The 142538-nt window shown below is 49.0% G+C and overlaps 1 protein-coding gene and 1 long non-coding RNA gene across 3 annotated transcripts; one reads left to right on the forward strand and one right to left on the reverse strand.

Annotated features, from left to right (window-relative positions):
- Positions 1–8052: 8052 nt before the first annotated feature.
- On the forward strand, positions 8053–111445 carry ALPK2 (alpha kinase 2). Of its 2 annotated transcripts, XM_049620267.1 has the most exons (12): positions 8053–8180; positions 11604–11721; positions 33215–34949; positions 68478–71688; positions 75261–75408; positions 77681–77808; positions 77924–77959; positions 81029–81303; positions 82762–82850; positions 88857–89074; positions 94503–94551; positions 107594–111445. In XM_049620267.1, the coding sequence occupies exons 1-12, from the start codon at positions 8072–8074 to the stop codon at positions 107820–107822; spliced, it is 6345 nt and encodes a 2114-aa protein (XP_049476224.1). In that variant the 5' UTR covers positions 8053–8071; the 3' UTR covers positions 107823–111445. The 2 variants fall into 2 exon arrangements, with proteins under 2 accessions (XP_049476224.1, XP_049476223.1); XM_049620266.1 differs by lacking the exons at positions 8053–8180; positions 11604–11721 and adding an exon at positions 26945–27492.
- Positions 111446–130598: 19153 nt separating this feature from the next.
- On the reverse strand, positions 130599–136471 carry LOC125914735 (uncharacterized). Its single transcript, XR_007455409.1, has 2 exons — positions 135932–136471; positions 130599–132835 (listed from the first exon to the last, which is right to left on the reverse strand). It is a non-coding gene; the product is annotated as an uncharacterized LOC125914735 (long non-coding RNA).
- Positions 136472–142538: the final 6067 nt, after the last annotated feature.

Genomic DNA, 142538 nt, shown 5'->3' on the forward strand with positions numbered 1-142538 from the left:
TTAAATATTAACTTTATGGAGGCATGTAATGCATGTTGTATAATTCACCTTTTCTGAGTGTTCGATTCAGTGATTTTTTAATAAATGTATCAAGTTGTACAACGATCACCATAGATCAGTTTTAGAACGTTTTTGTCACCCCAAAAAGATCCCTCGTGCGCATTTATGGTTGATTCACATTTTCCCCACTGCCTCCGTCTCCAGCAACCACCTGCTTTTGGTCTCTATAGCTTCTTTGGGACATCTCGTATAACTGGAACCATACAATGTGTGGTCTCACGTGTCTGTCTTCTTTCACTGGAATGTTTCTGAGGTTCATCTATATCGTACCACGGATCCACGCTTCTTTGTATTGTTCCACCGTATTCTACGGTATGGCTATACCACATTGCCTATGTAGGCACTAGTTGGACATTTAGGTTATTTCCAATGGACATTTAGGTTATTTCCAACTTTAGGTTATTATGAATAATCCTGTTAAGAACATTTGTGTGCAAGTCTTTGTGCAGATACGTGTTTTCGTTTCTCTTGGGGAGACACCCGGGAATGGACCTTCCGGGGCTCTTGGTAAATTCCTGTTTAACTTTTCCAGAAACTGCCAAACTGTCTTCCAAAGTGTCCGTACTGTTTCACATTCCCACCAGCCATGCTTGACGGTTTTCTCCATATCCCGGCCCACACTTGGCTGCCTGTTTTATTATAGTCTTTCCAGTGGCTGTGAAAGGCTATCTCATTATGGTTTTAATCTGAATTTCCATAATGACTAAGGATATTGAGCATCTTTTCACGGGCTTATTTTTTTGCCCCTGTTTCTCACATATAACCCTAAAATCACACCCAAGTAAGAACACAGTGCTTGAGTTCCAACAGCCATGTCACTTGCAGGCAGTGAGGAATTAAGTGTGTTACATCAACGCTTTAAAGTTACCTTAAGCTTTCGGGTCATTATCTGTGAAATGGGAAAGAACACCTATGCTGGTAGCTTTGCTGTAAGGATTAAATGTGACAATGTCTCTGAAGTGTCCAGCCTGGGGGCTGATACACAGAAAGTACCCAAAACATATTCATTGTCTTTCTCCCTGCCTGGCTTGCCCCCTCCCCACCCACCTCCCCCAAATCCCCAGAATCCATCTTTGGGCTGCGTACTCTGCCCTAACTACCACGGGCCAGTAGGCGCGGCACCCAGATCTGTAGTAACTCAGACGGCAAATGCGGGAACCCAGTTGCCATTGGATTAGGCTGGGTGATCGGAACTAATCCCTCCTGTCCCCAGTGAGAACTCACTGTGACAGCTGGCTTTCCTGCTGGCTCCCAAGGAACCGGTTACCCACTATCTGCGTGTGGGCTGAGAGCGCCTCCCTGACCCCTTGGCAACAGCCTTTCTGTGGACAGCAGCCACACCACCGGCTATCTGTACGGGGCAGATTAGCCAAAATAAAACTTGGCGTCAGTCAAGGGCTTTAAACACTCAAAGCACTCTCCCGTAACCTCTTGCCTGGTTCTCTACTTTGAGAGGAAGGTATTTCGGTAATTTTACTGATGTTAGTGATAGCAGCTAACACTTGTAGAGTTCTTACTATGCCATTTAGAGGAGCTTTATCCGTAGTCCCTTAATTTTCCTACCAACGAAATGAAGTAGAGACTGCTCTCACCCTAGTTTTACGGATGAAGGAACTTAGAGCAGAAGTAAGCTAGTAAGCGGCAGGGCTCAGATTTGAACCCGGGAACCCAGTCCTTCATCGCCACATCCTTCTACTGTCCTGTGAGGGGCCCTGCCCATTTTGGAGTATCTATCAAAACGTAATATGTGCATGTTCTTTCATCCAGCAATTCCATTTCTTGGTAGTTAGTCTCGACAACCGCTGAGGTGCCCAAGGAAGCATTTAGCAGGGTGCAGATTCTTTGGGACACACTTGGGAGTCTAAAAAACTCTAGCCTAGCTATGTGTCATCAGTACAAGAACACACAGATGAAGCACACTTATTGCCGCGCTGTGCAATACTGATGTCACTGAGCAGTTTTTAAAAAATGATGCAGCCCTTTATGGATTGGACTGACATTGGAAGATTGCCAAAGCTTATCACTAAGATAAGCCAGCTGCCTGGGAATACACCCAATTCAATGCCACGCATGCAACAAAATTGTGTATATATTTAGATGACTATATACGTACGTGGATAGAAATTATATATATTTATATATGTAAGTGTTATATATATTATTAAAATATATTTGTATATAAAGATAATAGAGATATAAAGATCTATTTAAAGTTTATGTATTTATTTTGAGAGAGAGGGAGAGGGAGGGCAGAGAGAGAGGGAGAGAGAGAATCCCAAGCAGGCTCTGTGCCATGAGCACGAAGCCGGATGTGGGGCTCAACCCCATGAACCGTGAGATGGTGACCTGAGTCAAGATCAAGAGTTGGACGCTCAACCGACTGAGCCACCCTGACACCCCTATATATACATTCAGATGACTACACACAGACCTGGACAGAAAGATGCCTGAAAGCCTAGCAAACACTTCCTCCTGAGAAAGTACTGAGATGAGGGCCAGTGCAAGTGGGAGACTTTGCTTTTATATGTATTTTTGCAAATAGGGACGAATGCATTTAGAATGTGTGTAATTAAAGGTAAACCGATTTCTTTTTAAAAAGGAGGCGACCACAGCTGAAAAACAAAATAAAGTCATGCACATCTTGTGTTCTTTCCAGTTAACATGTTACCTCCCCAAGGTGTCTGTGAATGCCACTGCAGCCCCCCCACCCCCCACTAATATCAGTAATTCGATATTGGTTGCCCACGTCTAGCTGAGAATGAGAAATCGGTCTTCAAGTGTTCTAACCTTCAGAGGAGCCATGAAACCTGAACCACGGCCTGACTTAACTGTCCTCTCCCTTGTCGTCAGCACAGCCCTGGCTGGGACACCGTGGCGGCTGAACCGTCTCTGTGGGTCACATAGCACGGTTGTCAGTGTTGTCACCTGTGGGACTTCACCGTCAGGAAGCAGTCACCTGGAGAGGCGTCGCAGATGACACATAAGGTCCCCGGTGTCACCCCAATTCTTGTGGAGCAGTTTTGTCCTTTCTTCCCTTTCTGTCCGGGGCAGTGGACCCTGGGAAGGGGAGGGGCCATGTAAATTACTCTCACAGGTGGATGTTCTACCAGGAGAAATTTTTAGACATTAATTGGTATATCGCTTTATTTTTTTTTTTAATTTTTTATTTTTTTTAACGTTTACTTTTGAGACAGAGAGAGACAGAGCATGAATGGGGGAGGGTCAGAGAGAGGGAGACACAGAATCTGAAACAGGCTCCAGGCTCTGAGCTGTCAGCACAGAGCCCGACGCGGGGCTTGAACTCACGGACCGCGAGATCATGACCTGAGCCGAAGTCGGTGGCTCAACCGACTGAGCCACCCAGGCGCCCCTGGTATATCGCTTTAAAAAAAAATTACTGTAGTAACCCACAGCAGAAAAGGAAACTGAGGAAACCAAGTGACGTCTTTCCTTAAAGACCACTGATTACCACCTTGAAAACGAGTTATGTAGCACATTCTCCCTATGCCATTTACGTAGTTCTCTGCTTTTACAGATGAAGAACTTTGACCAGGTAAGTGGCAGAGCTAGATGTAGATTCGTCCCTGGCAAGTGACAAAGCCTGCATTTGATCCTCAGTCCTGCGATGCTTCCCGGTCAGGAGAATTCTCCAGCCCCCAGAGCCCTTCTCTTGCTACCCTCCCAATTGTCTGAGTAAGCGTCCTGGGAATGTGGAGAGCCCAGGGAGTCCTCCTTCTGCCCCGACAGCTGCTCCTAAGAAGGGCTGCAGAATGACGTAAGGAGGACTGAATCCCGACCCACGCCACAACACGGATGTGTTGGAAACGTGTGCTAAGAGAAAGAAGCCAGCCACAAGGGACCGCATAGCATTTGATCCTGTTTATTGGGAAATGTCCAGGATAGGCAGATCCACAGGGACGGAAAGTAGATTAGTGGTGGTTGCTTGGGGCTCTGTGTGTGTTTGGGCGGGGGGTGGGGAGGGATGGGAAGATAAGGACTTGAAAGCCAAGGAGAATGGGATTCTTTTCTGGGGAAATGAGAATGTTCTAACATTGATTGTGGTGATGGTCGCACAACTCTGAACACGCTGAAAGCCGTTGGACTGCACGCTGTGAGTGGGTGGATTCTACGGCGTGTGAATTACACTTCATTAAAGCTGTTTGAAAACAAAGCGTTGCAGAGCCATCAGCCTCGCTGCCGGCCAGTTGAGCTAGTGGGTTCCACTGAAGCCACATTTTTTTTTTTTTTTTGAAATAATTAGCAAGCACTACATTTTGTGCCAGGTGCTGTTCTAAGTACTTTACAGGCAGTAGTAACTCATTTCATCTTTATAACAACCTATGAAGTATACAAAACTGTTTTGCCTCCGTTTTACAGATGAGGAAACTGAGGCACAGAGAGGCTGGGACACACTTGCTGACGATGCTAGTAAGGAGTGCAGCCAGAATGTAAACCCAGGTACCTGACTCTAGAGCCCTTAACGCCGGATGCCGTGTTGCCACTCAAAAATGATAAGTGGGGTGGGGGTGGGGGCCTGGGTGGCTTAGTCGGTTAAGCGTCCAACTCTTGATTTCATCTCAGGTCCTGATCTCACGTTTGTGAGATCGAGCCCTGCGTTGGGCTCTGCGCTGACAGTGCGGAGTCTGCTTGGGATTCTTTCTGCCTCTCTCCTGCTCACACATGTGTGCAAACGCGGACACGCTCTCTCAAAACAAATACCTAAACTTAAAAAAAAAACAAAAAACCAGTAGATGAGGTCACAAATACAACTTGCATTTCCAGTTGTGAAATAACCGTAAACATTTTAAATTGGATTTAGATTCTCTTCTTTTTGCCCTATGCCTATGTTTTAGCCCTAAAATTGTTCAATAATCCTGAGAAGCATCAACTTTTTATCTCAAGTCAAATCCACAGCTCTAGCTCCCATCACCTGCTCAGACGTCTGAAAGGGACGAGCAAATACACTGGCTTTGACCAAAACGCTGCTTCTTTCCGTGTGTTTGCAGAGTGGGGGGAGGGGCAGCATTTCCTCAGCAGTGAAAGGACCGCAAGTTGCCATTCATTTCCTTGGTTTTGTGAGCACCATGCCCTCGTCTGGCTTAGTCATCTCTTCCTACGGGGATTCAGCGGCGCTCGCCAAGTCTTCTGTAAACATTGCCATCCTTGTGCAAGGTGGCTGCCGTGGAAGTTGTCCCCTGGAGTTATTTGCTTTTGATATTTCTTTCAGCCTTGCTGAGAGCAGTTTTTCCATTAGGCATTTCTGTGACTTCTAAGTAAATAATAACGCACGTCAGCTCTGGCCTTTTTATACCTGTTGGAGCAATCACGTAACGTCTAAATGTACGTATCATGTAATCTGTGTCTATTTGCCATCTTGCAGATGAAGTTTCTTTCTGTTCTGTGCGACTAACTTACCATCTAGACCAAGAGGGACTTAGGATGGTTTTATGGGACACCTGTTAACCAGGGACCCGATGGGGTCCAAACTGCACAACTGTGTTTAAAACGTCCTATAACCAAAAAGCGCTGGAAATGCAATCCAAGACTTTTTTTTTTAAATGCTTATTTAGTTTTGGGAGAGAGAGAGAGAGAGAGAGAGAGAACAAGTGGTGGGAGAGGGGCAGAGAGAGAGAGAGAGGGAGACAAAGAATCCAAAACAGCTCCAGGCTCTGAGCTGTCAGCACGGAGCCTCACGCGGGGCTTGAACCCACAAACCGTGAGATCACCACCTGAGCTGAAGTCGGACGCTCAACCAACTGAGCCACCCAGGTGCCCTGCGATTCAAGTCTTTATTAAAGAATGTCGAGAGGATTAGGGGAGCCTGGGTGGCTCAGTCGGTTGAGCGTCCTACTTGAGCTCAGGTCATGAACTCGTGATTTGTGAGTTCGAGTCCCGCGTGGGGCCCTGTGCTGATAGCTCAGAGCCTGCTTTGGATTCTGTGTCTCCCTCTCTCTCTGTTCCTCCCCTGCTCATGCTCTGTCTCTCTCTCTCAAAAATAAATAAAGACTAAGAAAAAACCAAAAATGTCGAGAGGATCCAATTAACAATCATAGCGTCTCTTTCTCGGTCTCTGTGGCTCAATCTCCCCCGCATAACCCCGCGGCTTTTCAGACTTCTCTCCCAGCCCTTGTGCTGTGTTGCAGACCCAAGCGGTTGTCTTCCTTGTTGATGCAAAGATACTTCTTCTTCAGCTTTACCGCTCTTTCTGCCCGTTACATGCATCAGCGGACCCTCAGGTAGAGGAGAGTTGCTTCCTGTGCACTCCTCGTGAGGAAAGGAAGGAGGTGTGTTCTCCTAAATCAATTATTTCTACCCTGCTATTCAGAAAGCTTGGGTGCGTCACATAGGGGCAATTTGGGAATGCTTTTTTGTTTCCAAGAACTACACTTATTCTAGACAGAACACCTTGAGATTAAGGAAATGCTGTGGGAACATCAGGGGTTGCAGGAAAGGCCTCAAAGGGAAGGAAGGGCTGGCAGAATGTTCCAAGGGCCGTGTCTACCAGGCAGGGCCGGCCTTGAGGTTCCACGATGTGTGCCCCACACGGGGCCCCATGCCCAGAAGGCTCCCAGCGCTCAGGGTGGCGCTCTGTTGTTCCCATCTCGAATATCTGAATCCTTTTTGCACAAGCAACTCATTTTCAGCTTGAACCAGGTCCTACCAAATCGGAGAATTGGTTCCAAACGGTTAAGAAGCTGTTCCACCCATATCGAGAAGGGTTTCCCCTTCTACGAGACAGTTGTGGCCATTTAGATCCAGCCTTTTCCGCCAAGAGCTTAGCTCGCGTCTGCTGTAGGACCCTCAGCATCCCCAGAATCACCATTTGCAGGTCTAAGTGCCTCCTCCCTGTCCGTGCTAAATGTATCCGATGGTGGTAGGAGCCTTCCTCCTCCTGAGCTTCGTGGCATGTGAGAACAGCTCACCAAGCGAAGGGGAAGTGGGAGCTTCCTGTTTGGATAGAGCGAAATGTTACTATTTCCAAGCATGGGGCTCTCCAAAGAGTGCTTTTGACAGAGTGGTGCCAGCACGGTACGTGGAGGGTAGAGTGGAAAGGGCCCTCTGGGTTCAGACAGACCGACAGACCTGTGTTCTTAAGGCTGCCGCGCATCTGTGTGGGTTGTGCACTGCGCAGCTCCGGGGACAGTATCAGCCTGCACAGCCATGAAGGGTGCCCCAGGGCAGCAGCCACTTGAGCTGTGTGATCCTGAGCAAGTTGTTGAATCTCTCTGAGCGTCAGCTTTCTCATCCTTAAGATGCAGGAGGTGTTAATAACCACTCAGGCAATTTAGAAGAGGTGAAATGAGATTGCATACGTGGTGACCAGTCAAGTGTTAAATGCCTGCTTGTATCAATGAATACATACATGCTAGCTCACTCACTGCCCTCCTGGGGGCGCTCGTCCAGTGCTCCAAGGAGCACTGCTTGCCCAATTTCAAAAGACCTCCCCCCAGGAGATTCATTTGCATTTAACTAAGGCCTCTTTTTCGGAGGCGAGTGTGCCTACGCACTTCTTATGTCCCATGAAGAGACTTTGAGGACAGAAAGAAAGATGAGAGAGACGTGACACTGGCTGTGGGCTCAAGCAGCTCTCGCTCGGGGTGGGCTCCCGCTGCCTTGCAATCCACCAGGATTAGTGGTTCTCCGCTGGGGCTGCCCTCCCCAGGGACGCTGGAAATGTCTGCGGACACTCTGGATTGTCGTGACTCGGGGGAGGGGTGCTGGTGGCACCCGGTGGGTCGAAGCCAGGGGTGCCGATGCTAAGATGCACAGGGCGGACCCCACAACCAGACATCCGGTCCAAGGGCCAGCAGCGCCGCAGGTGACAAAGCCCGCCCGAGGACTTTCCATCTGCCCACCAGCCCAAGTGCCAGTGCCCCGCCTCCGACGAGCCAGGGCGTGCTCCTTCTGTCCCTAAGGGCCACTAACGAAACTCCCAGGACAGTCAGAGGAGCCCCAGAACAAATGTTGATGTCAGGGATTTGTGTTTTTCAGATTCACGAGGCTCCTAAGGATGACAGACTCAGGAGGGCCCCAGAGGCACACCCTTTGTTTTCTATCTACGTTGCTTTCCCAGAAAGTTCCTGAGAAGTCAGACGCCGTGCTTCGCTGCATGATATCTGGTAACCACCAGTGGCTCATTCTCCTCTGAGATCTCCCTGCGGGCCCGGGTTTGTGGCTCACAGAGGCATTATTAAAAATCATTTGTGAAAATGGCCTGGGAAGTCTGTTCTGAGTAACCAGTTGAACAACTAAATCCTCTATGATTCCCCCCCCCCCCCCCCCCAGGATTTCTTTGAGTGACTTCCTGGATATAGCCTAGTGATCTTTTTCACTTCGCATTGTGGTTCTGGGTTAGGCGACTCCCGCCCTGGTTATTTTTTCATAGAATCCATTCTTAATTTCCTGTGTACATAGGAATGTCGTGAGTAACTTTCCTTCAGTCGATTTATTGGAACCTTCTTGATCACTCTTTCCTTGATATCCCCCAAACCAGCTACATACATCTCCCACTGCCCGCCTTCATCAGGCATGCTGGTCAGCAGTGAAGAGGTAAAAACCAAGGCAGGGGGTGCCCAACGGAGGAGGAGCAGGGGGCTGGGATTCTCCCTGGACTGGAGAATAAACAACCCAGACCTGACCCCACATTGGTGCCCCCGGTGGTAAGAAGGATTTCTTATTAAACGAAAATAATAGAAGCAAAATAATTGGGTCAGGAAGTGGTACCTTGTACCTTGTGGATTGTTTCCTTTTTTGGACTGTGTCTCTACCTTCGAAAACATAGAGGCACCAGTGGTCTTTCCGGAGGGCGCACAGAAAACTCTTCTCCCCTGAGATCCCTTTTTCTAGATGGGGAGAGGAAAAGAGCCAGCTTCTGAATGGCCTTAGCTGAAGTCATAACAAAATCTCATCTCTGGTCTGGGTGCTGGGGTGTCCACCTGTGAGTGAGTTCAGCCTCTTCGAGGCCAGAGCCAAGCCCCCATCTTTCTTGGCATTTGTCCATAGCCATTCAAATAGAGGGACGGACACACGTCCACCACTGAACCTCCATGCCGTGGCCCCCATGTGTCCTCAGGAAGCCCCAGCGTTTGGACGTACCCTAAACTTGGCTACCGGTCCCCACACACAATGGCGAAACATTCTGGAGGTGGCTCTCCATGTGTGACCTGCAGGTAGGCTTAAAAAAACAAGGGTAGGATTTTTGGGCGAGGTTTCCAGCAAGTGGAGGGAGAAAAGAGAACCACCCACAAGGGTACAAGATACCACTTCCCTGTGTGAGTCTCATTTCTGGCTGATTATTCAGATCTATACTGCACAAGAGGAAAAAACCAGTCAGCCGCTAAGAAACTGGGGGCATCAACCAGCCCTGATCGGTCTGAATGAAAAAAATTGGAGTCCAAGAGATTCGAGTGAGTGTCCCGGGCCCAGCTCATGCACACTTTATGTACCTTCTTTTTAAAAAAAAAAAGGAGTCCAGGATATACAAAAAAGGAGGAAGGAGAGGATTCCTGAGAACGCCGACTGAGAGGGGGACAAAAGGCTAAGAACAGGCAGAAATGAATTGTAATCCCCAGCCTCCTTGGCGGTTTCTCGGGGAAGCTCATTTTTGGTGCTTTAGTCACTTGCCTGGAAGGGACTCAGCCAAACCACTGGGGAAGAAGGGTGTATCCTTGCACGTAGGTCCGTCTGCTCCTAGTTCCGGGGACCAAGTAGTCAGGCGGGCGCTCCCTGAAGGGGGAGGCCAGGAGGATCACCCACATTCGTGGCGCTGGCACAGAGGTAGCCTAGCTGGGAGACGCCCCATCAGACAAGACACAGGGAGGGAGGCAGGGGCTCTGAGCACCGTCAGGACGGGTCCATGGTGCAGGGCCCAGAAACACGTGGGGTTCTTCTCTTCGTGGTGTCTGGGGCTGCTCACCAAAAATCCTGTGGTACGTCAGACAGAGACACAAGGAGGACGGATCTAGAACAGTGTTTTGTTTCCCAATACTGGGCTTTCCTCCTGTAGACAGGGCACATTTGGGTACGTTTTCAGTGTTACGGAGGCTAGGGGGGAAGCTCATTGGGACACACTGGAAAGCTTCCTTCGCGGTCACAGGGGTAAAGAATCCCAAGGGGTGAATGGAATTCCTGGGGGTTTCACCAGATTAGTCCATCAGATCTGGTTACCGATCACAAGGGCAGGAGGAAGCCCTCCTGAGGGAGAAAGCGTAGGGCAGTTTCTGTGACGACACCAGTCAGGTATGCACAGGAGCGGCCCGGAAATCATACACGCCTCATGAGGGGACTAATCCACTAATGTGCTAATTCACTTTGTTCTTCCCTCTTCTGTGCCATGGCACACGCTCAGCTCCGAGCGCCGTTTAAGGTACTTCTTCTCCACAGGTACAGTGACTTCCGTGCAAATAGGACATGAACATTTCAATGGTTTTATTCAATTCTTCGAGTAAAGAGGGAACCAGAAAGTAGGAACATTAGAGGAATTAGGTATTTATAGGCAGTTTAATAAGGGAATGTTAGGATAAGATTGCTGGAGTAGGTAAAACACCGGTTAATGTCCTGTAGAGCGGTAAACCAAGACTTACGGGGTTATCTTTTCTGCCAGGCAGGGATTATTTACGTCTCTGTTGGATAAAAATCTACAAGTTTGTAAGCAACTTCACTGAATCTGGGAGTGTAACCATCTTTTAAGTTTATTTATTTATTTTGAGGGAGGCAGAGACGGCATGAGCAGGGGAAGGGCAGAGAGAGAGGGAGAGAGAGAGAATCCCAAGCAGGCTGCGCCCTGTCAGTGCAGAGCCTGACTCGGGGCTCGAACCCACAAAACCGGGAGATCATGACCTGAGCAGAAGCTGAGAGTCAGATGCTTAACTGACTGAGCCACCCAGGTGCCCCAAACTGGAAATTTTAATCAGTAGTAATCATCAAATTGAACGATGTATATTCCCCTAGGTGATTCTTAGGTGGACCTTTGTCCCCATAGGACACGGAAAGAAGATATTATCCACATTTTTTCCTCATATCCAAGTTTTAGATAATTTTTCTTTTTAAAAAAATGTTTATTCATTTTGAGAGAGAGAGAGAGAGAGAGAGAGAGAGAGACAATGGGGGAGGGGCAGATAGGGAGAGAGGGAATCCCACGCAGGTTGCACGCTGCCAGCACAGAGCCCGACTCGGGGCTCGAACTCACAAACCGGGAGATCATGACCTGAACTGAAATCGAAGAGTTGGACACTTAACCGACTGAGCTACCCAGGCGCCCCTAGATGATTTTTCTTAATAGCTCCTTAGGGTTAGGGACAGCATTTCATTTTGTAGGCCTCATCCACACCCCTGCACAGGATCATCTCAGGTACATAGCTTGCTCAATAGTGCTTATCGGACGATGCATTTGAATCAATGAGAGAGATTTTCCAGTTCCCCAACTGACATAGTTCAGCATGTCCATCCCTATGGCTCATTACTCACTCCTGTTCATTGCTTTATGATTTTCTTTTCTCAAAATGCTTACTGCAATGGGAATATTCTTCTGTTGTCATTATCAGGTCAGCCCAAGCCAGAGGTAACTTGGTATAAGAATGGCCGAGCCATAGAGGAGTGTGGCATTGTTTCCAGTTATGAATTCTTCCAGAATCAGTATATTCACCTGTTACATCTCTATCGGTAAGTAGACGTGCCTCTGTGGACTGTTTACAAAGGTCCCTGCATTGGGTCATGTGCTGGTTGTACCGGGTAATGTCAAAAGATTGGCTCCCCTTTGCTTTTTTGCATCCTAACATTAGATGCCACGAGCAGGCATCAGGCAAGGCGTCCAGCTGAGCTCCTCTAATTGGCTTCTTTGATGGAATTACAACTTTACCTAGAACTTTATTCGAGGTGGTCCAGCCATTTTCATTCACTGAAAGAGCTTTTCATTTAATCTTATTCCCTCTGGAAAGTCAAGAAACACAACATGGTTTTGGCAGTCATTCAGTCTCTCTTGTGTAGCAATGGAAGGAAGAAGGAGGGGCTGGCCATGAACCCATAGCCCATTGGTGATGGACGGAAGGCTGAAAACCATGCCTTCTGGCTTTATTGTAGGAAGTCGTATGGTCTAGCATAGTGGTTTCTATTCTTTTTTGTTTCCCCAAGAACTATTCGGATGAAATCAGGAAGCCCCATGTGTGAAGCAGAGAAAATGAGAACTGCTTTGGTTGAGGGTGGGTGGAGAGTCTTTGCTCTTGGTCCCCAGTTGTTGCTGAATTGGTCACAGTGTTCCTTATGGGGACTGTGAGGAGTCCAAGGTCTGCAGAGTGTGGTATGAACATGACTGGGAGGCATGCGCATGTGCTGATAGACTTGGGTTTGAATTCTGACTCTACTGTTTTCTGTCTGTGTGACCTTAGCCAGTTATTTAACCTCTCCCAAACTAAAATTTGTTGATCTGCAAAATGAAAGGAGTGCTGAGAGAATTAAATGATTTTATGCTCGTCAAGTTCTTGCTGTGTAGTAGTTATTCAATAAACACTCGCCTCCTTATCTTCGTATCCACTCTTTGGTTTCAAAGTATTCCCAGAGATCACTTTATCACGTTGGAAATCCTTGACTCAGCTGTCTTACAGAATAGCTAACCTGGTATTCAAGATGCTCGTTTATTCATCTACCATGTAATTCTTTTTTTTTTTTTAATTTTTTTTTAACGTTTATTTATTTTTGAGACAGAGCATGAACGGGGGAGGGTCAGAGAGAGGGAGACACAGAATCCGAAACAGGCTCCGGGCTCCGAGCTGTCAGCACAGAGCCCGATGCGGGGCTTGAACTCACAGACTGCAAGATCATGACCTAAGCTGAAGTTGGATGCTTAACTGACTGAGCCACCCAGGCGCCCGGCAAACTTTTTCTATAAAGGGCCAGGTAGTAAATATTGTAGGCTTTGAAGGCCAGATGGTCTCTCTCACAGATACTCAGCTCTGCCATCATAGTATAAAAGCAGCCACAGACAATATGGGTTTTTTTTTTGCGGGGTGGGGGGGGGGGGCATGGCTGTGTTCCAATAAAACTTTAATTACAGGAACAAGTAGGGGGCCAGATTTGGTCTGTGGGCCATAGTTTGCCAATCCCTGCTCTAAATGGTAAGATCCTTGAGTATCTACATGCTACCTACTTCTTGCCTTTTTCCCCCTGAACATTCAATCCGTATTTCTTGATTGATTAATTTTAGTCTCGCACTAAGCTAAAATATTATACCCACTTTTTTAGCCAGAAGAGAGGCTTAATGAGTATTCTTTTACTTATGGAATGCCATTTAAGAATTGCGGTTTGTTATTTGCTATTTCTACAGGACCAGGAATGTAGGGAAAACCAGTGTTTGTAGGGTAAGGGAGTTAAGGGATGGAGGGATGAGAAGGCCAAGATGACACCCCGGGGCAGGCGGGCTGGTTAAAATGGGAAGAGAAATTTAGGAAGAGAACTTGAGCCGTGGACAGGGCAGAGAGTCCTCATTCTCTTCGCAGAAGTCCAGCGGGGCTGGAACAAATCAAGACTTGAGATGACAGAATGTATTCTTTCCAAACTCGTATTCTGCCATTTGGAAAAGTAACCCACCAACTGGGAGAAGCATTCGGTCCTGGTATAAGGAATTTTAGTGGGGCCATGCACTAACAGGTGTGGTTGCATTTTTGTGTTTAGTAGTAAATGGGCTTTGAACGTTCTAACTTTTTACAGCAGTTCGGGGCCATAGCTGCCAATTAACCTGACCTAGGGAATTTTTAAAACCCCCTAATGCTGGGCCTTCAACTTTGACTAACGCAGTCTGGACCCCAGATGATTCCAATGTAATTGCCCAGGATGAAAAATTCCTTACATCCTAAAACATTCACCTGCAAAGCAGTTTGACTTCTATCAGTATGTTAAGTGCCGGTTAGGAAAATGAATGTTATTTTGTGCAAATGCCCTTCAAAGATTTAAAGTGGCTTGTTAGTTATAATACTGGTGTCAAATTTGCTTGCCATTATGAGGTCACCAGAAGCCACCAGATTAACTCATAGTTCCCCAAAGGAAAGTACTTTTTAAACATCTACCTGAGTTTAGTCTTTGGGTCATTAAATCTGCACTCTTAGGTACTGAAAAGCTCTTGTTCCTGTGTTTCCCACGTTTTTGTTTTTGTTTGTTTTCTGGGATGGTAAACCTGATCTGCATTTCTGCTTTGTGGCCAGGAGCTAATTAATTGGCCTCCTGATCTTCCCCCTTTCCTCAACCGGGCAAGAGTGCCTCTGGGTCCTCCCGTGTTCTCCTCTCATACCCCTCTAATCTTGTAACACCGTGTACTTTGGACAAGTGAGAACACTTGGAGGAGATTGATCAGTGCCGTTGTGACCTCTACGTACCACAGGTCAAGTGTGCTTGGCAGGCAGGGGAATGGAAAGCGGGGGGAAAGCACTCCAGGGGACAGAGACATCAATAACAGCATGATTGGCACTGTACCATGAAAACGTTTTTTGGTTTTTTGGTTTTTCCAAAAGACGTGGGGGTGGGGAGGAAATGCAAATGGATGTTTTCTACCTCAGAGAAGGCAAGTTGGAAGGAGCGCGTATGCAAAAGAGGAATTGTGGTCTCTCAGGAGCACGGTTCAAAGAAAGACAGGTGAACAACAGATAAAAATCTGTCCAGGAACCCACACCTAGGGCGAAACACTCCTCTCCACAGCAAGGAGGCCTCTCCATGGTCATGATCACGTCCCGCTGTGCTGAGAGAGCGCAGATTACCAGAGAGGCAGGAGGGAGGGTGGGTGGACTGGGCAGGAAAGCGTGGATGGGGGGGGGGGGGCCTGCCCTCCTCAGCTCACCCCTACAGATGACCTGGTGATGGGGACGATGGCCAGAAGAACTGCACAGTCACCATGAGCCAATCTGCTCATGATGTGTATGGGTTCAATAGCGTCCCCCCCCCCCCCCCCCCCCCCCCCCCCCCCGCAAATTCATGTTCACCTGGAACGTCAGAATGTGACCTTATTTGGAAATAAGATGTCTTTAGCTGTAGTCATTGGAATTAAGGTGAGATCACCATGGATTAACGTGGGGTTTAATTCCATGACTGGTATTCTTATAAAAAGGAGAAAACAGACACAGACAGAGGGGAAATAGCTGTGGGAAGACAGGCAGAGACCACAGTGATTCGGCCGCGAGCCAGGAAATGTGAGGACTGCCCACCGCCACCGCCACGGCCACCAGAAGCTTAGGAGGGGGCGAGGAGAAGCTTCCTTAGAGCCTTCAGAGGGAGCATGGCCTTGCCCGCACCTTGATTTTGGACTTCCAGGCTCCAGAACTGTGAAACAATAAATTTTTGTTGTTTTTCTTATTTCTTTCTTTCTTTTTCTTTTTTTTTTTTTGCTACCTCTCTGTGGTAATATGTTATGACAGCTCTGGGAAGCGAATACATAGTTATCTGAGCATTCTTAAAAAAAAAAAAAAGTGCTGCCATTTGCCGACCTTGACTTCTGTGATAATGTAGCCCTGGCTCCCAAAATACCAGCTGAGTTCACCTGGGCGGCCTGGGAGGCAAGGGGGCAAGGAGGCAAGGAAGATTTTTCCAATTATGCCTCAAACTGGATATCGATTATTCGAGATTTTGATGGAAAAATCGATATGAAGGTTTCCCGGGTCACTTGTGTTTTACCCCCAGGGGACATTTGGCAATGCGTGGAGCTATTTTTGACTGTCACAGCTGGAAGGGGTGCTACTGAGTAGAGGTTAAGGATGCTGCTAAACGTTGGACATTGCTACGTTGCTAAACGTTGCCGTCCCCACCACAAAGGACTCGGCCCCTCTCCCACTGTGGTTCTCCAGGCCCACTGGTCCCTTCCCTGCAGGGGACAGCACAGCACTCAGATGCCCGGGAGCTTCGGGGACAAAGCCCTGACTCCTGAAAACAGCTGCTCTTTTCTGGAGTAGGTCACTCTCCCCCTGCTGTTTCCACCCCAGAGGAACTTTCCCAGAGGCCTTCTTTGAGGCCGCGGTCAGCACTAACGCAATGTTGTTTCCCTGCCCATTATGCTTTCATTTGGCTTCTGTCTGTGTCCTGACTGGACAAAGCTCCATGAAGACGGGACTCTTTGCTCACCGCCTGGTCGATATTGGCTGTGTGAAGCTAGTGCCTTCTGCCTCGCTTCTGTCCTCCCTTCTTCGTTAGCAGGTCAGCTCGTAGGGGCAGCAGGGACTGGGATTTCTGTTATTTCTGATCCCCACAGCCTCATGTGCTTGTCAATGACGACACAGTTCTCCAGGTTCTTCCTCCAGGCCCACATTTCTGCTGTTGTCGTGCCCTGCGACTTATTAGCTGTGTGGCCTCGAGCGAGTCCGTGAACTTCTCTGTGCTGTGGTGTCTTCATAAAATGATTTCGGGGGACGGTTTAGGTGAGATTCTTCACGCAGAATGGTCGGCAACGTGTGCGTTAGGCTTGTAACAAATGCTAACTAGTTAGTAATTAATATCATTTTACTGCCCGCTCCCTGAAAGCAGCATGGTTCCAGAATTACTCTGAAAGAATCACTCTGCCCTAGCTTGTAGTAGCTGTATTTAGAGCCGGGATCGTTTTGTATGAATGGTTTCGAAAAGTGTTCGAATCAGTGGTGGAATTTCAAAGATAGGAAAGATGTGGACATTTAACAGGTGAGCAGCGACCCACACGGGGAAGTTGAAGCTGTTTTTCTCATACATGTTTGTGAGAAACTCTGTTTGGTTGGTTTTTTTAGATGGTGGAATCTGTGACTTTAATGATGTCTTAGCCTTTTTAGTTATTCCTCACGTCTAGGTGGACAGCCCCCAGGAGCGCTGGGACACTGTGTTATATTCCCGAAGCGTCTCTGGTGTGTAGCAAAGAGTTGTCAATACGTGCTTGTTGTCTGAGCCAAAGACTTTGGTTCCTGGAGGTCATCACCCTCTTTCTGTACACGATCACCCAGGGAAAACCAAGCTCCTTGCCAAACATCTAAAACACATGCGTTGTTGGTCGAGAAAGAGTCTGGGCAAATAAGAATAGGAAAATCAGTTAAGAATATCTCTATTCCCGAAAGAAACGCTTCAAGGCACATATCCTGTTAACAGTAGAATTGTCACCATCAACCTTGCTCATAAAGGACAGGAGGTTATTTGCACCATGGAGAGCAAGGATCTGAAGCCAAGTTGTCTGGATTTAAATCCCAGATCTTACAAACTGTACCATCTGGGGCAAGTTACTTAGCCTCTCTGAGCCTCAGTTTTCTCATCTGCAAAATGGGGATAATGATAAACCTGCTTTATAGGATTGGTATGGGGAGGAAACCAACATGTGCAAAGAATTTAGAATACTCTGTAAATAATAGTTATTTTATGCAATTTGAACATAGCCCCACAATGAACTTAATTTTGGAACTGATTTTTAAAAAAATAGGGCAACTTGGAGGTGAGAAGGATAGCAGAGTTTGGCAACATTCCCCCCCGCTATTTCCCTCTCGGAGGATAAAATATAATTAACGTGTTTCATCAAGGAACCATGGGGTAGAAATAAAGATGACTGAATCTTGTTATGTCTTGGCTAAGACAGAAAAGGCATTTTATCCAAGGTAGGAAAGCATTTTGTGAACTTCGTGTTCCCTTGAGCTTAAGTAGGTGTAATAAGTCTTAAGGGTGACTGGGAGAACTTTCGGCACCGGGAAGGCCTCTGTGTTCCCAGCACGGAGCCCAGATGGCATTCTTCTTGAATGAATTCAGCACTCCACTCATTCCTCAGACCTCGCCTGGAGCATTTCTTGAATGAGTCCTGAGGGTCTGATGAGAAACTCCCATTTAGTCCCCAGGGTGATAGTTCTGTGCTGAGAATCCACAGCTTGTCCTGACATTCTGGTTTTGACTTTGGTCAGGTAAGTGTGTGCATGGGTATGGGAGCCACACTGTGGGACGCTCATCTTTTCCTGGGGGCTGGATTTGGGCCATTGCTTCCCCCCACGGTGCTGGCTCCCGGGGCAAATCAATGCTAGCTTGGGAGCAGGTGACAGATTGATCCAAGAGCCCCTCCCAAGACATCAGGGCAGCGAAAGGTGCACTCATCACTGGAAATTGGACATGTGCTAAATATCTTTGTAAATGCCACTCCATCAACACCTTCTGAGGATTTAGAGCAGACCAGTAACACTAGGGGAGTTTTGGGCCAACTGGGGTTCCGTCTTAATTTGTAATCATAGAGTCGTGACCCAACGCTTCTGATGATCGACGCGATGGGGAGTCTCGCTGATGGAAAAATCACGGCGTTAGTATTAGCAATCATTTGACCGACTCCCTCTTTAAAGGGGACATCGTAAAGAAGGTACTTGGCAAGGGCAGACAGCTCCTTGAGGGAAAAGGGGGAACCAGTCAGGCCCTGTGAGTCCTGGCATGGGCTTTGCTCCACCTCTGAAGGGAGAGGTGCAGGGCAGGGGGTTGGGAGTGTGGGTGGGGGAGGCACTAAGAACAAAGTTTGGTTTGGGAACATGTGTCTTTGTCTTGGCCAGCACAGCCCTATTTTCCACCTCTCGTGCACTTAGCCAAGGGCTTCCATGAAACTTACTTCCACCTTTGCCCCATCACACCTGGGGGCTTCTCTTGCCTCTGCCTCCACCTGTCCTCCTCACCTTGCTCTTAGTTCTCTGGGCTACTTGGACCCCAAACCTCCTCTCTGCCTGCCTCCAGACTCTAATCGCTTCTGAACTGCCTGGATTGCCCTCTCCCTTCTTCTGAGTCCTGCAAGGTTGGTGCAGTCCCAGCATCTCAAACTCTCAGCCCAGACCTCAGCCCGAGTCCCACTCATATGGGTGGGGAAGGCCAACCTGAGTACCTCCTCTAGGCCACACCTGAGCCCCAGATGAACCCAAGAATGAGCTGGACCCATGAGAGGGGGTTGGACCTGGCCTGGTCCACCTGACCCTGCCTGCGTTAGTCAGCTCAGAGATTCCACACGCTGGGGGGCTTACCCAACAGAAATTCATTTCTCACAGTTCCGGAGGCTGGAGTCTGAGATAAAGATACCAGCATGGGGGGTTCTGATGAGAACCCTCTTCCAGGCTGGCATACAGCTGCCATTTTGCTGTGTCTCTACATATGGTGAGCAAGCTTTCTGCTGTGTCTTCTCATAAGGGCACTAATCCCATCATGAGGGTCCTATTCTCATGGCCTCATCTAACCCTGATTGCGTCCCAAAGGCCACATCTGCAAATACCATCACATTGGGAGTTAGGGCTTCGACATAGACATGTTAGGGGGACACAGCTCAGTCCATAGATTTCCCTAAATGTGGAAGTCATCGTAGCAATGTATGGGGACAGGCCTAGACCAGGCCAGTGGAGGCAGATATGGGGCTACTGAGTAGGAGTCAGGGATTTGCAACGCTCTGTGAAGTCATGTGTGGGTATTTATGAGGGATGGCTCAAGGGTTACTGCCTGGGGTCAAGTCTTGGCCCTGCCTCTTAATTGGGCATGTTGCTTATCTTCTGTCTGCCTCAGTTGCTAGACGTGTGAAATAGGAATACTAATAGTATCTACCTTGCTGGGTTGGGTCAAGATTAAATGAGATAATACACATTAGGCTTTTAGAACAGTGCCTGGAACTTAGCAGATGCTTATCAAGTGTTTATTCTTTCTACTCTGAGGTCCGTACTTTGTCAGACACAAGTCATTCTTGGTCATGAATTTGAAAGTAGAATCAGGCTGCCTGCCCATTTCAGAGAAGATGGGGTCAAACAAATCTCTGAGTTCTTGAATGAGAATCTTTGTGCAGATTCCTGAGCTGATGTTAAGAAGCCAGGCTTGGGAGGCCTGGGTGGCTCAGTCGGTTGAGCATCTGACCCTTGATTTTGGCTCAGGTCATGGTCCCAGGATCGTGGGTTTGAGCCCCGTGTTGCGATCCCTGCTGAACATGGACTCTGCTTAAGACTCTCTCTCTCCCTTTCTCTCTCTCTCTCCCTCCCTCCCTCTACTCCTCTCCCTACTTGTACAGTCACGTTCTCTCTCTCTCTCTCTCTCTCTCTCTCTCTCTCTCTCTCTCTCAAATTAAAAAAAACGAAGAAGAAGAAGAAGCCAGGCTCAGGTTAAAGGCATGGACTCTACCTGGGTGGTCAGGGCAGGTGCAAAACTGTATGTGAACCTTGGGACAATTCTTTTGTCTAGATCTTGATGCCTTAACTCATTTCTGAGCCATTTCCGAACTCAGAGACATGAGTCAGGCCTAGCAGCTTGCTCGCACATGGCCTTGCACTTTGTCTTCCTTCTACGTGGAATGTTCTCTTCCCACACGGCCCCATGGTTAGTTCTCATGTCTGCTCCAACTCCCCTGATCACTAAGACCTTCTCTGACCCAGCCACCAATAGCGCTGTCTGCCCCCAGGATGTCCTACCTTTCTTATCTCGCTTTATTTTTCACATAATGTGTGTGTGTTTGTGTGTGTGCATATATATGTACATTTAACAGCTTTGCGTTGGTGTAACTGACACACAGTGAACTCTACATGTAAAGTGTCCAATTTGGTTTGCTTTGATGCATACACACACCCGTGAAGCCATCACCATTATCAAGATGAACGTATCTATCACCCTCAAACAATTTCTCCGTGTCCCCTTTGCAGCCCAGCCTTCCTGCCTCTCTCTGCCCACTCATCCTCACACAGCAACCCAACAGCCTTCTATCACCGGAGACTAGCTCATCGTTTCTAGAGTTTTATATAAATGAGATCACAGAGCACGTACTCTTTTGTATCTGGCTTCTTTCACTACACATAATTATCTTGAGAAGATCTGTGTCCTCTGGTGTGTCGATAGTTCATTCCTTTTATTGCCGACCAGTTTTTGTTTTTTTTTTTTTTTTTTAGTGTTTCATTGTTAGGATCCACCAGAATTTGTTATTCTATTGAAGGTCTGAGCCCCACATCTCAACCCTCCTCTCCTTTCTTCCCTGTAACAGGTCATAAAACTTCTGTGTGAAGGGTATATTTCTGGTGCCAGGGCGAGGGAAGACATTTTTATCAGTAGAGACAGGGAACTGGGGGCCAAGAAATCCATACAAACCTTGTCAAACTCATTCTTACCTTCCTAGTTACTTCTTCACCATTTGCTACCTCTAGCCCAAACCCTTTTGTCTTATCGATTCTTCACAAACTTACTGGTTCTTTGTCTAAAAGGTATAAAAGGTTCCTGCTCGCGTCACTTCTTTGGGTCTCCATTCTCTTGGGAAGGCTCCCCCGTCCACGTAAAAATTCAGTGTATGCCTTTCTCTGTACCACAGCTGTCCTCCAAAACAGAATCTACTAACGTGTGTGCTAGAGTATAACTCAAAAATGAAAGGCAGATGTGAATCCGTCCTTGTCAGTTTAATTTTCAGACCCATCCAGGGACCCTCCCAGGGTCGAGGAAACTGTGTCCTTCCTTGCAGAACCATTCCATGGGCAGCCATGTGAACGGGGAGGACGCGATTTGAATTACTGTGGCTTCTTGGTGGTCGGCCAGCTGTTAACTCTAGAGGCCACGCTGTTGAAGAGGATTGTGAAGCCAGGAAATAATAGTAAAATTGTAAAATAATTTCCTCCCGGCTGCCAGGGGCTCCACCTGCTCATGCCCAGGTCCCAGGCGATGGGAGAGCTGCAGAGGCGTGGTGAGATGGCCCAAATGACAGAGCGGGACCTAGCAAGCACCAAGCCTCTGGCAGAATGGCAGACAAAGAGACACAGTCACATGGTGATGGCCTCTTCCCTGACCGCAGGTCTCCCAGGATGCTTTTGAGAGAGAATTTCTCGGGTCTGATTTCGTGCATTCTCCCTGCCTGGCTCCAGCAGTTGGTTTAAAAATAAATAAATAAATATATATATATATATATATATATATGCAAAACCAGCTCTAACACCCACATTCCTGCCTGCAGGGGCAGCTTGCCAGGCATTTGTTTAGTGGGAACTCAGCTCAAATTGAGCAGCAGGTCAAGTGACAGCTGCTATGTTTTTCTGAGAATTTAATAAGGGGACTTTCACCCTCTAGAGATATTGGAGTCCTCCGGCTGGAAGTGACTCGCAGAGCTTGCCTTCAAACTTGATTTTAGAGCAGCGGCAGCCGCAGCCGCCACAGCCCCGGAGCTTGGTAGACTGCCTGCGTCCCGGCCCTCATCGGATTCTGCGTTTTAACAAGATCCCAGGCGATTCCTGTACCCAGTAACACACGGGGAGCCCGGCTCTGCAGACCATCCCGCTCCTGGCTCTCTGTTATGTTTAAAAAATGCTGATACTCAGGTCCTACCCCTCAGAAGGTCTGATTTAATTGGTCAGACCCAATTGGTTTTTACTTTATAGATCACCCAAGGCCCAGAGAGATCACGGGACTCATCCAGGTTCTTAACAACTGGTTAGGAACAAAGCCAGGATTAGAAGCCAAACATTCTAGGGGCGCCTGTGTGGTTCAGTCCGTGAAGCGTCTGACTTTGGCTCAGGTCACGATCTCGCTGCTTGTGGGTTCGAGCCCTGCATCGGGCTCGGGGCTGACAGCTCAGAGCCTGGAGCCTGCTTCGGATTCTGTGTCTCCCTCTCTCCCTGCATTTCCCTGCACCCCAGCTGTCCTCTAAAACAGAATCTACTAACATGTGTGCTGGAGTATAACTCAAAAAGAAGTGATCGTGAGGACTGCCTTCAAAAATAAGGATTAATGGAGGGCCTACTGTATGCCAGGGCTGATCAAGACCCTGGGGACCCGGTAGAGAGCACAGTGAACCCTGGTCTCATGGGACAGGGAGAGAGGAAGAGTCGCGCATTAACGATGCCAGAAAAATCAGTAGTGTCAGGTGACAAAGAGGAAAGGGGAGGGAAAGAGTCTCAGGACAGGAGGTGGCTCTGCTAAGGTGCTATGAGCAGAGGTGTGAAGGGTAAAAGAGGGAGAGGGGTGGGGTTGTGCTGGGGAAGAGTGTTCTCAGAGGGACCAGCAGGGGCAGCAGGAAGCCGGAGATGGGAGCGTGCCAGGTCACCGTGGCCGCAGAGGAGACCGGGCAGGGCGGGGAAGACCCCCCAGCAGCAGCAATGCCATAATCCAGACCAGAGATGAAGTGGCCCAATCCAGGGTGGTCCTGGAGCAGGTGGCAAGAAGCCGCCAGGTTCTGGACCCATCTGCCAGGAGTTGCCGCTGGACTGGATGCAGAAGCAAGGGTGAGAAATGGACTCTGAGGCGTGCCCCCTGAGCGATGGGTAGAACGAAATATTTTTGAGACAAGAAACAGGTTTGGGTGGGAAAATCCAGAGTTTGGTCTGGGGCATGCCGGGTGTTTGATGAGTTAGCAGTGCTGGTCTTTCAGAAATTCTAAGCTGACTTGCTTTTATAAAAGAGCTCTGGGTGCTCCAGTGTTTGCTGGTATGTTGTCCTCGGTCCTGCTCTCAAGCTGCCTTGTCTGTCATAGACGGATTTACAACTGAATGTAGGAGCTTTCCTACTGTCCCAATGTACCTTGAGATTTCTGGACACATTCTGGGCATTGTGCTAGCCTGGGTGGTGGGTAGGGACTATTTCCAGCTATGCTTGAGTTTTCTTTTGCCAAGAGGGTTTGGTTGTCTGTTAACTAAGCCTGATGGTAATAATGCTGTAGGCTTTTTTCCCTTCGGAAGTCCATTTGCTCATTTCTTATTTAAAGAATATCTGGTCAGGTGACTCAGGTCATGATCTTGTGGTTTGTGGGTTTGAGCCCTGTGTCGGGCTCTGTGCTGACAGCTCGGAGCCTGGAGCCTGCTTTGGGTTCTGTGTCTCCCCCTCTCTCTGCCCCTCCCATGCTCACGCTCTGTCTCTCTCTGTCTCTCAATAATAAATAAACATTAAAAAATGTTTTAAAAAGTCAGGTAATTTTGGGGCGCCTGGGTGGCTCAGTCAGTTAAGCATCCGAATTTGGTTCAGGTCATGATCTCACGGTTTGTGGGTTTGAGCCCTGCATCGGGCTCTGTGCTGATGGCTCGGAGCCTAGAGCCTGCTTTGGATTCTGTGTCTCCCTCTCTCTCTCTGCCCCTCCCCCACTCATGCTCTGTTTCTCTCTGTCTCAACAATAAACAAACATGAAAAAAACGTTTAAAGAATATCCGGTCAGCCTGCATTGCTCCCAGAGATTCAAAAGCCTGTCAAAAGCTTAGCACTTCTGTGCCAAAATACAGCCAAGAAATCACGCCTGATACATACCCAGGCAAAGATACTTCCTCTTCCATCAACTTACCGATTCCCCTACCTCCTTCATGACCATACGAGAGCTAAGATTCATTTAGGTGCTTCTGGGCTCCGCCTCCCCCTTAGAATCACCTGGGAAGCTTTAAAAAATACGCATGGCAAAGCCCATCACCCTCGAGAGGCTGCTTCATTGCTTTTTTTGGTAGGGCCCTGACCCTGGTATTTTCCCCCTTTGAAATACTTCATTTTTAGAGCAGTTTTAAGTCCATTGCAAAAGTGAGAAGAAAGTACAGTTTTCATATCTGCCCCCCAACGCACAGCCTCCCCTACTGTCAACATCCCCCCGCCAGAGCGTTACGGTTGTTAACTATCGGTGAGCCTCCGTGAGCCGTCATTATCAGCCAGGGTCCGTGGTTTATATTAGGATTCACTCTTGGTGTTGTGCATTCGATGCTTTTGGATGAATGTGTCATGACATGTATTCGCCATTATAGTATCCTACAGAGTACTTCGCTGCCCTAAAAATTCTCTGGCCCTGCTGTTTCTAAAATGCATCCCGAGTGATTGTAATGTGCAGCCAGAGCCGAGGACCACCGGGTCGGTGTTTACTGCGTGCCGGGCCCTGCTTTAAGCACTTTTAGTAATTATCTACCGTTGTCCTCATGTCAACCTCTGGTGTAGGTCCAGGTATTGTCCTTCGGTAGCTTGACAACGTCACACGGTGAATGGGCCGCGTGTGGACCCAGGCCGTCTTGCTGCGAAGTCTGTCCCTTAACCCCTGTGTCATACTGGCCTTGCAATCTGCTCTCTCATTGGCCCAGAATTGGGTGAAGGAGAAAAGTAGGATTTCCCCTGCAGTCTGCCCGTGGGCCATGCTGCTGAGCGGAACTCTGAGCCTCTCGGCCCACTGCTCCTGTCCTTCAGGGCCCTTTCTTTCCTGTCCCTTACGCAGGACCTGCTCGGTCTAGCTCTGGTACGTCTGCCAGGAATGCCCTCCCCCCTTTCCCACCAGCCAAAATGTAATCCTTCCCCCTGTGCTCAAGTTCCACGCTGGCATGAGGTCTGACGATCCGGGCCACCCCGACCTCTCCCCTCCTAGCACCAGAAGCACTCCCTGCCTCGATTGTGCCTTTGGGGATTCAGTGACGCTAGAGTTTGCAAACTGCATACCGCTCCCTGTTTGACACCCGAAAGGCTTCTTCTCTCTCTGCAAAACTGGCATGTCCCCTGGGGAAGGAAATAGGTCCTGTACCATCAATTTCTCTCTCCTTTCTCAAGTCCCACACACTGGGCTGGGACTTAATATTGTTGTAGGTCCAACAGGACGTATGGGAGAATGAGGTGTCCCTGCTCAAGCGGGGGCCACAGGCCATATCACGTATGGAGAGCGGGGTCCCTCCATTCTCACTCTGGTACACCGTGCACTTGTGGGGAGCATCTTACCGAATGGCTTCCCTTCCTCCCTAAATGGCTGCTTTGATCTGATTCCCAGGGAGTCCCATTTGGGGCCTGAGGTCCAAACTCCTCAGTCTGCGGTGGAAAGTGTCCCATGATCCAGGCCCCTGCTCAACTCCCGGTGGGTGACCGTACCTCCTGATTTACCTGAGTCAGCCTCAGTTTCCCTGGGATGGCCCTGGTTTCTGTCTGTGGTCACGGTGTATCAATAGTGTCCCTTTTCATTCTCTAAACTGTCCCGTTTAAATGATAAATAAAGCGGTGGCTCTACCTTTGAGCCCACAACTCTCCCAGCGGCTCACCTTGTGGCTGTCCCTCCTGCCTGGAATGATCAGCCCTCTCCCCAACCCCAGGCATATACCAACTTTCCTGCCAAAGTCCTACTGCGTATTTCCTGGGCCTGCTTCAGCTTTTGCACCCACTGTCCTGCATTGTAGCTGTTGGTATAGATAGGCCATTTCTCTTATTGGATGAGAAGCTCCTAGCAAGGGCCTAGGAATTGACCACGTCCGTCCTCTACAAGGAGGCCAACACAGTGCCTTACACACAGTAGACACTTCTGATCATTTTTTAACTGTGTGACTTAAGGCAGTCACATCTCCTCTGGGCCTCAGTTCCAGTAAACTAGATCATCTCTGTATCATTCAGGGTCTAACCAGGAAGACAAAAGCTATTTTCAAGCATGAAATGCGGGGTTATATAGGTAAGTGAGCCAAACAGGGGTCACCCAGAGATTCACGTCAGCAGGAAGTCGCCGTCTCCGAGGCTGCTCCGTTGAAGGGAGGCCGCAGGACTGCTAGTTCTGGGTCACAGGGCAGAAGGGGTATATGCAGCCTATTAGAAATGCCACCTGAGGCTGGCTTTCCCCTCCTTCCCCCTCTCCAATCTCCTGCCTCCCTGTGCTCCAGGGTAGCAAGAAGCCAGCGGTGCTGGGAGCCCAGGAGACACAGCCTCAAGGGTCAGCTCCAAGAGAGACAGGCCAGAGCAAAGAAGGGCATAGCGGGGAGGGAGGCAGGCCCCAGAGGGCCACAGCTCCAAGTCCCCTTTCAGTCCTCGGACTGGTGGCTCATTAAATCTGTTGGATAAATGAGTAAATCGGTACATGTGTGCGGAAACTCCTCATCAGTTTGGAAATACACGTAGCTGCTTGCAGAAGATGTGATCAAGAAGGTCTGTGTGTTTCTAATGTTAGAATTCTTCCATCTCTATAACAAACATAGGTTTGGGGCATGAAAAAACCCAAGCCCTTCTTACTCCATTAGTTATTCTGAATGATCCAATCAATAAAATCGACAGTAGCACTTAGGGAAGTAATACAATACAGACACTTAGTGTAAGAAAATATTTTGACCTTCACCTGGCAAGGATACAGATGTCATCGTGTAAGTATTTACTGAGCAGAGCGCCCTCCCTCCTCCCTGCTGCATGGGCAGGAGAGGCTCAGAAAATCCACAGGGTGGGGACAGAAGGCGGGGGCTTTGGAGGCCTCCCCACCTCCGCATTCCTGGCTGCACCGATGAAAACACTGCAGGCATTTTGTTCCCAGAACTTGTTTTCCTCCACTGGGAAGTGGAGAACATAGTAAAGGAGAACAGTACCTGAGATCCAGAGAAGATTCCTCATCTCACCTCGAGCCAAAAGCTTGAGCCTCGTCTCCCGCGAACCGTCTTCGGGGCGTCTGGTCAGATGGCGTGGTTTGAGTTTCAGGAATTGTAATTCTGCGGGGAGAGTTTTCTGGGGAGCAGGGGAATGACCTTCAGGAGACAAAAGGAAGAAGAGAAGAAACCTGAGCCGGAAAATCCACTTTGCAGCCTACATGGAGTAAGTCATTCTGTTTTGTTTGTGTCACTGGGATAGTGAATGGATAGATATGTGAAGTAATGCATGGGAAAAGCCACCACCCGAGGGTGCAGTCACGGTGGGGATTGAAATGTAGGCATTTCAAAGAATATCAGGGTACCTGGCTGGCTCAGTCGGTTAATTGTCTGACCTAGGCTCAGGTCATAATCTCATGGTTTGTGAGTTCAAGCCCTGCATCAGGCTCTCTGCTGACAACGCAGAGCCTGCTTGGGATTCTCTCTCTCTCTCTCTCTCTCTCTCTCTCTCAAAAATAAATAAACATTAGGGATGCCTGGGTGGCTCAGTCGGTAGAGTGTCCAACTTTGGCTCAGGTCATGATCTCGCGGTCTGTGAGTTCGAGCCCCGCATCAGGCTCTGTGCTGATGGCTCGCTGCAGCCTTCTTTGGATTCCTCTCTCCCTGACCCTCCCCCGCTCACGCTCTGTCTTTCTGTCTCTCTCCCTCAAAAATAAATAAACACAAAAAATCGTTTAAAAAAAGGAAAGAAAAGAAACAAAGTAGGCCTGTCACTTCAAGGAAAACTAATAGCATCTATTGCTTGTGATGAGAACCCAAACCTTTTTAAAAGGCACAAACTTCTGGTTAAAAAATAAGTAAGTCCTGGAAACATAATATACAGCATGGTGACTGGAGCTAACAATACTGTATTGTATATTTGAAAGTTGCTAAGAATAGATCTTAAAAGTTCTCATCGCAAGAAAAAGAAATTTGTAACTCTGAGTGGCGATTGATGTTAACTAGACTTACTGTGGTCGTTTCTTAACATATACAAACATCAAATCATTATTTGATACATCTGAAGCTAATGTCATGTTATATGTCTGAAGCCAACGTACATCTGAAGCTAATGCAATGTTATATGTCAATCTGAAGCCAATGTAATGTTATATTTCAATTATACCTCAACTAAAAAAAAAATCCAAGCTTTTAAGCGATCATTGCAGTCCCTTCTCTGAACTAAGGACTTCCACTTTCTTCAGGCATGCTTTCTGCCTCTTTCCTCTCTTTCTGGGATTCCCTTCATGCATGTTGTGAGCTTGGTGGTGTCCCCTAGGTCTCTGAGATTCTGCCCACTTTTCTCCATTCTTTTTCCTTTCTGTTCTGAAGACTGGATCATCTCAATCACCTTCAAATTCATTGACTGTTCTGTCTGCTCACGTCTCCTCTCGAGCTCTCTAGTGGGTAAAGGCGCATGTGAAAATACAGATGATTGGATTTATGTAGCTAGTTGATAGGCTTTCAGATTCCACATTGCGACCACTTCTTTGTACAGTTTCAAAGAAGATTATTGGCAATCATATGGAAAGACTATTAAAATACTCCTTCCTTTTCCAAGTATATATCTGCGTGAAGCCAGATTTTCTTCATGTATTTCAACCAAAACAATGTATCGTATCACAATGAACGTGGAAGCAGCAGCTGGTTTTTAAGCCAGATATTAGATGTGTGAACAAATGTAAAGCAATGCCACTCTTAGGAAATGTTACTTTGTTTTAGAAAAATATGTGTTATTTATGTTCACGTAATGAGTTTGTTTTTGGTATTTAAAAAACTTTTTATTTTAGAGAGAAAGGGTACAAGTGGGGGAGAGGGGCAGAGGCAGAGAGAGAGAGAAAGAGAGAGAGAGAGAGAGAGAATCCCAAGCAGGCTCCACACTCAGCACAGAGCCTGATGAGGGGCTCGATCCTGTGACCCTGGGATCATGACCTGAGCTGAAATCAAGAGTCAGATGCCCAATTGACTGAGCCACCCAGGCGCCCCTATTTTTGTTATTTTTAAATGAATAAATGTTTTCAACTTTTCTCAGTTTTAATTTTAATATGGTAAATAGTGATATATAACCCCATAAACAAACATTCTTGGGAGTCCTCAATTATTTTTGAGCGTGGAAAGGGGTCCTGCCGTCATAATATCTAAGAACCTCTGGTCTAGACCAACCCAGGGGGTTCAAGCCCAGAGGAAGCCCCACCCACTTAAGGTCACATGTACCTCTTTTTCTTTAAATATGGAAATGAGTAATTTAGAAAGAACCAAGAGTATTGCAGCAAGTAGAGTCATTCCGGCAAGACTTTCACAGCAAGTCAGGAATGTTGCTGCTTCCTTCGGCCAAAAGGAAAGACAGTCAAGAAGGGAACGCAATGAATTGTCCAGGGAATTTCTTCCGGGACGTTTTTGCATTCCTGTCAAATCACTGTGGGGCACACAGGTCACTCTGCCAGCATCTTGCAAAGATTCTAAAGCCCAGTCCTACTCACACCATTTCAGCTGCTGTCACCGAAGTCCCCTCCTTGCAGCTTCTCTTTCTCTTCTAGTCGCCACGGAGCAACTTAGCCCAGAAGTGACCGACGAGGTTCTCGCAGATATTCGATTGTTTCCCCTAGTAGGTTTTGTTTTGTTTTTTTTTAATGTTTATTTATTTATTTTGGTGGGGGTGGGGCAGGGAAAGAGGGAGAGAGAGGGAGAGAGAGAGAATCCCAAGCAGGCTCCATGATCAACATAGAACCCAACACGGGGCTAGATCTCACGAACCCTGAGATCGTGACCTGAGCCGAAATCAAGAGTCAGATGCTTCACTGACTGAGCCGCCCAGGTGCTCCGTCCTTTACTGCTTTCTTACCTGGTCCTTTGATCTCTCTATCTTACTTTCTTCTCTGCCTTTCTGTTTTTTCCACACAAGTCCTGGTACTTTCAGGGCAGGTGGTTTCTCTGGCATAGAGATCCTGGTCTGGATAAATCAGGAAATCAACCCAACTACTTAGAATTTTCCAGTAGCCCATGGTACTGTTTGATGCTCCTTGTAAGTTCCTAGCTGAGGCCAGGTCTTCCAGAACTACTGGAAAAGAGGCGTGTAGGCAGTGGTATAGGCCATGTGGAGCTCAGGCAGAGGCCCCTTTCTCTTTGTTCAGCCTTAATTTGGCTTAAATGAAGAGACCCAAGCATAAGTGATGAGGACGTCTCCAAGGGCAGACCAAGGACAATTTGTAGCAGAATGTATTTGGGACCTTAAAACATTTTTTTTAATGTTTATTTACTTTAAAAGAGAGAGAGAGAGAGCACAGGCGGGGCAGAGAGAGAGGGAGACACAGAATCCAAGGCAGGCTCCAGGCTCTGAGCTGTCAGCACAGAGCCCGATGTAGGGCTCAAACTCACAAGCCATGAGATCATGACCTGAGCTGAAGTCGGACGCTCAACTGACTGAGCCACCCAGGCCCCTGTATTTGGGATCTTTAAAAGCAGATCCTCAGGACTTTTACCCACAGATTCTGATTCAAGAATTTTCAATAGAGGTTCCTGGTGATTCTTCTGCACAGTTCTTGAGGACCAGAGGTAATCTGGTCTTAGCACATTCACATCCTTTTTCTTTTTCTTTTTTTTAATTGAGGTATATTTGACATACAGCGTTGTGTATGTTTTAAGGTGTACTGCATATTGATTCGATGCATTTATATTGCAATATCACTGCCACAGTCGAGTTAGCTAATACCTCTATCACATCACATGATTATCATTTTAGCACTTTTATATTCTTTTTTAAAGTTTATTTATTTTGAGAGAGAGAGGGGGAGGAAAAGGGCCAGAGAGAGAGGGCGAGAGAGAATCCCAAGCAGGTTCCTCACCATCCACATGGAACTGGAACGCATGAACCTGTGAGATCATGACCTGAGCCGCAATCAAGAGTCGGACACTTGGGGCACCTGGGTGGCTCAGTCGGTTAAGCGTCCGACTTCGGCTCAGCTCATGATCTCGTGGTTCGTGGGTTCGAGCCCCGCGTTGGGCTCTGTGCTGACAGCTCAGAGCCTGGAGCCTGCTTTGGATTCTGCGTCTTCCTCCCTCTCTGGCCCTCCCCACTCACTCTCTCTCTCTCTCTCTCTCTCTCTCTCTCTCAAAAACAAATAAACAAAAAATTAAAAAAAAAAGAGTTGGACACTTAACCGACTGAGCCCCCCCCCCCCCGCCAGGTGCCCCAGAGCTTCTACATTCTTAGCATATATGTAGCATAAAGTTTCTGCTTTACGAAGCCCCTTCACATTGATTTTCTCATTTGAACCTCAGAATGACCTCGTGAAGTATACAGGAACAGCAGGTGTCGTTGCCTCTAGAAAGTGACCCTCACTTTCAGTCTCCTGGTGTTGTTGCCCAGGGCAAATCTGAATATCAGCTGTGGGTCCAGCTTGGTGACCCTCAGCCACCCCTGTGTGGCTTCTACTTGGGAACCAGATTACAAAAAAGGGCAAGATATTAAGAAAATTGGAATTAGCGTATGGTGTTTTGAAAATGAGGCGTATGTGAGCACACGCGACTGTGGAGGGCTTATGAGCACATATGAGCTCAGGGAGACAGAGGGGTGCCTTCGGCGAGAAGAAGGAGAATAAGGAAGACGGTGTGCCATCCGGTGTCTAACACTGATCCTTCTGGGTTAGATGTGTGTGCATATTTCACACAGATCAGGCAATAAGTATCTAAACATCACTTCTAATTCTGAGCCAACCCACAGCTCCCGCCTTCTGAAAATGCTCATTTACTTCTGCGCCGGATAATGCAGAGTGAGGCCAGCAATGTTACAGCTATACTGAGATCAAGTGAGATCTATGAGTGCAAATTATAAAGCCAGTGCAACAGGCTTTTCCTGGGACTGCAGAGCCCAGAGAAAGGCCCTAGCAGGAGAGGTCAGCAAAGTCTGTTAGGTTCAAGGTTCCATGGAGCTCCAGTCAGTAAAGGGAGGGGACACAGAAGCACCGTCCCTCCTGGAGCAGGGAGAGCAGGCTCAACATGATCCAGGAGTCAAGTTTGTCCCTGCTGGGCCAAAGCCAAGCACCTGGCTTGGTCTGTGTAAGTCAGGATGGCATGTGGGCATGGGTTTCTGGCCAGGGGGTTCATGGGTCATGGTTTAGACCCCACAGTCATGTAAAATGAAGAGGAAAGGGCACATTCTTCCTACACATAATCCCAGTGTGGCGTCTTTATAGCCTCCTGGCAAGAACCATGCCTTCTTAGGGGCGCCTGGGTAGCTTAGTCGGGTGGGCGTCCGACTTGGGCTCGTGTCATGATCTTGCAGTTCGTGAGTTCGAGCCCCGTGTCGGGCTCTGTGCTGACAGCTCGGAGCCTGGAGCCTGCTTTGGATTCTCTGTCTCCCTCTCTCTCTGCTCCTCCCCTGCTCACACGCTGTTTCTCTCTCTCAAAAATAAATAAGGATTAAAAAAAAAAAAATTAAAAAAAAAAAGAACCATGCCTTCTTAGCATGGTCTTAAAAACAGTTACTGCTTATGCTGTCCACTGCCTGAGGTCAAATACTTCAGTTACTTGTGTACAATGTCTCACTCCAGAAAATAATGCCTTTTCAAATTCCTATAGTGTAAAAAGGACTCAAAATAAGAGGAGAGAAGGAGAAACTAGAGTGTGAGATGTTTCCCCATTCGTCTGAATAATTCTCATCATTTTTCAAGTTGGGGTAAGACTGGGGAAGGTCTTAATGGAAAATGCCGGGCTTCCTGGATTCTCAGCTCCAGGGCAGCTGGGACTAAGAAGCTGGCTGACTCTGACCACAAGCCCCTTTCCAGGGAGATCACAGATCTCCTTGGGTGTGCAGCAAAAAACCATGGTCATTTTCTGTGCCATGATGTGAGGAATGTTGGCATGCCCGTCCAAACACGGCCAACTTACCAAGTGTATTTTCTTCATCCTAGCTGTACCCCAGATGACACCGCTGTTTATCAAATCTCTGCTAAAAACTGTTCTGGAATGATCTGCTGTTCTGCTTCCATTGAAGTCAAGTGCTCGGCAGAGAACCCACAGCTCTCCCCTAACCCCAAAGATGGCAGGGACACGGGTTGGAAACATGCGGCAGAGTCAAGCATGCAGGAAGAAGCAAACCAGCTTGATGAGAAAGAACATCCTCGTAGGGGCGAAGAAAGTGTCCCCTCAGGTAGTCCCGTGTCAGCTGACTCCCCGTCCTCCAAATTCGGCTGTTCAAGCTCGCTCCGGTTATTGGCCAATAATGACACTGGTGCCTCCGGTTCTGAAAATCCCTTGGATGTTAAAGGAGCAAGGCGAACCGAAGAGGCTCGTGATCCGGATAGCGCGGAGGAAGTTGCGGATGGGTGGCTTTCTTCTAAATCAAGTAATATTCCCGATAAGCAACATGTGTATTGCCACAGGGCAGTGCCTTCCAAAGGATCAAGGCCAGTGGATGGGGCCTTAAACAGTGATGGCCCTCATAAGGACGTCTTAAAGTCTGGTCATCCGAATCCCAGAGTGCAGAAATACATTAGCTTCAGCCTACCGCTGTCGGTGGCGGCCACATCCGATGGCCCAGGTGACAGAGCCACGATCCAGCAGCAAGGCAGCCCACAGGTGTCCAGCGAAGACTCTGACAGTGACTATGAACTTTGCCCAGAGATAACCCTAACCTGCACCGAGGAGTTTTCAGATGATGACCTAGAGTATCTGGAATGTTCCGACGTTATGACGGATTACTCTAATGCAGTTTGGCAAAGGGACCTGGAGGGGACTGGGCAGGTTTTTTTATTAGAAAGCAATGACGAAGAGATGGAATTCGGTTCGTGTTGCCCGGGTGGGCGTGAGCATTTCCTCAGTGAAATGGGTTGTGGGCCTCGGGTGTCAGATGACATGGGGCCTATGGATGCCACCAGTGGCTTCTGCGGTAATCACTCACAACCCCAAGAAGTAGGGGTGAGGAGCAGCCAAGCCTCCACCCACAGTCCCTCATCCCTGCAAACGGGGATGATTCTGACCTTGGGGCCTCCCCGGGATGTAACATCTACAGTGACAGACCAGGCGAGATGTAAACTACCCACTGCTTCTGAGGCTGCTGAAAATGATTATCCAGGAATTCGAAGAGAAACCAGAGACAGCCACCAAGCAGGAGAGGAATTCACCAGTGACAATCTGCTAAACATGGATAAAGCGGTGACAGAGACGGCGATGAAGCGTCTGTCTGGTGAGTTAGAAAACTCAGGGGTGGACCAGTGGTTGGAGATTGCAGCCGAGAAGAAAGTAGGGGACGAGGTTTCATTGAGCAAGAGGGGCTCCGAGATACCTGCCGGGGTGAGGCGGCCAGAAACCAAAGGAAAACCCAAGAAGCTGAGCCCCAACTTGAAAGAAAGCACGACAGAAGGCACCCTTAATCTCCTCTATCCCAAAGAGCCTGTTAAGCGCCCATTAGCCCAGAGTGATAAAAGAGACGGTCCTCATGCCAAAGCAGAAGCTGTTGATTGGAATTCCCAGTTCCGTGCAGGAGAATGTGCCGTTCCAGCCCAAGCACAGCAAGAAACAGAGACCCTGCGAATTCCCCTGGGCCCACCCCCCCAAGGAGGGAACTCAAACTTCGAGGGAGAAGGGGTGTTGGTCAGTACCCTATCTGAGACAAGCGGGGTTCCAGACGGCAGTGCTCATCCTCAGGTAAGACTCCTCTTTTTAAAAATTACTAGATGAAAGGTATTTGTGTGTGCACGCGTGTGTGTGTGTGCGTGTGTGCGTGTGTGTGTGTGTGTGCGTGTGGGTTTCTCTTCATTTCATATTATGATCGCGGTACCACAATGTAAATCACAAGAAGTCTCCCAGCACCATTAGGGTATTTGTGAATGACAGCTGCTGCTGGTAAGAAGGAAATCTGGTTTTGAAAAAAGTCCCAAATAAACCCTAAGCCGTCCTAATTATAGCAAAAGACAGATAGAAGCAAGAGGCACTAATGGGATTCTGGACAGCTGGAAAAAGAAATTTGATATTTTGTCTACTGCATGTGTTTCACCAGGCAATGTCCCTATTCAGAAAGTTTTGCAAGCAAATGTTTTGGGTGTAGACTTTAAAAGGAAAAAAAAAACTCGCTTGAGTCAGTTTTCAGGAGCACTTTAAAAATGTTAAGTGCTAGTTGGACTCAGAATTCATAGTAAAATGAGAGATTTCGGTGGTCTAAATGATTTGTAGAATTCACTTAGTGGTGCTGGGAAAAGCAGACAAAATTGGTTTTCTGGGCCGAAAAATCAAAGTAGATTTTTGAACCAAGGTTTGTTTTGTTTTTCTGAGATCACAAATATAAAAGAGGCTAAGAAAATACTGCCTGGAAGTAAATTTGTTTTACTCTATTCCTGATTGGGGGGGGGGGGGATGTATTTGAAAGAGATGGAATTAAATTCATGGCAATAATCAATGCACAAAACACATTGTGCATGATATATGAATTTACTGTATTTTTAATTTTAAAGGGTCCCAAATGGGCTTTGAACTAATGCTGTACCATGGCCAAGATTTTATTTTTGCAAATAACTACCTAAGACAAGTTATTAATCAGTTATTTTTACCATCCTACTTTACTATGTTCTCCCTCCCCCCAACTTCATAGTTTAGGAACCTAGTATTGTTTTTATAGATCAGGCATTCTCCAAAGAAAATGAAATATTCCCAAATGCATTCAGTTACTGAACTCTGTGAAATAGTAAACATGGAATACATCGGTTTCTAAAGACCTCGTCCTAAAATAGCCAATCAAAAAATCTCTAGATCTGAGGTAGCTTTTTCCTGAGCAAATCATTCTGCCCCACTGGCCAAACTCTGTCACATAAAAGTCATGTTTATACTTTACTTTTTGCAGGAGAGCCAGCTTTATACTATTTGGTTGTTAAAAAAAACTTTTTTTAATGTTTATTTTTGAGACGGAGAAAGAGCATGAGCAGGGGAGAGGCAGAGAGAGAGAGAGAGAGAGAGAGAGAGAGAGAGAATCCCAAGCAGGCTCCAGGCTCTGAGATGTTAGCACAGAGCCCGACGCGGGGGTTGAAGCCACAAACCGTGAGATCATGACCTGAGCCGAAGTCGGAGGCTTAACCGACTGAGCCACCCAGGCGCCCCTTCTATGTGGTTGTTTCGCATACCGCTGGGGTGATCGCACGCCAATGAGCACAGATGCATACCCAGGATAAGTTTATGGACGTGGGTTAGCAAAATATTAATACAAAGTTAAGTTGCAGTATTAATTTTTTCATGTCAATAAACATAGCGTTTCCTTTTCTAGTCATCAGATGCTCTTCCTGGCTCAGATAAGTACCTTTTTACAACTGTTCATCCACATGGAGCATTTTATTGGGCAAATTACCTTGACTATTAAAAGTTCGGGGTGGGGGGGAGGGGGTAAAGCGGCCAACGAGGAGCAGGTGGAGAGGAAGAGGAGAGTGACAAAGTTAGTTTTAGACCCCCCACTGGGGGAGGCAAGTTCTAGCTTCCTCACCTGCCAACAAGGACGGGAGGCTAAGGAAGGAGCCCCCTTTGTCATCTTCGGCTTGTGCCCCTAACTGCAATCTGAGACCGGAGTCTTGGGGACGGCAAGCCCAACGCAGCTAAATAACACGGGCCATCTCCGGGACCACAGTCGACGGTCTCATGCACATCCTTGTGGCCATCAGAGTTCTTGTGGGACCCTTGCTTCTGCACTCACACGCACTCACCGCTCCTGCTTTCGGCTCGAGGTCTGAGGTGCGTCCTGTGTTTTGTGGCACGGCTAAGTGACTCTCTAGAAAGCTTGCCCCGTGCAGGTAGGAGGGCTGTTCTCACTTTGCTGTGCCCAGTAGCAGAGCTGGCCTGTCACTCAAGGGCAGCCAGAAGCGTGAGTGGAAGTTGTGTATTCAAGAGTAGTTCTGTGCAGCTCGAAGTTAGAAATAGGACTGGGGCGCCTGGCGGGGGTGGGGGGGGGGGGGGCTCCATCGGTTAAGTGTCTGACTCTTTGTGTTCCGTTCAGGTCATGATCTCACAGTTCAAGGGATCGAGTCCTGCATGGGGCTCTGCCCTGACAGCGTGGAGCTTGCTTGGGATTTTCTCCCCGCCCCCCCCCGCCCCCTCCCTCCCCTTAAAAATAAATAAATAAGGATACCAGGGTGGCTCAGTTGGTTAAGCGCCCGACTTTGACTCAGGTCATGATCTCACAGTCGTGGGTTCGAGCCCACATCCGGCTCTGTGCTGACAGCTCAGAGCCTGGAGCCTGCTCCAGATTCCGTGCCTCCCTCTCTCTCTGCCCCTCCCCCACTCGCACTCTGTCTCTCTCGCTCGCTCTCTCTCAAAAATAAACATTAAAGTGCATAAATACATAGATAAATATTTTTTTAAAAAAAGAGAGAGAGAAAGAAATAGTACCTCTGTATCTGTGGCATTTTTTTTTCCTTAACAAAAAGTGGGGAGGGGCGCCTGGGTGGCTCAGTCGGTTGAACATCTGACTTTGGCTCAGGTCACCATCTCCCGGTCTGTGAGTTCGAGCCCCGCATCGGGCTCTGTGCTGACAGCTCAGAGCCTGGAGCCTGCTTCAGATTCTGTGTCTCCCTCTCCCTCTGCCCCTCTGCCATTCGTGCTCCGTCTGTTGCTCTCAAAGACTAAATAAACATTAAAAAAATTAAAAAAAAAAAAAAAGAAAGAAAAGTGGGGAAATGCTGCAGGGACTATGGCACAGTGAGTGCCCATTTTTTGACCCATGCAAAAAGTCAGTAGTCTCACTGTGGAAGAGGCCCATGTTTCTTACATGCAAATACAATATAGCCAAATTTCCACCAAAGGCCTAAATATCACTGTAAATGTGATGCAAAAGCATGAGAAGGTCACTAGGAGCTAAATCAAACTTGTTAAAATACCACACAAAAAAATTGGTGAATCTTTCTATAACTAAGACAAAAAGACATTTTAGACATTTATTCTCAGACAACTGAAGCTTGTGGGAACTTGAAATTTGAAATGTTAGAAATCCTTGGTTGGGGGTAATGTTAATAAATCTGCCCACTCTTGACTCTTGCCTGATTCACTTACCTTGAGGTGTCTTTTTTTTCCTTTCTTTCTTTTTTTTTTGTGGGGGGAGAGACAATGACCATCAGCTTATCGTTTAGCAGTTTCTCTTCATCTGTAGATTGCTTTTAGCAATTCTGAGGAAAATCCCAGACCTCTCATTCTGCTGTGTTCTAAGAACAAGGCTATATTGTAGAATATCTCCTACCTAAACGAGTGGACTTATTTCCCATCTGCCTTTCCTGCTTTTACAGTGCAAGGCCATTCCGATTTGTCTTGAAGTAGTGTTTACCCAGGCTAGGATTGGAGAACCCCCAGTTTCTCTACAGTTATGGAAGATTCCAAAGTTAATCCCAGTTGGGGAGTGGAAAGCAGAGAGGGTACCCCAGGCTAACTTGAATCGTCTTCAAGGGTCACACGGCCAATCCTTCACCTTGGTTTTGCTTTTGGTTTTATGATCCAGCTCAGAGGCAAGTCTTGACGCCCTGCCCATCTTAAGTTTCCTTGTAACCACCCGGCGGTAAGATCGCCCTCGCTCTTGAGTCAGAAGTGCTGTGTCTGTCTTTCTGCATCGCTGCCCAGCTTCACGCTAGAGAGATTTGCATTTCTCTTTGGGGTGATGGGATCTCAAGAGTACAGTATGAAAGTGGAATCTTAGCTTTTGAGAGTTAAGAATCTTCCTGATCGGGAATCAGCACTAAGCACACAAGGTGGTGAGCTCCTTGATGGCAGGGAGTTTGGTCACTGTATTTTGTTCACTGATCTATCCCAAGTCCTGGGAATGGTGTTGGCCACACAGTAGGCACTCAATAATTGAAAGAACAAGCAGCCATACGGAACTAGATTTAATTCCATTGATTCCATAAAGATCGTTGGTCTCAACCACTTTGCGGCCTTTGGTGTTCATTCTTTGGTTCCCTTCACATACCAATTCTCCAAATCACTTCCCATTGCTTCCCATTGCTTTTTTGGCCCTGGGAATCGATTACTTTGTACTAAACCGTAAACACCTTGCACTTGGGTTCCCTTGTGAATGCTGGAGATTCACATATAACCTTGGTCTCATCAGTGCCTTGTTAGCTTTTACAGATTGCTGATTAGATCCGGGAAGACCTTACCACATCCCTGTAGCATTCAAGACCCTCTGCCATATTGCTCCCATCCCCCTCTGAGTGGCGAAGCGGACAAACACACCGCTTTCTTCAGCGGGTAAATGAAGCCTTCTCCCAGACATGCAGTGTTTTCTTCTGTCTTCTTGCCTGGAAATAGCCTCGCTCGGCTTGTTGCCAGCTCAGTTCCTCTCATCTTGCGAGGCCAACATCCTGCAAAGTGCTTCAAGTTGCCTTCCCTGCCCCCACCCCAAAGCCCAGTCCTCATCGCTAACTGTGACTTCTCCTTCCGTTCTTGTTCTCATCCTCCGTGTCATGCAGTGGACTCTGCATTTGGATCCTGTACTCTTGCTTTCTGACCTGTGACCTTGGGAAAAACTCCCGAAGCTCTCCCAGGCCCAGTTTCCTCATCTAAAACAGAAAACAGAAATAATAATAACAATCATAATAATCGTGCCTCATAGAGTGTTACGAAGATTAAAGTCTTGAGCATGACACGCGGATCGCAGTACCTATTATGCTGTTAGCATTTAATGCGCATTATCGTTCTTATTTTGTTTATTATTTTGCCTTTTTTTACTAACATTTTGTTTTTAAGTAATCTCTGCATCCAATGTGGGGCTTGAACTCACAACCCCAAGATCAAGAGTCACATGTTCTACCGACCGAACCAGTCGGGTGCCCCTTTTATTTACCTTCTTAATACTTCTGTCCTTTCCCCCCCATATTGAAAGCGTATCAAGGGCTGGCTGGAAGTGATTTTATACCTTTTTAAAAAATATTTACTTATTTTTGAGAGAGAGAGCAAGTGTGTGAGTGGGGGAGGGGCAGAGAGAGAGAGAGAGAGAGAGAGAGGGAGACAGAGGATCTGAAGCCGGCTCTGTGCGGACAGCAGAGAGCCCGATGTAGGGCTCTGACCCACAAACTGTGAGATCGTGACCTGTGCCGACATCGGATGTTTACCCAAGTGCCCAGGGTAAGCCAGGTGCCCCTATGCCTTTTTTAACTGAAATCTTCCTTGAGATAATGGTAGGTGCACGCACGGTTGTAAGAAACAACATGGAGAGAAGGCTGTGCACTTCACTTTGCCCGGGTTCCCCCCGATGGTAACATTTTGTAAAACTGTAGCATAATATCATAACTAAGATACTGATATTGATACTATCTAGTGATCTTATTCAGATTTTCTCAGTTTTACTTGCGTGTGAGTGTATTCATGAAAATCTATTGAAATTTATCACTGGTGTGGGCTCGTGTGATAACTGTTAGGAAACTTCATGCTCATCTGAGTTCAGCCTAGTAGCTAAGCAGGCGGTGCAGGGATGACACAGTATACAACAGCTTGAAATGTGCATGGCCATCCAGTGATAGACAGGACACATAGCCCTCCAATAATTTTTTTTTTTTTTTTTTTTTTTTTTTTAGCATAGGAAAATAGCAGATAATCTCAACCTCCTTGTAACGTAGTTTTCATACCTGGGATAGAGCAACCCGAAATTTAAATTCATCTGCATAATAAAATGCATTTATTCCCCCATCCCCCCCAATAACAACTGTTAAAACAGACTCCAGAAAGCCAGCTCTCTGCGGACGACAGGAAGGCAGAAGTTTATAACTGCTCATCTCTTAGCACGTGGCAGGCCTCTCGTCAGCACGACTCCATGGCTGACCCAGCAAATAACACAAACATTTATTTTTTTGTTTTGTTTTTAACATTTATTTATTCTTGGGAGACAGAGAGAGAGCACGAGCAGAGGAGGGACAGAGAGAGAGGGAGACACAGAATCCGAAGCAGGCTCCAGGCTCTGAGCCATCAGTACAGAGCCCGACGCGGGGCTCCAACCCACAAACCGGGAGATCATGACCTGAGCCGAGGTCGGACGCTCAACCGACTGAGCCACCCAGGAGCTCCGAACATTTGTTTTGTTTTTCACCACAAAGTCCACTGTGCCATTTCTGCCAAATACCATCACTGCCGTGCACCTGCAGGTCAGCTAATGCCCGTACTCAGTCATTGTTAAATAATCAATGGAAACTCATTACAGCCTTGTTGCTCACAGTGCAGTCTGCAGACCAGTTTGTCAAAGTGCAGAATCTCAGACCCTGCCCGGCCTTGCCAAATCAGGATCTGCATTTTAACCGGATTCCTGGGTGATTCCTAGGAACACAGAAGTTCCAGAAGCCCTGGTCTACAGAGAGGAGCTCTTTCTCAGAAAAAACCCAGGGTGCCTGGGTGGCTCAGCTGGTTAAGCGTCCAATTTTTGATTTCTGCTCAGGTCATGATCTCACGGTGCCTGAGTTCAAGCCCCACGTCAGAGCCTGCTTGGGATTCCCTCTTCTCTCCCTCTATGCCCCTCCCCTGCTCCTGCTCTCTATCTCAAAATAAATAAATAAACTTAAAGAAAAGAAAAGACCCTCAAGCAGTGGTCTGGCTGACTGGCTACACATGACGTCACCTGGGACCTAAACATCCTGTTTCCTGAGTTCAGGTCTCAGAGATTCGGAGGTAATTTGGTCTAGGTGTGGCTTGGGCATTGGGGGTTTTAAAAGCTCCCAGGTGATTTTCTGTGCTGCCACATTTGAGAGTCTTGGCTGGGCTTTGGACCTTCCCTGCTATTTGCTCGAAATACAGATACCTAAGCCCGACCCCCAGAAGTCCTGAGCTCCGTGAGTCTAGGGTAGTAGGGCTCAGGGTTATAGACTTGGAGGCCTTAGTGGAAGGGTCCCCCGGGAGGTTCCAGGCTGAAGACCCACAGAGCAGAGCCACAGGGAGCTAAAGGTTGCACACCTCATGAAAGTGCTCTCTCAGGGATTTCTGGAGCCCTTTGCCCCTGACTTCCCCCAATCTTAGCTGAAGAACAAAGCACCAGGTTATTGAGTGCTGCGTCTCAAACAGGCCGTGGGTATTCTCCACAGTCTCAGATGTTGCTGCTCTGGGTGCAATATATGTATTCCCGAAACCCCCCATATTCTGCAAAATCACACCCTTTAAATTGTCGGGGCTCCTGAGAAAAACAGCATTCCTCACAGGTCTCTTCATAAACAGGTCATTTTAAAGCCAGAACCAAAAGCAAAAAAAAAAAAAAAAAAAAAGGTGCTTTTTGAACCAGGAAGTTCACTTGGACTGCACAGGGGGGCAGCTCAGGTTAGCCAATGGTTGCCATGGTACATATTAAAAATACACAAGATAACTGAGTGGAAATGCTGGCAGCCCTTTAGTTAGGCAAGTCAGAGGGTGCTGAGGCAGCAGGGACAGAATTGGGTCTCTGGCCAGCATGGCTGCTGTGGAGCTGGGCCTGGGGGTGGGGGAGGGGTGGGGAGCTGGGCCTGGGGTGGGGGAGGGGTGGGGAGCTGGGCCTGGGGGGTGGGGGAAGGGTGGGGAGCTGGGCCTGGGGGTGGGGGGAGCTGGGCCTGGGGGTGCACACTGCCCTCAGACACACAGGTCTAGTGTGCATGTCTCAGGAGAGAGGAACTACAGGACACATGTCATTTTTTATTTTATGCAAAGAGGCCTTCAGAGAGTCTGCTGCCAATGCAAAAATTGAGCTGAAGGCCCTTCCCTTTCCTGCTCAAGATTCTATACTTTACTGCAGCTACTCAGGGCCCCCTGGCCTAGGAGAAAATCCGCATATGAATGCATCTGCATTATACTGACCTCATTCCCCTTCTAACCCATCTCAGATAACTCATCGTAGATCCTGTGCACAGGGACCCCCCCCCCCCCCCCCAGGGGCTGAAGGCCTCCTTCTCAGGGGCTCAGAGCAGTGCACAGTGAGGGCCTGGGTTATTTGCACTGGAATCATTCGCTAAGGTGCATGTTTAAGAACACAGATCTCTAGGGGCACCTGGGGGACTCAGTGGGTTAACCGCCCGACTCTTGGTTTCAGCTCAGGTCAGGATCTCAAGCCCCACATCTGGGCTGTTAGTGCAGAGCCTGCTTGGGATCCTCTCTCTTTCTCTCTCTACTCCTCCCCCCGTCATGTTCTGTCTCTCTCAAAACAAATGAATAAACATTAAAACAATTACAGATCTCTACATTTTACCCCCGGCTTGTTGAATCTGCCCTGTAACAAGAGCTCTGGGTGGCCCTCGTGGGCAGTAAAACTCCAACCACGGGCGTAATTAGACCAAGATCTAGCGTGAATACTACCACTTGAGGTGTTCCCTTAAAGAATCACAGGATTTTGGAAGCAACAGGAAGCTTGGGGCTTGTCAAGTGTAACCCCTTGGCCCTGGGGGGGGGGGGAACCTTGAGATTTGGATGTCTGCTTTCTAGCTGACTAGCTGTAAACAGCTTATTCTTCACCTGTCCGCCAGCCGAAATAAATACGGATCCTGATTTATTGTAACTAATCCAAAACAGGTGCGCCATCTGCAGCTGAGTTTTATTTTAAGGAGTAGTTCGGTGACAGGAATTTGGGCGGAAGCAGTGGAGGCCAGAGACAGGAGGGTCGCTTGGCTGCATGGGTGGGTTTGAGCCCTCCCACCGCCTTGGGTGGGAGCTGAGGGCCAGAGACATGCCTTATTGGTGATTTGGGGCTGTGACTGAAAACGAACTTGCTTCACTGATGATGGGGCAGGAGAAACATTGGACTAACCATCGGTCTATCGGTACAAATGACGAAGCTGCGGTTGTCAAAACCGGGTGGGAGCGGCCCCAGATAGATCAATAGATAAACCAAACTGAGTAGTGAGTGCAGAATCAGACCCAAGAATATACTGGAATTTGGCTTATGGTGGAAAGAGCGTCTCAAGTTTTAGGAGAGAAACAAAATCTTCGATGCTGACACAGTTGGCCATTTATATGGAGAAAAAAAAAATAAGACTAGTTTCATTCCAGTGGACCCCAAATGAACTCCAGATGGATCTCTCTATTAAATATATTAAGAAAAAGCCTAAACAATAAATTTCTAGAAAATAAATTGGAAACCATTTTTAAGAACTTGAAAACCATAAGATCTTGGGACACAATAAGACAGGAAGGAAAGAAGAAAGGAAGGAAGGAAGGAAGGAAGAAGGGAGGGAGGGTAGGAAGAAAAGAAAGAAAGGGAGAGAGGGAGAGACAGAAAGGGAGAGAGAAAGAAAGGGAGAGAGAGGGAAAAAAATAAAGAGAAGAAAGAAAGAAAAACATTGATCATTTTGTTACATCAAGTTAATTTCCATATAACAACAAAAAAATGCCATAAACAAAATTGAAGGAAGTGACATATTGGAAGAAATATGTAGGACATATATAACAGAGATTAGTTTCCAAAGTATATAAAAAATATATATAACTTATATATATATTTAATATTTATATTTATTTATTTTTGTAATATTTATATTTATTTATATTTAACATAATATATATAAATTTTATAAGTATATAAAAATATATATATAACATATATATATATATTAGGGTAAGAATAATATCCCTAACAATTGAATTTTAAAGAAAGATAAAAGTAAATGCATATGAATTTCATAGAAGAGGAAATAAAATGGTCAGTAAACATGTGAGACATTTAACCTCTTGTGTAATTAGGAAAATATCAATTTAAAAAATATAATGTTTCTCACCCATCAGGCAAAACATTTAAAGGATGATAGATAATATCAAGGTGTTGAGATTATGGAGAAGTGGGTATGTTGCCAGCAAGAGTGTAACTTGGTGATATCTTTTAAAATTAGGGCATTACCCACTAAGTGATAGTTTCGCGGCCCCAGAGAGACATGTACCATAATGTGCTGCAGAATTGTTTGTCTAAGGAAACATTTATGCAGAAATGGCTGAATAAAAGTGTGGCCTGTTCAAATGATGGGCATCTCTAAACATAAGGTAGAGTAAGGAAGGTGTATCACAGAATGATCCACATACAATTATTTTTGTTAAGTGTAGAAGGATCCACGCCAAAATGACAACGGTGACCACTCCAGGAAGGGAAATAGGAAACTTGCATTCGGACGTGCGATTGGTAATGTTATAGTTTTTAAGGAAACTATATTCACTTGGTACTTGCATTATTGAAAACTAATATTTTGGGGGTGCCCTGGGTGGCTCAGTCGGTTAAGTGTCCGACTTTGGTTCAGGTCGTGATCTCACTGTTCATGGGTTCGAGCCCCTAGTTGGGCTCCATGCTGACAGCTCAGAGCCTGGAGCCTGCTTCGGATTCTGTGTCTCCCTCTCTCTCTCTGCCTCTCCCCTGCTTGTGCTCTGTCTCTCTATTCCTCAAAAATAAATAAAAGCATTGAAAACAATTAAAAAAAAAGAAAACTAGTATTTTTTAAAAGGAGAATAAACTGAAGTCAAGGAATCTGTAATTTTGGTCCTGGTTCTGTCATTAACCAGCTGTATGTCCCTAAGTCATTTCTCCTTCTCCCTGGGCCTCTTCCTGTAGTTTTTCCTTAAACTGAAGGGGTTGAACATGGGGATCTGTAAGTTTCCCAGGCACGAAAGTCCTGTGAATCCCTAATTCCACATCAGCTACCAAAATAAATATCAAATAGGGTAGAAGAAAACGTGAATCTCAAGGTGAGGAACGGCTCTTTAAGCCTAAGGGGGAGAATTGATAAATCTGATGATAGAAGAATCTTGCATATTAAAAACCCCACAAACAGAATTTAAAAACAAATGAAAACTTAGAAAAGTATGTACTGGTGAGGTATCGACAAAGAAAACCGAGTAAGAAAGGATGAACAGCTTAATCCAAATAGGCAAGGAATTGAATGGTCAATCCATAAAGAAAAATGTACAATTGCTTCATAAACTTATCAAATTACTTTCTCCCTTCTTTCACCCCTTCTTTCTTTCCCTCCTTTCTTTGTCAGTTTTGACAGACTGTTTTTAAAGTGATAATACCTTCAGCTGATAAGACTGTGAGGAAACAGACTTTCTCCTATACTGCTGGTGGTAGTGAAAATTGGTATCACCTTTCTGGATGGCAAATTGGCCATATTTACTGATACCTTTATTTATTTTTTTAATTTTTTTTTAAGGTTTTATTTTATTTTTGAGACAGAGAGAAACAGAGCATGAGCGGGGGAGGGTCAGAGAGAGAGGGAGACACAGAATCCAAAGTAGGCTCCAGGCTCTGAGCTGTCAGCACAGAGCCCGACGTGGGGCTCGAACTCACAGACGGTGAGATCGTGACCTGAGCCGAAGTCGGAAGCTCAACTGACTGAGTCACCCAGGCGCCCCGAGAGAATCTTAAGCAGGCTCTACGCTCAGGATGGACCCTGCCTCAGGGTCCAATCCCATGACCTTGGAATCATAACCGGAGCCAAAATCAAGAGTCTGACACTTAACTGACTGAGCTACCCAGGCACCCCACTAATGCCTTTAAAATGCAAACTTTGGCCCAGTCATTAACCTAATCCAGTGATCAGAGCTATAAACACAGCTAGCCGGACAGGTTCACTGCAGCATGAAACTGTGGCAACACTCTAGATATTTTAACAGTGGTGGGGGTGGGGGCAGGAGGCTGGTTAAATACTGCAGTACAAAATCCTTTGGAACACAACGCAGCCATTAAAAATCATGCCTTGATAGGCACCTGGGTGGCTTAGTCGGTTAAGGGTCTGACGTAGGCTCAGGTCAAGATCTCCTGGTTCATGAGTTCCAGCCCCGCATCAGGCTCTGTGCTGACACCTCAGAGCTTGGAGACTGCCTCAGATTCTGTGTCTCCCTCTTTCTCTGCCCTTCCTCCACTCGTTCTCTGTCTCTCAAAAATAAATAAACATTAAAAAAAAATCATACTTCGGAAACATTTCATATGAGAAAATGCTCATAAACAAATGACAAAGCATTATACCCGTAGTCTCTTCCCTTGAAAAATTTGGCTTCATGAGAGAAAGATCCAGCTCTTTACCTGTGGTCCCATGGACCCTAAGTTAAACCCCTGGTCGATTTTTAAAAAAAATTTTTTTTTTTTAACATTTATTTATTTTTGAGACAGAGAGAGACAGAGCATGAACAGGGGAGGGGCAGAGAGAGAGGGAGACACAGAATCCGAAACAGGCTCCAGGCTCTGAGCTGTCAGCACAGAGCCCGACGCGGGGCTCGAACTCACGGACCGCGAGATTGTGACCTGAGCCGAAGTCGGCCGCTTAACCTACTGAGCCACCCAGGCGCCCCCCCTGCCTGTCGATCTTTTGTTCGACACCTTTACATCTCACTGCAGTTCTAGCATAAACGAGCTCGTCTCAAAATCACTCATTCAGCTCTTACCTAAGGGAACTGACAAAAACTGGTGACTTTTAAGTGGAAATAGCCTGTGTTCTCTTCTTTTAGCTACTTTACAGTATAAGTAAGCTCCGTTCCATTTTTCTTGAAAAATAGTGTATATAACAATACTACAACTTTTCTAAATCCCTTTAGAGACTGCCCCAAATCTAGCAGGAGAACCTTTCTCTTTGATCAGTGAATGTGGAAGCTAAAAGTTAGACGCTGAATAAAGGTCCCATGAGCATCCACGGGGCCTACACATGAGTTAATATTGTTAAAAATAGAACTGGGGCACCTGGGTGGCTCAGTCGGTTGGGCCTGCGACTCTTGATTTTGGCTCAGGTCATGATCTCGCAGTTCGTGGGATTGAGCCCCGTGTTGGGCTCCAAGCTGACAGTGCTGAGCCTGCTTGGGATTCTCTCTTTCTCTCTCTCTCTCTCTCTCTCTCAAAATAAATAAATAAACATTAACAAAAAATAGAACCAATAAATATGGGCAAAATCCCCTTTCTTACCGTTTTCCTGGAATCATATATTGTGAGACTGTATTATGTGAGATGTCAGATTTCCCCAGAAGGAGAGCTGCTCTGTGATGGTAAGCAAGGGGTCATGACTGAACGTTGTGCCCCCTCTCCCACATCCAGTGTTAAAGCCCTAACTCCCAGAGTGTTGGTATTCAGAGGTGAGCCTTTAGGAGGTGATTAGGTTTGGACAAAATCATGAGGCTGGAGCCCCCATGATGGGATTAGTGTCCTCATCGGAAGAGGAAGAGAGACCACAGCTGGCTCTCTCCCCCTCCCCCTCCCCCTCCCCCCCCCCCCTCTCTCTCTTCCCCCCCTGCTCCCTCCCTCCCTCTTTCTACCTCCCTCCCCCAGTTATGTGTATGTGTGTGTATGTGTGTGTGTCTTTCTCCTTCTCTCTCCCTCTCTCTCTCTCTCTCTTCTCTCTCTCTCCCTCTGTGTCATGTAAAGACACAGCAAGAAGGCAGCCATATGCAAGCCAGGAAAAGAGTCCTCCCCTGGAACTGCATTGGGTCTCCAGAACTATGAGAAATACGTTTCTGTTGCTTAAGCTACCCAGTCCGTGGTATTTTGTGATAGCAGTCCCAACAGATGGAGACATAAGGTCAGCCTCAGAATTCAGAGCCCCAAGTGATCTGGGAGCCATTTGGTGGACTAATGCAGTAAATTACTAAAAAGCATCCCTTTGGGGTACCTGGGTGACTCAGTCCGTTGAGCGTCTGACTTCGGCTCGGTCATGATCTCATGGTTGGTGAGTTCAAGCCCCGCATCGGGCTACTGTCGGTGCACAGCCTGCTTCGGATCCTCTCTCCCCCTCTCTCCGCCCCTCCCCCGCTTGCGCCGTCTCAAAAATAAATAAGCGTTAAAAAAAAAAAAAAGAAAAGCATCCGTATGGTCTACAATAGCTTCCATTTGTACCTAATTTAAACCAGAGCTCAGTCTATTCACTGGGAGGCTGTAAGTTCTTATAAAGGACGATTTTGCTATTTTGGTGTTCATTGCATGACACTCACGTGACACTTTAGGAAGGCGTTTTTTCCTGAAATGGAATTTTCATTTACCCAAGCGAAGCAATAAGCAAGGCATTCCAGGAAGTTGTGTAAAGAGCCTGAGGACGAAACTTTGTGGAGGTGCTCTTTCTCACATCATCACCTCAAGTTCATCACCTGGTCCAAAGTTTGCACAGATTGTGCGGAGAAACAAGTGTTGTCATCGGTAAAAATAGCAACCGTTCACAGGGTCCGCGTGTTCCAGGCACTATGTTAATGCCCTACATTTGGTATTAATCCGTGGAATACAAATGTGAGCTGGCCCACAGAACTCAAAGCGGTTAATTTACATGCTCATGGTACATCTATTTTAAGTGACAAGCCTGGAATTCACGTTCCCTAAGGAAATCAGGTCAGCACAGAACAAGTCGAGGCTGATGCTTCTGAGGGAGAGGAGCGTCAGAATCATCGGGGTTAAAGAACCCCATTGATTGACTCCAACATCCAGATGGTTTATGGAATTATTTGGTTGTCCCCGAGGCAGATGCAGATGATGCTCAGGCCCCAACCCTCCTCAGTCACCTGGGCTTACCCGCAGCTGCAGGTGAAGACAGTTTGCAGCACCCCACAGCTCCCCACCTCCTTTCTTCATGGCCTGGGACGGGGTTTGGCCACACACGACAAGGTAGCTGGAGGTAGGAAAACCTCCTGTTCCCATAGGATGATTCTAAGGCATGTGCCACACCGTTCTGTAGAGGGGCTCTGTGTGTCCACAGCTGCAACATGTGTAGTCATGTGCTGGCTGTCCTCCCTTCCCGGACTCACACTCTTCCTGAGGTCACCTCCCTGATAAACTAACTGCCTCCACATTCTTGTCTCGTGGTCGGTTTTTCCAAGGGGACTCAAGTTAGGACATCTTCCTACCTAATGCCTCCAGTTAACGTAGAATCTTCCGCCCCTGGAACACAGGGGGAAGTCCTTTTAAGGGCCTGACCTTGACGGCATCTGGCTGATTCCTTAAGGCCCGGTGTTCAGATGTCACTCGTTTTGGAACACTTCCGGAATCCTCATGTCCCCACATCGCCATCCTGCCCTGATCCACTCCCTTCGATAAAGTACTACAGCTCTTCATGTCACGGACTTGCGAGCCTCTATTATCGATTACGCTGGATTAGATGGACAGTCTACTGATTTGTTCGCTCCACTAGACATCGATTCCTTATGGGTCAGGGGCGAGCTTTGTTGAGCAGACACAGTACCCGATAGTTGGAAATGCCCAATCACTGTTGAGTCGAACACCGGCTCGATGTGATCTGATGGGCCCACTTGCAAAAGGGGATTTCAACTCAGCGGGTGTGCCAAGAACTTCAGAAAATTTGTAAACCAAAGTAATAGGAAAAGATTCGAATTGTAATCATTCATTTCCAACACTACAACGGTACGAATATGGAAAAGTAGTGTTTTAGTTTAGTAGGGGTGCCATAACGAAAGACCATAGACCGGCTGGCTTAAACAATGGAAATTCGTTTTCTCACAGTTCTGGAGGCTGGATGTCCAAAGCCAAAGGGTTAGTTGGTCAAGTAGGTTTCTTCTTAGGCCTCCCTCTATGGCTTGTGGATGGCCGCCTTCTTGCTGCACGTGTGTGGTGTCTATGTCCTATTCTCCCTTTCTTGTAGTGACACCAGTCATATTGGATTAGGGCCCACCCTAATGACCTCATTTTACTTTAATTACCTCTTTAAAGGCCCCATCTCCAAATATAGTGTCATTCTGAGGTGCAGGGTTTAGGGCTTCAACATAGGAATTGCGGGGCAGGGGGCACAGTTTAGCCCATAGCAAGTAGGCTATAAATCTCTCACAGGCCATTCTGGGGCATGTGTCAATAAGAATTTTAATATCTGGCAAATCAGCATTTAACCATCTCAAAACTCAGACTGGGAGACTCCACGATTCTGGAAAAGCAAATATGCCCAATTTCTTCTTCTGGAACGAAGGCAGCTGAGTGCTGGCTGAGGGGCCACCCCAGCAGGTTGTCTAGGCCCTTTACGCTGTGGTGGGCAGGACAATGCCTGCAAAGACTGGGTCCCTGCCCTGGTCCCCAGAGCTGGTGAATATATTACCTTATGTAGTGAACGGGACTTTACAGATGTAAGGTAAGCATTTCGATGTGGGGAGATTACCCTAGATTATCTGGTCATCCAAATGTAATCACAAGGCCCTTCTAAGAGAGAAGGTGAGAAGAGGGTCAGAGTCTGAGAAAGATTTGAAGATCCCACGCTGCTGGCTTTGAATTTATTTGGAGGAAGAGGCCATGAGTTGTTGGAATGCAGCCAGCCTCCAGGAGCTGGAAAAGGCAAGGAGATTCTTTTCTGGAGCCTCTAGAAAGAATGCATTTTTGCTGATACCTTGATTCCAGCCCAGTGAGATCCATGTTGGACTTTTTGACTTGCAGAACTGTAAGATAATAAATTTGTATTCTTTTTTTTTTTAATGTTTGTTTATTTTTGAGCAGGGGTGGGGTGGGGGCAGGGCAGAGAAAGAGAGAGAGGGAGACACAGAATCCAAAGCAGGCTCCAGGCTCTGAGCTGTCAGCACAGAGCCCAATGCAGGGCTTGAACTCACAACCCATGAGATCATGACCTGCCCTGAAGTCAGACACAACCCGGGCACCCCTAACTTTGTGTTCTTTTCAATGAGTGAGTTTGTGGTAATTTGTTACAGCAGCCACAAGAAACTGCTAGAGCCAGAAAGGGCAATTTAAACACAAAGTACCTCAAAGCAAGTCCGGATATCCTTCTTCAGGTTTTTATTTCAGACATCAGAGAAGGAACACATTCATGACACAGATTGTGCAAATCCCAATTGTTTCTGGCTTAAAAAATCTGATGTAGAAGAGAAAACAATAAAGAAAAATGGCAACTTACCTGGAACGTGGCCAGCTTGATTTAAAGTACAACATGTTGGAACCCAGGAGGCCTCAGAGAGTAAGGGCAAGGCCATGGGCTCCATAGCCAGTCCAGGCAGTAATTCCTGGGCCCTTTCAGGACTCTGCCCAGAACATCTCCAGGTTTATGGCATCCTCTGTCCCCCCTCTCTCTGTCCCTCCCCTGCTCATGCTCTCTCTCTCAGAAATGAATAAACATTTTAAAAAATTTAACCAAAATATTATTTCAATATATAATCCATATAAGGGACGTCTAGGTGGCTCAGTTGGTTGAACACCCGACTCTTGATTTCAGCTTAAGTCATGATCCCAGGGTCGTGGGATCAAGCCCCGTTTCGGGCTCTGCACTGAGTGTGGTGCCTGCTTAAAGATTCTCTCTCTCTTTTTCTCTCTCTCTCTTTCTCTCTCTTTCCCTCTGCCCCTGTCCCCTGCTTGCACTCTGTCTTTCTCTAAAAAAGAATCCATATAAAAATGAATGAGATATTTTATATTCTTTTTTCTGCTATTTAAGTTTTCAAAATTTTACACTTATGTTGTATCTCAATTTGGATGCTATTTACTGGAAATACTTGATCTGTGTGTAGATTTCATGAAATTCACAATTGAAAGAGTAGATTCATATCCTCAAATTGTTCCAAGCCTACTTACGATTTTTACTAACTGTATCACACACATCAGTTTTTTAATTTATATGTACATTAATTAAAATTAAATAGAATTTAAAATTTAGTTCTTTAGTTGTGCTAGGAACACTTCAAATGTTCATTAGTCACAAATAGCTAAGGTCTTCTGGATTGGACATCTAGGCTCTAAGTTATTTCTATTATAATTGTGTGTGTGTGTGTGTTTTGTTTTGTTTTGTTTTTTGAGCAGGGGAGGGACAGAGAGAGAAGGTGAAGAATCTTAAGCAGGCCTGACATCCAGCTTGATCTCACGACCCTGGGATTATGGCTTGAACCTAAATCAAGAGTTGGATGCTTAACCAACTGAGCCACCCAGTCGCCCCTATAACTGTGAAGCATACTGCCCCAGGCCTCAACCTTGTTTTTTCCCTTCTTTCCTACAGCTGATTCAATGATAAATTATAATTTTCTTTTTATTTTAAAAAACGGACTTTCCTAGAGTAGTTTTTAGCAAAATTGAGCAGGAGATAGAGAGAGTCCCTTATGCCTCCTGCCCCCACACATGCACAGCCTCCCCTGCTATCATCCCCCAGCAGCATGGGATATGTGTTATGGTCGATGACCCTCCATTGACACATCATTATCACCCAGAGTCCGTGGTTTACATTAGGGTTCACTCTTGGTGTAGTGCATTCTGTGGGTTTGGACAAATGTGGCGAGACATGCACCCAGTATTACGGTATGTGGTTCTATTTTTTTTTTTTAATTTTTAGTGTTTATTTATTTTTGAGGGAGAGAGAGAGAGCGCATGAGCAGGGGAGAGGCAGAGAGAGAGAGAGGGAGACACAGAATCCAAAGCAGGCTGAAGGCTCCGAGCTGTCAGCATAGAGCCCAATGAGGGGCTCAGACCCACCAACGGTGAGATCATGACCTGAGCCACCCAGGTGCCCCTAGGTGGTTGTATTTTTAAAGGAAAGGGCTGCTTCCTGTGTCCCATATATTCCGAGCCATGGTCTATCCTTTTGGAACAAGTGGCAAACAGCAACACTTGTCACCCCACGAGCCCCTCCAGCCTCCCAGCCCTAACCCCACGTAGCCTTTACTTTTAATGCCAAGTTCTAAGGTAGCCCCCGACTGCCAGGGCCTTAGTGTCCCAGTTGGCAAGCGGCCAGCCCTGCTTGTTGGGCAGGCTCCACTGCGTCTCTTGTGTCACTTTGAAACTAACATGCCACCCCACCCCTTCGAGCCATCTATCAGGTTACTGTCAGGACAAAAGGGGACACATTCCAGTTGTCTCTGAGGTCACAGGTTACTGGGCCTGGGAAATCAGATGTGGAGTAGGAAGCTGGGTAGGGCAGCGGGGAGGACTGCTTCTCCCTTGAAAGTGAGTTTCCCTCGTAAGATGTCTACGGGCTTAACGTCTGAAGGTCCAGACTCAGCATCGGCATCTCCCCAGGGGCAGGGAGTGTCTGGCCCATTCCCTCGAGCTTCGTGGGCTCGTGTAGGGTAATGCTTCTCACACTTGTTCGTGCGTGCAGATCACCGGCGAAGTTGTTGGAAACAGCTTCTGATTCCCTGCGTCTAGGGAGGGGCCTGGGATCCTACATTGCCAGTAAGTTCCCAGGGATTTCCAGTGACCACATTTCTGGGCCACAGAGGCTTTCCCCGGAAGGTGTGCCCCACCCTGCCCGTCCGCCCTCGTCCAGCACATTCACCTGCCCACCAGCTAATAGTGGCTGATGTTACTGAGTATAAGTACGTGCCAGGCACTGTGCCGAGACTTCAGTGGGTTAGCTTATTTAATTATCTCAACAACCCAACAAGATAAATCCTGTGTCTGTCGGGGCTCTGGGTCAGGAGGTGGTACAGCCTGGCTTTGAACAGAGTCTGCCCCGACACCGGGCCCTCAGCCCCAACTACGATGCTACGTAGCTTCTTCCTTCCATTCTAGGTTTGAGTTCATGGGGTCAGTTTCAGACCAGTTCTCAGGGCAAGGGGGTCAGACGTCTTTCTCCAAATTGGGCCTTCAGCATCACTGATGAGATGGTGAGGGTTCTTCAGGCTCCAGCCATATCCTTCCCAACCTCTGGGAATATACACAAGATTCTCTTCTCCTGCAACAATCCTCCTGAAACCTCAATCTGGGAATATCATTCCCTTGTTGAAAACAACACCTTCGCGGCCCCGGCCAAACCTTGGTGGACGCTCATTCTAGAGGACTAAACCTGAACGCTTTGCATAACGTGAAGAACTCTCCAGAACCAGGCTGTCGGCTCTTTCCACTATCCCCCTTCACTCTGCCCTTACCCACATCCTGGTCATTCCGGACACCTGGGAACTTGCCTGCCCCAGTGCCTTTGTTCACGCTGTTTCCTTGGCCTTCTCTCCCGACAGAACATTCGCTGACCTCCTGGACCTTGTCTGCCTCCTTACGCAGACCGTAAATTCCGAGAAAGTCGTCAGCTGGTGATGTTCTTTCCCCGGCAGCTACGACAAGTCGCGGCTCAGAGAGAGCTTTCAATAAGTGTTTGTTGAATAAAGGAATGGAAGAATTAATACCTGTAAATGCAGAGGCAGCAAATAAATGGATTCTGGATCTTTCCCTGATGTGCTTGTCTCTCCTCTCCTCTCCCCGAAAGGAGAAGTAATTTCGTTTTAAAACGTTTAAAAACGTTTTAGTCCCTGGGGCGCCTGGGTGGCGCAGTCGGTTGAGCGTCTGACTTCAGCCAGGTCACGATCTCGCGGTCCGTGAGTTCGAGCCCCGCGTCAGGCTCTGGGCTGATGGCTCGGAGCCTGGAGCCTGTTTCCGATTCTGTGTCTCCCTCTCTCTCTGCCCCTCCCCCGTTCATGCTCTGTCTCTCTCTGTCCCAAAAAAAAAAAAAAAAAAAAAAAAACACGTTGAAAACGTTTTAGTCCCATCCCTCTGCGAGCGTTCACCTTACAGCACAGCTGTGTGTTTGCTCAGCTGGGCTGTGACTCCGTGAGCCACGTGGAGACAGACTCTGGGTCTGATTCATCTGTGAATGCCCAGAACAAACACAGTGCCTGTCAACAGTATTTGTTCAACTGAATTACCATCTCATTAGGGAGGCGAGACAAACACGAAAGATCACATTCCCCCACCCCCTCCAATTTGCTGCCTCCACCGCATTTGCAGAGCCGAGGAGGGGGTGGGGGCGGGTGGGAGGTAAAATTGCAAATTCTGTAAGTTCCCCTTTTCTGCTGATGCTTGAAAAATTATCTTTCTGAGTCAGCACAGGTATTTTGATGCTGCCTTGAGATTTCAGGCATTTTTTTTTTTTTTTTAAACTGATGGTTGAAAAACAAGTACATCACATTTACCATCAGACTGATGGTGCTGGATGGGAAAATAACCATGGCGAGAACTGTTTGCTCTTTCCTCTTTTACATTTCTAGCTCAGGGGCTAATTCTGACAACAAACATAAGGAACTCCCCAATCACTGCCTCTCCAGCAGCAGATCGGAGAATGTCCGGACTGGTCACTCTAAGGCCATTCTGAAGTGGCTGGCACTGATCGTGGGGTCCGGAAGCTGGGCAGTGACGAGGGATAGACCCTCGGTTGTACTGAATTCCACCCTCCTGACAGACTGCTTACCGCAGAAGCCAGCAGAAACTCCAGAAGAGGGCCAGCCTCCCTCTAATTATCCTGCTGCTAGAACATCATTCCAAACCTTCCTAGTCTCAAATCCACACCCGCCCCAGTCAAGGGACAAAGCTTCACCACTGAGCAAACAGGAGACCGTGGGCAGGGAAGACCAACAGGCCAGGCCAGGAATGGAACGGGTTGCCATGGTGTGTCAAAAATTGTCCCCCCCCAAATTTATGTCTACCTGGAACCTCAGAACGTGACCTTATTTGAAACTAGGGGTTTTGTAGATATAATTAGTTAAGATGAGGTCAAAAGATAGGAAGGATTCTTCCCTAGAGCCATGCCCCCCGGGACATCTTGATTTCAGGCTTCTGGCCTCCAGATCTGAGAGAATAATGCGTGTCTTTCTAAGCCACCCGGTTGGTGATCCTTTGTTTCCGTAACTCCAGGAAACTCGTAACAGTCACCAATGGTGTGGACAGGGATTTGCCAGAAAAAAATTGTTTTTGGTTGTTTTTCCAGTTCTGCCTCCAGGACCTACCTCCAGAGTAGCTCAGGAAATTTAGAATTGCCTCAAGGGTGAGGTGAAGATCGTGAGGTCGTAAGGGTTGTGCTGAGGAACACAAACAGAAGAAAGAAGTGTCTGTTCTTATTTTTTCTTTAGGCAGGACAATAATGTTTAGTCTGCCTTTGTTGAGAGAGGGGTTTTCTAAATTCCTTTCTTCTTAATAGATGAGGGAGCCTTATCTCTGCACAGTCAATCAGTGGGAGCCTGTGAGGGTTCACACTAGGGTATGCAGCCCTCGAACGCGCCCTCGGAGACGCTGTGATAAAAAGTCAGGGCCCAGAGGGGCACGTCCACCCAGACTCCACGTGTCCTGGCATCAGGATGGTCGTCGCACAAGTTGAGGAAAACTATGAGAGCAGATCTTCCCCTGCTTCCATTTTGGGACGGGGGGAATAGCCCACCACCCATCTACCAATGTGGGCAACTCAGACGCCACCTGCCAAAGGGGTTGGGTCAGAACCAGGCAGAACCGAGGGCCTGAGCTTTCCCAAAGGGAACGTTCGAGTTATCAGATCCGAGGCAGGCCTCGTCAGAGAGAAAACCTGCTCTCCGCTCAGCCCTCCAAACCCCTCCATGTGAGTGAGAGCTCAAGAGGAAGACAAGATCAGTGCCAGAGGAAAAACTACAGAGCTTGCATTTACTCATGCATATGGGAAGTAATATACATGAATTTTCAAACCACCATCCATGCAAATATCAGCTCAGCCTATTTTCTGCTTTTCCAGCTCAAATCACTGCATTGAATCCCAGACATGGCCTTTCTTCCTTGGATCTCACAGCATGTCCCTAACAACTTGAGCTTCCCAGAAACTTCTTTCTGATGCATTCTTTTTCCTCCCATCTACAAGGGGAGAGTTGATCTTGATGGCTCCATGAATTTCTAGTCCAATCACCATATTCATCGTTGCTCTCCGGCCTGCCTTTGATTCCCTTCGTCTTTACAGTGCGGGTGCTTTAACCTTAACCCTTCAGCTGCACATCATAACTTGACAACTCTGTGCCCACGGTTACACAGACATTGCTACCTTCGGTGCCTGGTGCTCATGGGTGAAAGTATGCTGATGTCTTCTGGATAGTCTGCATCTGGAACCAAAGGAAGGAAGGAAGGAAGGAAGGAAGGAAGGAAGGAAGGAAAGAAAGAAGAAAGAAAGAAAGAAAGAAAGGAAGAAAGGAAGAAAGGAAGAAAGAAAGAAGGAAAGAAAGAGAAAGAAAGAGAAGAAGGAAGGAAAGAAGGAAAGAAAGAAAGAAGAAGGAAGGAAAAAAGGAAGGGAAGGAAAGAAAGAAAGAAAGAAAAGAAGGAAGGAAAGAAAGAAGGAAAGGAAGAAAGAAAGAAAGAAAGAAGGAAAGAAAGAAGGAAAGAAAGAAAGAAAAGGAAAGGAAGGAAGGAAGAAAGAAAGACCAGATGGCTTCAGTTTTGATCCAGAGAAGGCCAAGGCCAACCAAGCAGCAAATTATTAGAGATGAAGACTTCTATTTTAGCAGAAAATACATATGAACCAAGGCACAGGACCCTTCGCCCACTTTTCAGGTAGTGGATCAACATCTCAACAGAGAATAAGAAGAGAACCATACTCTGAAGAGGCAAAACCTTCCTGCCTGTGTTGGCAAAAAAAAAAAAAAAAAAAACCAGACAAACAAAAAACAACACTGGACCAAGAACAGATTGGATGGATTTCATTCATTTGACCTATTTTTTTTCCCAGCATTCCTTTCTGGAGTTTCCATCTGATTGATTGATTGATTGATTTTTGAGAGAGAAAGTGCATGTGCACACACGGGGGAGGGGCAGAGAGAGAGAGAGAGAGAGAGAGAGAGAGAATCCCAAGCAGGCTCCACGCTGCCAGCACAGAGTCTGACGTGAGGCTCGATCTCACGAACCGTGAGATCATGGCCCAAGGCAAAATCAAGAGTTGGACACTCGATTGACTGAGCCTCCCAGCCGGCCCTCATGTGACCTATTTTTTGAGTACCTGCTGTGTGCCCTACTCCAAGTCGAATAAGATTACCTAGGAAGCTTTGTTTCTCCTGTGAACAAAGCTGTGTCTGAATTTAATCAGGTAGCTGTATTGCCTGCTGGTTATCTGTACCCTTCTAGAACTGAACTCTCTGGAGGGACATTTTCTGCTTAACCAGATGCCCAACCTGGACATAGAGCTATCCTGCTACTTACTAGGAAAGACATACGGCAGAGAAGGGACTCTTCGAGCCCCGAGTCTGCATTTTCTACCCATTGTGGTAATGACCATCCTGCACAAGCGACCTGCCTCTATTTATGTTTATATTCAGATTTTCCAAGTGCCAGGTGCCATCACTGCTGTGCACGGGGAAGCCATGCTGAATAGGCAGAGTAGTAGAGTTGTAACCATGACAAGTATTTCCTGTTTCTGAAGTTTACAAGAACTGGCTTTGTACCGTGTATTATTGTCGGTGGAGTACAGTAACTGCAACTACGTTGGTTTTGGTTTTGCTCACAAATTCTAGAAACTGTAAAGAGAGAGACTGATTTGAAAATGCTCTCCTAGAACCTAAGGCTTAATTCCCCCCCAGCTGTTATCCATCTGAAATCTACATAGAAGTTTCAGTCTGTGGGAAGTAAACAACCCCTGTAAACTCACCCCTAGCTCACCACCTACAGCAGGAATTCAGTCCGTGGCCCGTGGGCCCCCCTGACGAGGAGATCGGTGGGCTCAAGGCGGCCTGGAAACCTCTGAAATTGCAGGCAAAATTGTGTAGGCAAAACAAGACTTGGGGGGAAGAAGCCATGACTTTTCTCAACCCCAAAAAGGATGAGCAGAGCTGGGGGCGGACAGCTCCTGGCCTTCTGCTCTGTGGCTGTGAAGATTTTCATCGCCTTGGACTAGATCTGTGAGCCTCCAGAACTCTGCAGGTGGCCTTCAGGGCCCCTGTGCTGGCTCAGCACAGCCTACCAGGAAGACGGGGCACTGGCTGCACTGAGGAGGGAGGGGAAGCTATGAAGGACAAGAATCAGGACATGGGGCCCTGCAGTGACCAGCACAGGCTCCTCCCTGGCCCTCTCTGGGGTCCCCACTGGTACCTTCTGGATCCGGTACCATAGGCTGTGCCTTCTTCTCTAACACCTGTCACAGTTCACAGAGAGGATTAGATCGGGAAGCCTTTTGAGCCCAAGGGAAATCCGGTTCCAAGGGGAAGGTGAGGTTTAAGCCCCATTTCAATGTTTGTCCTGTTTACGTGGCAGCAGGGTGATAGGCCGTCAGGGCCAACCAAGGCCGTCAGGACCAAGAGATACTCTCCAGCCTGTCACTTTACTCTGGAAGGAACAGCCTCGGAAAGACCCGGTGACTTCTCCAAAGCCGCTTGCCACGGCTCAGCGGACCCAGGACCGCAGCTGGGTTTCCTGAGGCCCACTCCTCCGTCCATGCCGTTCCACTTTCCATTAACCTCCTCATCCAGCGCCAGTGTCTTCAAGACAGCAAACAACAGAGAGACTCTTCAGAAATGGAATGCGAGACAGATCACCGGCCTTCCCAGCTCTGCCTTCCTTAGGTCTGCAGATCGCACAGCAAAGTTCCAGACACACACAGGGAAGGATGAAGGCTGCTTTTCTGACTCATGGCACTTGGCAGTTGAATACTATATACAGGTCTTGTCGTGTGTTGGGAGAGCTGGTAGATTTGCCCTTAACCTTACACAACCCAGAGTCCCTAAGGTGAACGTTTCTACGGCATTCTACGAACATTGACTATATTAGCATATGTACAGCATTTAAGAACGGGATCTGCCCCGTGTTAAGGGCTCCGCAGGGCTTAGTGATTGGTCATAGTGGTAGTACCTGCCTCACATCACCTGAGCGGCACAATAAACAGGGGGAGCTCCTGGCTCCCACGCTAATGGTCTTCCGCTCCCACCATACTCCCAGGCAAAGGTTCCACTGAATGTACAGAGCCCCTGAGCCGTAGGAAAGGACGTTTGTCTCGGGAACCCAGCCAATAAGCCAATCTCCCAATGAGAGATCAAACTGACATTTTACATACCCTGCCACTCTTCCAAGAAGTCAGGACAGGGTTGTAAGGCCAGCGGCCTGGAGATTTCTGGTCTCCTAGGAGGCAATGGAATGAAGAAAAGTTGGTCAAATGAGCTCAGCATCAGGTGTCGGAGTGAGGTTTTTAGATGAGCGTCCTGCAGTTTATTGTGTGTTCTTTTGACATTCAAAGCCTTTAAGTGATGCTCCTTTCTGGGCAACCGGGCAACTCCTAAAAATAGATCAAGTTCCTGAAATATTCTCGTTTGCCTGGAAGCTTTCTCTGGCTGGGGACCGGGCTATTTCAGTTTTGCCGCCCCAGGTGGTATGGATTTGCTCTATCGAATGACGAATGACTGAGTGGCGCTGTGCCTGTAGTGAGGGCTCAGCAGATATTTGGGAAAGGTGAGCCGTGGGCGAGGCCATGGCAGCCCAGGATGGTTAGGAGTGGGGAAGGTCCCACTTAAAGGTTGCTGGAACCACAGGGGGAAATTGATGATGTGTAGACAGCCACTGAAGAACATGTGCTATTTATATCTAGTCCAGATAAGAAAGCACATCCAGAAGACATGTAGAAAGAAACAGGAGTTCGAGAAAGAAAATTATCCCATGAGAGCACACATCTGCCTATGACAGTGTTCCCAGGTGAAGCAAGGAACTAAGTGGCTTGACCCTCCTGTCCCCAGGTGGGTGTATTTGGCCTTTAGAACCTTGGCCTCTCCTTGGATGACTGTCTTCTCACGTTTCCCCATTCTCCCTCCCTCCCTCAACTTCAAGTTCACCTTGCCTCAGGCCTTTTTGGTCCCTTGGCATTTAGACCAGCCCCTCGAGTCCCCTTTCCAGGAGCCACACCCCTTGCCCTTTGTGACATTATCCGTTAAGCTAATCTCTACCCAGAGTCACCAGAGCCACCCAATGCCTCTAGAAGGTCTCCAGGGCAAACCCCACATGCCTTTTCCTTTATCCCCCAGCAATATATTTTCCTCTCCTATCCATTAGGAATGCTTTTAGCTGCAGTTAACAGGACACTTGGCTATTCCAGCCTCGGACATAAGGATCTGTGCTGTGCGCTTCATCGGAAGTCAGGGTAGAAGTTCTCAGTGTGGCTGCAGTGACTCAATGCAATGACCTGCCAGCTCCCAGGTCTTTTCTCTCATTCTGCCCCACCAGCCGCAGTGTGGTTGGGGGTCATTTTTGCGATGGTTGCCTCTTGGCTGGAAGGTGGTGGTAGCTCAGTACCAGGCATCACTCTTCACCACAGAAAGAAGGATGGTCGTAGGCAAGGCACCTGCCATATCGGTACCTTCTATAAGGAAAGCAACGCCTCCTGAGGAGTCCCTTAGCAGAATTCCCCTCGTGTCTTACGGGCAAGAACCGACCCCTTGGCCCCATCTAGCCACGCATCCAGCTATGGGAGAGTATGTGGTTTCCCGGCTTTCTTGGTTGGAGGTAGCAAGGGCAAAGGGGGTCGGGGATGCTGTTGAGTTAGTTAACCACAGCGCCTGCCACATCTGCCACGTTCTGCTCAGTGGAGAAGATTCCTGAGGCCGCAGGAACACGTCCAGGAAGTATCTAAGAGTTGATACGTGTAACAAAGAGTGCAGCGTCTGGTCTGGGTGCTGCAGGGATTGCAGTCGCGGGGTAGAGGTGGTGACCTCCCTTCCTCTCTTGGAGCAGCAGTGATAGCTAAATCCCATCCATTTGGCCCTTCGCTCAACTTGTCAAGGATTCTTATTTACCCTTTCCATGTACCTCTTGTCTCTTCAGCTGGATTAGAAGCTATCCGAGAAGAGGGATCTTGTCTCATACCACCTTCTATTGTTAGCGACTCCAATTCGTGTCGTGTGCTTTGTTGGCATTTGGGACACTCTCATTAACAAAGGGGAATATACCTCTGCACAGCCCGGAGTGGCCGAAAAGACAACACACCCCGCTGGGGGCTCCATGACAGACGTGCTTAGGAGGCCAAAGTTCTGGAAAGGTCAGCGAATGAAACAATGTGTTTGTGGAGTCCGAGGAGGCCCCGTTGACAGAGAGGGGGTTGGAAAATGCTGTGCAAGCAGAGGCTAGGTTTTCAGGCTGAACGCCGCTTTCAAAAACAGCTTTGGCGGTGTTACTAAATTCGGCTCGCAACATCCTCTCCTTGTAGTCATTCATATGTTTATTGGCTCAGCAAAATTCATGGAGCCCCTAGTATGGGCCAGGGTTCTGGAAATTCAGAAATGAATTAACAGAGCCCGTGCCCGTAGAGCTTGTGAGGAAGCCGGCAAACAAACAGGTGATCACGTTGCATGGAATCAGGACCGTTGCAGTCTTCGTACCCAAAGTGTCACAGGAGCCCAGAAGTTCCAGCTTTAAAACGAAGGGGACTTCCCAGCCTCTGGGTGCCGTTTGCCTTAAGGTCTCTTGTTGGAAAACTTGAGTTGGAAAGCCAGCCGGACTTGGCTCTAAGTCCGGCTTCTGCCATCGACTGTGGGACCTTGGAGGGACTTCTAACCCCTGAAACATCAAGACCTCACGTATCAGCTCCCAGTTTACTGCCTCTCCGCTCCTAAGGAAGCTTTCCGTGTGTGCTTCTGAGAGCACAATTAACCATTTCTCTGTTCAAGTAAGGCCAGCGTGAAGCTTTCTCAGCAGAGGGCGCTGGAAGGACACTGCGGGAGGAGGGTGACATTTTCAGGGTGTGTGTGTGTGTGTGTGTGTGTGTGTTCACCCCATACAGTCGGCCTCAGCCACGAGGCTCAGAACAGAGCCCACCTGCAAACCTGTAGCCTTGGCCTAGTGATGACCTTCCTGCAGCCCTCTCGACCCAGAAACCAGAGCTCTGCACGGCCCCCCTCTCCGAAGGCCTCCTGTCTGTACCAACCCAAGCCCCTTGTGTGGCCTCCACAAGCCACCTGGGGCCCCACATACACAGAGCTGTCGTTCCCTGTCCCTACCCCAGCCGCATGTAGCCCACCCACTCTGAAGGCCCCACGCTCTGCCCCTGCCAGCGTCTAGACTCCCGCCTCACCGAGGGCTGACTGCCTCTTTCCCCGCTGGTGTCCGGAAGGGTTGGCTGGTGCCCTCCCAGCGATTCCAGACCTGGTTAACCCAGCGAACCTCTCTGTTACGGGCACCCTGTTTACACCTTCTCCAGCTAGGTTTGAGCCCTTGCAAGCCGTCCTTCCTTGGTAACCTCCCTCACCTTAGAGGACGGAGGAGTCTCCCTGTATCTTACGGTTTTTCTTCTGTGCAATTAACAGTTCTTTGCATTCAACTCCCCTTAACCTGTTGCGTGGTTGCTGCCTCTTGATGGGACCCAGGCCATTTATCTCATCAGTGAAAAAGAGACGATAGCATCAGGATCTCAGATTTACTGTACCAATCAGATGAGAAAGCTTACACAAAGCCCAGAGCACATCTCTCTGCTAATCAGTGTTGCTGAATTTTCTCTTTGTCCTAGCCACTGCTTTCTACCCACGGGGAGCCAGGGAAGCCAATGTCAAGGGGTGCCAGGGATCCAACAGGACAGTGCCGACATACGTGTGGTTAGCCTCGGAGGAGGGGACAGAGGGTCAGAGAGGCCAAAAGAAGTTACTTGGGGTCATGGGTCCAATACTGTATGAAGCTGAACTTAGGTGGCCAAGCCTGGGAGTCCACACTTCACCCGCCACACTGGGTTTCCTCGGAGGGCCCCAAACCCTCCCTTCCTTTTCACTACAAAAAGGACAGTTTTCTGACCTGACAGAACCTCCTGAGTCTCAGCATTCACTCCATAATGAGAATAGCTGAGCAGCAGGAGAATCATTTGCTAGAGTTCTTTCATAATGACTTAATGAAGAGATCTCCTCCTAAAAGAAAGATCTGACTCATTTGAAAGCTGTGAGTCTGTGGTTTCCCTCTCTCTGAGTCAGCCTCTGAATGACACCCAAGGAGCCTGCCCTTCGAACCCAGTCTGTCAGCCTTGACAAGTATCTACTGGGCTGTTACAGGCTCCACTTGGAGAAAAATCCCATGGTTCCCAATCAAATTTATGGAGTTTCACATCAGCAGCCCACCGTTGGTATGGTTTGTTGCTTGAACATAATTTCCCAAAGGCCGGCAGTCTTTGTCATGTTCACTGCTGCTTTCCCAGTGCTTAGAATAGACCTTGGTGTGTAGTATATGCTCAGTAAACGTTTGCCAAGTGGATGGATTTACACGGTTAAGGATTCATCACACTTACATGTGTGGGGCTTCACTAGGCTATTTTAAATAAAGTGGGATTTTATTTTATTTTATTTTTTGTTTAGTTTTTTTTTTTTAAGTTTATTTATCTTAAGAGAGCGAGAGAGAGCAGGGGAGGGGCAGAGAGGGGGAGCGACAGAATCCCAAGCGGGCTCTGTGTTGCCAGCAAGGAGACTGACACGGGGCTCGAACTCATGAATCACGAGACCATGACCTGAGTGGAGATCGAGAGTCGGACGCTTAACCGATTGAGCCACCCAGGTGCCCTGGGATTTTATTTTAAAAGCAAGAAAGGAGAGGAGTGAGTACACCTTAACAGGCACATGACTGCTTTGGAAATCAAGGCATGATACCGTGGCTATGCTGATATATCCCAGTGACCAAACTCACCCTGATCAAGACTTCCTCATCCTGTGACTCACCCTTTCCAGAGGCCAGTGTCTGCTGGGCATCAGCCTGGAACTCTGTTGTTTGGTAGGAAGTGATAATGGGTGGGGAGCATCCCAGCAAGTAACAGAGTGGCTTTTTAACTGGAGCCCTTTGGGAAGAATTGTCCAGTGCCTGGCAGAGAATTCTACACCAGGCGGCCGCTCCATAAATGTCTGTTGGCACTGATGATGCTGTAGTGACGACAAGATCTTAAAATAAAGGACTGACATAGGTAGTAGAAATTCAGGCCAAGGAAGAAGGCTCGAGAGAGGGTCACCGTGTTTTTAAGTGGACAGTCTTCCCTCATTCCTCAAATCATGACCGGGGAATTATCCACATTTTCTACGTTTGATATTTCAGTATATTTGTACCACAGCTCACTATGAAAAAAAGACGGAACCAAAAAAGGAAATGAAAAGAACATTCTCTATATGTGCTATAGAGGTGAAACCATACACATGTTAAACTTCTTGGCACTAAAAGAAAAAAAGAAAAAAAAACCCACAACCTTGCTTATTTCCCAGAAGTTATCTTGTTTTCCTTTTCCATTTTAATGTGATGGGGGATATAGAAAGAGAGTAAATACATTTTCCTTTTTGGAAACACCAGGATGTGAACCAGTAGATCCCCTGCTTATGACTCAGTCTTGTCTTGTCTTTTCTTTTTTCTTTTCTTTTCTTTTCTTTTCTTTTCTTTTCTTTCTTTTCCTTTCCTTTCCTTTCCTTTTTTCTCTTTTCTTTTTTCTCCTCTCCTCTCCTCCCGTCCCCTCCCCTCCCCTCCCCTCTCCTCCCCTCCTCTCTCCTCCCCTCCCCTCTCCTCTTTTATTTTCTTTTTTAAATAGAAAGTCAGGAGCAGCAGAAAGCCCAAAGCCCTTCAGATTTAGAGGCTTAGTAGCTGACGTCAGGTTGAGCTGTCTGAACTGGGGCACGGTTCTTTCATTTACTCATTCTTTCAACAAGTGCTTATGGTGCACCTGCTGGGTGCTAATTGTTGTAATAGACCTTGAATACAACATAGGATGGGAGCTCTTTCCAGATGGGCATATTGCCTGAGTTGTATCCACATCACCTGGGATACTCCCTAGTACATTGGAGGCATTCCATAAATACTTGCTGGATAGATGAATGGTCCCGGCCCTCATGGAGTTTATAGCACAGGAAATTATACTACATTTCTTCTTGTTCCTTTAGCACTAGTGTGCCAATAAGATCAGAAATAAATGAACGTCAGGCTAGCTTTAAGGAGAGTGAGAGGTGGCTCCCTGGTGGCAGCAGGCAGCCTTGGAGGGAGGTGTGGTCATGCCCTTGTCCTGTTTCCCACTGGCAGTAAGTGAAGGGATTGACCAGGGGACAGTAAGACCAAGATTCTCCCGTGTGGTTTATGGGAAGGAGCCTCAGGACGCAGAACCACACTGTGCACAGGAACATTCCAGGTCTACTTTGTCACACGCTGGGAGACGCTGTCTGTTCCCCTCTATAAGCCCAGTTATCAGTTTCTGCACACTTGAATGAGGCTGCTGCAAAGCAGGACTCCTGAGGGGTTGGCAGGAAGATGGAGATTCTTCCTGAAATTGAGCAGAAATTCCCTTTGTGTTTGCTGGACCTAATTTTGATATGTATTGAAATAATGGATGAGCTAATAGTTTTAAGAGACAAGAAATTAGTCCAAGATCTTGTTGCTTCCTTAAACAATAGCCAATGTCACAGAACAGGCAGGGTCTACTCCTCACCATGTGAGATTCCTTCCTTCTTTGATTCCTTCCTTCCTCCCTCCCTCCCTTCCCTTTTTTTCTCTCTCTCTCTTCTCCCAACCCTAAGCAGTCCTGAATTTTTTACATCTCCTGGACATGGTTTGCCTGCCACGGGGCATCTGTTTTAATATGGAAGAGGTGGGACACCTGGGTGGCTTAGTGGGTTAAATGTCCGACCCTTGATTTCTGCTCAGGTTATGATCTCATGGTTTGTGAGTTTGAGCCCTGCATCGGGCTCCGCACTAACAGCGTGGAGCCTGCTTGGGATTCTCCCTCTCCCTCTCTCTCTGCCCCTCCCCGTTCATGTGGGTGCTCTCTCTCTCAAAACAAATAAATAAACATTAAAAAAAAAAAACAAAGTGGAAGAGGTGTTCCAGGATTTTATAGCCTTTTTGAGGTAGATATAATCGACAGTGTTAATGGTCCGTCATAACCTTGTTACTTCGTGAAAGGCGGGTTCAAAGGACAGGACTTTCTCCGTTCTTTAGTAATGTTATTAACCAGCAAGCTGTCATATTTGGGGAACAAAGGTTGTCCATTGCTACTTTACAAGCATTGCATATTTCATTTGTTATGATCATGTGAAACGTATCTTTCTGGAAAGACGCCCACAAGCTCTGGTGACCGACTTGATCAAACTAGTTTACATGCAATTTATTCCCATTCCCCCCCCCCCCCCCAGAGAGAAAAGAAAACATTGAATGAGGACTGTCAGAAGGCTTTTTGCTTAGGGGCGCCTGGGTGGCGCAGTCGGTTAAGCGTCCGACTTCAGCCAGGTCACGATCTCGCGGTCCGTGAGTTCGAGCCCCGCGTCAGGCTCTGGGCTGATGGCTCGGAGCCTGGAGCCTGTTTCCGATTCTGTGTCTCCCTCTCTCTCTGCCCCTCCCCCGTTCATGCTCTGTCTCTCTCTGTCTCAAAAATAAATAAAAAAAAAAAATGTTGAAAAGAAAAAAAAAAAGAAGGCTTTTTGCTTATAATGGGGAATTTGACCAAGGGCCCCCTGGAACGTACAGTTGCTTAAATTTGCATGTCTCCAGGAAGTCTCTAATAGCTAGAGAGAGTTAGGGGACCAGTGTTTAGATTTCGATCATTCCTGCTACTCTTCTTGTGCGTTATTACAGTCATCAAGGATTAACAGTCTTGGGGTTGCAGTTATGCCCAGTTGCGGGCTCTCTTAGGAACAATTCTATTAATATCTCTTTCATCTTCCTAGGTGCAAATTCAGGAACCGGTCAGGGGGAGAGACACTCTCAGCCGGATGCCAGCCTTCTCAGAGCCTGCTGGGGAGCCGTCTGCCCCTCCTGGGACCACAACAAATTCCTTCCCCAACTTAGGAGGGATCGACGAAGAATACGCATCATTGGCCCGATACCTGGAGCTGGAAAGCTGCACTCGATGCCCGCAGCACGGAGACAACCAAGACAGAAAAGACCGCGCACTTGGAAGTTCCTGGGAAGACCTCGGACGTGAGCTGAGCATCCCAGACGCCAGTAATGAAAACAGGTCCCCCCGGGAGCTGTCAGCGCTTCTCCCCCAGGAGGGCAGCGCTGACCCTGGGGAGCCCAAGCCTCTCTCCGTTGCTTCCCCTGAACCCACAGATACCATCACCACTCTGGAAACTGCGTGGGGTGGGCCAAGGGCCAGAGAAGCAGCGTGTGTGTTAGAGCTTCTGGAAGCACGTGGCCAAAGAACATGGCCGACCACGGACTCTCCTGCCAGAGCCTCCCCTGATAAATACTCGCCTCACGAAATTTGCTCCGCGGACTTAGAGTTGGCAAAAAGTCAAAGCGAAGTATCTGATTTATGTTCTCCTGATGACAGGACGCCGGGCGTTCTTTTTCAGACGCGAGGTTCTGAGCCTCCACAGCTGCCATGCAAGAGCGCCAAGGAGCGAGACTCCGCCATGCCCCCTCTTTTTACCAGTGTTTTCACCTGGAACCTTTCACAAAAAGCCAGTGAAGGGGGCACAGGGAAAAACTTAGCGGCGGTGGAGAATTTCACCTCCACGTCAGTCTCCACAGTACGGGCTGGCCAGGAAAGGCCCGGCCCCAGCAACTCAGGAGGCCTTGAGGGAAAACAGCCTCTACGTTCTGAGAACAGCTCTTTTGTGCAGTTGGCAGAAGGCGGCAACGAGGGCCCCAGTAACGGTGGCCCAGACACCACAGACACATCAGCCAGGAATGGCTCAGGTGTAATGTTTCCTCGTGAGACGCCAACGACTTTCACTGCTCATCTGAAGGGTCTTCAGGTGGCCAGGGAGAGTGGGGACACATGGCCCCCAGTTACCATGGCCCCCAAAGTTCACCCAGCCAAATACCTCCCTGTTTCCATTGCCGAGAACAGTCTTGCAGATGGACCCAAGGGGAGCTCACCTCAGGCACCAGATGAAAATATTCTCCACCTCACTTCGCATGCTCAGTTGGGTCATATTTTAAATGATTCCAAAACCGAATCTCTAAAGGAGCCCTTTGGCATGGCTCCCCGTGGACCAGGAGTCCCCATCCACATTCCTCGGCTCCCAGAGGTAGAGGGCTTCTGTAGCAGCCGCCCTCTCCAGACTGATAACCAGTCTGGAGATAAGAGCCTGACTGTGGACAGGGCAGACAATAGGAGCCTTGAAGAGGATTTCCAAGAAAAAGAAAGTGAAAGAACACAGAGGATCCAGCACGAGAGCTTACCCCCACAGAGTTTTGCTTCCGAGGGTGGTTTCCAAGAAAGGTGGCCCATGACAGCTGTTGCACAAGGGGCAATACACCCAGTGCCCTTGGACCACTTGTCGGCAAACTCCAGGGAGGAGAGCGGGCAGAGCTCAGACCTGGGGCCTACTGTGTGCAAGGTGGAAGATGATGGTCAAGCTCTGAGCCACACTCCACCTCTCTCTGATATCTTCCTGGAAGGCTCCAGAGAGAGTGGGCCAGGACTTTGGAGAGCGGGCAGAAAGCTGAAGATTATAACTCTGGAGGCTCCCATTGCAGAAGACTGGCTCCCAAGACCACAGACGGGTTCTGAGTGCAAGGAGTTAGAAGCTGGTCCCGTAATTCCTGACAGGGTCTGGGCTCTATCTGATGTTCTCAAGGCTCACAGTCCTCAGGCTGAGTCTGGCCCGGCCCTTGCTAATAACAGAGAAACCCATGTCAGTGAAAAACGCGCCAGCCGTGCATATTGGAGTAGCCTTTCTTCCCAGTATTTGAGCCAGCCCAGACTCCTGGAGTCATCTGTGGATCCTGTAGACGAAAAGGAATTACCCGTCACAGATTTGTCATCAGAGACTTCCAAAACCGGAGAGAAGGAAAACGTGAGTAAAGTGAGTCAAAACCGAGAGGAAAACCAAATCAAGGATCATGCTGCCTTCTTTAAACAGTTTCTGACCTGCCCTAAAATCGTAGAATCCTCTGTAGACCCCACGGATGAAGCAGGTGAGATGGTGTGCACCAGGGCTGGGACACCAGGGCCTTCTGAATCCACACCGGCTATCATCAGAGAGGAGAGCAAACTGAATGATGGGAACATGGGCCAGAGACTGGAAGTCCAACCCGCCATCTTGCAAGTCCCACGTCCTGACGAAGGGGGGGAAACCATTCCAAGTGGATGTGGAATAAGTCAAATACAAGAAGGCAGTAAGAGAAGCTTAGGGGAGGCTGAACAAAGTAAAAACAACAAAGCAGAACCTGTTTTCTCCACTTCACCTCCTTCTAACTGTCTTGCAGTGATGACTCATGCATCTGTTGGCGTTGATAGTCACAACTCCACAGGTCAAGTTCATGACGTCCCCGAGAATGATTTAGTTGAGCCCAGAAACCGCCAATATGCACGTTCTGACTCGAAGGAAAGGGAAGCTGTTGAGAGTGAGTGTGGGAAACCTTCACCCTCTTCTAGTGGTCTCGCTCCGTTGCCCTGTGCTTCATCTCCCAAAGGAAACACTGCAGACTTTTCAGTAAGCCACACAATTCGGGAACCTCAAAGAGAGGAGCCCCGCACTGGGGAAATCAAGCATGTGAGTACCTCTGGCTCTCCAGCAGTGACCTCGGCATCTGGTTCAGGTGAATGTGCCTCAGAGAAAGCTCCTGAGATATCACAGCACCCATGTCAACAGGGCTCCAACCTGGGCTATGGGAGAAGAACCAGGGAAGAGAATCTCGGTCACACGGCAGCCCAGACCCTCAGATTCCCAAAAGCCCCACCAGCAGGGAGTGGCTCAGAGGAGGTCAAGAAGCCAGAAACCTCAGGGGGTGGACATTTAGCTGAGGGGGTAAAGAAGAAAATTCTGTCCAGGGTGGCCGCCCTGAGGCTGAGATTGGAAGAGAAGGAAAATGTCCTAAAGAGCTCAAGCTTTCTTAAAAAGATTCCTAAACTCGAAACACCGGCATCATGCACAGAGGAGGAAAAAGACGCAAAAAAGCCACCTTGCAAAAGAGAAGGGAAAGGTGAGGTGCTGTTGCTTTCTGTCGTTGGTAACGTTTGGGTTTGTGAACCAGATGTCTGGTGTCCTTCTGAGTCCTCTGCATTTAAGGTGAGGGTCCACTGGATAGGCATTGGTGGCTTGGCAGTGACCAAATGGTGGCCTGGCCTGTATGCTCGTGGTTCTCAAGCTCCACTGGCCTCACATCCCCTGCAGATCGTTGGGCTTCCCCCTCCAGAGTTTCCAGTTCAAGGTGTGGGTTCGAGAAAGTGCGTGTCTAACAAGTTCCCAGGTGATCTGGAAAGAGAATCACTGAATAGGCTGCCTGTGGGTAAGTTGAAATCGAGGGAGTAGGATTAAGATGACTTTCTGTCTCATTACCCTTTAAAAAATATTTTAAAAGATAAACAGAAGCGTTCATCAGTGTCGCTAATTAGTATAATTCAACAGACCACACACAGCAAGCAGGATTTACGGAAGTAAACATTCAGGGATAATTTGGGAGCCTCTTTTTTAATTGGTGATTTTCATTAACAGCAGCTTACTTGAATCCCGGGTTTCCTTCCGAATTTGAGCGTAACGTTTCTTTCCAGCTCACCCTCCTCTTCATCTGAGTCGGAAGCGCCCTCTGAAACCTCCGTTCCAGGTTTCAGGCCACGTGAGGCTCAGGGCCCTGGCAATTTTGGTCACTTTTGTGCTGTGGGGGGGGGGGGGGGGGGGGTGCATCACGTGACCCCAAGCTCCATCCCTTAACCCAAATTTTAGCCTCTTTCATTTCAGAGCTCTTTTTTTCCCTTCCCACGGGCGGGACGAGTCAAAAGAGAAGACCCCGCAGTGAGGTCGTGGAGCTGCGTGTGGCAGAGCCCGACGCTGGGGCCCCCTTATGCCCCAAAGGGGGGGGGGCAGGGCTTTTCTCCTTCCTGAGTGTTCGGACCTCCACACAGGCGCTCATTATTCCCAACACACATCACCTAGGCCCTCAGCGCCCCCTGCAGCCAGGAGGAAATACAAAACTACCTTCTGAAGAGTTTTGGGGAGCACCCAACCAGTTTTCTAGTATATAGGTTTTAAAACCTATTTAGGGGCGCCTGGGTGGCCCAGTCGGTTAAGCCTCTGACTTCAGCTCAGGTCATGATCTCGCAGTCTGTGAGTTCGAGCCCCGCGTCAGGCTGTGTGCTGACAACCCAGAGCCTGGAGCCTGCTTCAGATTCTGTCTCTCTCTCTCTCTCTCTCTCTCTCTCTCTCTCTCTCTCCCCCCCCCCCCCCCCCGCTCACACACACACACTCTCTCTCTCTCTCTTTCTCTCTCTCTCTCTCAAAAATAAACAAAAGTGAAAAAAAATTTTTTTGAAACTGCTTTAAAGACAACAGAGCAGTATTTTAAAAGATCTCTGAAGTGGTTTCAACCCTAAGGGAAATGTCTATTTGGAATCCTTGTCCGCGGTTATCCGAGTTACTATGGGAACACAGACTATCCGGAAAAGCAGAAGCTGGCAGAGTTTGCTCTCAGAGACTGCGTGGCTTCCCTGAGCACTGCATTCTGGGAGGGGAGAGCACTGTCACACCAGAGACCCCTTGGGGGAAGGAGTCTGTGTGTGTGTGTGTGTGTGTGTGTGTGTGTGTATGTGTGTGTGTGTGTGGTGGACAGAAGCACGTGACTCAGAGGACTCAAAGAAATAAAACTGAGTAACCTTTCTTGGGGACATTCACAGCTGTGTACTCACCTGGCAGGAGGGGGCTGCTCTATCCTTTCCCATCAACCCTTGACCCGAACGTGCACAGAAGAGGAACCTAGCCACACTGAAGGCTGTCCTTTATCCCCATTCCCCGTTCCATCCGATACAAACAGGGGTCCTTCCTAAAGCCCTGAGGCCTCTTGCTCAGAGACCCTCATTTTGCTTTGCTTCCCATTTTTGGCCCTTCCCTCTATCCTCCCAGGTTTCTGGGTTCAGAACTTCTAGTGGGCAGTGGACAGAGTTGGCAGCTTTGGGGACATTGGGGTCTCCGCAAAACCATCCATGAAGACTGCCACCACATTGTGCTGGAAGGCTCCTTGAGGACTTAAGTTCCAGACGAGGAGGCGGGCTTGGGCAAGACTCTGGAGCGAGAGTTTGAGACTGTGGGCCTCAGTACCTAACGCAGCCAGCCGCGTAGGACCGAATAATCCGAAATGGGTTTTGCCTTCACTAAACTTGGTGTATCTTCTCTCTCTGCCATGATATTGTTAGTGTCTTCAGTTACTCTATAGTGGAGGGATCTGTCCCCTGAGCGGCTCATTAGTACTTCCTGGGAAGAAAACAAGCTTTTAAATACGTTGGCATCAAAGAGAGAGGAGAAGGCACATTTAACCCATCGACTGCTGCCCAGCAGTGGGATCTGAGGTAGCGGGGAAATAAAGCGTTGGCACTGGGGACTGCGGGCTTGGCCGGGGATCACACAGTGTTTTGAGTCACCACGGCTGCGGTGCTGTGGAGCTTGGCCTGCACGAGGACGGACACCTCGTTGCCAGGAACCCAGCCAAGTCATTCTGCCCACCTGGCGGGGCCAGCCGTCTCGTCTCGTTCTGCTGTCTGTGCTGCTGCCCCGTGGCTGTCCCGAGGAATGACACACTCAGCTGGCCTGCAGTGCCCTGATCCCTGATGTTAAAAGGCGACATTCAAGGAGCTCAGCCCAGCCTCCCCCCCCCACCCCGCACCCCACACACCAGGGAATTGTTTCCTGATTGATCGTGTTTCATTCAAGGAGACACGTCTGTCTCTTTTGCTGATGAAATCGCTATCAGACATCACTGCAATCCGCTCGGATATCTTCAGCAAAGATAGCTGATCAAGGGGAAAGATGGGAGAGAATTATTCACTAAATATCTTATTGTTGCTTTGCCTTTTATATCTGGGGGCATAACCGCAATTACTTGGATAACCTGGATTTTGTCCTGCTCCCTAAGCCCCAGCTCTGATTTTGACCTGGATTACCTGGCGATCATTTAAATACGGCTCTATTTGGCTCAGGGTTTATAGACTAGGTATCCCCAATCCCACAGCCTCTTCTTTAAAAAAAAAAAAAAAAAGCCTCTCACATTCTACTTCATTTTGTGCATTCTAGATCTCACTTTGGGACTTTAATTTTTGTTAATGTTTATTATTTTTGAGAGAGAGAGAGAGAGAGAGAGTGCACGCGTGAGCAGGGAAAGGGCAGAGAGAGAGGGAGACACAGAATCCGAAGCAGGCTCCAGGCTCCGAGCTATCAGCACAGAGCCCGACGCGGGGCTCGAACTCACAAGTTGAGATCATGACCTGAGCCAAAGTCAGACGCTTAAATGACTGAGCCACTCAGGTGCCCCACTTTGGGAGTCTTAAGTAATGCAAAATGAGATTTTTCTCTTAGATTGATTTGCTCATTTTCTGAATGTTTAGGCGAGTCACATCTTCCCTCAGACACTTGGTTTCCTCATCCATAAATTGAGGGGGATAATTATCCCCATTCTTGGGATTGCTGTGAAAATTAAATGCGATAAAATGGGAAAGTCTTCTGGCCACTGTTGTGGCCACTCTCTGCCACTATTGTAAGAACACTGACCTGAAACTCTCTCGTTTCCAGCTCCGATATTACTAAAAAAGATCCAAGCCGAGATGTTCCCTGACCACTCTGGGAATGTAAAATTAAGCTGCCAGTTTGCAGAAATTCATGAAGATTCTACGGTCTGGTGGACAAAGGATTCAAAGTCAGTAGCCCAAGTGCAGAGAAGGTGCGATATTTGCCTGGTTACTTTTCATGGTTGTTGCTGGTTTCACAACGTAGTTCTAAAAGAAAATAGTGATAGGAGGTAAAAAGGAAAATTGAAGCTGAAACCCCACTCACTTAAGTATCCAAGATAAGTAAGGAACGAAGACAGAGGTCTAGACAGGGAAAGCAGGGAAGGGTTCTTACTCAGGCTCTGCCACCCCTGAGTCTTGTGGCCTCAAAAAATCATGAAATGTGTCACGATGCTTTTAAAATCAGGGGAACATGATGGGGCGCCTGGGTGGCTCAGTCATTTCGGTTTCTGACTTCGGCTCAGGTCATGATCTGACCGCTCGTGAGTTTGAGCCCCGTATCGGGCTCTGTTCTGACAGCTGGGAGCCTGGAGCCTGCTTTAGCTTCTGTTTCTGTGTCTCTGCCCCTCCCCTGCTCATGCTCTCTCATGCTCAAATATAAAATAAAACATAAAAAAATAACTTTAAATCAGGGGAACATGCCAAATCATCTTCTAGTCTGAGGTTCCACAGTCCCAAGATCATAGAGCTCTCTTCTGTTTGTGAATCTGTGTTTTTTCTCTTTCACAAATTCCTACTAGCATGCCAAATTTCAAAGCTAAGAAGGAGAATCCAAGGGGAAAAAAAACAATCCATGAAGTAATAGAAAGTAGCAGGTGTTGAAGGTGATAAGTAACCATTTCTGAGATGGGAAAAGCCGTGTATTTCTGGGGCCCTAGGTTAGAAGAGGAGAGGAGAGGAGGGGAGGGGGGAGAGAGAGAGAGAGAGAGAGAGAGAGAGAGAGAGAGAGAGAGTGAGAACCATTGCCGAGAGTACCCGTGTGGAACAAAGCTGACGAATGGCTCCCTAAGCGCCTGGCTGGCAATAAATGCTTGTTCATGTGAGCCGTGGGCCATGGGCTTCACCCAACACACCTGAGGGAGTGTGGCTTATTCTAAAACAGATCACCTGGCTCAGTGGGCATAACTCAAGCCCCAGGTGCTTCTTTCTGCTGAGGGAAGTCCCCGTTCAGCTCCCTGAGTCACGGGAGGTGTCCTGTCCCCTTAATCTCATTGCAAGGAGCCTGAAAAAGGAAGGAAAATCGAGTTTTTTTGTATAACTAAATCAAATACGTTTGCTTGGAGCATACGTCTGGAAATTATGCTCCAAATGCCATAGTGATGCCGGATTCGAGCTGTAATTTCTATAACATCCCTCCAGAAAACCTAACTGGATCGTGACAGATGGAATGAGGCCACGCAGCCTAAAACGTTGCCATTACCCTGCCTGTCTTATGTATGGCTTAGGAAGGATGATAATGGAGAATAAGTGGCTTGGCTTAAAAAAAAAAAAAAAAAACAACCAAGACCACTCCCTAGAGCTTTATAAAAAGAAGCACTAATCATTCATTTAAAGCACTTTCTGTAGCTGTCAGCCAAGGGTAATTAACCAGTAGGGTTTTTGGCCATCTTGCTCTGAGCTCAGACTTGGCATTTGAATCTTTTGGGTCCATTTTCCATTTGAGATGTCTTTAGAAAACCTAGCCTCCCTGTAGGGAGCATACATTAGTAGGCCTGCCATTTACTGGTGACATGTGGCCTGGCCTTTACACTTGACCAACGTTGGCTTCATTTTGTCTGGGCAGCACTGAGCTGGGAGCACCCATTTGCCTTTTCTTCTTCTCCTCCTCCCCCCTCCTCCTCCTTCTCTTTCCTCACCACCACCACCACTGGTTTTTCTGTTCGTGGCACAGTGCCTGGAACTTAATAATTTGGGGCGGGTGGATGGATGGGCAGTATTCACTAGAAGAGTACCCTATTCAAAAACACCCTCAGCCATGGGTCCTTATTTACAGCAAAGACCCCCTTTCGCTTGTCCTGTATTGTGTCTGTGTTTAGATTTGGTTTAGAGCTTTCAGGTCTCCTTCAAGCCCAGAGCACCTGGGTCAGTAACGTAACGGAGGTGAATTCTGAGCAGAAACGTTAATGACGGCCCCCAGAATTCACATTTCCGGTTCTTGGCTCTGCAGGTCACAGCCAAGGCTCCCAAATGGTTTTGATTCCTATTGCCTATTTGGAGAGAGGATGTTAAAGCAAAATTGCACCAGTCATCTCCCACAGATAAAAATGAATTATGCAAACAGCTTATCGAGACCTTGTTCTTTAGCCAGCCCACTAGCCCCAAATGTTAGGGCAGGGAAGCACCTGTTCCTTTCTCCTTAAGTGTGTTAGAAAAATGCAGCTTCAGAACGATGAAGCGTTCCAACATTCACGTCCCCTATTGCAGGGCAGACGACACTTCGGCTGTGTCCTTGGCCATCGTCCAAGCCGGTCAGAAGGACCAGGGCATCTACCGTTGCTGCATCAAGAACAGTTACGGCAAAGTGACCGCTGAGTTTAACCTTACCGCTGAAGGTAAGCCTCAGCCTCTCCATTTCAGGCGATAAACCACGAGACACCCCCCCCTCCCCAGCCCCCGTCCAGAATGCCCACGTGCACTGAAGACCCTCTCTTCTTTGTCTTCTTCTAGTTCTGAAACAACTTGCGAATCAGCAGGATATTAAAGGTAAGCTGACCCGAGTTGGATGTCCAAGGACATGGGCCACTCCACAAAGCGAGAGCTCGCTCCTGGAATCAAGGGTTGAAACAATATCCCCATCGACTCTTCCAACCAAGTAGGGGAGAGCGCAGGAATGACTGGGAAATGAATGACAATTCACGAGCTATTTCAAGCTGGTGGCGAGGCCTGGAATAAGTGCGTGAGGCTACCAACGTGCAGAGGTGTAGTATTTATGAAAGATCAGACTGGGGCGCGCAGTTGTCGAGGATGTGTCGGTGGGGGCCTTGGGGTCAGACTCCTTCCTTTAAGCCTCAGGCTTGCGTCCAGCCCCTCTGCAGTGGGTTTTCAGCGTCTGGCACTGACACAGCCTGGTTTGTTGCTTCGGTTTACTTCTCAGTTTGACTCACTAAGCAGATTCCAAAGACAGTCAGGTGTCCTAGGAGAACCCCATTCCTTCGCATCTTCCTGGAAATGAAAGATGAGTTTTGGTGCTTTCCTTTGGCATTTTGGCACTGGTCCCGGTCCCCTTGATCTTTCGGATGAAGAAGCCTCAAATAACTTCTTCATCACCTTTCTTATTTGGTGATAAACATTTTATTAGTTGAATTCTCCAGAGGAGGAACAAATAACATTTTACAGGCTGGGCTCTAATTAAAAACTAATAAAACCCAGCTCGTGGGAAAGCCCAAAAATGAATGATGGTTCAAATAAAACACAAGCTAGCACAATTTAATGATCGCACATGGGGCTTTCAAAGGAAAGTCCTAAGATTTATTTTTTTCCTTTCACTGTTTTATCTTTGTTAAGTAGACTTTCTGTTGGAAATTATAGACAAGATTGTTAATTATACCCAATACAGTACTATGGGAAAAAAATTACCTTCTTCTTTCTAAGCACACAGTCGGAAACAACTTTTGTATTAAATCTGATGCATTTTTTAAGCACTCAGTGCAGTGTTGTTGTTAATAATAATTGAGTTTTAGGAATTTGGGGATTTTGAAGGAGAATAGAACGGGATAAATATAATTCATATTTATTGGGCTGTATACATAAAACACTTCCTATATTCTTTAAGTGGTATTAGGGGCCAAATTGTTAAAATGAAATCATTTGTGTAACTAGAATTAAGATTTGGGTTATATAAAAAGCATCCCTTTTTCTAAGTGATCCAGTTTTTGAATTTAACTTAAAAAGAAACCTATACTCTTCTCTGTAAATTAATTTTCTTTCTAGTTCTGTCACTAAAGATGAAATCTATGATAAATAATCTCTTAAAATTTGCCTGGGGGGCACCTGGGGGGCTCCGTCAGTTAAGTGTCTGACTTTGGCTCAGGTCACGATCTCCCAGTTTGTGAGTTCGAGCCCCGCACTGGGCTCTGTGCTGACAGCTCAGAGCCTGGAGCCCGCTTCGGATTCTGTGTCTCGCCCTCTCTCTCTGCCCCTCCCCTGCTCATGCTCTGTCTCTGTCTCTCTCTCTCTCTCAAAAATAAATAAACATCGGAAACATTTTTTTTTTAATTTGTCTGGGACAGTGTCCCAATTGCCTGCCTGTTCCCCTGCTTCTCCACCATAGATCTTTCTAGAAACCTGGGACAGGTTACTTGGCCTGAGGCTCCTGCTCACCATCGTGAAATCCTGGAGGATCTTCCTACACACGCTCTTTCCACAGGCATCTTCAGCACTTTTTCTTTTCTTTTCTTTCTTTTAGAGATGACAGAGAGAGAGAGAGAGAAAGAGAGAGAATCCTAAGCAGGCTCTACACTCAGCACAGAGCCCAACACAGGGCTCAATCCCCTGACCCTGGGATCATGACCTGAGCTGAAATCAAGAGTCTGACATTCAATCCACTGAGCCACCCAGGCACTGGGTGCTACTGTTTGAGTCCCCCTCCCTTTCTTTCTTTCTGCCAATAACGAGGCCTAGTTGTTCATCGATACTCTTAGACAATAATTTTCATCTCTGTATATACCTTTAGTAGCTTGCTTCAGTCACTGGCTGCTCTTCAAACACGTGACCTGAAAATATTTTTAAAAGCAGAGAAAAATGTTTCTCTAAAGAGTCTAAATAGAAACGTGAAGTGAGATTTTCACACGACCTGTGGTTTCTTTCTTCTTTTAAACATTCAGAAAGATGTGAGTCTTCATCGACTTCGAGGATTAAAGGGCGCTAAAGAACTCTAACCAAACGGATTTCGTTGAAAGCTGTCTTCTTCTCTTCTCTCAGCCCACCAGAAGGCTGACCTGTTCATCTCTAGGTTAGAAGGGAACCTTCCGATTGCATCCGTGGTCACCTGAAACGTGGAGAATCCACTATGAGAAAACCCGGTGCTAGAAAAAAATAATTCTACTTTTCTTTTTACACATAAATCCAAAATAATTAGGCTTTTTTTTTTTCAGTGTCTCCTCAGAGGAGCTTCTTTTTAACGGTTTTGTCCTTGCCTACCTATTTCTTATAGCTACCACAGACATTCTCAACATGGGGAAACGGTATTGCCCCCGAGAAGACAAAAATTGGTTCTTGAGGAGGCAAAAAAACTTACTCTGATTGTGTGTGAAGCACAGATATACACACATAAACGGATATACAGGACCTCTGTGGGATTGAAATTTATGGGGAGGGGGATCAATTAAAAAAAAGTCTGAAACGACTCCTTTCAGGGGGCAGTCATGAGAAAAAGGGCTGAGAAACTGATCTGTCACGTCTAATCGTTGGTTCCTCCTCCCCGCTCCACACTTCAGCTTGCCTTTAGTTACCTTTCATGGTCCTGTCTGTATTTTCCAGATCTGTCTAAACTTCTTTTCCTGGTCTCCCCAGTTTGGCCCTCACCAGTTTTCTCCCCTCTCCAGTGAGGTCCACTGGAGACTCATACCGATCTTCCTGCCTCCTGGAGGACTCGTCCCCCCCCCCCCTTCTCATCTTTGAGCTGTGCCTCTCTCTGTTGGGAGTTCCGTGTGGTCTCCCCTCCAGGTTCTACAGGCCAGCCTTGTCCTCGTCCCTGTGTGGGAACAACCATGAGCCAAGAAGCAGGATGGGGGCTGGGATATTCTGCCCAACTAAAGGTGAGGTGTGTTTTAGGATGTGAAGAGATTGAATTCAGCCAACTCATCTTCAGAGAAGACTTCCTCAGGGACAGCTACTTTGGGGACCACCTGCGAGGTCAGATCGCCACGGAGGAGCTGCACTTTGGAGAAGGGGTCCACCGGAAAGCCTTCCGCAGCAAAGTGATGCAGGGCCTCATGCCCGTCTTCCAGCCCGGCCACGCCTGCGTGCTCAAGGTGCACAACGCTGTTGCCTACGGGACCAGAAACAACGATGAGCTCATCCAGAGGAACTACAAACTCGCTGCCCAGGTGGGTCCACCTGCCCTACAGAGTCACGTGGGGGTGTGAGGGGGGGACCCACGAGAGCCTGAGATGAAAGTCAGACTCAGAATTGTTGGGAGTGTCTCCAAGAGGGTGTTTCTCTCCCTTTGGGGTATGGCTGTAAGGGAGCCCCTGGATCAAGCCCGAATGCTGGGAACCATGTCTGAGTTCTCGGGGTAATTTCTTGCCCTCATGCCAGCCAGATGGGACTCACCCTGTGTCTGGAGGCCCCTCACCGGCTCTGACCTGGGCTGGGATCATTTCTGTTTCTAGGAAGCCCCATGAGGTCCTTGAGTCCACTCAGACACAGGATGATGTGGAAGGCGGGGGGTCCAAGCTACAGGGATGCCAGGATTCCCAAGCATCCCCAAGGGCATAGTTTCTAGATTCTTGTTTACTTTATGGAAGGGGGTTGGCTATATTCAGAGGGGGCAGCATGTGTCCTGTTTCTTGCCTTCCTGAGTTTGGGTCAATGTTAGCCTATAAGCTATAAAGGGAGACTGATCCAAGGCTCTAGCTAAGCTCCCATCTCCCTGTGTTATTGAGTCACAGAACCTTGAGACAAGAAGAGAACATGGGCTTCCCTCCCTGCCTCCCACTTTGGCCTGAGTATTTCACTCTTGACACCAAGAGTATCGAGAGCCTGACCCAGAGCAGTGGCCAAGCTTTCAGGACAGCTGGGTCTAGCTCTTTTGCAAGCTAGGCACCCTTCTAAAATTATTACCTATAAAATGAATAGGTTATACTTCAGTGAATCTCTCAGGGGCCATCAAGCACTAGCCCTCCAGGATTGTCTTAGGTGTGGTGAGGTCTGGTGGGACTTGGGGCTCATGAAGGCAGCCCCTCTTTTGAGTACAGAGTTTTGCCAATCGTATTCCTTCCTCCTCCAAGTCAACCCTTCTTTTTTCTTTTCTTTCACTACATATTTTTTCCATCTCAAGTACCATCTGGTCCAGTCAGGGAAAGCCCCTAGCGTCCACACTCCCTCTTGAAAGACCCCACTGAGTAGAAAGCAGAATCCAGTTTGCCCTTTCCTAAGCCAACAGTGTTCCCAAGGTGTTGGCTACCCACAACTCTAATTACACCTTTGAAGAAGAGCTTCAGATGGGAGAGCTCAGCATACCCCGAGCTGTGTCCAACATCCTGCCATGGGGCCAGTCCCCTTAGCCCAGGATGAATTTCAGCCATGTGCATTCTAGAAATTTGATAGTTCAGGACGCCTGGTCCTAGAGACCACTTGAGCTTTACCTGGATAGTTCCTTCGAGTCTCAGAGTTCTCTGCAAGTGGACGACTCGAGTCTGCAATAATTGTTGCTTCTGTGCCTGCAACCAGGGGGTGGGTTGGGGAATCCATTGGCTTGACTTACTGGGAAGTCTGATTAGCTTTACCGGCAACTCTGAATTTCTTCTACTCACTTGTCTTTCCCTTGTGTTTGGGCGATGTAGGAATGCTATGTCCAAAATACTGCCAGATACTATGCCAAGATCTATGCTGCCGAAGCACAGCCTCTGGAAGGCTTTGGAGAAGTGCCAGAGTGAGTGTGTTTACTGTCTCTTGTATTATCACCCTGGTTTCTTGGGGACTTGGAGGGATGAGAGGGTGAGAAGGACCAGTGGGACAAGCATTTTGCCTGGTCTCTCTGTCTGGAAGCCATGAGGCCACACTGGGCTGCTATCCTGTTCCTCTCTAGGTTGCCAGAGGCTTATAGAGAGATACTTGATAAATATTCTTTAAATCAACGGATGGATGGATGGATGGATGGATGGATTTGATAAATGTATCACAGTAAATAGAAAATAATTCGATAGAAAATAGAAAATGAATTTGATAAATGTAGCACGTTAAATAAAAAGTAGAGAGTATCTACTTCATGGCAAACAATAAGCAAAGAAAAGAGAACACAAGAATATCACAAAACAATTACCCTATGATGAAAATAAAATATGGCGGCATGTCTACGAAGAATGAATTGGGTATCAGGAGCGTAGGAACACAGTACCCGTTTCCTGGAACCCTACAGAGACAGATTACAGTGATTACTTTTATCCACTCATTGGCTAAATATTGACTGAGTCATGCAGATTTTTGGGTGTCTGGAGCTTCTGGTTACTAGCGGGTTTATCTGGTCGAGATCATGTTTAAGTGGGAAGAGAAAGAGCCAGGACACGTTGGAAATTTCAGACACAACAGTCATTTATGTATCAGTAGAAACTGGGAGAGGAAAGAAGGAAGGAATCGTTGCTTACATTGACCCTGTGGACTCACAATGGGGGAAAATACTCTCCCTGAGGTGGGGTGTTGGGCATAGTATATATGAAGTCTAATGCTTTCTGCTCTTTGCCAAGAGCATACTTACTTAGAACACAAACATTTCTCAGCAACTTCAAGAAAAATGAACATGCTGCAGAGAAAATACACAATTGCTTTTCTGTTCAATCCACTCAGGCAGCAATCTGGAGTGAGTTATAGTTTTGTGTTACAGGAACTTGTGCATTCTCTGTCTTCTCCGGCCCCCTTTATATAGTCCCTAACCCTAGAATTCTTCTCCAGGAGGAAGAGGGTCAACCAGGTGAGCTGTCCACAATGCACAGAGCCCTCTGGTTTTGTGTGGCTGGACCCTACGGTTTGGGGGCTTTCTCAAGAAAACAGCACAAACTTATGAATAACAAAGATTGGCGAAGGGACTTGGAAAGGGCCTGTGCGTGTGAGGGGCGCAGGGGCTAATTAGCATCATCAGCGCCCCCACAAATGTGCCACCGGCCTAAAGATAGATTAGGACATTTTGATACGTAAACACCTTTCCCTTCCATACAGTGGAAGAATTTTGTGGGTGCCTGAATAATAACAAACATACGGAAGGATAAGGGTCCTCACAGAGGCCTCTGCTCCCAATTCCATGTTCATTGAATCAAGATCAGAGGATTCGACACCAGGAAACACACACACACACACACACACACTGCCTTCTTCAAGGCCTCTACACTTGAGACCATGTTAGAAAAGATGAACGCAAGCAGATTTTAGAGGAGATAGCACCTGAGTGTGATTGTGTACGTGTCGAGGTGGGAGATTTCAGATGCTTCTCAGCTTCAAGATGCTTCTCTGTGCAGGGACCACCAAGACGCTTCCACCTGGGGGTGGCGGTGAAAATGGGGGACAGAACAATGGTGGGGGCATCAGGGCTGGCCCCCAGAAGAAGAGGTCCATGAAAGAGGAGGTCCAGAGGCTGGATGTGGTGAGACCAGTCGGAGAGGTGTTGCTACAGCCCAGGGAAGGGGCAGTGGAGGTAGAACGTGACCGCTGGCCATGGGGAGTTTGAGAGGAGAGAAAGGGCTCTTGGGATATTCATTCAGTAAGTAGGTGCAATTAACAAACTTGATATAGGGAATAAGAAGAGAGAGGAGGTTGAGTATAAATCCAAGCTTTTTAACTGAGAAAACTAAAAGCCATCAGAATGAGTGACCTTAGCAAGCAGGATTTTTGTAAAATGAGGGGTACTGGGTCAAAGAGTACATTGGAATTAGGGCCATGGCTACAAATGGAGTTCACTCGTCCAAATGGTGACAGAAGCGAAGGAAACCAGGGAAGGGGAATGAAATGTGAGGGCAGAGACCCATCAATGGAAGGCGATGATCGACGATCGTAGTTTTTTTATTTTTGTTTTCCAATATATGAAATTTATTGTCAAATTGTTTTTTTTTCAGTATATGAAATTTATTGTCAAATTGGATCGTAGTTTTTAAAATGAGGAGGTGTGACCATGTTTGTAGCCTTGGGGCAGAGAGAGGAAATGAAGAGTCAAGGTGATAGTAGCCAATAGAAGACAAAACTTGAGACCTGGTGTTGGCAGATGTTCTCTGTAAAGGGCCAGATCATTACTCTTTTAGGCTTTGTGGGTCAGTAGGCAAAATAGAAGCCATTATGGGGTGCCTGGGTGGCTCAGTCAGTTAAGCGTCTGACTTCGGCTCAGGTCATGATCTCGCAGTTCGTGAGTTCGAGCCCCACGTCGGGCTCTGTGCTGACCACTCAGAGCCTGGAGCTGCTTCGGATTCTGTGTCTCCCTCTCTGTCTGCACCCCTCCCATTCGCACTCTGTCTCTCTTTCCCAAAAGTAAATAAACTTTAAAAAAATTAAAAAAAAGAAGCTATTATGTTGATACTTGCATAACAAGAAAGAAAACCAGTGTCTACAAATCTTGGTTGATAAGTTTCAAAATATAATAATAATTGAATTCAATTCTTTAGTATATAAGTTTACTAATGAGAAGAATGGAATTCTTTTTTTTTTAATTTTTTTAATGTTTATTTATTTTGAGAGACAGAATGTGAGCAGGGGAGGGGCAGAGAGAGAGGGAGACAGAATCTGAAACAGGCTCCAGGCTCTGAGCTGTCAGCACAGAGCCTGACATGGGGCTCGAACCCATGAACTGCGAGCTCATGACCTGAGCCAAAGTTGGTCGCTCAACTGACTGAGCCACCCAGGCGCCCCATTTTGCTAACTTTTTAAAGCAACTTTGCTTACCCTTGGGGTTCAGAGTTAGTGTTCCCCTCTGATCACATCAGTTCCAAATATTCGTGTGTGAAAACCATTCCTGGCTTGTGGGCTGTAAACAGGCATCGGACCGGATTTGGCCCGCAGGCAATGGTTTGCGGACCCTGTGCCTCTCCGCAGTGAGTAGCAGCCGAGGCGGATTCAGGCACATCCTTCCACAAGCTCTGATGCGATTTCTTCCTTGCTCAGTGATGAATGGGAATGGCCAGCTGTGACTTCACATCCTGCTCGGTGCAGAGTAGCTGTGTTCGGGGGGTGGCAGGGGCCGGCAGTGCGTCCCTGGGGTGGAACTCAGGGAGAAGCGTCAGGAAGCTTCAGTTCAGGTACGGTGGGGGGAAGCGGGGGCCAGGGGGAGCGGCTCAGGTTGGCTTGTGTGCGTGCGTTGAGTGAGCAGGAGGGACACGAAGCTAGGGGCGATGCTCCCCCGCTTTGCTCCCCCGCTTCGCCTCCTACCAGCTTATTTCTACTCGGTCTTTACCACTCGCGTGCCGCTGCACTGCTCCTGGAGAGCCTGCTGCCTATCTTCCTTAGTTAAGAGTAGGGAGCTGGAAGCTTCTCCAGTGTGCACCCTTCCCAGCGGTTGTCCCTGCAAAGCAGGGACCGTGTCTCTTTCATGTTCGCTCTCCTGGTGAGGTTTTTGAGATTCTGGCACAAGCTGTTCAGTAGACGCTGTCGGATGAACGGAAAGGGAGGGTAAGTCGCCAGCCACCGAGCTAGGAGTTTGGGGACATGTGAGCGGTTCAGTTTGGGCTGTGTTAGATTTGAGATCCCTAGGAGACATCGATCAGAGACAGAGAGGAGGAGGCCGGAATGTGAGTGGGGGAGAGGGGAGAGGTCTGGATGGAGATTTCAGGGTGGAAATTGTCGACAGACCGCATTTCAAGCCAGGAGGTCACTAGCCGGTGTGGGCAGAGACAGGAGAGCCGTCCCGGGGCGTGTCAGAGGTTGGGGAGAAGTGAGAAGCCAGTGAAGGAGCCAGGGAAAGAGGAAACAATGAAGCAGGAAGAAAACCAAGAGGAAGGGAGTTTCTGGAAGCAGTGGGAAGGGGACTCCGAGAGATCAGCCGTGTCAGGCGCTCCTGAGGGCAAGTAAGACGAGGGCCGAGAAGAGACCGTTAGACTCTGCAACACAGAGTCTGCAACACAGGCTGCTGGTGCCCTTGACCGAAGCTTCCTTAGTGGGAGAGCATCTCTGAGTGGGTTCAAGAGACAAAGGGAGGGGAGGGATGGCAGACGGTGAGTCTGCAACTGACCTGGGTTTTGACGTAAACTGAGTCAGAAGTTGAGTGGGTTACGGGCCCCACGGGCTGCCCGGAGCTATTTCAGCATGTGGCTATGCCACTGGCAGTGAGTCGGTTTCCCAGAGGAAAATGGATGCAGGAATGTGGGGAATGCTTGCTAGAGCCACATCCTGGGGCACCAGAGGGGTCGGGCAGATCCAGGGCACCAGCGGAAGAAGTGGTTTTGGGGTGGGGGGGGAGGGAGCCAGGAGGCTTCGTCCACAGTGGGGGGGGGGAGGGGAATATACGGGCACAGACCGAGGAGGCGGGACCGCGCAGCTCTTAGAAGCTCTCTTCTTACTGTTGCAGCCTTCACAGTAAAACAGGAAGCGAGGTCATCAGCTGAAAGTGAGGTCGGGGAGGAGGTGCGGGCAGTCGGAGGCGAGAAGAGCAGGTTTGACATAGTCATGGTGGTGGCGGGAGGGTGGGGTGACCGCGAACGGATTGTGCTGACAGCCACATTCAGGATCTGATCACTTCTGCACTGGAGCTGCCTTCACGACCGGGCGGCCTCCTCACCGGCCTCCCTGCTCCTGTCCTTACTCCTGCACAGTCCCGTCTCCACAGGGTCGTCCGCAACACAGACGTGTGATAACGGCAGTCCTTTGTCCAAAACCGTCCGGTAGCTCCTCATCCAAAGGGATGTAAAGGGGAGAGTTTTTCAAATGGCCTTCCAGACCCCACAAGGTCTGGCTTCCTGTGCCCTCCCTGGCCTCACGCAGCCACTCCTATCTCCCCTTTGCTGACTCTACTGCAGCCACACACTGGGCCCTTGCTGTTCTTAGAACACACCCAGAATGCTCCTGCCCCAGCCTTTTCCCTTTATTGTTCCTTCTGCTTAGAATGCTCTTCCCATAGATGCCCTCATGGCTCCCTAGCTCCCTTCCTACAGGTCTCTGCTCAAACGTTCTTCCTTAGCAAGGCCTCTCTGATCTCCCTCAGTCAAATAGCAGCCCTTCCCTGACCCCTGAGCTCCCTAGCGCTTTTTCACTGCTTTGTTTTCTCACGTAGCACACGTACGTATTTGTTGCCCGCCTCTTTCGTTTAAATGTAAGATCCTTGCGGGGCGCCTGGGTGGCTCAGTCTGTTGAGCGTCGGACTTCGGCTCAGGTCGCGATCTCGAGGTTTGTGAGTTCGAGCCCCGCGTCGGGCTCTGTACTGATGCCTCGGAGCCTGGAGCCTGCTTCAGATTGTGTCTCTCCACCTGTCGGCCCCTCCCCTGCTCATGCTCTGTGTCTCTCTGTCTCTCAATAATAAATAAACGTTAAAAAAAAAATTAAATGTAAGATCCTTGAAAGCAGAGCCCCTGTGTTCTTCACTGTTTTCTGGAACGGCATCTGGAAGACTGACCTGGAAACCACTGAATAAGTATTTGCTGACTGAATGGAAGGGAGGAAGGGAAGAAAAGGATATGATGGGTGGACACATGGCTGGCGGGCCACTGAGATATGACTGTAATGAAAACATTCATTTGTACGTGGGCGACTAAACTCCACCCCCCAGGAGGAGTTTCTGACCAACTCTAGGAACAAATGAAAACCAGAAATACATCTTTTCACCTGTTGAACAATCATTGCGGTGAGGGGTTAGCCTACATCTAAGGGGACCCAGGGATTGGTTCCCTGCTAATCCAAGTGAAGACAGAACACCCCCCTGGTCTCTGTTACCACCTGCGAATGTGACGTGTGCCCATGCTGTCTTTTCTTCCAGGATAATCCCTATTTTTCTTATCCACCGACCGGAGAACAACATCCCTTATGCCACAGTGGAGGAGGAGCTGATTGGAGAATTTGTGAAGTATTCCATCCGGGACGGGAAGGAAATAAACTTCTTGAGAAGAGAATCGGAGGCTGGTCAGAAGTGTTGCACCTTCCAGCACTGGGTGTACCAGAGAACGAGCGGCTGCCTCCTGGTCACGGACATGCAGGGTGAGGAAAGCAGCCTGCCCCGGGCTCCAGGGATGCTGTGGACCTGGAATGTTCCTGGGGATGTGGCCAGGGGGAGGCGGGGAGGTCTGCTGCATGTCTTTAAGAGTCTTTACCAGCAGAGGGTGTTACTAGTATCTCCTCAGAAACAAGGTCTGACAGGGGTGCCTAGGTGGCTCAGTTGGTTCAGCATCCGACTTCAGCTCAGGTCGTGATCTCGTGGTCCGTGAGTTCAAGCCCCACATTGGGCTCTATGCTGACAGCTCAGAGCCTGGAACCTGCTTTGGATCCTGTGTCTCCCTCTCTCTGCCCTTCTCCCCACTTGTGCTCTGTCTCTCAAAAATAAATAGACATTAAAACACACACACACACACACACACACACACACAAACAAGGTCTGTCAAAGGAATCTGAAATGACCAGCCAAATGGAGTAAAAAAGTACATTTTAATTCATGCCAATAATGCTTTCCTATTACCACAGGCAACTAAAGATTGGCTTTATTGTTATGTCCTCAGCAGGTGCAATTCAGAAGTATTTATGAAAATCTGGCTGTTCCAAAAGACACATTAAATTGTTTTTTAATTTTTTTAAATTAAAAACTTAAAAAAATTTTTTTTTTAAATTTTGAGACAGAGAGAGAGCAAGTGGGGGAGGGCAGAGAGGAAGGGAGACAGAATCCCAAGCAGGTTTCGCACTGTCAGCGCAGAGCCCCCTGTGGGGCTCAAACTCATGAACTGTGAGATCATGACCTGAGCCGAAGTCAAGAGTTGGACACTAACCGATTGAGCCAGCCAGGTGCCTGATAATTCATGGGTAGTAGGTGAGAGGGTCTTTCACAGTTCGGTTTAGATTTCAAGCTCCCCTAGCTCATTTACGGCACCTTGAATTTGTATACAAGCTGATGGGAGTGCATTTGTCGCATGCAGTGGCGTTATCATAATTAGGTTACCCACAGAGACGGCCCTGAGCCAAGTTGCGGTTTGGGGTCCCCCAAGAGAGGTGCCATGTTTTTAGAAGTTACCTCTCAGGAGTCGGGCAAGGATTGGACCTTTATTTGGGTAAGGTGAATCCTTCACTGCCACAAATGTCCAGATACTAATATCTGGGACAGGATCTCAGGGAACACCTAGGAGAGTGCAGAAATGTGACAGGCCGTGGGAAGGCGGCCAGTAAGGTCCCTTAGAATACGACCAGTTCCCTCTTTGGGTTGCTGAAGCTCATGCCTGCTGGGGAGACGCTGGGAGCCTGTGCAGAGCACGCTTCTCGGAACTGTCGCACCCAAGGAGCGAGGGAGTGGGGGTATTTGCACACCCACTGCCTGTAGCTACCAGTGGAAGGGTAGTCCTGGCGGGGGTGTTAATTCCTCTGCACTTGCCACCTGCACGGGGACAAGCCAGGCTGAGCGAAGCAGGCTCCCGTGATCAGAGAAAGTTCTCAGGCAAAGAAATGCTGGTGGCCCGTGGAGGTGAAGCCAGTGTGCACGGAAACAGGGTGAGGGCACTGGGTGGGGCAGGAACGGCTTCTACCACAGGGGGTTTCCTCTTCCTCTTCCTTTCCAAATAATCATGCCGTGAAGAAAAATCCGAACTATAATTGCATGCCCGCTGTAGGTCAGACGTGGTCACACACAAGGATCTCAAGCTCTACCTAGATCCTGGTGCTAAAGAGCGAGACCGCGTCTGGGTTCTGTCCCCTCCGCCCCCCGCCCGCCCCCAGCTCGCTAGCTCTTAGCCTTGGGCAGATTACTTACCTCTGTGCCTCAGTGCTTTACACGTGGGGTTGTTGTGAGCATTAAATAGAATAGTAAACTTTTGGCACAGCACTGCCGCACCATAAGTGCTCCCCATTTATTTTAACTTTTTGTTTTGAAATAACCAGAGACACAAGAAGTTGCAAAAATGTTCAGAGAGCTCCCCGTGTGCCCTTCACCCAGCTTCACCTACTGTTAACGTCTTACGTGACTCTCGTTCAGTGTCAAAACCAGGGGACTCGCACTGGCCCAATAGAATTAACTAGGCTATGCACCGTGTTTGGAGGTCACCAGTTTTTGTATGTCTTCATTTTTTCCGACGACTTTTGTGCCATCTTCATAATGACCCTGCAAAGCACATTATGATCCCATTTTGCAGATGAGAAAACAGAGGCTCAGAGACGGTGCTTTAATTGCCTGCTGTCACTCCGCTAATAAGCAGAGGGGTCCACGACTCCACCCCTGTGATTTCTGACTCCAAAACCCAAGCTCTTTCCACTAAACCACAAATCTACCAATTTGCAAGAGATTTGCAAGCGTCTCCTGATGTTAAAGCTTCCAGCGAGGAACTTCTTGAAGACCAGCTGGGAAATGCAATGCTACAGTCTCACAGATGGGGCCAGTCTGCATATTGAAGGCAGTCATGTCTGCTCACTTTCTGAAGAGACTTCACTGCCACACGCACACACACACACACACACACACACACACGGTCTTAATACACAGCTATCTATTCTCATTAGACACTGGCTGTGCAATTCTTGATGGCCCCTCCATCTTTTCTCCTTCAGAGTTAATTTCGCGATAAATATTGTTCTTCTGGCGAAAAGCAACACCCTGGAGCTTCATGCACAGCTAGTTTCGCTTCCAGGCACTTGTAAACAAGTGTAGTGAAACGTTACGTCTCTCTGTAAGTGACATGTGCGGTTTAATGTGTTGGCACAGTGTATCATAACAATGTTTATTTACTCTCTGCTTCTGAGGAAAATCTCTCTCTAGTCATCATTGCTGTGCACAAGGTAGCACATCCATTTTCTAAATAACCTGTGCATTTTATAATTTTACTGAGACACTGGAATTAGGATGGAAAAACTAAACAAAACCCCAAGCAAACCCGAACTCAACTATTACCTTCTTGGACTCTTTTTTTTTTTTTTAATTTTTTTTTTAACGTTTATTTATTTTTGAGACAGAGAGAGACAGAGCATGAATGGGGGAGGGTCAGAGAGAGGGAGACACAGAATCTGAGACAGGCTCCAGGCTCCAAGCTGTCAGCACAGAGCCCGACACGGGGCTCGAACTCATGGACCTCGAGGTCGTGACCTGAGCCGAAGTCAGATGCTTAACCGACTGAGCCACCCAGGCACCCCACCTTCTTGGACTCTTAAAAGCTATCCCCTGCCTGGTTGGGCTTGCTTGTTGACAGGATCGCCGTGGGTCCTGCCAGCTTGGGAGTCAAAGCCCCACCTGTGATTTGGTCTTGGGATCTGCCCGCTGCTGGGACCAACCACTAAGGTTCCTAGGAAGCTGTCGCCCAAAAGACCCAAGGACTCACGTTCTGGAGAACAAATTTCTGATGCCGCCTACTTCCTTCCTTCCACCGGAAACAACCTGCAGATGACCGCTATCCCCAACTGGACTTCAAATTATTTTCCTGGAGACATATGGGTTAGCACATTATTAAACCGAGAGAGAGAGAGAGGTTTCCTTTTCAAAATTACATTCTGGTTTTCTAAACTGTAAGTGACCGCTGGTGATCGTGAGAGGCAGGAAAGGCAATGCCCAAGTTCAAGGACCCTTGTGCCAAATAACTTCTTAAAATTGGCCCTCGGTACAGCGCGGAGCTGTGATTTTTAAATACGGCTTTCCCCAAAAACAAGATATCCAAAGAGGGTTTTTACAATTTGGTGTCTTTATTTATTTATTTATTTATTTATTAAAAAGCACAGTCCCTGTAATAAAGGCGATGTGCAGCATTTCTGCATACGTTCTAGCTGCTCGCAGCTTTGAAAGAATGAGGTGAAGTAGTCGCCGGCTGCGAAAGAGCCTTTGAACTTGCCCGCTGGCTCTCCCAAAGTGCCGTGTCTGATTCAGCTCACAGGTGCGCTGCAGAAAAGCGCGTTGCGTCTGTCTGCCTAACCGGCCTGAATAGCAGCATGGCCTGGATTTCTGCCACGCTCCGGGCACATGCTACTGCGTCAGAGCATTAACCCATCAGGTTTCCTTTCCCGGGCCCCAGAAAAGGGCGCTTCGGGGAGTCGAGACCCACGGAGCTAGGTTGCCATCACGTCTAACCTCAGGGTTGGCTTCGGAGAAGATGGTTGCCTGTTCCTTTGGCCACAGCCCAGACTGGTTTCCGTGTGGCCGGGCCTCTCAGTGGGCAGGGCATCTGCTGGCCGTGGGGGATACAGCACTCACAGGCCTGGATAGGATAAGAGTTAGGGGCAAGAGAGGAGGAGGCAAGCCAGACAGACTGGTTGGTGGCACCGTGGACCCCAGGCCCTGCCATAGAAGGCCTGTGACTAGATTGCGTGAGTGAGCGTGAGGAAGAGGTCCGCTAAATCGGACCAAGTGCCCGTAGCCATCAGCCTAGAGAGACAGTGGCTGAATTGGTTCCTGGTGTGGCAGGGAGAGTCGGGAAAGGCCAGAGGCCACCCACACTCCGGGCACCGGAAAGGGGCATCTTCCTCCAGATCTGGGAGAGGTTGAGGACATAGAGTGAGCCGGGCGTGCTCACCCCACTGCCTCTTGTCTGGGGAGATTTGTCCCAGAGCGTGCCTCTTCTCCACTTCCGTGTGCTTGGATTCCAGCAGGGATAGTGTGGCTCTTTGCTGAACCAGAGCGGAAGGCTCCGGCCGCTGTTCTGGTCGTTTGGCTTTGGTAGCCGGCCCTGCCAACGGGTGAATGGAGAGAGGTTAGGAGAAGCATCAAAGGGTTGGGCCACGGGTGACACGCGTCAGCATCTCCAGACCAGTGGTTAAAAGCCTCCACGTAGCTCGGGAGTGTTTCCCCCAGGCCTAAAGCCAACCCAGAAAATCTGTCCTCAACGGGGAGACCATCTTCATGGAGATGGGAAATCCCATATCTGGAGCTGGGCTTTGAACTGAACAGATGCCACCTTGAACTTTCTCACTGCCGACCTCACCCCCCCCCCCCCCCCCCGGCCCATGCCCACGCCACCTGCCATTGCGCACGGGCTTCCACTTTCGGTTTAGAAGTGGAGCGGACCGCAGCCCCGACCTGAGCATTTCTGGGCAGAGAGCTCCTGGGACAAGTGACAAGTCCAAGAGTCCCTCAGAGCGCTACCGGCCTCCCTCCTCTAGCAGAGGGCGCGGGCCGGGTGTGGACAGAGGACATCACTCCCCCAGCCACAAAGGGCTCAGGTGGCCTGGGGCGGCAGACCCCACCATTGGTTTCCACGAGACACAACTCCCCTCAGCTGCCGTCACAGACCTGCTGTCCTCCATTGTCATCCCACAAAGCCCGACGTGTGTCTGAAAGGCTGTCAGCCTCGGCAGAAAGTGGCCTCTGCTGATGGAAATGAGGAGGAAAAGTGTGTTACGTAGGAAAGAACTTGACCGTGAGGCTGTCACTACCCCTAGCCCCGGAAGAGGTGGCCGGTCCTTTCTGAGGACCCCCGTGAAACACAAATCCCATCTCCGCTCTCTCTTCCTACAGGTGTGGGAATGAAGTTAACTGACGTTGGCATAGCAACACTGGCAAAAGGGTGAGTAGAAAAAAAAACCAAGCACGTTTCCTTCCACCCCGGGGTTCCAAACACCTGCCGGGCACACATACTGGGAAGCTATGTGGGCAGGTAGGTTTCTTGTCCTAACTGTGGATGATAGATGTTCTCGGGATGAATTCAATTCACTTCTGTCACTTACATAAAATATTTATGGACTTTGTTCTCGCAGGGAAACACATTTGTTTCCTAACTTTGAAACAAACAAGAACTCTGGAAACGCACTTCAAGATTAATTACTAACAGGACCGCCCCGGCGGGGGTGGGTGGGGGGTGGGGGGGACCATGCCAGCATTATTGGGATTTCTTTCAATTATGAATATTCCATTTTTCTACCTTTGATAGCTTCACTATTAGAAGCCTCTTAAATTTTTTTTTTTTTTGTACTTGAACACAGTGAATTCCATTGGCACATTTTTTTTTTTTAATTTTTTTTTTTCAACGTTTTTTATTTATTTTTGGGACAGAGAGAGACAGAGCATGAATGGGGGAGGGGCAGAGAGAGAGGGAGACACAGAATCGGAAACAGGCTCCAGGCTCCGAGCCATCAGCCCAGAGCCTGACGCGGGGCTCGAACTCACGGACCGCGAGATCGTGACCTGGCTGAAGCCGGACGCTTAACCGACTGCGCCACCCAGGCGCCCCTCCATTGGCACATTTTTAATGTATTTCCGTTCTCTCTTATTCACAAAAGCCCTTCAGGCGACTCCCACGCTTTCCTGGTGGTGGTTTCAGGAGCACGTGGCTGGGGGAGAGCAGTGATGAGTTACTTTGGTTGTGGTGATGGCTTTGTTTTCCCAGTTTAGTGTGGGGTGTTGCTCTGTCCGGTGTGGGATATGCCTGGTCGGCCCTGCAGCATTTTCCCGGGTCATCTCTGGAACCACTGTGCCTTCTCTCTGCTTTGCGCGACCGCCATTGAGGAGAAAGCAGGCTCTTTGTGGTTCTTGGTGAAAATAAAGTTCTGGGTTGGAGCTACCACGGTTTTGGCCCGCCCCTGCTGTTCCCATGCGCGGAGACTGTTACGAGGAGGGAATAGACGGCAAGTGGCTTTAGAAGGGACGCATGCCTTGGGTTTTGTTACTGTTCAGGTATGGTGACGCCAGTCCTTTTCTAGATTGAAAAAGAAAACGATGGCCACTGAAAAGGTTTGTTGCCCACGGTCCCCAAGAGGGCCAGGCCCTGGGGTCCACACAGGGAGGCACCACGGTCAGCCAGGAGGCAGGAGGAGTGTGGGGAAAACATGAGCCACGGCTTTTAGCTGGTTTTCCAGGGAAGGAAAGGGCGAGGCAGGGAAGGCAAGCTGGGAATTGGCTGGTTTGAAAAGCTTCAGTAGGCTCGGGGTCGGGGAGGGGGCTGCCCTATTTGTCTAGCCCCTGCCCCGGTGCTAATATAGGGCAGGTATGAGACCTCAGTAGAAGAGGTGGTGGGAACAGGGGTTTTAGAGAGAGACTTGGGTTCAAATCTTGCTCATGCCATTTGCTTCTGACTCTCCCAGTGCTTCTTGTATTATAGGCATTTGTCTGGCCCTTGGGATGGGGGACCTACATCCTGGTTTGCCTGGGACAGTGCAGTTTTTATGCTGGCTATCCTAGCATCCATCTAGTTAGTCATTTTCTCCTGGACAAATTTCCCCATTTAGAAAATAAATTACGGGTGCCTGGGTGGCTCAGTGGGTTGGGCGTCCGGTTTCGGCTCAGGTCATGATCTTGCGGTTTGTGGGATTGAGCCCCACGTCGGGCTCTGTGCTGACAGCTGAGAGCTGACAGCTCAGAGCCTGGAGCCTTGGAGTCTGTGTCTCCCTGTCTCTTTGCCCCTCCCCCACTCACGCTATCTCTCTGTCTCTCAAAAATAAATAAAATATAAAAAAAAATGTTTTTAAAAAGAAAAGAAATTATAGCATGCTATTTGTAAAGGGATTTCTCTGGACCTCAGAAGCACTTCCTAAGTAGGGCAGACCCTATGTTCTTTGGGGGACACTGTAAACTCAGCATCATGCTCACCTGGTTTGAATGCTGAGTTCTCATCTTACCAGCTATGTGGTCACGTGACTTTAAATTCTGGAAGCACTGATCTACAGGATGGGGACACAGGGTGTCTTGAGGATTCCCCCCCCCCCCCCCACCCCCCCCCCCCCGCCGTTAATCGACATCCAGGCCCTGAAGCTCGTATGCAGGCGATAAACATTGGTGATAAACATTGGTGTCCTTTCCCCCTCTTGCCTCAGCCTGACACCAACACCAATGCTGACACTGACATCATACCATTCTTTAGAACAACTTTGTACCAAAACAAAGCAGAAGTTTCAAAAACTAAGACAAGCTTAAGAGCGTGATTATTTAAGACATCTTTTAAAAGCGTCTTAACAGTCTCCGGGAACTCATTGCACGTTTTTCTCCTAATTTAAAAAGAAATCCAGTCCCTTGGTTTTGTTCTCTAATGTGACTTATCTGGCCCGGGACAGCTGCCCAAGACCCATTACCGGAGCTGATGGCTGGAGCCCAGCGCAAAATGTCTATAAAGTATCACTTACGGCCTTCCCTCCCAAGGAGTGGTCACAGAGGAGGAGGTGCGAGAGAAGGGAATTCTGAGAGCTTTAGAAGGGATATTAGATCATCTTGTCCGTTGTTTTTCTGAAACTTTTCTGTAAACTTTTCCTAAGTTTGCAATTTCCCCCCCCCCACAAGAAACGTTTCTTAGAAGCCCGGTTTAAAAAACTGATCAAAGGGGGACCCTCGGAGTGTAAGGAGTGGTTGGGAGTTCTCTTTGGAGGCCCCTCGGAACCCCTGTGCTCTGGATTGAGAACCGACAGCCACATCCCGCCTCCTTACTTCCCAAGTGAGGAGCATAGCACTGTGTGAAGTAAGGCGCCCCGAGGAAGAGGGGCAGGCCCTCAACATTTGGAGCCGAGATTCAATTGAAGAAACGCTCCAGTGGAAGCCGGTGGAAGCCCGGGCTGCCAAATGGAGCCCAAAGCGGGGAGACTTGGAAAGGGTTCTGATTCTGAGGCAGCTCGAAGACAGGCTGAGAAGGCTCCAGGTGGGAAACAGTAGCAAGCAGGGAGGAGAAAGTTGGGGAGCATTGCAGAGGGCAGCGGGCCTCCAGAGAGCAGGAGGGACGAACGGTGGCCGATGACATGCTTTTCTTGATTCACAGCAAGCGCCCCCACGGGCTTAGTTCGTCCATGCTGGAAAGAGAAGAGCCTGGGGAATGGGCACGGTCTTAAGAAGCGGTGTTCCTTGTAGGCGGCCTTATACACGGTCTTTAATCACGTGAGGAAGAACACAAGGCATGGGTGGGAGGACTGCTGAGGCCAATCTGACTTACTTTACAACTAATTAATAATAATGAACAGGGGCACCTGGCTGGCCCAGTTGGAAGAGCCTGTGAGTCTTGATCTCAGGGTCGTGAGTTCGAGCCCCAGGCTGGGAGTAGAGATTACTAAAAACAAACTTAAAAAATTTTATTTTTAAATAATAAATAATACACTGTATTGTTTAGAACAGGAGAAGATCTCCCAAATTTAGGGCCTTTTTCTGGCCAGCAGTGGTCAGGGTCTTTTGCGGGAAGAGAAGCCATTGTGGCATTTAAAGAAAATAGTCCCTTATGTCTCAGTCTCCACCGTATGCACGAGTGAGGCAAGGGCAGAGAGCGAGGGAGGCACAGAATCTGAGGCAGGTTCTAGGCTCTGAGCCGTCAGCACAGAGCCCGAAGCGGGGCTCGAACTCAAAAACTGCAAGATCGTGACCTGAGCCAAAGTCAGATGCTCGACCGACTGAGCTACCCAGGTGCCCCGTGACTTACTTGTTTTAATTCAGCTTTGCCTGGTAGTATGGCCCCTAAAGCAGAAGTATGTCCTATCTCTCCTGGGAGCCAGCGACGGGAACATGTGTGAAAACACATCACCTGTACCTCAGTGCCTGTCATCTTTCAGCAGTGGCGAGTGCGAGAACCTCAAGTTACACAGCATGGCAAACAGCACGGTCACAGCCTAATAAGCCATTTTCTAGGCAGACCCCGGATACTGACGGGAGAGTTGAACATTTTTCCGATTTGAAATTGCTTCGCCATGTAGAGTTCTTTGAAGGGGAAAATTAGGACAATGCCTAATTCTGTAACTAGAGAAATCAGAAGTGGAACCAAAGCAAAACCAGTGCCAACCAACGCTCGCAGGGGAGCAGACCTGCACGTGTCACAGTCTGTCCTGCAAACACACCCACCTCCCCAGCCAGCAGCTGATGAATTTCTGGGGAGATGGCGTGATTGGGATTAGCCACCAGAGGGTGCCAGAGCCAATATGTTTTTCAACCCTTTATAGAAGGCTCAAAAAAAACCCCAAACTCATTTTTATGTTGCCAGATTGAAGTAAAACAAAGAGTACCCTGAGCAGATTTCTTCCCAGTTGGTAAGCATTGAACCAAAATCAGTTTGATATGAGTAGCCACAAAGGACAAAGGACACTCCCCAGGGGGACCACCAACCAGTTAGCTATCCTGAAATGTGTGGCGATGTCCGGTGTCCCTGACATGGAAACCGAATTCCGGAGACCCTGGACAGAATGGCAAATGGCTTGCTCCCTGCGGAAGGGCAGTAAGGACCTAAACGACATGGTAAGGAGCATGGTAAGGACAGTTGCCTGGAGAAAGCAGGTTCTACTGATGTCATTGTGTCCAGCTCTCATCCTACAAGCCATGAAAAAGAGGAGAGACAAAAAAGGACTGCCACCTTCAGTTGGGCTGAGTTCCAGAAAAAAAAAAAAAGGCTCTGCCCTCACTGCCCACCGTGAGCCTCGTGTGCCCATGGGCGGTCGTCACAAGTCTGGGACCCCACTGTACCTGGAGAGAAAGGGGCAGTGCAAATTTGGGATTTGTATTCAATAGGATTTGTATTGAAGATACACAGCTCTACGGCAGGCTTGTGTGCACACATGTGCACGGTGTATGTGTGTGTGTGTGTGTGTGTGGTGACTCCAGGCGGGCTAGCTAACTCTCCAGGCGGGCGCGTGACTCTGCCAGGAAGGGAGGAAACCAAGGGACTTGGGAACAGAATTTCCCGACATCATGTGAGTGCTTCTCACAGCAGGGCTGTGGCTGTAGAACCCACACGTTCTAGCTGACTGGCCAAGGCGGGCTTCAGAGGATAGCCTTTCAGGTCTGAGGGACCTGAGAAAGGCGCTTTGCCCCCTAAATGTCCGCTTTCCCCCGTTGCCCTCCTTGTCATCTACCCTGGAAGGCAGTCTGCATCCCATCTCAATCTGATCAAGCCATCTCGCGGTGGAGCCGGTTGGCCAGTGGCTGGTTTGTTTGGCCAGTCTTGGCCATCAAGGAGGTCTGGGGGCCCACGAAGGGAACATTTACCTTCCCCTCCCTTCCACGATTTTGGCAAGGCATTGCTACTAGCAATGTTCTCGGTGTGAGTTCAGAGTCTCCTGGACCCAGGAGTCAGCAAGGACATACCCGTTCCACGGAGTGGGAATAGCGTGGCAGCTTCCTGGTCTTTGCCCCAAAGTCTTTCAGATGACAGTACGGTTGGAGTTGGGGGGTTCTTCCCATGCCTCGGCACTACCCACCCCCTCGCCCCGCCCAGTCACCCCCAGGACCCGAGGACCCACAGCCAGGCTCCTCGTCCTTTGTCATCCAGCCTCAGAGGCACATCTGAACCAAAAGACCATCTGGAGAGATTGCTGGATGTGAGATCGGCGGCTGCAGGACAAACCTGGGAGACGGTAGGAGGGAAATGGAAGATGAGGACGCAGTGAGGGCCGAGAGGGTTCACGAGCGCCTGACACCAGAGGGCTGGAGGAAGCCCAGAACTGTCCGGAAAGGAGCCACCAGCGCTCTCAGGAAGGTCCCAGCAGAGCACAGCGGAGCTAGGTTGCCCGAACCGAAGAGGGGGGTGTGCAGAGATGCCACGGACTCAAGTGTGTTAATAGAAGAGAAGACAGGAAGGCTTCTAGAAGGTAGCTGGAAAAAGGAGTGGTGTGTGTGTGTGTGTGTCTGTGTGTGTAGCCCAGAGAGAAGTAAAGAACGAGGGGCTCACTGTGGACTGATAGGATTTTGGGGCTTGTCCCATAAAGAAGGTCCCTCAGTCAGCGCTGGCCGGTCCTGAGCACACTCAGTGTGGCCGGCACTCCCCCCTCCTCCTGCCCCAGGCATCTGACGGTGAAGCCCTGATCCCCTTTGGCCTTGACTGCCCAGCCCCGTGCCCTAAAGAGGCTCCCCACTCCGCAGCTAAAATGGGGGGCGGGCGTTGGGAATCCCAGCTCTGGGGCTGAGGACGGTGGCTGACTCTCGGACTGCCTATTTCATGGCTGTCTTGCCTCCAGTGTCCCCTCCTTGGCCTCTGTGTCCCGACTTCAGTTTGTGTCTCAGATATTAAGGAGAGGACTCCATGCTTCCTCCACACCCACGGGGACGAGACTTATGGTCTCCAGAATGGAGCACGGACCATCACGGAGGCTCAGTTCTCCCTCGCCTCCCCAGGGCCCCGGCCCTGCTCCCTCTTCCTCGGGGATCACAGCCCAGAGCCCCTCCTGGTTTGGGCATGCCTTCAGAAGCAAGACAGCAGGAGCCGTGCAAGCGTGCAGGGCTTCTGGAATGCCCCTGCCAGCAGAAGCAGAGAACCAGACTCGTGGGCTGCATTTGTCCTCCTGTCTTTACGTTTCCCCTTTTTTTTTTCCAGCCTGGGCAGAAGTCAGAGAAGTGCCAGGGCCTGTTTCCATGGTAGCAGCCCCCTGCTGTAACTGGGGGCTGAGGGAGGGGCCGGAGAGGAGGCGTGAGGGCAGAGAGTGGGCAGGGGGGAGCAGTGGGGGCTGGGAGCCAAGGGGAGGAGCTGGGGTGGGTTCTCGGGGTTGTGGGACCGCTTGAGCAGCCCTGTGACCGCGGCTCTGACTTACCCTGGGGGCGGCGTGGGAAACTGCCCGACACGGGCGGGGCGCAAGGACAGCCACAGGAAGGCTAGAGCCGTAGCAGTGGTGGCCAGACCAGGGTTTCCATGGTGTTTGTGGGGGTGGGGTGCAAAGAGCAAGGGAGGAAGGTCAGCTTGTACAAGGCAACCTCAGAATGCAATTTGTATAGAAAACACAGATTTGGTTACATTACAGCGTCCCTACCCCCCAAAGAGCTCAGTGACTCTGACAGAAGCACTTTCAAAGGGATCTATGTGCTGTTAAATAATCTCGGGAAACCCTGGGTTGAATAAGTGTAGGAGGTTTCTTTGGTGTGAGGCTTCATAGGGGTGTTTAAAGAGCCAACGTGTGATTGGAAGGCCCGCGGGGGCAGGGAGAAAGATTATGCAATATTAATCACAGCGCTTATGCCACAGGATTATTTTCTATTTCAAAGCATCTTGTGGGACTTACTGCTCCATATTTTGGGAAATGCCGACCCACGGGAAAAAAATCACATAGCATGGCTCACAGAGCCTTCCAGAAATGTCCTCTGGCCTCAGCTCTCCTCAGAACACCTGCCTTGCTGAGGACATCCTCTGCCTTAGCACCTTTGCCCGTGCTCTCCCCTCTGCCAGATAAACCCCAAGCCGTCCTTCCTGTGTGAATCCTTCTTAGGACCCGCCACGCAGTGGGAAAACCCCCATCTCTCAGGTCCCTGGAGCTGTTTATCACGGCATAGTGTAATTATTTGTTTATGGGTCTGTCTTCCCTACAAGAGGGCCAGCTTCTGGAAAAGCTGAATCCTTTTTAATCCCCCTGAATGAAAAAACAAAAGAACAAATAAAGAAATGGAGGGTGTTGATGGGAGTGCAGGAATATTAGATGGTTCCAGAGTGGGGGGCTTCCCAGGGCCCCTCCTTTTACATGTAGATGGCAATCTGTTCCACCTGTTCATAAATCCAGCCCAGGCTTTGCTGTATACACACACACACACACACACACACCCTGAAACAAGAGGTTTATTTCAATTCCTCACCCCCGTCTTCAGCCTGAATTCTGTGTCCTTGTAGTCATTCCCTATAAATTAAAATTTTCTTCAGAAAGGATATCACACTAAAACTTCTGTTGTAAAGAGTCTCTGCCTTGCTTCTGCAAAGCTCACCAACGAGTGGCAATTCAATTCTATTGCTCTTCCTTGTCCCACCGAGTTTTCTTTAACGGATCCCTTCTTAAGCCAGACCAAAAAAAAAAAAACCACCTTAATTTGTTCAACACAGCCAGATCTGGAAGTTTCTGCCACTTGGCTCCACCCGCTCCCCCTCTCCACGTGTGTTTGGAGGCAATAGGAGGCACAGGGGAGCCGTGATAAGCTGAGAGAGAAGCCGACCCTGCCGTCAGTTGACGATTTTTGCATGAGCCCCTTGTCACGATGAGAGAAGACAGGAATAGTTTCTCAGCAAGCAATCAGACTGGCCTGGCTGGCAACACGTAGTGAGGACTGAATAAATCCGTGCCGAGTCAGGGCAGGATTGTAGAAATAGAGAGCTTCCTAGCCCCTCCAGAAGCAGGCTCTGGGATGTTGTATGACCCAAGTTTCAAGGACAAACGATACACCTGTGTCCCGACTTAACTATGAAGGCGCCGGGGCTCCTGGGTGGCTCAGTCAGTTGAGTGTCCGACTCTTGGTTTCAGTTCATGTCACGATCCTAGGGTCATGGGATCGAGCCCTGCGTCCAGCTCTGCCCTGAGTGTGGAGCCTGCTTAAGAATCTCTGTCTCTCCCTTTGCCCCTCTTCCCCTCCCACACGTCGCTCTAAAATAAAAAATAAAAAAAAAAACTCTTAAAAAATTAATTAATTAATTAAAAGGTGTCTCCAAGGTCCAAAGGGGTGGTGGACTTGAGGTCTTCATGCTTTAGTTTGTCTCCTTACTCCTTGGGATTCCTGGACCAGTGGCATCAGCAGCCCCTCAGAATTCATTAGAAGTGCAGGAGCTCAGACCCATCCCAGACCTTCTGAGCCCAAACTGGCATTTAAAAAAAAATTTTTTTTTGATGTTTATTTATTTTTGAGAGAGAGAGAGAGAGACAGTACCAGCCAGGGAGGGGCAGAGAGAGAGAGGGAGACACAGAATCCGAAGCAGGCTCCAGGTTCTGAGCTGTCGGCCCAGAGCCTGATGCGGGGCTGGAACTCGCCAGCTGTGAGATCATGACCCGGGCCGAAGTCGGATGCTCAACCCACTGAGCCACCCAGGTGTCCCCCACACCGGCATTTTAACAAGATTCCTGGGTAATTTATATGCACCACCCCCATCCGAGGGGAAGTTATTTAAGAAAAGGCCCCACTGAGTGCTGTTCAGTGGAAGGAATTTATGGTTCTTCTTCTGGAGGCAGTGAGGGAGGACGGGCAGATTAACTTAAAGTGATGGGCTGGAAAATTACACTAATTTGAGGTTACGGATAAAAAGACCCAGTGAGTAAAACTGCACAGAGCTAAGCTTTCTAGCAATGGAAGCGTGTGAAGTTCTATGAGGTGCTTTATCCCGTTGCATTGGATTCCCAGGGCCACCGTAACAAATGACCAGAAGCTGGGTGGCTCAGAACAACAGATATTTATTCTCTCGCGTTCTGGTCGCCAGGAGTCCAATCCCAGTGTCAGAAGAGTGGGTTCCTTCTGGAGGTTGTGAGGGAGGATGCACCCCACGCCTCTCTCCTGGCTTCCTGAGGTGGCGGTCAACCCTTCGCATTCCCAGCCTTGTGGACGTGCCTCTCCAGTCTCTGCCTCTGTCATCGCACGGTCTTCTCCCTGCGCGTCTGTATCTGCTCTCCCCTTCTTACATAGACGCCCATGATACTGGGTTAAGGGCCCACCCTACTCCCGTGTGACCTCATCTTAATGACATCTATACTAACCCTATTTTTTTTTTTTTAGGGCTTATTTATTTTTGAGGTGGGGGAGGGGGCAGAGAGAGAGGGAGACAGAGGATCTGAAGCGGGCTCTGTGCAGACAGCAGAGAGCCCGACTCAGGGGCTCGAACTCACAAACTGTGAGATCACGACCTGAGCTGAAGCCAGATGCTTAATCGACTGAGCCACCCAAGCGCCATATTCTGAGGTTCTAGGAAGGACGTGCCATTTGGGGGAGATACTGTCCAGCCTTGTGCATCTGTCTAACAAGATCAATGGCAGTGAGTGCAGTGGGGATAATGCTGGAGAGATGCCAGGGTATTTCAGATTCACGGTCCCCTCTACTCCTCGTGGCTCGTGTGGCATGGAAGGCGGACCACAAGCAGGAGAACCTGGACACCCCATTGCTTGGTGTCGGAAAGAGAGCTTGGTGTCCTTTGAAACTCTCCGGCTTAATTGATCTCGGAACACAAAGGATGTGGCCTTGTTTCCTTTTAAGGCATCAGCGATGGCTGTGAGTTTGAGAGAACCAGAAGTCATGGCCGAAGCCCAGCATCCCTGACTGAGACCATCACCACGTTGAGAAAGGGGAAAGATTTTTAATTCTGTGGATGCTAGGTAGCCAGAAAAGGTCTACAGCTGTGATAGGCGAGGGATGGGAGTTCATTATTGTGTGACGTGCCAAGTTGATTGTCCAAAATTGGACCAAGAGAGAAAGGGAAGTCCCGAAATGTGATCTGGAGGCCCCCTTGGGCCAAGGTGAAGTAGCTCTGGGGACGGGGCTTCTATCCACCTGTTTCCTTGGCCTTTATTGAAAAGCCTCCCCTGGACAGGTATGTCGGGAATCAGTATCCTGGGAGAGATCACAGTCTGTGCGGAGAGGTGAGGCACACCCTGAATTCTGAGAAGTGGATGTCGTTCTCCTAAAGATGGAGGGAAGTGGTTGGAGGTGTTTCTCCTCGCGGTGAGGGCGGGAGCAGGGAGGACTCCACGAGAATGCACTTGAGCTAGGGCTTTTGGGGAGCCGGGGGCGGAGAAAGACCGGGGTTCCTCGACTGAGCAGAGCAACCTTCCCTGTAAAGCCTCACCATTGCCCACGGCGGCTCTTGTGACATCCAGCGGTCCCTGCTGCCCTACTCTGGCTTTCCGTGAAGACTCTAAAGAAAGAGGGACAGGGGCGCCTGGGTGGCTCAGTCGTTTAAGCGGCCGACTTCGGCTCAGGTCATGATCTTGCGGTCCGTGGGTTCGAGCCCCGCGTCGGGCTCTGTGCTGACGGCTCAGAGCCTGGAGCCTGTTTCAGATTCTGTGTCTCCCTCTTTCTCTGACCCTCCCCCATTCATGCTCTGTCTCTCTCTGTCTCAAAAATAAATAAACGTTAAAAAAAAAATTTTATAAAAAAAGAAAGAAAGAAAGAAAGAGGGACATAGAGGAAAGGAAGGTGCCAGATTTCCGGGAAGAGGTCTGGGCCCTCAGGGGCTACTGGAGAGGACAGACCCTGCTGGGCTGCCCGAAGTCCTGCTTCTTCGTCCACACTCAGTCTTTCCCATTCCAGAGCATGGGAACCATGATAAAAGGGCTCGCTTCGTACCCAGCATTACACACTTGGCCGCCAGACAACGCTTAAGAAGCGACAATCGAATTTTCTGGGAGGTCCCAGGGTGAGTTAGTGATTTTTCCCTGCAGAGACTAGATGTTCTCTGAGTGTTTAAAAGCCTCCGGGTGGCCTGAGACGGGTGGCCATGATGTGTTTCCAGGGATGTGCTTCAACAGGGAGGCTGCCCCTGCCCATGACCTTCCTGGTTTGTCTGAGGCAGGAGGCCTCCCTCCAGCAGGAGGACGGGTTTGGCTTTCCATCACGTCTGATGAGCACAGGCCCACGCGGCCTTGAGGCCTGCCGGGGGTGCTCAGGCGCCAGAGAAATGCAGTGGGGCTGACATTTCCGCCTGTCACGCCATGTCCTATGGAAGATAGAGATGTAAATATGATGAGGTTAGCAGTGGAGAATTTTCCTACCCTGCTGGATTCAGCCCCTGTCTTGAGCGGACTTTTTCTTCCAGGAGGGAGCTTGACTTTTAGAAACCAAGGCATTTCTCACAAGCAAAAATGGACTGCGGGCTCCTGCAGGGGTGAGGGGGGGCAGAACGTTCCCTCACAGGGAGGAGGAGGAGGAGGAGGAGGAGGAGGAGGAGGAGGGAGCAGGCTGCGTCTATAACAAACTGGTCAAGACAGAGCTGCTCTGGTTCCAGAGATGAAAGGAACCTTCCACTCCCCTAAGAGCTTCCAACCCGGCGTGGATTTCACGGGGAAAAAGCGCACAGTCTCGGTCCCCATTCATTCCAGGTTTCCTTGACCTTCGTGGTTTCTACCAGCAAATGAAAGAGGCCGGGTTTCGTGTTTGTGCTATTAATCAGCCGTGGCCAGAACTGTCCCCCAGCCAGCAGGGCCCGCCGTGAAAAGGGCCCTGGGCTTTGTCGAACACGGGCTCCACCATCGTGGTCTCGATGCCTCCATCATTTTTGAACGAGGAGCCCATGGTTTCCTTTTGTTCGGGGGCCTCACAAATCATGCCGAACGTTCTGTGTGCCGGGCTCACCCCCGCTCCCCCGTTTACCTGCCTCATCCTTCAATGTCGGCTTCCACATCCCTGCCACGGGACGGCCTGTGATGATATTGGTCATGACAGTAACTCGGCCCATGAGTTCAAGCCCCACATCAGGCTTTCTGCTGTCAGTGCAGAGCCTGCTTCAGGTTCTCTCTCTCTCTCGCTCTCTCTCTCAAAAATAAATAAAAATATTTAAGCAAGAGAAAATTCTAAACTAAATAATGTCTTCCAGCCCCAACGTTATAGAATTTTTTTTTATTCAGAACCTCTGGGCGGGATAGGGTGGCTTTCAGACTACCAAGAGATCTAGTTTTTATCAAGATGGTCCAGCACTAGTTACTATGACTAAAAGAAAAAGGCAAATAGTATGCTGTTTCATTGGAACCGTAAGCATCCAGAACACTTGTACCATCACAGGCCTTTGGTCTGGAATGTTCATGCCTGTGGGCCTCGGCCTTTACTTAATCCCACAGGCTTTGTTTCTCCTGTCAATAGTTGTGGCAGAACATTCGGCCATCCTTGCCTGGGGTCGGAATCAATGTGTTTTCCATCTCCCATTAGTTTCCCCTTCGAAGGCTGGTGAAAGTGTCCCGTGTTTTAACAAGTATGTGTCCTTCTACCCAAACCCACAGGTACAAAGGATTTAAAGGCAACTGTTCCATGACCTTCATCGATCAGTTTAAAGCCCTACACCAGTGTAACAAGTATTGTAAAATGCTGGGCCTGACATCACTTCAAAACAACAGCCAGAAACAGAAGAAGCCGGCCGTCACGAAAAGCAGAATTCAGCCAAACTCCACAACCGCAAAGAAGGTGGTGCCCGGGAGCCCAGCGGGAAAGAAAACCTCGCACCCCCTGTGAACGAACGGCCACCAGCTCGCGGCACATAGTCTCGTGGGCACACGTCTGAAAACGCTCGAGAGAGAGCACTTAGCCTGCAGAGCGCCGGTGACGGTCCCATGTCCGACTGCCCGTGCCCCACGCTGCTCCCAAACTCATCGCCTGCTGTCTTCCCTGAGATGATTTCGGAGCAGGATTTGCGACCAGACGTGTGGAGAGGCGAAATCGACGGTCACTCTCAAAGACAGCCCAGCTTTGTACCCACCGGCTTCACGTTCTGTGTCTCTTTGTGTGGGTGCACATGGTTGTGTTGTCAGGGACTTGGTGCCCTGTCCACAGCCCCCCACCCGCCCCCATTCCTAACCTTGGGATTTCTAGACGCCTCCAGCTGCTGTATCAACAGAAAACGTGAATTCCTTCATGGGGTCGAGTTGTCACGCTAGAGTGGAACGTCCTGTTGTGGCCAGAGGTGACTTCCAACAGAAGGGCCGTTTCCCTCATTAGTCGCACATCTGGCTATAATTCTCTGTGTCATTAAATTCACACTTACCCAGAAAGTAAGAGATGCAGAGATTAGCGCAGACCCTTGTTCTTTCGAATTGGTGCCATATTTCACATTCCCCCAGGATTAGCAATTTGGCCATTTCCTAATCAGTGTACCGGAGCACGAAGTATTTGCATCCCTGTTCTCTCCGCATTCTTCCGTCAGTCTCTGTTCGATAGTGACCCTGCGCTATAAACCCCGCGGCTGACCCACGTCGGATCACACCAGAAGGTGGTGTGGAGCCTCCTGGGATCCCCAGCTCCCCGGGAGCCTGGCCCCTCCCCGCATCCCACAGTCTCCTTTCCTGCCAGTTGGGGTCCTGCCCAGCTGTCGGGCAGAACGGCAGCGACCCGCATCAGGCAGGAAGAAATGACATAGAGACCGCTCAGGGATGGTTTTATGCACCCCAAACTGAGAGAGAAAATGTCTGCCTCCCCACTGGTTTGTTGTGGTGGTTGTTAAAGTGACAATTTTTTAGAGCAGCTTTGGGCTTCCGGACAAATGAGCGGCAAGTATGGAGGGTTCCCAAACGCTCCCTCACCCCCTACTCCATCGTTTACCCCTGTTACTATCATCATGTGTCAGTGTGGACATTCGTCGCACTTGAGGAGCAAATGTTATACATCATGAGTCATTAAAGTCCGCAGCGTACATTAGGGTTCACTCTTCGTACATTCTCTGGGTTTTGACACACATGTAACGACACATATCCACCATCACGGTACCCTACAGCGTGGTTCCTCTGCCCTACCGGTCCCCAGCGCCCCACGCATCCATCCTTCCTTCCCCCGCCCCCGACTCCTGGTAGCCACTGGTCTCTCACCATCCCCATCGTTCTGCTTTTTCCAGAACGCCATCTACAGTAGTTGGATGCCCACAGTGTGCGGCCTTCTTAGGTGATAGATTTCAACTACTCCCTGACCGTACCGTTAGGTCACCTCTGAGCAGCGTCATCGCTGCTTCTCAAATTGCAAGTTCGCACGGATCACCCGGGGCTCTTGTGAAAATGCAGGTTCTCGTTCAGTAAATGTGGGGACGGGGGCGAGGTTCTGCATTTCTGGCACGCCCAGGGGCTCCCCGTCCAGCCGGGGACCACACTTGGAGAGAGCGTCACACCACAGATAGAAGGGTCCTGAAATGCCGAGGGGCCGGACCTCCTAGCATTCAAACAACAACGCCCTGTAGGAGCACCAGCGGCCTCTCTGCAAGGATTTGTGAAGTAGCTGTTTGGCCGCAAGGAAGAAACCCCTGGGCGGCACCGGCTCCAGGCCTTGGAGTACCTTGGTGGCTCCCCCCGCCTCTCTTGAGGCCCGTGGGCCTCAACAGAAGATTTCTGGCTTCTTCTTCCGTGCACGGGCACGGGCTTTTGACAAAAAAGAGAACATACACGGGAGTTTTGTTTTGAAAAAGCATTAGAAGGAGAAAACACTTCAGTCAGTCACCTGTCCCTTCAGAAAACCCATCTCTAGCCATCCTTCCGAAGTGATTCCCTGGCTACAGATGAAAATGCTCATTTTACTATCAGGCAGCCTGTGGCCTGCTTTCCCCATACAGATCCTACAGAGGTATTTAGCACAGGAGTTCTAGAAGGTTCCACAAGAGCAAAGAGGCGCAGGGTGCCTTTTGATCAGAATGAGTGTATGCATACACACACACACATACCCACCTGAGTGTGGGTGTGACCAGAGCCCTCTGAACAGACCACGGTACTTTCTTTAGTAATAATTTGTAATTATAAAAATAATATCAACATAAGTAATAAAGAAAAAAAAATAAAAAATTCTAGAAAGGTACAGAATGAAAAATCAAAGTACCCTGTAACTGGCTTCCCCTCTGGCTGGCTTTGAAGTTGAATTTGGAGAGACAGTCAAGGGGAAAGGATCTCCTACTCCCAGACTTTGCAGGTGACAGCTCATGGGGTGGCTCCCTCGGATGGAGCTGTCCTGTCCTCCTTTCGTGGATGCTTAGATTTTTTTCCCCCAAAAATGCCTTTATTGTTTATTGTAATCAGATTTCATCTGTTTGAAAACATTTGGAGGACCAGGGACAGAAGGGGATCCAGGGCTCCCACGGACAGACTTTGTGGGGTGGCGTGGCCATCTGTCCACCACCCAAACCCTGACCTTCTGTTCTATGATGAAAGGCTGTTTTCCTTGCACAAATAAAGTGAGTGGGCGCTCTTAACACCAAGGATACCATTTTGGGGCCTCAGAAATGCCCACATTCACGGCCATTGTTTTAGCTCAGTTTGCACACGTTGAATTTCTCTTGATTTTCCTATTTACCTTCAGAAGTGTGCAGCGTTAGGTCTATAAACACAACACTCAACCGAGGCACTGAGCCGGGACAGCCTAGGGGGGCCAGCTGGGGATTTTGTACTCGATGCCTGCGGGGTGGTCCTATACATTAAGTGTCTCAAGTTTCCTAAAGGGCTCAACAGTGGAGCTCTGCGACGGGCAGATGACAAAAATAAACGCGCGTCTCATCAAAATGAGATTGTGTTTTCAACAGCAGGTCTATCGCTAAGGAGAATGGCAGAGATGTGATGCCTTCTTGCCACTGGGCATCGTGTTCTGGAGGGGTCTGGTTTGGGATGTGCAGATGGCTGGCTTGTGTTAATATTTCAGGTTATCTTACTGTTCCGGTGCCTCCCCAGCCACACTTCTGATAAGCCCCCTATTAGTGGAGGGTTTCAATAGATTCATAGTTAAAAGAATGCCAAAAGAAGCAACAGTCATTTTCTAGTTGTAAAGTGCTCTCTTTCGTAAGTATCCATAGTGTTTTGTGTGTGTGCTGGGCATGTGTTCGGCTGGAGGCACGTGGGAGGAGCCGGCCACAGCCCGGTCGGGCTCGGTCCTTTCAAGTATGCTCTGTTCTGTTGACCTTGGGTGCAGAAGTGAACAAATTGGCATTTTCTCCCCCACTTAGATCTGCAGATGCCACTTGGGCTTAAATAGATTAAAAAAATATATCAAAAAGACGCAAAACCTCTTCTGCCTCCCAGCCACAGGGTGTGTTTTCTGACTCTTTGCTGTAGCAGCGCTGAAATCCTTCGAGAGCCTGCTTGCGCTAAAACTGTTTGGTTAAGAGCCTCCGGCAAGATGGGCGCCATGTCTGCGTGGTCACGTGAGCACAGACTTGCACTTAGTGATGCGATGAACAAATATTTACAAGCGCTCACTGTAGCACCAGATCCACAATGATTCAAATTCTGCTTTCCACGAGAGGCCCCAGCGGTTCCAGCTAGAAGTCATCTCAGAGGCTTTTGTCAAAATTCACATGTTCTTGATCGGATTTGCCCGTGAAAAGCCAGTCTGTCCGCTTCTATTTTAGGGGAAGGAAGTTTCCATCTTAGTAGCAGAAGCAATTCTGATGGGTAGCTCACCTCCACCTTCCTCTCCGTTACATCACTTCCTCTTTCTGCGTCTACTTCCAGGAGGAGTGAGAAGGCAGCGACTGCTTCCCGCTGGTAAGTAACCCACGGTATTGTCTCTGGCGTCTGCGTCAGTCTTGGGGGGCTGTCATAACAAGGGACCACAGACCGCGTGGCTCAAATAACAGAAGTGTATTGTCTCCCAGTCTGGAGCCCAGAGTCCTAGATGAAGGTGTTGGAAGGGCCCCAATCTCAGGAGGTGCTGAGGAAGGCTATGCTCCGGGAGTCTCTCCTGGCCTGGCCTGTGGCCGCACGACTCTGGTCTTTACGTGGTGTTCACCCCACGTGCACATCTGTGCCCAGATGTCTCCCATATAAGGACACCAATCGTATTGGATTAGGGCCCACCCCAATGACCTCATTTCACTTGGTTAAGACCCTGTCTCCAGGGGTGCCTGACCGGCTCATTCAGAGGAGCATGCGACTCTTGATCTCAGGGTGGTGAGTTCGAGCCCCACATGGGGTATAGAGATGACTTAAGTAAATAAAAGGTGTAAAAAAAAAAAAAAAAACCACCACTATCTCCAAATAAGGTCCTGTTCTGAGATCCCATGGGTCAGGGCTTCAACATATGAGTTTTTGGGGAGACAATTCAAGCCATAAGTGTCCCTGTCTTTCACTTCCCACATTCCTGGCCGCTTGCCTGGGCGAGGAGGGGCAGGCCAGAGGAAATAAACACAGACCTCACGGTGGGGATCAGCCCCTAGGAACTATCCTGGTTCTCTTGGAGCCCATCCACACCTCCAGCCCTCATCATTCCCGGAGAAAGAGCTTCATCTGGGTGCCTCAGTTTCCTCTCCCACAGTCTTAGAGGAATCTCTCCCCTTCTCAAAAACTGGAAAAGTAAGCATCGCCATCAGTAGCCACTGAATCCAGGGCCCAAGGGACTCTCCCTGCCCCGGCCCCCCCCCCATGGCGTGACCCCCACATCCTAACTGAGCAAACCATCCTGGTGCCCCCTGGCTGCCCACCGATTTCAAACCGTGCCCCACCTTAACAGTGCTCATTCACATCCTTTCTAGAAGCCCCCCTGTGCCCACGTTCTGATATGCTGCATGGTGGACTCATTTATTTTGTTCAGTGTTGATCTTCCCCATTGGAGTGTGAGCTCTGTGAAGATAGAGATCTTCGTCTTCTCTGTTTACTGCGGGATCCCTAACTCCCTGAAGTGCCCGGAACATAGTAGATGCTTAATAAATACTTGCTAAGTCAATCATGCCCAGATGTTCACGGTGGATGCAGTTTTCGGGCTGTGATTTGGATCGTAGCTGCTTTCCGGTTTCTCTGTGTATCAGATATACTTCCGTATACTTCATTCTTTTTGTTCATTTCGGCAAATTGGAGGATGAGGATTAGAGAAGACCCTCTTCTCCCCTCCCCCTATTAACCCAATTAGAAATGTACTAACTCACCCGCCCACCCTCTTCGCCTCGCAGCACCCCGAGGCCACCTCCTCTCCCATCCGGCTCCGGTTGGTTCTCCCCACAGGAGGCTCACCAGGTAGAGCGCTTACCTCACTTGTGGCCTCCCGCCTCTGCCAGCAGCCGCTCTCAGCCTTCGTCCCCCCAACACCCTCTTTCGGTGGGTCTGGAAGCGACCCGCCAAACCCCGGCCTCGATCCTGTCTCCCCGTCCACCTGCTGATTCCAGGATCCCTAGGGATCCAGAGGCACAAAAAGGTGGACTTAATCTGGGCAGGGCCACCTCCTTGCCCAATTCCAGGGGCCCCCGTTCACCCAGGAGAAACGGGACCCTTGTCCCCCGAGCCGTGCCGCGGGCCCGAGCTGTGCCCTTGCGAACGGTCCCAGCTATATGCCTCCGACTCCGAGATGAGCCTCCCTCTGAACTCCAGACCCAACTATCCACTCGCCTGTTCAACGTCTGCCTCTGGGTTTCCAACTGGAGTCTCAAACCTTGTCTGCCCGACACGGAGCACCTGGCTTGACCCAGAGCTTCTGCTCCCAGTTTCCCTCATCTCAGACAGCGGCAGCCCCAGCTCCCCTTCTAGGTCAGGCCCCGCACCGAGCAGTTATTCTGGTCTCTTCTCTCCCCCTCAGGCACAGCACGTCACCCATCGCCAAGTCCCATTCCCTTCCCTCTGAGTGTATCCAGAATTGCCTGTACCCCTGCCTTCTCGGCCCAAGGCTCCATGATCGCCCGTCTGGCTTTCTGCGGAGGCCTCCTGGCCGGTCTCCTCAATTCTGCCCTTGAGTCCACCTCAGAGCGGCCAGAGTGACCCCAGGAAAACCAACATCCTAAGATGCTGTCTCCTCAGGACCCCCCGACACCCCGGCACCTTCCCATCTCCTGAGCGTGAAGGTCCGATCTGTTGCAGAGGCCAGCAAGACCCCACACTCTCCCCCAAGCCCCCCGTCTCACCTCATCCCAGCACTTGCTCACGCAGGTCCAGCAACACTGGAGTTGTATTCTTCCAACACTCCCGCCTCAGGGCCTTTGCACTTGCTGTCCCCTCTGTCTGGAATGTTCTTCTCCAGACACCCACCACCTTCTTCAAGTCTTTGCTCGAAAGTGATCTTCTCGGAGTCCTTTCCTGGCCACCTGCGTTTCAATGACTTCCCCTCCCTGATTCCCTTATCCCCCTTCAGGGCTTTATTTCTGTAGCTTTTAACACCATGTGACATAATATACATTTTACTTGTTTTAAACTTGCCTCTCTCCCTCGCACCAGAATATAAGTTTCCAGAGGGCAGGATTTTTCTTTTCCTGGTTTATTCGTTGCTGCATCCCAATAGCTAGAAGATGTCTGGCACACAGAAGACCCTCTGACGAACCTTTGTTCGCTGCGTGAATATCTCTGACCCATCCCTGTGGCTGTTCTCCTCTGACGGAGAGGCAAGGCATCGTTAGTGATGTCAACCTGATCTGACTAAAATCTCCAGCTTCCCTTGCGACCTTGGCATGAGATCGGCAGGGCTGAAGGAATCCCAAAGCAGGAAGGCGGTATGCTGGGACACATCTGGAAGTCTCTGGATCAAACAGACTGGGGTCCAGTCTGGGCTCTAACGCTTAGCTGCCGTGTGAGTTTGGCGAGTGATTTCATCTCTCTGAGCCCCAGCTTCCTCATGGGATAAATGACTATAATAATACCTACCCTTCAGGGCTGTGAAAATTAATTTACGTCTAAGAATAACTGACCTAGAGAGCCATTCAATAAACCTGAGTCATTATTATAACGACTAAGCTTTCGCATATATTTTTAGCTCAGAACAACTATTTACCTGTAAATATCTCTCTTAGTTGTAATAGAAAAATGAGTTTTATAAATCATTTTACTCTTCCCTGGGAGAAAATAGCACCACACAACGTCACCTAAAATGACCCCCGGCAGGAAATGAACTAGATGTCCCCCTGTTGTTGATATTAAGAGAAAAATGAGAAGAAATCGTGCCACACGATGGGTTTATGTCATAGGCTTTTTCAGAGTTCAGTTTTTACAAGTCGTTTCACACTGTTTTATCAGTCCCGTGCTCAGAGGCCCCTCCATTAACCCCAGCCATCCAGTTTCTTAAGGGGGGGTGAAGCAATCAAAGTTTTAATAACTTGGCTGCACATCTCTTTGAAAAACTCTCACTTTCAAGCACCAGGCGCCCTCTCTGACTGGCAACGGTCCAGGAATTACCGACAAGCCCGTCTGCGTTACCTTCATGCCATTTTCAGGTGAGCGTGGCTTTGATCATCTTTCTGGAAGAGGTGAATTTTGAGCAGGGCATCAAAGGAGGTGGGGGACCAGCAGGGAGAAGAAAGGAAGGGAGCCCCCATGGCGGCGGGGGGCGTCTCAAGAACCCAAGTTCAGAAGCAAGGAGAACACCGGCCTTGGGCGACCCTGAGCGAACCTGCCTGAAAACACAGGAGCTGTTCCACTGAGAGAGGGAAGGAGAGGCAGGCTGGGGGCATGAATGGGGGCAAGGTCTTTGCAGATTTTGTGCGGGAATCTGGGCTTGTTTTCGAGGCTTCACAAGGCGCCGGAGGCATAGCTGGGGACCCAGCCTGAACAGCTAGAACTTGGGGAGTGTAGTGCTTGCCCAGGAAGGAGGTGGGAGAGGAGCAGAGAGGAGGGCACCTCACCACGTGAGGCAGCCAACACGCAGAAGGCACCAGGTCACCTGAGCCCCACAGGAGAGCGGGAAGGGTAGCCACTGGCTGAGCTGGGGGCTTCCCGGCAGCCTCTGCTGGGCAGATGAGTTTCACCAGCGGGAGCCACTGTTTACCGAGAGTCCCGGCTACTTCTCAGAATCAAGAGGCCACAGAGAAGTTCACCCTGGATAACCGATTCACTTGGTGCTGCTGTGGCTCTCTAGGACGCTGTCCTGCTTTGTCATTGCTTCAGCCTGCCCTCACGTCTGGGGGCGCTGGCCATTGTCTGATCCTCAGGCTAGCGTTACCTAAAGAATAATCATTTTTAAGAGGCGAGCAAGGCATTTTTCTCTGAATTACTGGAACAATCCCTTCCACGCTTCCCTTTCACCGGATGTTTTTTTTCCAAAAACGTCTCTTGGTGCTCTCCTTATCTTTTCGACCTTTAGTCAAGAGTCATTTTCTCCGAGTATTGTCCTTCACTCAACAACGAGGTTCTCAGCCTTATCTGGGCACTGCAGCATCAGGGGCTTCAGAAAACATAGACGCTAGGTTCCACCCCCCTCCCCCCCCCAGACCTTCTGATTGAATTCTTCTGGGGTGTAGCCCTTGCAGGGGGATTTCTAGACTCACTTTCAGTTACTTTGGGTGGCGGGATGTGATGCAACCCTACTCAGGAGACTGGCCCACAGGGACCCCTCGCTTATATTCAGGGTTCAATGTGTTTTTCCAACACCAGCAAGCAATTCGGCAACACCAGCAAGCAATTCGGCAACACCAGCAAGCAATTCAGCAACACCAGCTGGATGTCCTACTATTTAACTAAATTCTGGCTTTATCTACACGGAGACAGCATCGGATCCCACAGGTTAAGAGCTCAGCCCCACAAGACGGACTGTCGATTGGAGGTCCCAAAGCCCTCACCCCCGCCTCGGGTTCCATTCATTTGCTAGAGCGGCTCCCTGAACTCGGAGAAGCATTTTACTTACTGGATCACCAGTTTATTATAAAAGGATATAACTTAGGAACAGCCAGATGGAAGAGACGTTTAGAGCAATGTATGGAGAGATGGGCGTGTGCAGTCCCCATGCCCTCTCCCGGGCGCCCTTCTACAGGTTCACCAGCCTGGAAGTTCTCCTAACCCCATCATTTTGGGGTTTTATGGAGGCTCCATCACATAGGCAAGATTGATTAAATCATTGACCGTTGGTGATTGATTCAACCTCTAGCTTCCCCGAAACACACCGCCCACCCCACCCCCCGGGAGGGGGGGAGAAGGTGGTAAAGGATGGGGCAGAAAGTCCCAGCCCTTTACTTACAAGGCTTGTTTCCCTGGAAACCACCCATCCTTAGACCACCTATGGGCTTTCCAAAAATTACCTCATTAAAATAACCAAAGACGCCACGGGTGGCTCCCCTCTCTTCGGAAATTCCAAGGGTTTGGGGAGTTCTGTGCCTACCAGAGACAGACACAGGGACAAAGGCCAAATATATATTTCTTATTCTAAATCACAGTATCACAGAGTTGCACGTAGCTATGGCCAAAGCTTATCAGGAGTACCATCCCGACCCTGCAACTTTCCCTGAGATGTGATAGCATAAGTGACCAGTACAACACCCAAGAGGACACCTCTGAGTGCCGCCGCCCTCAGCAAAGTCATCAAGGAGGCGCTCCAGGTCCGGAATTCCCTACAAGGAAGGCAGTGACTTGGGTAGAGAACATTCCGGGAAGCAGCCCACACTCAAGCTTATTTTTCTGAAATTTCCGGTTCCACCAAACTACAATGTAAGCAGCACTTTCTAAAAGTGAGAGAGCGTCTTCTGCGCAGTAAGGCGCCGCCTGTGTGGCTGGAGATCAGGGGACCAAATGCTCACCTGTCACGAAACACTTGCTTTGTTCAGAAAGTCCCCCTTTGGGGTGAAATGTGTTGCGTCTCAAGCGACGAGGCAGACAGACTGCCTGGGAGAATCACCTCTGCCCTCTCCTTCCATGGATTGTTGGAAAGCTTGGCCCCAGGGGTGGTGGACCCGGAGATGTGGAGGAGAGATGGGAGCCCGACAGGAAAGCAGAATAACACCATCCTCCATGTGTATACAGCTGTCAATTCTTGACAGTGTAGACTATGCCATTTCAGCTTGATGACAGTGAGGGAGGACAGTCGTTCCGGCACCCGAATGCCTCCTTTCTCAAGATGATAGCTGAGTATGGAGAGGACGTTCAGTGAGTTGGCGGCGCTCATTCGTGGCTCAGCCCCGGGACCACCCCCTGAGATCAGATCTTCAGCTTCATCCATCGCTCCGCCTTGCAGGCAGGTGTTTTGGGTGATATACCCCAAAGAGAAGCCTAAAGCCCTAGCTTCTCGTAGCCCTAGGATCCTCTAAGAAGAATATCAAAGCAGGGCGGGGGGGGGGGGGGGGGGGGGGGGGGGGAGACTCACAAAGGAGACCACCCCCAGACCATCCTAGCTGATCTCTCCATTTTGCTGGGGTCCCACTGTCACTGCCCTCAAGCTGGCCTCTGAGGTCACTGGCCTCAGTGCTTCAGGTATGTTTATTGCCTTCACGCAGGGGGTGAGACTCAGAGACCTCCCTGGATGGGTCACCCCATTCGTCGGCATTACATCTTCCAGGGAGCTTGTGAGATGTTTCCCCAAAGAACCTTAGTGTGTTCTATTTTTATCCTTTTATCTTTACTGCACAACAGCTGGAGGGAATTGCCACAGTTCATGTCAATATATGTTTATATTTATACCACGTATGGATACACACGCTGTGCAGTCGGTCCTAAGTGCATAGCACGTGAGTGGGCGATTCAAACGTCACTCTGCCTTCTCCCAAAGTTGTGAGCCACCCCTTTCTCACTTTGTCTAAAGCTGGATGCTGGGCCTGACTGCCCGACAGTCCTCACACTTAGCCGTACTGGGGTCCGGGTGAGGGGACTTTGCCTTTGGTACCCTTCCTGCAGCTCTGATCAATGAGATCTCGGCAGGAGTCTCTAGGAGGGGCTTCCAGGAATGTTCTTGAAAGGGGATCAAGCTAGACTCCCTGGGAAGATGGCTGAGTAGGAAAAGCCTAAGCCCTCCGACAGAACATCCACATCAGTGTCAATAACCCAGAAAATGACCCAAAGAGAACACACTCTCCGCAGCCAAATGTACAGAAGAGGCCACACTGAAGAGGCTAGGAAGGGCAGAGACTTGAGGGACTAGCCACAGGAGGGAGGGATGTGATGGGCGCCGGGAGGGGAGAGGAGCAGACCCCCTCCTGCCCAGGCCCAGGGGGAACCAGCACAGAGAAGACGAATCCCCATAACGTCTGGCTTTGAAAACCAGAGGAGCCTAACGAGCAGTAGGGCTTATCACCAGGAATTTTAAAACCCAGCAGCTCCGGGAGAGCTGGAGGTGGTAGGAAACTGAGTCCTCGCCCTTAAAGAGACAGCACCGCAAACAGCCCTACAGAGACACAGCATAGAAGCAGCGGTTTGAAAAGCACCCGGAGTATTCTGGAAGGAGATTTACTTACAAAGGAGATTTGATTCCTAATCTCTGAGCATGTGCTGGAGACACAAGCACCTCTCGGGGACCGCTCCAAGAACAGAAGAGCTGGTGGTGCCATTCCCTCCCCCTGCGCCCAGCCTGGACACAGGGACACCTGCGGAACGGGCTCAGCAGGAACAGACTCCCCAGACTTGCTAAAAGTGCGTGCCCATGGGGCGCCTGGGTGGCGCAGTCGGTTAAGCGTCCGACTTCAGCCAGGTCACGATCTCGCGGTCTGTGAGTTCGAGCCCCGCGTCAGGCTCTGGGCCGATGGCTCGGAGCCTGGAGCCTGTTTCCGATTCTGTGTCTCCCTCTCTCTCTGCCCCTCCCCCGTTCATGCTCTGTCTCTCTCTGTCCCAAAAATAAAATAAAAAAACGTTGAAAAAAAAAATTTAAAAAAAAAAATAAATAAAAGTGCGTGCCCTGCCCCCACGTTCACACACACACAATGGAATATTACTCAGCCATGAAAAAGAATGAAATCTTGCCATTTGCAGTATTATGGATGGAGGTAGAGAGTGAAGCTCTCTAAGCTAAGTGAAAATAAGTCAGAAAAACCAAGCAAAGAAAAAAAGAGACAAACCAAGAAACAGACTCTTAACTATAGGGAACATATTGATGGTCACCAGAGAGGAAGTGTGGGGGGAATGGGTGAAATAGGTGAAGGGAATTAAGAGTATACTTATGATGAGCACTGAGTAACGTAGAGAATTGTTGAATCATTATATTGTACACCTGAAACTAATACAACACAGTATGTTAACTGTACTGGAATTAAAATTAAAAATAAAAGAAATAATAAGGGGATTGAGTTAACAAGCAGCTACCCTTTTTTGTCCTTCAGCCTTTAAGTTTTCCTTCCTGGAGAATGAAGTTGATAGCTGGAGCCCTAGCAACCACATTGTAACCATGAGGACAGGAAGGCATGGCCATCCAGAGAACCCAAATTGCTAAAGACATTGTAGAGCCGCTGCCCCAGTCCTAGGCTCTTTGCCTCCTGATTGTTTTTCTAAATGTTATTTATTTTTGAGAGAGAGAGACAGGGGGCAGGGGAGGGTCAGAGAGAGAGAGAGAGAGAGAGGATCCGAAGCCTGATACAAGGCTTGAACTCATGAACCATGAGATCATGACCCGAGCCAAATCAACTGACTGAGCCCCAGGTGCCCCAGCCTCCTGAGTTTGTTATTAAAGGAGAGAAAAAGAAAGTTCCAGTTTGTCTCTCTCGCTTGTTACCTGATACATACATTTTATGTGTGTTTCTCCTATTTAAAAATAAGTTTTCCATCATTCAAAGCAGAGGATCTCGTTAATACCTTCTCTTACAACTGTGGTGCCCAATTTTGGCAGTGCATTCGCGTCACCTAGTGTGCTTTAGAAATGTCCGTGGCTGGGTCCCCCTCAGAGACTCCTATGTCATTGTTCTGGGACTTGGCCTGAGCACTGGGGTTTTCAAAAAAACCCTCAGGGTGATTCTAAAGTGCAGCCAAGGTTGAGAACATTCTGCTGTTCTCTTTTCCGAGGCAAGAGGGACTGGTTGATTGATTCTCGTTGCTGTCTCATTAAACACTAATAAATGCCTCAGTGGGCCAGGCCTGTAGCTCCAGGATTCAGCAGAATTGCCAGGGCCTGGGTGGGTATTGGTGGGGGGGGGGGGGGGGGGGGTGTTCAAACACAGGCTGTGGGCCCCACCCCCAGAGTTTCTGCTTTAAGGGGTCTGGGCTGGGCCAAAGAATGTGCATTTCTAGCAAGGTCTTAGGCGATGCTGATGCTACGGGTCAAGGGTCACAGCTGAGGTGTGGTTTCTCTTGTCCCTATGCCTCCCCCTTTTGTGACTTTTTCTGGTTCTGCCGCCCCACTAGGCCCCAAGTGCTGTGTGGTTTGCTTTATTCTTCAGGCTCTGTTGAGAGCAGAACGAAACATTGGTTTCCTTTTAAAAGACCTTTAGGTGGTAGCACCCTAGACACCTATGCCACGACTCTTCCCTCCTCATTTGTCTGAAACACCTCTGTTTCCACTTACATGTCACCTCCTCCAGGAAGCCTTCCTTTGAGCCCCACGTCTATGCCCTCAGAGCCCCTGATACCTCTATCTCCTTATCCTTGGGTGCAATGGCTTCATTGATTCGCTATTCTCCTAACGACGGAAATACGTCTTCTCTCCACATCCCCGGGGCCTGGCATGGGTGGGGACTCAGTAAGTATCGTCCCTGCATGAAGGGTGGGCGGGGGGTGGGGGGTGGCTTCAGGCAGGTTGGGCCTCGAAAACAGTAAGGAGGAGCTGGGAGGGGTCCCAGCCGAAGCCAGAGCAGACAGAGGCCCCGGTGTGTCCCTTGTGACCCGAAGACGTCCCACCCCTCCCTGAGACCCTTCCCTGCACCCGCATGGTCGCATCCCTCCTCGTGTTCTCTGACTCCCAGCCCAGCTCTGCCCTTGCTTCTCTCTTGCTCACCCTGCAAACATACTTTGCTGTGTGGGCCATTTGCTGTTATCGGACTGACTTCAAGATTGGTTTTCGCCAGCAGCCCCTCTGAACCTAGTGTCCTCCCTACCTCTCGTCCCGAAGTTCCCAGCCGAGAAGGACAGCTGCTTTAGGGCCGTGGTTCTCGACGGCGTGGGATGTTGTCCCCATGGGATATTTGTCTGCGTCTGGAGACATTTTTGGTTTGTCAGAACAGGGAGGACTCTCGAGGCATCCGGTTAAACGTCCCAGGGTGCTCAGGACAGTCGCCAGTAACAAAGAATTCTCCAGCCCACATGTCTGCGGCTGCGGTTGGAGAGACCCTGGGGGCGCGCTTCCCTCCCGCAGCCTCAGGGAGAATGTGGACGGCACCCCCGTGTGCCCGTGTGCCTGGCAGTTCTGGCTCAGCCAGCTGGTGTTCCGTGGGGTCAGTCAGCCTGTAAGTCACAGCAGTCCCCGGGCTGGGCCCAGAGAGCCCCGGAACTCTGACCTGGAGGTGATCGAAATGGCAACAAAGGGCCAACCTAAGAGCGGGCCCCAGGGCACGGAGGGAGCTGAGCCGAGTGGGGGCCTCTGTCCTTGCCTAAGCGACTGCTAGCCGCTGCCTTTGCAGGAGAGCTTCTTGCAAAAGAAGACCCTGAAATCTGGGGACAGGGCCGAAGGGAGGAACCTTCCAGCAGCAGAGAGCATCCCAGTGGCACCAGCTTGAGTACTAAGAGCACAAGCATCCATCACCACGAGGTACTGGAGAGTGGAGGGCGCCCCACAGGGGGGCCTGTAACAGACTAGACAGCGTGGCTCACAGTTAACTCCCGTGGCTTAAAATCAGAGCTCCTCGGGCTTTCCGAGGGTGGAGGACGCTCTTGGCCATCAGATGACAGCTCATCCTAGCCAAGGGCATCGATGCATACACTGTCATTTGCCGGCTTCACAGGTTGAAGAATCACCCTGATTCCACCGCTGGGCCCAGGATCCGTCCTTAGGACGCTGCCTGAGAAATGGCAGCATCTCAGGTTGGCATCTGGCACGAGACATCCACAGAGCAGATGTGCAGATTGTTAAATACAAGGTGTTTGGCAGGAAAAGAGGCCAGTGGATGCCAGAGACAGGCAGCTATGGAATTGTAACAGGACCAATATTGGCTACAATAAAATATTGATTGGTGGAAATATGGTCCAATGAGTGGGGACATGGCCCTGGAGACACGCATAAGATTTTTTTTTAAGTTTATTTATTCTGAGAAAGAGAGAGAGAGTGCGCGTGTGTGCATGCACGTGCACGAGTGGGGGAGGGGCAGAGAGAGAGTAGAGAGAGAATCCCAAGCAGGCTCCACGCCGTCAGCGCAGAGGCGGATGTGGGTGTCGATCGCACAAACTGTGGGATCATGACCTGAGCCGAAACCAAGAGCTGACGCTTAACCGGCTGAGCCACCCAGCCCCCCCCCCCAACGCATAAGATTCGTAACTTCACCACTTATTTATCTGACAAATATTTATTGCAAACCCACCATGTGATCAGCACTGCTCTGTGAGCAAGGATAGAGCGAGGTCCCTGTCCCCATGTGCCAGACCTTCTAGTAGAGACGTAGAACATAAGTAAATAAGAAATGTCAAGAAGGAAAGAGTGTTATGCTGAAGGCACAGGCTTCGCTGAAAAAACAACTTTGAATTGAAACAGGAATGAGGTGAAGGAACGAGGTATGCATATATCTGGGAGACAGGGTCTGGATACAGAGAGCAGTAAGTGCAAAGGTCCTGAGGCAGGATTACATTTGGCATATTTGGGGAACAGTAAGGGGGTAGGAATGGTGTGGAATGAGCCAGAGGAAGAGAAGGAAAAAGATGAGGTCTGCCTGAGAGGGAGGCATGGGATCTTATTCCCAGTAGGATGGGAAGCCATTGAAGGATCTCGAGTGGGAGAGTGACACAATCTAATTTAGGTTTTAAAAATGAATCAGCTTCCGATGGAGAAAATAAATAGACATAGTCAACACGCTCATTAAAGTAACAATCAGTCATATTCCGTTGCCTTATCAGATAAATGATCTACGTTTTCATTGGTCTTGATCAGAGGTCAGCAAACTTTTTCTATAAATGGCCAGATAGAAATATCTTAGGCTTTTTGAACCATATGGCCTCTGTCATAACTACTCAAGTTTGTCATGGGAGCATGAAAGCAGCCACAGACAAGATGTAAATGAGTGAGCCTGGCTGCTTTCCAGGTGACGACCGTCCCAATTTGCTCGGAACTAAGACGGTCAGTTCCCAACTGGGCCAGTCTGGGCCAATGGGAACGGTTGTAAATTCCAATAAAACTTTATTTATTAACACTGAAATTTGAATTGCATATGAATTGCACATGTCATGAGATAGTATTCTTCTTTGGACTGCTTTTTCAATAATTGAAAAACACAAAAATCGTGCTTAGTTCTTACAAAAGCAGGCAGCCATCTGAACTTGGATCCACAGGCTGGAGGCTGTCAACCCCGGGCCCTGATGAGCCATCAGCAAATTGCACGACCGTGAAAAAGTGATGGCCATCATGCCTGCCCACCTCACCTGTCCCTCCTCCCTCCTGCTGCCAGGGACGCCAGCCCCCCAGCCCCTCTCTAGCCTAATCTCGGCTTCCTAATCACACTTCTGCCACATCAGACAGCTTCACGCTCTTTGGCTGCTCCAAACTCTATCTCACTAGGACTTCACACATGTCAACTCCCTTCCCTGAGAATTCTTCCCCGACCTTTCCATCTGGAGAATGGATAGCCCCTGCTCGGAGTAAAGTCTACATATGAAGTCCTGCGTTAGACTTCCTCGTACATACCCCCTTCGTTTTCTCCTGCCCCAAAGGTTGACCAGCAGCCTGTCCTGGCTTAGAGGGAAAGCTCTACGCCAAGGGGAACACACAGCTTAACCGAGTCAATCAGTCCTGTGGCTCCAGGCTCCAAACTGGAGATACAGGGAGGAAGGAGTCACTTGTTGGCATGTAGAGAAACTGAAATGACACCACGCATGGCAGGCAAGTGGAGGCCGTTAAGTAGCGGGGGCCATTGAGACCCCAGAATTAGCAGAAGATATGAGAAAGTAGTTATAGGTCAGCAGAAACGGTGGGTAAGGATGGACAGAGATATGATAACAGGGAGAACAGAAAAAGGGAACAAAGGAATCACCTTAATGGTAGAGGCTTAACTTACTTCCAATTTTTTTTTAATGTTTATTTACTTCTGAGAGAGAGAGAGAGAGAGAGAGGAGCAGGGGAGGGGCTGAGAGAGAGAGAGAGGGAGACACAGAATCCGAAGCAGGATCCAGGCTCCAAGCTGTCAGCACAGAGCCCGACGCGGGGCTCGAACTCACAGACCGCAAGATCGTGACCTGAGCCAAAGTTGGAGGCTGAGCCGACAGAGCCACCCAGGCGCCCCAGAGGCCTAATTTATTTCTAGAGCCTTGGGGGAGACCAGACACCCCAGTCCCTGGAGCACTCATGAATCCTGACTATCTGCCACTTTCTACGAGGCCCAACCTGGTGACCGGGAGCTTCTGGGGGATTCCCGTCCCTTTCGTGCTGTGTGGCCCCTGCCAAGAAATTTTCTGCACCTCAGTGCCTTATATCTAGCAGGTACTTCAGAAGCGCTGCCGTAAGAATGAATTGCTTGAGATAATCTAAGAAAACATCGCTTCTTGCAATCAAAATTTCCTCACACACGACCTACATTTGGGGGTAGTCTGCCGCCACCTCCTTTTGGTTTCGCATACAGCGGCCCTTTCCCTGTTTTACCCAGTCCAGCATTACCCCTGCCTCCAAATGCTGAGATGGCCTGAGCTCGTGCAGAGATGTAGACGAGACCTGGGAATTCTCAGGCGTAGGGCTCAGGGAGAGCGACGGTAAACACAGCATCCGGTGCATCCAAATAGGGGGAGACGATCTCCGACTTCTTTGCACCCAACTGGAATTGGAAGCCAAGTGGAAAAGCGCGACAGGGGGCGGTGCTTAGAAGACAGGCAGCCTTAAGAAACAGGAAGGGCTGTAATGAGCTTTTGTCCGGGCCAACTGTGCCAGCGAAGAGAAAAGGAAGGCACTTGTTCTCTAGGTGGAACCAGATTAGTTCTTGCCTGGTCCATTTAACAGGCCAGCGGACACTCGCTAGAACGATGGCTTCTGCTGCTCCCTCCGTCCCCTTCAAGCCTTTGAAAACTGACTTCTCAAAGATAACGCCCAATTCTGCTGTCAGGGAAGCTCTGAACGGAGTCAAGCGGGAACGCTGGGGTAGCAAACTTGAAACCCTTTGGGGCGCCTGGCGCTCTGACGTGCAGGGGCGTATCCTACCACGAGGGGGCAGTATTCCCAAGTGCAGGGCATATCCTACCACGAGGGGGCAGTATTCCCAAGCGTGGCCCCAGGCTCAAGGGGTGGGCGAACAGGAGGATATTCACTTCAGCCCAGGTTGGAGATCCACCTGGTCTCCTTCTGGCGCTTGCCTTTCTGACCTGCCACCGGCGGTATTTCCTTCCTAAAGGCCCCCGTGACACCCCACACCTACCTCAAAGAATCTGAGGCTCGGCTCTGCCGTTACCCATTTGCCCGTCTGTGTCCTCACTAGGTTGCCAGCACTCTATTCTGGAGGAAGCATCTTATTTTTAAATTCCCGGAGACTAGCATAATGCCGGACACATAGTAAGAACACGGGGCTGAATGTTGCTTGAATGAGTGAATGAATGAATGAATGAGTGCATGAATGCCTTGCTCATCTGTGCATCCTATGCACGGTGTCTAAGTATTCTGAGTACACAATACATTTGTGTCACGTCCATCTTTTCTTTCAGGACACGTATGGTGACCCTGCCGTCTAAAGTAGGCTATCTTACGACCAAGCCCTTTGGAATTTTCAGAGGCCGTTTACTTTTTTTTTTTAATTTTTTTTTAATGTTTTATTTATTTTTGAGACAGAGAGAGACAGAGCATGAACGGGGGAGGGTCAGAGAGAGAGGGAGACACAGAATCCGAAGCAGGCTCCAGGCTCTGAGCTGTCAGCCCAGAGCCCAACGTGGGGCTCGAACCCACAGACCGTGAGATCATGACCTGAGCTGAAGTCAGACGCTCAACCGGCTGAGCCACCCAGGCGCCCCATACTTTTTTTGTAAACCCGGATGGGCTTTGGAACCTTTCCTTTTCCTTCAGAAAGCTTGGAAGGAAACCGGGATGTCAAAGAGAAGCAATGGCACACCTTGGGTGCGTGGATTTGTACCCGGCAGCTTCCTCCAGCCTGTCCCAAGGGAGGGGAAACTGAGAGTGGACATTCTGCGCTGGTCTGGGACGAGGCTTTGTGTGATGGGCCAGGGGGTAGCAAGGGAGGAATCAGCCTGATGGCCTGGTGGTGTGAAAATCAACGCCGACCGCACTGTGGAAGACAACCGGCTCACAGCCTACCCAGCTCTTTCCAGAAATGCAGATTCCTCAGACACCGAATTGAGAAGTGCTCTAACCCATCCCCCAACCCCTGCGAGGGCCCCGTCAGCACTTCCTATGCTGTTCACCATGCTCCCCGGTTGCAAAGCAAAAGTAAAAAACCTTTATGCACTCGGCACAGCCACCCGGTGTGCAACAAAGTGCCCTTTATCTATAGCCTGTTGGCAACTTTATCACCAAAATAAAGATGAGTGATTATTTTCCAAAAAGGATTATAATGTCAAAGATTCAGTGTGTCTGAACCAGGGCCAGTGGGAACCAAAGGCCCTGTTCGCTCAGATACCTGCTCTCTGGTTCTGTGATGGCGTCTAATATGCTGAGGTCTTAAACGTCTTCGTTGAGACCACTGTCCAGCTGCTAGATTGAGAGCAGAGAAGGGACGCAGCCTCCTTTGTGTCCCCAGAGCTCGGTACATTACCAGACACAAAGTAACCAGTCAACCCACGTCTTTCCAGGGAACGGCAGATGATGTCGGGAGCGGGGGGAGGCGAAGGTGGACCCATCCACCAAATTCTAGAATATCACACTCGGGAGCGTCCCTTTGAAACCTAAAGGAGACAGTTCTCAGAGGAATAAAAGGAAAGGGGACTTTACAGGGCCTCCAGTCCCTCGTTCGGCAAGTACTGCTTGACCTCTCTTTGTGCTTATTCTTGGCAGGCAGTAGAAACACCAGAAAACACCACAGGCATGAGGTGGTGAAGCCTGGGCCCAGCTCGCCCACAGACGAGTTGACTGGCCTCGGGCACGTCCCTCAACCGTTCTGGGCTTCAATTTCCTCATTGGAACAAAGCCGAAACTGGTGTCCAGTTTAACATCCTAGTGTCTTCTGATTCAAAAACCACACCAAGTGGAAAAATGAAGAATTAAAAAAAAAAAAAAGGTGGGGGCACCTGGGTGGCTCAGTCGGTTGAGCGTCCGACTTCGGCTCAGGTCACGATCTCGCGGTTCGTGAGTTCGAGCCCCGCGTCGGGCTCTGGGCTGACGGCTCAGAGCCTGGAGGCTGCTTCGGATTCTGTGTCTCCCTCTCTCTCCGCCCCTCCCCTGCTCATGCTCTGTCTCTCTCTGTCTTTCAAAAATGAATAAACATAAAAAAAAATTAAAAAAAAAAAACCACACCAAGTGGAAAATATAGATTTAAGAAGAGTGCAGGGGAAAAAAATGTGTCGAAGAGCCAGTTCACAAAACTTCCTCTGGGGACGGATGGGACATGGGACAGGCTCTAAGCGGCAACCAGCACATTCGCAGGTCACGTAGGACTAAGATGAAGCTCGTTGGCATGGCTCACAGGGTAAGACCTGTGTCCCGGGGAAGAAAGCACCTCAGCGCTGCCACCTGGGCCCTCTGCCGCCTCTCAGCTCGAGTGTGACCTCACCTGCATTTCCAATTGGACCCTTGCCTCGTACAGCCTCTACTGGGAGTCAGGAAGTGTCCCCTGGGAATGCTTTGTTGGAGAACCCTGCAGGAATCACGTCCCGGGCAGTAGGGGGGAAGAGAGCAGAGCCACAGAAGGATGCACAGTGAGAGATTTGAGCAGCGGGGTGGAGGGAGACAGGGCTCTCAAATGGGGAGTGGGGGCGCCTAGGGGGCTCAGTCGCTTAACCGTCTGACTCAACTTAGGCCCAGGTCGTGATCTCACTGTTCCTGAGGTTGAGCCCCACGTCGGGCTCCGAGCTGACAGCGCTTGGGACTCTCTCCCTCCCTCTCTGTCTGCCCTTCCCTGGCTCATGAGCTCAAGCTCTCTCACTCTCTCTCTCATCATAAATAAATCAACTTCAGAAATAAAATGGGGAGTGGGTTTGCCTTCTGTGTGTTCCTTAGAGATCTATAGGAAACGGTCCCCAATCTCAGATGCAGAACTAACCCAGGCAGGAATCATAATGAGCCACTTGGTGAGCCAAGGGAGGAGAAAAGATGTAGAATGTCCTTCCGTTTGCTTCCTGTTTAATTTTGCCTGAAGAAAATCTCAGGGCAAGTGGGAATGAGGGACAGGGGTGCCTGAGGCCATCTCTGCGTTGTCCCTGAGCCTGGGAATGGCCCACATCCTGAGACTCTGGGTCGGGATGTGCCACATCAGTTGGCCGGGTCACTCCGCGTCTGGGCAGTTAGGCCACCCCCCTCTGGACCCCGACACTAACTCTGGGATGTTCCCTCCCTTCCACTTCACGATTATGGTGTTTCGCTGCTTTTGACTTTCTCTGCATTATGAACTCTCCCAAGGAAACACTGTCATATGAGTCATCTCTTAGTTGACAGGCTGTCCCTCAGAGTCCCTTGACAGAGCAGACAGGTGACCAGCTTCTGGGCTATGAAGCAGGAGGTTCTGTGGAGTAATCGGGGCAAGGAGGAAGGCCACAGGTAAAGGACAGACCTTCGGATTTAGGAGACCCATGTTGACCTGCGGTTGCCCTTCTAGAAAACTCCAGGGCCGTTCTCAGTCTCAGCTTGTCACCGGTGGAAGGAACCCCACGCCTGTCATCTTTGCCGTGTTGCACGGATGGGACGAAATAGTGTGCGAGGGGGCGACCCGTATACCCCAGAGCCCTCGATCATCACTTCCTCAGTGAGTGATCCTTCCAGAAGGACAGACGAAAGAATGTCAGTGTATTAATTATTTCGGGGTGGGGGAGGCTGGCTCTCCTCCTGACAGTGGATGATGCCAGGAGGGAAGAAGAGGAAGGTGGAAGGAGAGGCGGACCTCCTCTTTGGATGGAAGTTTCTCGGGACCTTGGAGCCGTTACAGTGTATCATTGCTGTATGGACTGCACTCCCCGTGGTGCCCTCCAGCAAGGGGCTTGGAGTTGTTTGGCACAGTTCGGCTCCTTGCTGGAAAGGATGTCAGACACATTTCACTTAAAAGTATCCGCAGGGCCTAGGGCAGAGCCAGGCACGTGGTAGCCTCTTAATACATATTTGTTTGATAAATGAATGGTTGAATGATCGAATGACCTTGTTTCTGAGGGTTGTTCCAAACCTTGCAGTTGGATTAAACATATACGAGCTCGTTTAGCCAAGTCTCGGGGAAAGAAGCTTCAGGCCCGCACAGAACCCACTCCTTACTTTAAACGCCTCTCAGAGAAGAAAAAGAGAAAAAAAAAAAATGTGTTTCAAACAAGAACACCCAGCTGGTCCAATTTTCCCGGAAGCTGCTTGGGTTTAGAATGTTCAGATTCGCTATGGCAACTCACACCCAGTTCATGTGTAATTTCCTGATGGCAATTCATTGAAACATAAGGAAAAAGAACCTCGCACGCGCATGAGGTAATCAGCCTCGACCGTGGTGAAAATCCGTGGAGATCGAACACGTCCTAGAATTTCGGGAAGGTCAGTGAAGCCACGTGAACGTTTATTAGAAGATTGCTTTTGTGTGATGCAGAGTGAGGAACCCGCACGCCTTACTTTTGCTCCTAGAACCCTGTGGTTTATTTATCCTAGATTTGACCCACTTTTTGCTTCCGCATCTCACATTTCGCTCACTACTCAACTCAATACGCACGGGTTGAACAACGACCGCACGCCTGCCCTTGTGGTGGGTGCTCTGGGGAGCACTGCCCTATTTTTTATTGACTCCAGAAATCAAGAAAATTCATCCTCAGCTAAAGTCTGGGTGATGTACCGGCTCTGAGCGCCAACAGGCCTGAATTCGCTCCGGGATTCCGGACTGGGAACACACACTGCTATAACATAAACCTTCTTGCCCAAACCGAATGGATGCCAAGGCGTTTATCGAGCGGAGGGATGGCCTAACAGTAGCTATTTAGTGTGATAATGGCGTTTGACAGTTTGGACACAAACACCATTGTCACACTCCACAGCTCTGCTAAGGAAAATCTGTAGCCACGAAGGTGCTAACATCACCTCCACATTCCACCATTGCCCGTGGCCACCATCAGGGAAGCTTCCCAGCTCCACAGAGTGACCTGAGCAGAGAAAACAGGGGTCACGACCGGGGAGCGTCTTGAGCAACAGGAAGACAAAGATGTCAGGCTTCTGTCGGGAACAGTTGAGCAACCAAAGGGACCCGCTGCCTTGTGCTTGGTTACCACCCCTGCAAAGGCCTCCCACCGGCAGGAATGAGACACCCTATGGAAGTGGATGCGAAATCTGTTTGCATCGATTTGCTAAGAGGGTTAAGAGCCAGAGAATCCCTAGCGGGAACTGATTTTAGGAGACAAAGACTCCGTGGAAGACCGTATTGTAAACTGTAATAATACGACCAGATCAATGGGTCCTCCTCAGCTCTTACCTCCTCGTCGATCCCCATCCATTGCCAGTAAATTCTGCAGTCTAAGGAGATTGGCATTATTTTGCATGGGGATGTGGCGTTTGAATGTGCTGTAATTTACTCTCGGGAACATATATCGGATGCGAAGGCATCCGATGGTGCTCAGGTTTTAAATCTTATTCGCCATAGTCATTTTCCACCATAGTAGTGGGTGGGAGATGAAGGGAGGTAAGGAGAGGGGGGAAATGGAGAGAGAGGAACTGTTCAATTTTTTGTTAATAATACTCATTTTCTAGCAAAAGGGAGCCTCCTATGAATAAATCCCTTCTGTTTTCCTGGGTTTCCTGTTAAAAATGGTTTCTAACTGCTATTTGAACTCCTGCCCACGATGGAGAAGAAGAGGAAATAAACCATTTTCACCTGATCCTTTATTTTCCCCCAAATGCTAGGAAAGGCAAAGGTTGGGGGCCGGTTTCTTTTTTCCCCCAGGATAACTGAGTGGTTACCATTTGGCCAGAACCTTGCTGTGGCCATAAAACTGCCTCCTTTTTAACAACTGAATATGCACCCTTTGGCATTTTTTTTTCGTAAAAATGGCTCTTATTCATATGCAGACCACAAAATCACCCTCTTCAACCTAGAATGTGCAGTTATTAGCACATTACAAAAGTCTCTCAGTCTCCATGGGATTGGAGGTTGAACCCTGCCTCCTTTTTTCCTTACCTTCTTGAGTGTGTTGATTTGCTTACCCTCCTGCGAAGCGACTGACTTCTTCTGGTTCAGTCCGAGACTCTCACTTGCCCTGACAGGGTGCGGTCATTTGCAAGGTAGCAGGAATGTGCCACATGGCCCACTGGTAGCCCTGCTCTCTTCAGACGGCTTTGCCATGACTCACACCGAATACAAACTCTAGAAGTCCAGATGGCCCCAGTCACGCCAACTCTTGGCACTCTGGGCACAGCCATGGTGGACACGCTCTTGTCATGAACTATCTCGGGTTCCTCCCCCATAGTCAGGCTCATCTGCTCTGGCTTTGCCTGCGGGACTTAGAACAGAAACCCCCACTTCCCGGCCTCTCATGGGATGTTGTTGACCGTGACAAGAGACTCCAGAAGTGTCCTGGCCTCAGTTAGGAAGAAGCCCTGGGAGGTGAACTGGAAGAGAACTTGCAGAACTCTCCATCTGGCAAAGGCTTGGACCCATTTCACCTCTCAGGCTCTTCCAGCGGGGTCTGAGCGTGTCTCCACTTCTCCGGGTGGCCCCTGTGTGCCTGAGGCGTCTCCACAATCTGCAAAAGACAGAGAAGGGAAGCAAGAGTAAACAGGGAAGAAGAGAGGAGGAAGTTCACGCGTTCCAGGTAAAGCTTGCCAAACCGCTTTCTATTTACCAAAACTTCTATTTCTTTGGTCCAAGAAATTGTCTCAAGGAAAAAGCCCTTGAATTTGGAGAAAAGATTTTCTTGTCTACCAATGTGTAGACAACCTGTAAGGTTGTCCACAGACGCACTGTGTACAACAGCAAACATTACAAGCAACCCAAATGGCCAATGAGAGGAAAAAGGTAGGTAATATATGTAGAATATAATCTGGTCGTTGAAGGTGACATTGTAGAAAAATGGTTGCTGACTTGGAAAAAGATTCAAGGTATTTTATTGAATGAAGCAGGTAGTTTACAAAACCAGGAACGTAGTATGAGCTCCTTTCAGTGACAAGTGCATATAAGCCTGGGGCAAAAACATCAGATGTTAACCCTCGTTATCTCTGAGTGGTGGAATTCTAGTTTGGCTTTTTCGCCCTCCTTTTTGCTTCTCTGCCTTTGTTCATTTCTGCAATCAATGTGGTACTTTCATAATGAGAACACTAATTAGAATTCAATTTTTTAAAGATTTTCTTTCTTTCTTTTTTGGCGGGCTCTGTAATAAAAATTCCTTCTTGCAAAAACACTGTTCTGAAATTGGGAGGTTAGAGCTTACGGTTCTTTGGGGACAAGCTTTCAAAGTTAGTGCTGTGCAGAGAGAGAAGCTTCAGGCTAATTTCCTGGCAAGTTATTAGTGAAAGACTTTATTATGCAGAACAATTTTATCGTCTTATTGCATCCATCGAAAAACACGTATTTATTGAGTGCCTATTATGTTCTCAGCCTTGTGAACGATTTTTAAACATAGTTAGAATGGCCCTCATCTTTCATTATTTCTTTGTTTCTGTAGGAGCGGTTAACATGTCAATTGGCAAAACAGCATAAACAAGCAAGTAGAATGTTTTCAGTTTTTTTCAAATGCCATCCAATAATATACCATAATTGAAAAAATTAGCAGTGGTTAATGCCAGGATCTACTTGGATCTTTTTTTTTTTTTTTTAATTTCAAAGACATTTCTCATTGGGCAGCTTGAAAAAAAAATCTTTTGTTCTAGTATTTTCAAATTTAACAACTGCCCTTAAATAGTACCAGTTAATAAAGAACAGGATGTTTAGAAGCAGGTTGGGAAATGATTACACCTGTTACTTCCTGTAAAAAAAAAAAAAGTAATGCATGAGGCAAAGACGTTGAATGTTATTCAGGGTAACGTGTGCAAATGCCAGCAAAGTTTTCTGCAGCTGGAAAGGCCCTGAGGGGGGCGCCTGGATGGCTCAGATGGTTAAGCGTCCGGACTTCGGCTCAGGTCATGATCTCATGGTTCGTGGGTTCGAGCCCCGCGTCGGGCTCTGTGCTGACCGCTCAGAGGCTGGAGCCTGCTTCGGATTCTGGGTCTCCCTCTCTCTCTGGCCCTCCCCTGCTCGTGCTCTGTCTCTCTCTCGAAGATAAATAAAAAGCATTAAAAAAATTAAAAATAAAATAAAAGGCCTGAGGGATCCTCTTACTTCTGGAGAGAGGTCGCGTGTGAAGCATTCCTAAATGGCTGTCTATTAAAATTAAATTTCTGTGCAGTGTCCCCCTCTCTTGTTCCTCACCATCCCAACCTGGACTGAACGTCTAGACATTTTTAGTTGCTGTGGTCAGTTCAGAATGCAGTTTTCCCACTGAGCCCGGGGTGTGAAACACAGGCTAGCCTGGGTTTGCTCCCTTTTTTATGTGATGGATTTCTTTTCATAAATGGGGAGGGCGAGTTCATTAAGGAAGAGGCCTTTGCAACCGTAACTATTCGTTATGCCTTGCGACTCCTTGCAAATTGTCTTAGATTCCAAAGTACCAGATAGACCCCAAAACTCGCCATTCTTTCTCACAACGGATCTGGGTGCGAGCAGCTTGTCTTTGCTTTTAGATTTTGTTTCCCACGGGCTGAGAATGTTCTAGAGCCAACCCCAGAGGACTGAGTGCTTGCTGGGTCTGTGAAGTGTCACCTCACTGCAAACCTAACCCATCAGCATTAAAACCAAACATTTCTTTAAAAGCAAAAGATAAATGGAGATGCTTTTTCTGAATTCCGAATTCACAATTACTGTCATTTCAAACAGACGTATTAAAGGCATCAGCTTGATTCTTTTAGGCTTAGTCTAGATAAAGGCAAAGGAAGTCAGTATCACATACCTGAGCCTTGTCATTTTGAAAGTACATGGAAATTTTAAAATAGAATGTACTTGTCAACAGAGAGCAAAGACCCATTTCTTTCTTTCTTTCTTTCTTTTTTTCATTGCAATCCATCTACAAGGGAAACATCTGGAAAGTTCCTTATGCCTGCATTTATTATCCACATTTATTGCCCACCAGGAGTGAGGGAAGGATCGTCGGGAAAATTCTCAGGCAAGTTGGGGTCTCAACAGGCTCTTTTTAAAGAGAATTGTGGAGGCTTGGGGATTCCTAGAAACCGGTTTTGTTTCTGTGCGAGCGTCCAGCTGTTTTCAGGGCTGTCCAGGGAACCGTAGGCTGGACAGAACGACTCTGAGGCTGGCGTTCCAGAAGCACCAGAACGAAACACGGGGAGCCTTGCTGGCATGCTAGCCCCAAAGCATGGGGAAGGGGTGGGATTCCTGGCCAAACAAACCCCCTCATTCCAATTATCTTGCTGGTGGGGTCTTGTTTGAAGGTCTTGTGTTATTGTTAAATCAGACCATCATAAAACAGGAAAGGGCTCCATGTTGGCCCAAGGACACAAAAGTCCAGGCTGCCTCTGGGCCCTCGACTCCCCCCTAGCTGCCCTTTCCGCTGCTGGAACCCCCAGAAAGGTGTCCGGCTTTCTCGGGCTTTCCGGAGAAACACAATCATCACTGAAGACAAACTCAAATAGGCTGTGGTTAGGTAACACTTGCCGCTGCTCAGGTGCCGTGCGGGGTCTTTGGAAACCCCTGGGACTCGGCACACCTCCGTTTCTGAGAGTCTGTGGCCCCCCCAAAGAACAGCTCGGTTCACACAGGGGAGTTGTTAGGTGCTCGGGGAGGGGACGCTTACCTTCCAGTCCGTGTCTGTCTTGCCTGGGCCTGGGTCTGGGCCTGGGCCTGGGCCCTTCTCTGGCCAGTGGACAGCACCTTCCACCCCCCCCACCACCCCCCATTTCTGCTGGGCTGTGCCGGGCCGCCTGGGCGCAAGCCCCGAGCTTCTGTGGGTTTTAGGTCTTTCCCTCTCCCTTTATGGGATCCGGGGTTTTAAAGTAAACAGTTCTCTCTCTTTCTGATAAGTCACATTAAATTATTGATTGGGAGGCAGGGAGAGCATGACCTTAGCCCACTAAGTCATCATCACCTTTGGTCAAGCACGCTAAGCCAGACCAGAAAGCCCAGCGCCCGCCTCTGTCCTGTGGCGGCGTGAGGTACAGGCAGAAACGGAGGCCGTCGGGGAAAGCCGGCCCGTGGTTCCTGGTGAACACAGGCTTCCGCTCAGAAACCCCAGCGTTTTACTCTTTCCTTACAGGAAGACTGACGTTTATGACATTGGCGTCTCCTCAGATTTCTTAGCGTCAGAGAAGCCACTTGGTTATAGGAACCTATTAAATCAAAAGATATATTCTTAACTCATCCTACTTGGAGCTCTTGACCGATAGTTGGCAGCCAGGCTCCTTCTCCTCTCGCCCGGGTCATCTCTGACGTAGTTCCAATCTATTTGTTCCCGCCAACAATTATTTATTAAACTCCTCCTTATCTGCTAAGCTCTGGTAATGCAATGGTGAGCCAGACTGACAGGGTTTACAGACTGGTAGGGGGGACAGTAAAGTCAACCACCGCGGGGGCTGCCGTCGGTCCTAAACGTAGTCTGTGAGCTGCTGTGATTCTTATTTTTAAAATTCGTTTGTTTTTCATCCCCGTATAATGACCGTATAGTGTTGTATCAGCTTCCAGTGCACAACATAGCGACTCAACGATTCTGCACGTCGCTGCTGTTACTTTTAATGCCTCTGATCATTTCTTTCCCTCCTCGGGCCACGTTGTCATTCTGCTTTCTTGAGCTGTCACCCTCTCTGGTAATAAATGCAACGTAAAATGACGGCTGGTTATCCCGGTCCAAGCTCGCGGCGATCTGAGGCACTGTGCGGCCTTAAGTACTAGGTGTTTTCCTTTCGCCCTCCCCTAACTCTTAGATACCCCCCGTTTCTTTCCAGGTGAAAGCGAAGATGCTGTGCCATCGTTTCCTCTAAGAACTGGTCCCAAGAAGTGACCCCAAAGAGCTGCCTGCTGCTGGGTCCTGCCACTGCTCCCTAAGTGCCTGGGGGGGTCCCCTCCCCTGGTGGCCCGAGACCACCTGGGGTCACCCTGCAAACTCACTCCTAGAAAAGACCAGTCTTACCCAGGAGGGCTGAGGGGTTTGGCTGTGACCTTCCAAAGGCCGACACATTCCTATGGCAAAAGCCCAAATACTCATCCCGAGATGGGAAGCTTCCGGAGCCCCGTGGAAATCACCAGGGCCTGTGCGCTCCGGCTTTGTTCCCCGGCTACGGCGGCAGCGTGATATTGTTACGTTTGTGTGGCGGGCACTGCCTGTGGTTAACTTGCTTCTTAGTTTTCAAATTGTTCTCCTGGTTGCAACGATCGTATTTCTTTTCAGAATCACTGTTGGTTTTTCTCCTTTAAAGGGAAACGGGTTCCCCCAGAGCCTCCCATGGAGACATTCTTTCAAAGGGCAGGACAAATCCCTCTCACTCCCGAGCTTCACCGCAGAAAACATCCGGGTCGTTTTCACCAGCTTCTCTGGTCCATGCAAGTTGCATTTTTGCCCTTTGCTTGGAAAACCGTGACGAAGACGGATGTTCAACTTTTAGATGATTTCCTTGAAATTCCCAGGCATGGCATTTGCAAGGATTCTGGACTTCAGAGAAAGGATAAAGTATGTCCTATTTAGAATCTTTAACAAACTTCTTCCAGCAAATGACACAATCTCCACCTCAACTGCCTTTAAAATTGACTTTAAAAAAATTTTTTTTTGTTTTTTTTATTATTATTATTTTTAACGTTTATTTATTTTTGAGACAGGGAGAGACAGAGCATGAACAGAAGAGGGTCAGAGAGAGGGAGACACAGAATCCGAAACAGGCTCCAGGCTCCGAGCTGTCAGCACAGAGCCCGACGCGGGGCTCGAACTCCCGGACCGCGAGATCACGACCTGAGCCGAAGTCGGCCGCTCAACCGACTGAGCCACCCAGGCGCCCCTAAAAAAATTTTTTTTTAAATAAACGGGGATGCATTCTTTTAAGATAAGATAGACTGAATCCTGCAAGGTTGAAGTTCAACTTGGCATGTCTGCCTCCCTAATGTTTGTACTCAGATACAGGCCACAAGACAGGGCTTCTGGAACAGTGAAAAACAGAAGCAGGTAAGTGTCCCCTGGTGGCAGCTGGAAAGGCAGACCCCACCCCCTGTGGGTGACTCCGTTTTCTTCTCTTTTGGCCAGGAGCAGCAGACTTTTGGAAATGGAAAACAGCCTTCCGTTTGAAGAATGCCGAATTTTGCCGGGAGGGAAGCAGAAGTTTGGGAGCTGGAAATCCTGGGTCTCGTGTGAGATTCTTTGCCATGTGGCTTTCTGCCTTTGGACAAGACACTTTATATTTCTGGGACTCTAGTTTCCTCTCCGAGGAGCAAAGCTGGGAACACTTGCTTGTCATTCGCTCTGAAACCTTAGGTGAAACAGATGAATTGGTTTCTATTAATGAGTAGAGAAGAACAAAGATGGGCAGAGAGCGATGACAAAGGGCGTGAGCTGTTGGACAAAGTGGCGCTTTATTGGACTAAGACAGGAAGAGACTGAAGGAGTCGAATTTACCCGGTGTGGGAAAGGACCAAGCACAGAGGGACGGGAAGGATGCCGAATTGTGACAGCCTCAGATTTACTATCTAGAGAATCAAAATCGTTTTCAGACCAGTGTCACGGTCCAGGGCCCCAGTGAAAACACACAGTTCTGACAGCGAGTACTGGTTTTATCACTTTAAGTCCCACGCAGGTCACTTTCTCCCACTAAAGGTCCCGCTCTCATGGTGGAAACAGGCTCAGAACTCCAGGAGGCGTGGGGGGCAGGAGCCTGTCGGGAGTGGGTGGAAGGCTAAATTAACACTAATTCCCTAATAGCATCTCATATGTAGCTCGTTTTCAGATTTCCCAAGTATCTCCAAACTCTTTTGTAGAGCTTCTTTTCTTTTCTCCTTTCTTTTTTGAAAACTACGATCTGGTCAAGACTTGTGCCTTGTCTTTGGGTTTTTTTTCCCCCTCACTGCTTACATGACAAAACTAATCTAGATGCTCACAGCCACTGTCAAATGGTATGTTTCCATGATAGGTTTTCCAGGCATTGGCCACTCCTCTGGGACTCCTAACGAGAGAGGCCCAGATGCAGACCCTTTAAGCCTTTTTAAAAATCTTTAGGGGAGTCTGGGTGACTCAGTCCATTGGGCGCCTGACTCTTGATTTCAGTTCAGGTTGTGATCTCACAGTTTGTGAGATCGAGCCCCAAGTCAGGCTCCATGCAGACAGTGTGTAGCCTGCTTGATATTCTCTCTATCCCCTCCCCGCCTCTGCCCCTCTCCTGCTCGTGCTGTCTCTCAAAATAAATAAACATTAAAAAAAAAAAAAATCCTTCAACCTGGCTTCCCTCCGCCTCATGAAATTGAGCAAATACTCTCTAAGTAAATCTTCTATAAACATCAAACAAGAATCTCCAATGAGACCTCATTCACTTATTCATCAAAGAAAAACTTGTTGAAGGCCAAAATGTTCTCAGCACTATCCAGAATAATGCCAAATATTCTAGAGACTGGATATACAGCAGCGAAAACCAAGCAACCAACACTATCCACTGAAATGCCTTCCCTTGTGGGGTGCCTGGGTGGCTCAGTCGGTTAAGCGTCCGACTTTGGCTCAGGTCATGATCTCACGGTTTGTGAGTTCGAGCCCCACGTTGAGTTCTGTGCTGACAGCTCAGAGCCTGGAGCCTGTTTCAGATTCTGTGGTTCCCTCTCTCTCTGACCCTCCCCTGCTCACGCTCTGTGTCTGTCTCTCAATAATAAATGAACATTAAAAAAATTACTTAAAAAAAAGAAGAAATACCTTCCCTTGTGGAGTTTACATCCAGAAGGAGGCAAGTGATAAATGAAATAACTACAGGAAGGTAGAGAAGGGGACAGTGAGTTTGGGGGAAAGACTAGGGGTTACAATAGTGTGATACCTGAGGTGGGGTTTGAGCAGACAGTAGGAAGTTAAAAAGTGAACCCTGAGGGCACCTGGGTGGCTCAGTAGGTTAAGCGGCCGACTTCGGCTCAGGTCATGATCTCGCGGTCTGTGAGTTCGAGCCCCGCGTCGGGCTCTGTGCTGACAGCTCAGGGCCTGGAGCCTGCTTCGGATTCTGTGTCTGCCCCTCCCCTGCTCATGCTCTGTCTCTCAACAATAAATAAATGTTAAAAAGAAAAAAAAAAAGTGAACCCTGAGGACACCAGGGAGAAGAGCAATTCCAGGCAGTGGAGCCTGCGTGCTTGGGTCACAGCAGGAGGAAGGTCCCTACAGCCAGCGTGGTAGGGAGAGGGGAGCGTCCGACGTCCCTTACCCTGTGGGATCCAAATCTGCCTCCGGGCAGACAGTGTTAGAACTGAATCGTAGGACATCCACCTGGTGTCTGAGAATTGCCTGGTGGTAGGGAACTCCACGCCCCCCCCCCCCCCCCCCCCCCCCCCCCCCACACACACACACAAAACACACTCATACACACTGCAAACTTATGGCCAGCATCTTAACCCCACGCTTCGGACAATCTCAAATGCACTCCAGGTTCAGAGTCTCTGCTACAATTTCTTGAAGGTCAAGGCCCGTTCACAAAGCAATATATATACTTGCATGGCTTCCTCGAAACGGAACCTTGGCAGGAAATCCTGAGCCATTTGGTCAGTGTAGTAACCCGCCCTCTGCCTCCCTCGAAGTCCAGGGTCAGGCTGAGAAGTCCGGGAGAAGATCCTGGGTACGTGTTCCTTTTATGCACTGGGGCCGGCGTGCTCACCCCTGAGCGTGTTTCTCAGAGACCCCGCTTTGAGGGAGAGTTCTCTAAGGGCCACCTCCCCCTGCCACACACACACACACACACACACACATCCTTTTGTGCAGGTCACTTTCTCCCCCTTCTCCTCTCCTTGCTCCCTACCCCCCAGGGCCTTTCCCTCCCTGGCTGGCACAGGGTGGCCTTCGAGAGCTTTGACCTCCAACCCCGGGTCTCCCCTGAGGTCTGTCCACAGCACCACCCAGCCAAAGCTTCTCTACTCTCATCGTTTCCTCTTCAGCCCGCACCCCCTCACCACCTGGCCCACTCAGGTTTTGATAGAATCAACCCAAGAATTACTCTAAATGAAAACGGAGTTTAAAGTGATGTTTGTTTGTTTTTTAATTAGGGTACTTTATTTGCCTTCCATCCTGGCTGCAGCTGCTTCTGTCGCACCTTCAGACGCGAGCGGAGTCGGCCTGCGGTTTGTCTCGAACGACAGAGAGACAGAAGCCGGAACTCACTCAGCCAGGTGCCCAACTAGCTCTCAAGGAGCCCCCCGGTGAATTCGAGACAGGGCTTTAGAACTGCTAACTCACCCTGTGTTCGAGGTGACACGCACACGGACCCTGCAGCGGCCGGTAGGGACGGGACCCCGGGGTCGGAGCGGTGGTCTCGGACCAAGGCGCAGCCAGCCCTCCACGGGAGGGAGGCAGTCGTAAAGCCCGGGCCTGGGCTTAGGCCAGGTCGTGCATTCACAAGCACAGATCCAAGCATTGCCCGGCCGTCAGGCTGAGGAGAAGGGCTTAACTCAGCCAGCCGTGGGGAGCTGCTGGACCCAAGGTAGCACTGAGGAGACTTGATCCGCTAATGGTGGGCACTGGGGATGATGGGAGGAACAGGGGGCTGTGGGTGATACACGGGGCCGCTCAAGCGCTCCTGTTGTGAGCACAAGGCATCCTGGGAGGCACAGGGCTTTGTGGGAATTACACGGGGCCGAGGACCCGCCGTGGGCACAGGGCACAATGGGAGGAATGGGAGGCACCTCTTTCATAGTCCGCTTGGTGTGTAAGTGGGAAGGGGAGGGAGGAGGCGGACCCAAGAAGCAGGAGTAAAATGAGAGTAGAGGAATTGGAAAGGAGTGGGCAGATAGCAGTCAGGGGTCTTTGTTCCGAGAAATGTACAAGTAGTGGTTAAGAGCAGGGGGTTTGTAGCCAGAGAACCTGAAGTTTTGAGTCCTGTGTCTGCCCTTTCCTCTCTGGGTGAACTTGAGCCTAAATCTCCTAATCTGTAAAGTTCAGATAATAACTAACCTACCGTTCCAGACTATGGCCGGGATTAAATGAGATGATGTACACAAAATGCTTAGTATGCAGTGGATAAATATTACTACTCTCATTAAGCAGGTATTACAGAAGAAGGCTTGAGGGGAGAGACCCTCAGTTGGTTTGGGCGGTGGTGGGTGGGGGTAGAAATGGTTTATCATCATGGGCGACCACGGGTCTATTCCTTAATGGCTCCTGCCTTCTCTGCAGCTGGGACCTTAGACACCAGTTGCTGAAAACTGCCTTCCTCACTTGGCTAAGGAAGAAAGACCCTTGGGTCTGAGGTTTG

The sequence above is a fragment of the Panthera uncia genome (assembly GCF_023721935.1).
Source record: "Panthera uncia isolate 11264 chromosome D3 unlocalized genomic scaffold, Puncia_PCG_1.0 HiC_scaffold_8, whole genome shotgun sequence".
Taxonomy (NCBI): domain Eukaryota; kingdom Metazoa; phylum Chordata; class Mammalia; order Carnivora; family Felidae; genus Panthera; species Panthera uncia.

Coding starts and splice junctions, on each gene's coding strand:
- ALPK2 (XM_049620267.1), top strand. CDS start 8,072: ATGACAGACTCAGGAGGGCCCCAGAGGCACACCCTTTGTTTTCTATCT. Junction 8,181..11,603: donor GCTTCGCTGCATGATATCTG/GTAACCACCAGT, acceptor TGTCATTATCAG/GTCAGCCCAAGCCAGAGGTA. Junction 94,552..107,593: donor ATAGCAACACTGGCAAAAGG/GTGAGTAGAAAA, acceptor CCAAACCCACAG/GTACAAAGGATTTAAAGGCA.